A 121,896-nucleotide genomic window follows, 5' to 3' on the forward strand; every position below is an offset into this window, starting at 1 on the left:
AAAAATCAGTGGATAAAGTTTTTATTCAGCATAGCATTAGCACATGGCTCAAAACTCAGTGATTGGGGCCAGTGTTGTGGGGTAGCCAACTAATCCTTTGCCCACAGTGCTGGCATTCCATGTAAGTGACAGTTTGTGTCCCAGCTGCTCCTCTTTTGATCCAGCTTCCTGCTTGTGGCCTGGGAAAGCAGCAAAGAACAGCCTGAAGCTTTGGGCCCCTGCACCCACCTGGGAGACCCAGAAAAAAAAGCTCGTGATTCCCAGCTTCAGAACAATCCAGCTCTGGTTGGTTAGGAAGTGAACAGCAGATGAAAGATCTCTCTCTCTCTCTCTCTCTCTCTCTCTCTCTCTTTCTGTCTGTTACTCTACCTTTCAAGTAAAATAAATAAGTGTCTTTAAAAATATATACACCAGTGATTCAGTCCCTCAACTGAAAAAAAAATGTAGGGGATAAAAGAGGATATTCTGGGATGGAATTTATTTTAATGTTTGAAGGCCAATTTGTCTGAAGAAAGGGTCAGGGTGTAGTGTTTTGGTGCTCTGTACTGTGGGCTTTGAGCAAGAAGGATGGACCACAAGGATGAAAGCAGGACCAAAGGATTACTCCCAGCAGGCATATGAAGCAGACAAGCACTTCTGTGCCTAGAACCTCTTCCAGTAGATGGTGCCTGAAGACTGGGATGTGCTTTTCTGGGGAGGTCATCTTAGCAGAAATAGGCTCAGCCTGTCTTGTCCCTGCACTGCCAATGGGCCTTCACAGAGTTTTCTCTCCTTACAGAAAGACAGACTGTGTGTGGACAAGACCTCAGCCACAGTCACGTGCCACAAGGATGCCAAGATCCGCGTGCAGTCCCGGGACCGCTACTATAGCTCATCTTGGAGTGAATGGGCATCTGTGTCCTGCAGTTAGGTGAGCAGGGTGTCCTCAGGTGCAATACTTGGGGAGCATAGGGCCATAGTGGAGGTTTGAGGGAGGCTGTGCAGGAGAGGAAAGAGGGAGAAGGAGGAGGTGACTGGCATAGGGAACCCAGAGTTAGAAACCTACATTTGCTTGTTAATAGACATTTGTTTGATGTTTATGTTATGTTGGGCACTGCGCTGGGATAGGCACTATGGCAGCAAAGAAAGCAAGCATAGGTCCTGTTCTCCTAGAAAGAGAGTGCAAAGAAGGGAGTGGAAGTGGCTGGAATAAGAGCAAAGAGGACTTGCCAGCTTCCCAGTATTTACCCTGAGGACATTGGGAAGCCACTGAGTAATAATGCAACCAGATAATTCTTTTAAGAACTCTTAAGAGAGCCTCTGGTAAGCATGATAGCAGCCATATTCCAGGCTGCAGGAGAAAGAGCTGTGCCTTCCCTCATGGAATCCTAGTGAACATCTGCTACTGCATTTCTAATTCATATGTACTTTTGGTCTTCTTTTTCAGGTTCCCATGCCAAAGTCTTGGAGGAAAAGCAGAAAATATTAGGCTAAACTTTTTAAAAGACATGATAGAATAGACTAAAAGAAAGCTATTTTCCATTTACATTATTTTAAAAAAAAGCTTTAGGATCAGGATAAATTTGCTATCTTTTTATATCTAAATGCTAAATGCCTATTGAAACAATTATTCATAGATTTTCTAGCTTTTAAGTTGCCACTGACCTTAATGCTATTTAAATATTTAAATAATTTGTGTATTTATTAATTTATTAGTATATTTAAGGTATGTGTGCCAGGATGTTTTGAATGTTTCACAATCCCATGCTGATGGATCAGTCCCTATTTTGCAAAAAAGTGTGAATTTCAGTGTTATTTATACCAGTGACTTTTCAAGCACATTGGTTTTACGACATTCAGTAAGAACATGATGTTCTAAAGCCAGTGCCATCATAAATTTGTGATGGATGAGAACACAAGAGCTTTAAATGGAGACTGAAGAATCTGGTCTGCTGAAGGAATCCTGCAGAAGTTTATGGTAGTTCCTGTATCCATAAGGACATTCTTGCAGAGCTGTTGATAATGCCAACAATTCAGGGTCACCTGCACTTCCAACCAACTTTAGTCTTTGGATGCCTAACTTAGAGAAAAACTAAAAGGATGGTTGAAATTGCAATTCAGCATCGTCCATAGCAGTTCTTGCCTCACCTCTCTGCAAGGTGTAAGAGGGTGGCATTTTAAGTGCCCAGAAGATCAAAAGGGAAGACAAGTGAAGTGATGGCTAAGGACAGAAAATTGTCAAGATTGCAGGTAACTTCTTAACAACCCTGTGAAAAAACCAGATGGATGAAAATGATCTCGGCTCTCGTCCTTGTTAGCTAGAGTGATCCTCACAGCCAGCGTGACTAGTAAATATGGTTGCAAAAAGGTGCTACTTCTAAGTAACAAATGTTTCCTGGAAACTGATCATTTTTGTTTTCTGTGTATTTATTTATTTATTTATTTAGCTGGATTCCGAGACCAAACTAATAAAAAAATTTTTTTTTTTTTGCCACCAAAATTTGGCCTTGCTCAATTGATTCAGCTTTTTCACTTCTAAGACTACAAGGGATGCATTTTCCATCCAATGACTTAGGAATTGCCCCTGTTTCAGGTCTTTTTCATCTTCAGTTTCTCAAGGTAGCTCTTTTGCTTTGCCACTGCTTCCAAAGCCAGTGTCTTGCAAACTGACCAATGAGGTCTTTTTCTGATGGCACTGACTCTGCTCTTGTGAAGGGCTGGAAGCCCTCCCTTCTTCCACCTGTCCTGGAATCCACTCCATTGACTTCCCCAGCACGGTGCAATAAGACTCTAAGCCAGAAGAGCCATGGGTATCTTATCTGCTAGGTTCAACCACAGCATTTATTGAGGGTCTGCCATGTGTCTACACATATGCTAGTACTTATGGGAAGAGAGTTTCAATAAGCCTCATGTGACTTCCCCCAAAATAGTGCCTACTCCTAGCCCTGCCAGGAAGACAAAGACGAAAAGGCTCACTTCAATACCATGAAATCCTAGTGTATTTGCTCTATGGGGTAGCTCTGAGGTAAGAATGAGAAAAAATCCAGGTGACCTAGGAAAATCACCTAGGAAGACTCCAAAGAAGTGGGGCCAACATTAGGCACCCAGAATGGACAGTGTTGGCCCACATACCTTGTGTGTCTCCTATGGAAGAACACGTGGGTGGGATTAGAGAGAAAGGAGTCCAATTCAGTGCCATTCTAAAAGTCCAACTGTCTGCATTTGGGATTCCTTGGCAGGGCAACTGTAACAGATCCCAAAATTCAGTGTTCCCTGTCGACTTTACTCCTCTCTGCTCCTGGCCTGGGGGAGTGGTGGGAGGTTTCTGTTACCCAATTCCCAACCATGAGTTATAAGTGCAGCTTATAACTGGCAGCTTGTGATTAGTTAACAACTACTTGTCCTCCTACAGGATCTTTGATCTAGAGATGCCAAGCACTTAATGGGTATTTTAATGAATAATCATAATACCAAGAAAAACTTAGGCTTCCATAATGCAGAGACCTGAGGGTTTTTCCCAAAGCTGCTAGTCAGCCTGGGGCAGAGTTTTTACCATCTTCAAACTTCCTGGATAAAGCAGTAAGCAAGACCCACTCTTTGCATGGATTCTAATCTCCAAGGCACCAAACGCCTTGTACTGAACAGCAAAGGTCACTTCTTAAGGGCTAAATGAGATAGGCAGTTGAATGTGACTGGAGCAATGTAATCGGCAGCTTTTTCCATTGCCTGATTCTTTGACCCAGTGACTTAACCTCTTCAAGGCTCCATTCCTCAACCTCAAGATGGCATAAAAATAGTATCTTTTATGGGGACGGGGGTTGTGAAGATTGAATGAAGTAATACTCAGAGAGTGCTGGAGAGGCACAAGATGTAATGGCTTTCCCCACTCACGATAAGGGTCACCACTGACATCAATGCAAGAGAAAGGCCTAACACATTTGTTCAATCAATTGTGACATGGGAGACTTTACAAGTGAAGATTCAAAGACCCAGGGAAAGCTCTTTGTCTTTTTGCTGACGTTTCATTGCGCAAAAATGACTGCACAAAAAGGGTGTGATATAAGGTGATAGACCTCATTGGCCTCCCTCCTTCCATCCATCTGTTCAAATTATTCTTGATCTCTTTAAAGCAGTACTTCCTGCTACTGGCTGTGAACACCCCTCAGAAGGAATTTACTAGATTTTCTGCCCGTAACAGGGTTCTAGCTCCTAGCACCTGCCTTGAGGAGGGATTCTGCTTTCTGTGAGTAACTGGCAAGAGGAAGAAGGGTGAGAAAAAGGAAGGAGATGAGGGAGACCCTGGCATGGAGCTTGCTTCTGAGTCCTTCATATCTCCAGAAGCCCAAAGTCCTCAATGTGGCAAGGTGCCATAGTTTTTGGAGTGTCACTTACTGAGCACCAATGGTAGTTAGACAAGAGCCTGATCTCCACAAAGGTTTATTGTTGTCTTACTGTACTGCGAATTACCCGAAAGCAGCCCAGTGTTGGACCCTTTACTTTGTGCAGGTCTTGGGGTAGGGGGTAGGGGTGGGAAGTAGTGGTAGAGATGGAGGAATGGTTGTTAGCAAAACTGAATTGCATTGGGACTTAGGGGGGTCAGTACTCAGCTGATGAGGAAGAAAGAGGTGGCCCTGTTCTCTGAGATTTAAGTGACTTTTCAGTGCAGCTGCCCATTCTCATCAACTAAAAGTGCAAATTTGCTCCTATTTGGAGGATCTCAACATGGAATGAACCTGATCCCTGCCTTCACGGATTCTACAATCTGGTGAGAGGGGGATACTGTGTGGCTATATTGAAACCTAATGTGCCCAGGATGACAGTATATGCAACCATAATAATTTCTTTTACAAAGGTTTCTTGTCCCTGGGAGGAGCCCTTTTCCTTCTCAGCTTCCCTAGATGTAATACTTTGACATAAAACTACCAATTCCCCTTACCTATAAATCACACTTTAATCATCTCTATTTCGCTTCAGTACAGAACTTCTTCCAAGACCACATTTGCAAGTAAAATATATTTGGACAAGTTGTTCTCCAGAGGGTCGTATTATAGGCAGGAAATTAATTCCCTCTCTCAGGTTCATCAAATGCAGAAACTAAAATCAGCACTAGGGCTGCTGGTGAGGACACCAAGTGTACATGCCAGTAGCCCCTCTTCCGCGGACAGTGTATTCTGCAGGCAAATTCCTCCTTTCTTATGCTAGGGCCTGGATGCCACAGAGTGGGCCCTGCTGGTGGCACTCTAAACAGTTTTATAAGGTCTCCCCATTTGGCAAATGCCAGAGTATACTGGCTGTGGGCTCTGTAGCTGCTCCCATCTCCATTCAGACTGAGTACAAACCACCTTCCCCCTTCCCTTCTCCACTGCTCACCCGAAACCTTCTCTGAGGACCTGCAAAAGGAGCTAACCCTAATACGGGAATGCCAGAGAGTGGGACACAGCCATGAGGACCTGGAGAAACAGGACAGTCGGGCAGCTGCTCCTGGACAAACCACAGCATTCAGTAGCAATTCTGTGCCAAGTAAGAACAAGTTACCCTCCTGTAGGCAGACCCAGCCCTGTGCCAGGATCCATGGATTGGCGTATGGACAGCAGGTAAGACTGCAGCCTCCACTTGCTTCCATTCAACCAAGCACCATTATGCAAGAACATGACTCATCAACCATACACAGCAGCTCTGCTTATGATGAGAAAAGTATGTGAAGTAGGGATCATTTAAGCACATAATCATTAAGTATTTCCTGAACCAAGTATCATGTTAGGGCTGGGTATGGTGGGCAGGTTGACAGTACTCCAAGATCTTACAGTCCAGGTAGGGGGTGAAGCAACGAACAAATAAAAGTATTGTATGCTGTTTGCATAGATGAAAAAAAGGAGTTTGTAGAAGTATAAATTGGGATAAGTTTGGCTGCAAGTAACAGAAATACTACTAAAACTGACTAGGACAATGAGCAACAGTATGGATAAGAACACAAGAAGTTTGGAGGGAAGATATGGCAGGGTATGTTAATTCAACAATTCAATGATGTCATCAAGGACTTAGACTCATGTTAAATGTATTTGCTACCACCCTTCATGTTTTGATTGATACATGCCCCTCCAAACACTTCCTCATGTCATTATACGTGACGATTAGAAAGGCAGTTCTCCTCCAAAGGTAGTCTCAAGTAGGGAAAACTACCTTTTCTAGAGTCTCTGTCAGACACGCCCACATCCTAACATGAAGGAGGTCAGGAAAGCAAGAATCTGTCAAGGAAGACAGGCTCTGCCAGCAGCAAAGAAGCACACAAGTATGAAAGAGCTATTGGTGAAAAAACCAGCAGAGCTAGCTCATGACCACAAGGAGAAACATGAAACAGATTTGAAGGTGGGCACCTGTGGCGGGCCAAATAGTCATTCTCTGTAATGACCAAGCCCTCTGACTCTGAATGAGACTTAGGGGGCCCAGCATGATGGCCCAGTGGCTAAATCCTCACCTTGCTTGCAGCAGGATCCCATAAGAAGTGGTTCGTGTTCTCGCTGCTCCACTTTCTGTCCAGCTCCTTGCTTGTAGCCTGGGAAGACAGTAGAGGATGCTCCCAGTACTCACATGGGAGACCCTGAGGCGGCTCCTGGTCCTGACTTCAGATCAGCTCAGCTTTGGCTCTTGCAGCCACTTGGATAGTGAACCAGAGGACAGAAGATCTTGTCTCTGCTTTTCTCTGTAAATCTGCCCATCCAATAAAAATAAACATATCTTTTTAAAAAGAAAAACAAAGTGGCTTAGGGAAACAGTAAGATCACTCATGAGAACCTATGCCATCCTGAGTCCTTAAAAGTCCCTTAAAGATGTGCAGCAGAGGGGAGTCTCAGGTGTCTGAAATGTGAGAAGCTAGTGCTACCAGCTGGAATGGTAAAGGGGTCTGATGGTACCAAAGAAATAGACAACCTGAATGAGCTTACAAGCACATTCTTCTCCAGGACCTACAGGAAGGAATATAGCTTTGCCTTGTGAGACTGTAAGCAGAGAACACAGCCAAGCCCTCCTGCATCTCTCAGTTTCAGAACCAAGAGAATCCCCCCACCATGAGTATGGGTTGTAAACAGTCAATCATATGGTTAGTTGTCAGCAGCAGCAATAGGAGGTAGAACGGCCTTCCAGATGAGCACATAACCGTGCTCTCTCTTAGGGAGTCAAGAGAAAGACTTGGATGTGGTCTCAGCAAAAATAGATGTTGTCTCTTCTTAGGAATAGCTTAGAGATTTCTGACTAGATCATTTTGGTCATTGGCGTACCAGTCATTGGGAAAGGAGCAGATGTGAGCTGAGCAAGAGACAAACAGAAGGTACAAGGATTACAGATGTAGTTACGTGACACCCAATGGAGGTATCCTCTAAAATTTGGCTATGTGGATCTGGAGCCCAGGAGAGATATCTGGCTGCAAAAAGGAATCTGGTAATCACCAGCATATATAAGAAAATGACCCCTCCCCCAAAAAAAGAAAGAAATTGCCTTTCCTCACTCCAAGATTGATACTTAAATGGAGAGAGGTTAAGAAATGATACATACTGGCACAGTGGCCTAGGAGCTAAAGTCCTCACCTTGAACGTACAGGGATCCCACATAGGCGCTGGTTCTAATCCCGGCAGCTCCACTTCCCATCCAGCTCCTTATTTGTGGCCTGGGAAAGCAGTCAAGGACGGCCCAAAGCCTTGGGACCCTGCACCCGTGTGGGAGACCTGGAGGAAGTTCCTGGCTGCTGGCTTTGGATCGGTGCATCGGTGCAGCTCCAGCTGTTGCACTCACTTGGGGAGTGCATCATCGGATGGAAGATCTTTCTCTCTATCTCCTCCTCTCTATATATCTGAGTGTTACAATTCCAAACAAGCAGATGTTTGATTGTATCAGTTGGGTCTGGATGTGGGCTGCTATGGCCAATGGAGCATGAACCAGGGTATGAAGAGGGAAGAAGACACATACTGAGATGAGGTGTTTGAGAGCAGGCTATTGGGGGGGAGCATCTCTGTGTGAGTGGGTGAACCCAATTCATGTCCTAGTGACTTTGAACGAGATAAGATATAAGAAGCACTTTTTATGAAGTGGCAGCCCAGGTGGGTTCCTCTCAGAGAGGAATAATCCCATGTCTGTCCTGGCAGTTGATAGCAAACCTCATCTCCTATCAGCTTCATTCGACTTTTACTTACTGACTCCTCATCACACACTCCAGTCACACAGCTTACTCTCTGACAGCTTCCATTCTCAAGGACTAGTTCTTCTCTGTCCTTCTCTAGTTGAAGCTGACTTTGCCTACAAACCTCCAATACTAGCAAAAACACTTGATTTCTGTCTGTGACATCTCCCTTTTGTTCTTCTAAATGGCTAACAGGAAAATAATTCCTTGTAGTAATTACTCTTGCTCAAACTGCCCATTAATTTATCCGACTCCTCACACTCTCTCTTCCAGAGAAATGAACCCCAGCTGCTAGGGATGAGGGAGTGGGGGCAAAAACCAACTGCTCTAGCTGCTTCATGCTAAGAGACATGGTTAACGACATTAAAAAAAATAAAGAAAGAAAATAAAAAAAAAAAAAGAAAGAAAGAAAAAAGTTTATTTTGGGCCCGGCGGCATGGCCTAGTGGCTAAAGTCCTTGCCTTGAATGTGCCGGGATCCCATATGGGCACCAGTTCTAATCCCGGCAGGTCTGCTTCCCATCTAGCTCCCTGCTTGTAGCCTGAAAAAGCAGCTGAGGACGGCTCAGAGCTTTAGGGACCTTGCACCCGCGTGGGAGACCCGGAAGAGGTTCCGGGTTCCCGGCTTCGGATCGGCGCAGCACTGGCCGCTGTGCTCACTTGGGGAGTAAATCATCGGACTGAAGATCTTCCTTTCTGTCTCTCCTCCTCTCTGTATATCTGACTTTGTAATAAAAATAAATAAATAAATAATTTTTTAAAAAAGTTTATTTTATTGGAAAGGCAGATATACAGAGAGAAGAGGAGAGACAAAGGGAAAGATCTGTCTGCTGTTTCACTCCCCAAGTTGTTGCAAGGGCAGGACCCGAGTTGAACCGAAGCCAGGAACCAGGAGCTTCTTCCAGATCTCTCGAGGGTGCAGGGTTCCAAGGCTTTGGGCCATCTTCTACTACTTTCCCAAGGCACAAAGCAGGGAGCTGGATCGGAAGTGGAGCAGCCAGGACATGAACCATATGAACCAGTGCCCATATGGGTTCCCAGCGCATGTAAGACAAGGACTTTAACCACTAGGCTACTGTGCCAGGTCTGTGTAATGGCACTTATAGGAGCATCATGTTAGAGATTCCTGCTAGACGATAATTTTCTCAGGGTTTTCTAACGTACATCCTGAGGCTTGAAGGGTTTTTGTTGTTTTGTCCCAGGCAACACAAAGCACAGGTAATTACAACCTCTTTCTTTCAGGAGTTCCAGGAATCCAGCCAGAAGCCCCCAGGTCACAGACCCAGTTTTTCAGAACACGAGATTTCAAAAGAATTGTCAAAGGTTTAAACCTTTTGGTAAAAGTAAAAGTCAGACCTGAGGATTTTAACCAAAGCTATGGAAACTCAATAAATGTCACAGAAAACACAAAACTTTGAGATGCAAAAGCAGTTATGTAATTCAGTTACAAATGCATAGAATTAGCATATGATCTTCCCAACCCACGTGTTTCTTTCATTTCATCACAAACAATTCTCAGTGCCTCTAAATTGAGAGGAAAAGTATTTTAAAAGTATATGCCTCTATGAAACTCTATTGTAATAACATCAATTTTACAAATAGTAATAAGCCAAGTCACCCTAACGTAGTTTCGAATTTTGAAAATGTTTTTGAATCCAGATAGAAAATAGGTCAATGAATTTTACTTTACAAACTATAGTTTTTTTTAAAAAAAAAGCTAGCGAAATATGTTAACAGGACAGTATAAACAATGCTTCATTTAATATTTTTGAAAGTCATATTGTGGATGGCAACAAACTAAGGAAGTGTACCAAGATTTCACTGATGTTTACACATTTTGGGATAGTAGCAAACAACCAAAGTGCTTCATAGTTTTGATGAATAAAGAACTAAAAAGATTAGTGGACAGTTCCAGTGCCACAGTGTAGTAGGTAAAACTGTTGCCCGTGGCACCAGCATCCCGTATGGGCACCAGTTCAAGTCCCATGGCTCCACTTCTGATCCAGCTCCCTAACAATGGCCCGCGAAAGCAGCAGAGCTTGGTTCAAGTGCTTGGGTCCCTACACCCACGTGGGAGACCTGGCTCCCGGCTGCAGACCAATCAGCTCAGGACTTTTCCAGAGTGAGTCAGCAGTTGAAAGACCTGTCTCTCCCTCAGTTTGTAATTCTGCCTTTCAAAAAAAAAATCCTTAGAAGAAGAAGAAAAAAAAAAACAATGGGAGAAACTTTCACAGCAAACAACTTTATATAGAAAGAAACTTCTATGGACAAGAACGTGTGTCCTGCCACTCACCCCATCCCTTCTGGGATATCATCTTATCTTTTAAGTAGTTACTTCAATGTGATCACTCTTTTTCTTTTAGGTAGAGATTTTTTTTTCTTCAAGATTCCTGTTTCCTAGGGTTAGAAGGAAGGATGCATAACGAGAAGAGAAAGAAGCAGTATACCAGAAGAGGCCTTTGAGAGCTGGTAGTCAGACAAAGCCTTTTTCTCCATGAGAGTGGATCAACCCAATGCCTTTTCCTGGGGCTTTTCTTGAGAAAAGATACAGAGAAGTTCTTTAAAGCAGCAGCCCAGAGGAGTCCAATTAGAGAGAGAGGAACAACTCAACACCTGTCTTTTATTCCTTTGGGAATTTCCTATCTACTGCATTCGCCTGGGGACCCTCAGGAGGATCAGTGCACACACCGAGAGCAGGCAAGCAGGGTGTGCAGCCTGTGCTGCCTGGGGCGGTGGCTTTGCCAGCCACGGACCTGGTCAATGCTGTGTCACTCTTACAGCTTCTGTTCTCAAACCCTGCCACTGGTCTATGTCTGTCCTTCTCTGGTGGCTGATTTGTCTCCTTAATGACCTCTGGCTTCTGAACCTGCTGTTTTAAGTATCACAAACTGGATGTCTTACACAACAGATACTACACTTGATCTTAGCCAAAAGGCCGAGAAGCAGTGGCTTACACACTGAAGAATATTATGAAAATAGTGCATCCAGCTTTCCCTAATGTTAACATAATTACAGAATAATTATATAAACCAGATAATTAGCATGACAGAAAACTATTACCTAATTCACAGGTCTTGTTCTTTTCCCAGCTGTCTCACTAGTGTCCTCTCTATGGCCTAAGAGTCAATCCAGGATCCAAAATTACATTTGATCACTATTATTACCTCAAATATAAAGTAGTTCTTGGATACTTATTAATCATGTTTTGCCTTGACACCTTAAAGAATCAGTTATTTGGTAGAATGTCCTCAATTTGTGCTTCTCTGATGTTTCTCCATGATTAAATTCAAGATGTGCATTTTTGTCAAGAATCCTACATAGTAATTACACACCCTCCCCAGTAACAGAAGGGGCATGAAAGCAAGGTGTTTGGATATTGGTGAGGTGGCGGATGTGGTGGGAACCTAGGTGGTCCACTCTATAATTACTGTTTTGCCCTGTAGAATTCATATATTTTGTAGAGAAATGCTTTGAGATTATGTATTATGCATTAAAGAGGATATTAATCCTCTTTCTCATCACATATTTACCCACTAATTTGGTATTTATGCATGACACATATTTGCAACAATAATTTTGCCCACAGATGATTTTTGGTTTCCACCATTCTGTTTACAACTACCGGACTAAATTATACTTTAAAATAATTGATCTTGGGCCCGGCGCAGTGGCGCAAGTGGTTAAAGTCCTCGCCCTGCACACCCCGGGATCCCATATGGGCGCCGGTTCTATCCCGGCAGCCCCGCTTCCCTTCCAGCTCCCTGCCTGTGGCCTGGGAAAGCAGTCGAGGACGGCCCAAAGCTTTGGGACACTGCACCCGCATGGGAGACCCGGAAGAGGCTCCTGGCTTCGGATCGGCATAGCATCAGCCCGTTGCGCTCACTTGGGGAGTGAATCATTGGACGGAAGATCTTCCTCTCTGTCTCTCCTCTCTGTATATCCGCCTTTCCAATAAAAAAAAATAATAAAAAAATAAATCTTTTTAAAAAAATAATTGATCTTTATTCTCCATATAAAGTCTCTTTATTTTATATATTTATTTATCCTCTCTGAGGATCTTTGGTGTCTAATCTTGTGGTCTTCACATTTCTGAGTATGAAATTTCTATGCCTGCACAATAGAAACAAGAGGGAAAAAAAGCAACCCAGAAACAGAAACAAAACAAACTAAAAGTTCCTTTATTTTGCATTTAAACCTCATGATTTTTGTGCCCATGAATAGAAGCTTATAGCGATATGCATGCTAAATGCTGTGCAGGGTGAAGATGTAGCTTAAATTATTCAAGGGGAAGAAAAAAATTTTTAAATGAAAAAATTACTCAAGTGGACTGCTTTTACACAATTTGGATGCACCCATTTACACATAAAATTTAACGCTAATTAGATGCCATTACCATCTATTCATTAAAACAAATCCCAAAGCATTACAGAAACCCTTAGGTTTTTACTCTAAGCGGAAGACAGAACTCTCAATCTGTGTTTTATAAAATCACTTAACTTGCACTAATGGTGGGAATGCCTTGCTTCTTTTTTTCCTACTACTCTGTTCATTGTCTCTTCATCATTTAGGCAGTCATTCAAAGGCCATTTATTGAGAACCCATTTTGTGCAGCATTTTTACTGCTGGGGCCAACCAGTGAACAGAGCAAACCCAAATTCTACCCCCTCAAGTTTGCAGTTTTAAATGGCTATATACGCATGGCGGTCTTTTGCTAAGACCTAAGCTTTCAGTGATTTACAATGCACCTTTCTTTCCACTTCAATTTTTTAGCATAAAGTTTTGAAATTTTTTTTCCACCTGGAAGTGTACTCTATATATTAATGGATAAAGATAGACAGTAATACAAACACAAATACATATTAATGGATAGACAGAAATACAAACACAAACATAAACACAGATATGCATGTATCTGACAGTCTGACTCTTTTTCCAAAAGGCAGAGAATCTTCTATCTGCTGATTCACTCCTCAAATGCCCACAACAGCTAGGGCTGGGCCGGCTTGAAGCCGGGAGCCAGGAGCCTAATCCAGGTCTCCCAGATGGGTAGCAAGGACTCAGTTACTTGAGCCATCACTTGCTGTTTTCCGAGGAAGACAACAGGAAGCCCGAATCAGAAGCTGAACCAGGACATAACCCCAAGAGACTGTTACCGAATGTGGATATCCCAAACGGTGTCACACACTGCACCAAACATCAGTTCCTTCCTGGCTCCTTTGTTTTATTTACTTACTTCATTAATGTAATTGCTGATGGCTTTTTCAGGCTCACTCCATCCTCTTAGCCTTCAGCCCCTACTCCTACACCTGGGCAAGAGGCTGAGAGCATCTGAGTGTGTTCTCTTTTGGTGTACATACAAGCTAGGCTTTGGGTAGTTTAAAACACAGTACTATGTAACACTAATAGGTACACTGAGCACTTAAAATACGGTAAGTATGTGTGGTATATGTGGTAAAATGTGCTATATGTGTAAAATACATTCAGAGTTTCAAAGTATGAAAGTGCAAAATATTGGGCCCAGCATGATGGCCCATTCTAACAAACGGCAGGATCTCATATGGACAAAGGTTCATGTCCCAGCTGCTCCACTTCCCATCAAGCTCCCTGTTTGTGGCCTGAAAAAACAGTGGAGGATGGCCCAAAGCATTGGGAATCACCACCTGTGTGAGAGCTCTGGAAGAAGCTCCTGGTTCCTGGCTCCTGGCTGCAGATTGGCTCAGCTGTGGCCATTGTGGTCACTTGGGGAGTGAACTAGCGGATGGAAAATCTTTGTCTTTCCTCTGAGTAAATCTGCCTTTCCAACAAAAATAAATCTTTAAAAAGTGTAAAATATCCATTTAGAATTTTTAAAAAGCCTTATGGCACAGTGAGTAAAGATGCTGCTTCAGATACCAATATCCATTATGGGCATTGGTTATGTCCCAGCTCCTCACTTTCCCATCCAGCTCCCTATGAATAGTTTGGGAAAAGCAGCGAAAGATGGCTCAAGTGTTTTGGGTCTCTGCCATCCACATGGGAGACCTGGAAGAAGTTTCGGTTGCTGACTTCAGCCTGGCCCACTGCTAGCCTCTGTAGCCATCTGGGGAGTCAATTAAATGATGGAAGATCTGTCCTCTCTCTGTCGACAGCACTGTCATTCAAATGCACACAAAAACTTCAAAGCGTAGATTATATATCAAATAATATTTTGCACATATTTATTGTAAACATTTCCCTCTCCTACTTTAATCTTTTTTTTTTTAATGTTGGTGTAAGAAAATTTACTACCTGTAGCTTATATTTGTCTTTCGACTTCTAGTTTTACGGATTGGCACTAACATACACAAAAATATTGGCAATACTGGTTGTATCTTAGCTGTCTAAAACATTCCTTTGCTTGGCTTCTCTGCATTTTTCAAGCATGTATTTAAAAATATAAATGCCTTCCTTTGGGGCTGGTGTGGTGGTTCAACAGCCTAGTGCTCCACCTTTGAGCGCTGGAATTGCATGAAGGTGCCCGTTGGTGTCCTGTTTTATTTCTGATTCAGCTCCCTGCTTATGGCCTGGGAAAACAGTGGAGAGGGGCCAAAGTCTTTGGACCCCCTCATCCATGTGGGAAACGCAACGGCGGCTCCTGCTTCCTGGCTTCAGATCAGTTTAGCTTGGGCCATTGTGACTATTTGGGGAGTGAACCAGAGCATGGAAGCTCTTTCTGTCTTCCTTTTTCTTTGTAAATGTCTTTCCAATAAAAATTAATATAAATTTTTAAAAATTAATAAATGAAGGTCCTCCTTTAAGCTGCTGACAGTGAAGTGGGCATGCTAGGGGAGTGTTAGAGGAGGAGAGGGTGCCCTGCTCAAAAAGTTCAGAAAGCAAGAACATTTTCCAATCAGCCAGGATTTTAAAACTGTCATCTGCTTCCTACTAAACTTGGGCAGAGGCTGTCTTCTTACCTGGAGTCATTAAGCCACAAAATGCAACCTCACTCAGTAAATAAACTAAGGGGAAGCCCAATTTAGGAGAAGGCCTCTGTGGCAAACAGCTGAGTCTCAGTGGGTCACAGCAGGCGAACTTCTGCCAGTCACAAGCTAACAGATCAGGCCACATCCAAATAAGGCCAGGACTGAATTGTAACCAATGAAGTTCCTCCTGGGCTCCACTTCCATCCTCTGTAAATGCTGCCTGCTTATGTTGCAAAGCAGGGTTCTCTGAGATGGAGAGCTGCCTGATTGGTGAATCATTTTCTTTGCTCATTTAAACTTTGTTAAACTGAAGTTGTCTTTTATCATTCCACACTCACTTACTGGGGACAGACAACCTCTCTGTACGCTTTCGGAGGCAATCAGTTTGCTGATATCTTCAGTTTGCAAACACATAGATGTGCTTAAGTCTACAATCCCAGGCTTCTTGGACCTACTGTTTTGCTACCACAAGAAACTCAATGTCTAGCTGACTCCCACTTTTCCTGAATGTCACCACTGGAGTGCTCATTTGTGCTTGACATAATCCATGGTCTACTCTGTACAAGGTCTCTGTGTTACAGTGCTCGCCCACAAGCCAGGATCACCAAGCCCTGCTTTTGCAGGGTAATGCTTTGGAACAAACTGTACAGACCTAATCATGCAAAAATGTTATTGTATTGAAGAGGTCAGAATTTAGAACATGTTTGGCTGATCCAGCCACTGGGTTTTATTAGTCCTGACTTTGAGGAACGGAAAACAACTCTGTCTCTTGTATTTAGACAGTCAATTCTCTCTACTGGAAGAATGAATAGTTAAGAGGGGAAAGGGAAAACATCCAGTGGGTTTAACTAGTTATGGTTTAAAAGTGCAATTGTCCGACCACTCTCAGAAAACCTCACTGCCTGCTTTTGAATGCTTTCTACTATGCTTTTTCACTTTAGACAAATTTAAAGTTTAAATTTAGTAATTTAAATTTTGTAGTTTTGTACTGAGTAAAATACTGACTATTGAACTTTGACAGATAAGCACATATTGAAAGTCAATTTTGGGGTTTACACTTGACACATGATCTATAAAAGCAGGAAAGTTACCTAAAATACACAAACCCTATATTTTGGGTTGACTCTTCAAACTCTACCAACTGAAGCTATCATTAGCACTACAATTTGAACAACAAAGTATAGCAGCTATTAAACAGCTATAACGAGATATTTCTCTTGGTTTTTTAAGTGTAGCATTCAATGGCTTTTAGTATACTCAGAGTTGTATATGCAACACTGCAATCAATTTTAGAATATTTTCAATATCCTAGAAGGAAACCCAGCATCCTTTTAGTAAACCACCACCAATGGCACATTCCCTTCCTTCCAAAACAGATTGTCTACTTTCTGTCTCCGTTTCTTCTCCACATTTCACACATGCAATTATACACCATGTGGTCCTTTATAACTTCCTTGTCTTTGCATAATTTTTTAAAAGTTGATACATGTTGTGCCAAGTAGCAGAACATCCATTCTTTTCACTGCTGAACAACATTCAACTGCATTGCTGTTGCAGGCACCTGAGGAGTGATCTGGCACACTCCCCTTCTCTCTGCCTTTTAAATACATCTTTAAAAAAATGATGTGTGGCTCTCACGCACATTCTCTGCACTCCTCGGGGGGCCTGCACGTGTGGATGCTCTGTTATGTACTGAGAGAAGTGGAGAGAAGCACCAGACTGTAGCACTTCCTGTCACATGATTTGCTGCTCTTTGGCATCCGGGTAATCAGAAGACCATGCTCCCCTCCTGAGCTCTCAGGATTCTCTCAGAGTGTCAGTTTATGGAGACCACTCACAGCATCGAGCTATGCTTCTGTGCACCTATTATTCTCCTGCGAAATTATTTGTAAGCTACACAAATCAATTTACTATTACATTAAAAGTAGCACGCATTAAAGAAATGGACGAAAATCTCTCTCCTATATCATGGATATACAACTGCAGTGGTTTACTAAAGCACCCACTGCATTCACAAATCTTCTCTTTAAAATATTGTCTTATTACAAAATAGCTTCCTGCAAAGGTGAACTGAAGAATTACCAAGCAGGGATGCACAAAAGGAGAAATAGATATGTCATTATAATCATTTCAGTTAGAAGCATTTAAGCAGAAGCAAATGCTTACAATAATGGCATTAAACAAGCACCTCTCTTTTGGCTTGTTTATCTTCACATCTGCTAATTTAGAATGAATTTAAGTACAGAAACATGATGTTTGGGTCTGGTGTAATAGCCTAGTAGCTAAATCCTCACCTTGCATGTACAAGGATCCCATGTGGGGACCGATTCGCGTCCTGGCTGCTCCGCTCCCCATCCAGTCTCCGGTTTGTAGCCTGGGAAAGAAGGAGCTAGCCCAAAGCCTCAGGAGACCCAGAATCAGCAAATGGAACATCTTTTACTGTCTCTCCTTCTCTCTGTATATCTGCCTCTCCAAAAAATAATAATAAATCTTAAAAAAAAAAAAAAGAAACATGATGTCTAGGCTATCTGCGTCAGTGAACCTGTCTACCCATTCCTGCACATTTATGAGGATGCCTCAAAAAGTTAATGGATAATGGAATAAAACTTTACTTGGTATCAAAATATTTTAGATCCATGCACAGTTTTTTCACAGACCACATTTTCTTAATTAATAAAATTCATTTTCTTTTTTGATATTTGCACAGTTGAGAGGGATGCATGTGGAATACCAATTAGAGTTGGGAGGGTTGAAGAATGAGACAACTGCCTCCAATTTCCTTTTTTCTTCTGGTATCTGGGGAAAGTGGAGAGAGAAGAGGAGAGGACCGCTCCCAGCAACTCAACTGCATCAACATCCAGGGCTGGGGGAAGGCCACCCGATGTCACCCCAGGGTCCCCGATGTGGAGCATGTTCTGAGGATACTGCTTATGCGGTTTTGTTAGTTCTGAGATGCTGCTGATTTCATTCCTCCAAGGTTGAGAAAAATCTTTCCAAGGTCCACTGGCTGACATAGTCCTCCTTAGAGTCTCAATTCACCCAGATACTTTTCCGGGAGAGCTGTCCAATTTGTTCTGCCTTCTATGGTACTAGATGTCCTCTGCAGACCTTAGTGGACTGGCTGTCATGTCCCCCACGAGTATGCCGTCAGGGCATGCCATCCACTACAAAGCCCTCAGCAACCGTGGCTTTGGGTCACAAGCAGGGAGCTGGATAGGAAGAAGGGTTGCTGGGATTAGAACCGGTGCCCACATGGGATCCCAGTGCTTGCCAGGTGAGAATTTAGCCAATGAGCCATGGCGCTGTCCCCTGAAATGATTTTTTATAAAACAACTTAGATTTTAGAATTAGATGATGATAATGGTTGTACCACTTGGTATATATACTAAAAAGCACTGAATTGCACATTTGAAGCGGATGAATTTTTTTGGTGTCTTGAGAGGTTGTTAAGCTAATAATTTAAACTCTCCACTGGTTCTTCCCATTTCATTTCGAGTTCAGCAGACTGCTTAGTGTCATCTGCAGAAGGTATCTGCTGACCTGGCCAACCCCATGCCCCACATCACTGCTTACCTCCCACTGTTGCCCTGTCAATCTGCCCTGTCGGATCCTACCTTACAGATCTGCACTTGGCTCTTAGCTCCTTTCCATAACATTCTCAGTAACAGCTCTCACAGTCAGGATTCAGCTCAAATGCCATGCCATCTTCCTCCTTCATCCTGTGTGGTGGGAATCGGCATGCTACCACACCACCACCTCCCTTTCTCCAGCTCTCCCTCTCTTACTGCAATGCTGACTTTAAAATACATCTTAAAAAAAAAAAGAAGAAAAAGAAAAATCATCAAATAGCAATGATGTTTTTTGGTTTGTTTGCTTGTAATGTGTTTTTCTGGGAAAGATATAATAAGGCAAATTTTGCAGAATAAGCTAAAATACAATCAACACGTAATGGATGGGACTGGGCAAGGCTGAAGCCAGGAGCAGCCTACAGTAGCAGCTCGGTCTCACGTGGGAGTAGCAGTGATCTAAGTACCTGGATCATCTTCCATTGCTTTATCAGGTACATTATCAGGGAGCTGCATTAGAAGTGAAGCAACGGGGACTTAAACTAGTGCTCATATAAGTATGCTGGTTTCACAGATGATGGCTTAACTCACTGAGCCCCAACAATTCCCGGATACTTGCATGGAAAAGCCAGCAAGCCTTCAGCTGTGAAAAACTGTTTCCCAAAATAATAAAAATGCTAATGGATTGCACTTTGCAAGATGTATTGTAACACAGCAGAAGTTTTGATTCTATCTACTTTGTGGCTGGGGACAGGGGCTGGTAGCAGGGAAGGGATCTGGGATGGCTATGTGTTTTATTCAGATCATTACCACGTGACATTTGCAGATTTGAAGGCATCTAGATTCCTACAAAAAATGTTCTGAGCTATGAGAAGTGTTTCTTCACTCTTTTCCTGGATTATTTAGAACTCTTAGAAAACCAAGGTAACATTTGTAAAATACACACTCAAGGAAAGCTTTTTAGTACTATTTATTTGGTAACTATGGATTTTAAGAATGATACCACTCTAACAACAACAACAAAAAAAACAAAAAATTAAAAAAATTATAAAAAAAAGGAAAAAAAAAAAGAATGATACTGCTCAATAATAGTTACACACTCCAAACAGGGTAACATGTGACAAGTACCTTTGTTGCTTCATCAACTGGCACATGCAGGTAGAGGATTAACCAACTGCACCATCACGCCAACCTAAGCACCAATTCTTCTCTTGGCTGTTTTATTCCTGATCCAGCTCTCTGCTTACAGCCTAGGAAAGCAGCAGAGAACGGCCCAAGTGCTTGGGCCCCTGCACTATATGTGGGAAGCCTGGAAGGAGCTCCTAGTCCCCAGGTTCAGATCAGCTCAGCTCAGGCAACTGTGGCCATCCTGAATCACAGGATGGAAGATCTCTTCATCTCTCCTCTCTTTGTAAAAATTTGCCTGTCAAATAAAAATAAATAAATCTTGAAAAAAAATTCACATTCTATATGGGCCTTCACTGATATTAAGTAATTGATTCCTATCTCTAATTAGAAACAGGTTACCCATTTGTTCCAGAGAATAATGTATAAACTTTGAACAAGTCTTTGATAAATTTATAAACCAAACCTCCATGGACTTCTCACGTTTTAAATACTCGGTATACCCATAACAACCAAGATACCTCCCCCAAAGCAATTTCAAAATAAACAACTAAGCACTTAATCTTTAGAAATATCTCTCAAGCTGCTATTCTAGCTAATAAGATTATTTTTTGATGTATAAATACTTCACTGGAAACCATAACAACTTATCCCTTGAGACAAGAGCTCTGTTTATTACTTGGGATAAGAAAAAAAAATCCTGTTTATTAAATTTTATTACCATTCAGTGGTACTGTAAAAACCTAAGATATAAGAAATTTTTATACTTCTTTCCCAGTTCACATCCCTGAACAACTATGTTTCCCACTGCTCAAAAGACTATTTTACTTTCCATAACTGAAGAATACATTGTATACTATAACAATCTATTTACTCTTTGCCTACTGAGCAACTGATACAGGTGATATTAACTCAATTTCTGTAACAAGGACCAGCGTGGCTAGTAGATCTCAAACCATCCTTCAGTCAGATTTCAGGATCATCTGTACTTTTTAAACTAGAAAAACTCATAAACCTTATTAGTTACTAGCTTTTTAATATTTGGAGCACGATGAAAAAATTTAACAATAAAAAATAACTTGTGGCTTCAGTACAACACTCATCTGAACTAAACCTCTGTTCAATAAGCCACAAGCTGCAGAAGACAACCAGAAACTCTCTTATCTGTAACAGTAACACACACAGCACGTGAGATCTCAATAAACCAAGGAGAGCATGTTCTCTCAGTGTGGTTTAATTACACATGCTAAATAACAGACTGTGCTTTGGGCACCACCTAATGGTGAAAGATATTTTTAAAAATCCTACTTTGCTTCCTGAGGCTTGGTAATTCTTGTGTTTTAGCTTATACTGATTAATAAATTGTCTGTTTTTTCTTGACCAATGCTAATAATTTATTTTGGAGTGCTCAGCTTTCTCAAAAATAAGCCCTCTCTCTAGAGCCACTCCATGCCTCCTTTGGAAGAAGTTTTTACAGTAGGACATGGCCAGGTAGTCACAGCCCTCCTCAGGATGCTCACGTCCTGTACCAGACCTCCTGTATCTGAATCCAAATGTCGGGGTCTGAGTCACAGCTCTGCTCACAATTTCTGCTTCTTCATGATGTGCACCCTAGGAAGCAAAAGGTGATGACTCAAATAGTTGGGTCCCTGTCACTCACATGGGAGGACCTAGACGCAGTTCCCTGTTTCTGCCTTCAGCTCGGCTAAACTCAAGGCAAACTATTTTAGCCACTTCAATCGGTAGATGGGAGGTCTCTGCCTCTCTTTGGCTTTCAATAAATAAATAAATACATGTTTCTAATCTGCCATAAAATATACATTTCTGAAAATACAGCACCTTTCCACAATTAATTTTACACCTAATAAGCTGTTAAATCCAATTCTATATGCACTCAATATCATACACATTTAATGTTATTAAGGTCTTTGAATGAAAATATTTGTTTCACAATTCAACAGAGACAGAAAATCTTGGGTAATATAAAACAGAAAACCAAGGTTTTAAGAAAACATATTTATTATTTACACCACTGAAATAGTCCCCAAAGAACAATATACACCATGTTTATTTAAAAGGATCGACTCCTTTCAAATACAAGAACTGTATAAAGCCAATACTGTTAACACAAAACAGCGGTCACATTATATATGTGCAGCCTTAAGCATTGCAAATAATATATATCTTTAGTAATATGGCTAGATATTGTCACTGAAATAGTATTAACACTGAGACAAATATAACTGGAACAGATCAAATCTTTTTGTTCATGCTTTCTAGGGTTGAAGTAGTGATATAAAACGTATTGCCTTTAATTGCTTTTATGGCAATGGTTTTAGGCAGAAGTGCTTTGTACTTAGTTACCAAAGAGGCAATATATTCATGTGCCTTGGTTTTATTCTTCAGCCTTAGGTTTTCCACTTCTCATACCAGAACAGAGCTGTACCACACACTGATGCTTTCCAGTTTTACTTTAAGAACACAGACACATATACAGTGAGGCATCAGATTTTAGAGATGCAACTGCTGGATTACAGAACTTTGGTCTATGACAAAAGAATAAAAAATTCTTGGTTATTTTAAGCATAACAAACTACACTCTTTATCCAAAATCTCTTTTTGTTTTGGTTTTAAAAAGGAAAAAGCATTAGTTTCAAGATGGGTTTGGTGTTAAGAGTTAGACAATATTAAAATGACACAAAAATGCAAAACTGTTCCCAAAATCACCAAATGACCATCACTGATCATACATTTTTCTTCACTTTTCTTTATGGGGAATAAAAAAAGAGAGAGCAATCAGTGCTGGAGAAAATCTTTTTCAAGAATAAGGATATTCACATGGGGGAAAAGGCATTTTTTTTTTTTAGCATATTTCTATGATCTTCAAAAAATATAAAATTAAATTTACAAAAAAACTGGAAGACCATGTATAAGCAATCTGGTCTCTGCTTCAGTGCCCAGCACTATCATAATGATTTCTAGCAGAAAAGCAAAAAGTTTATGGATCTCAGGTATCTTCAATTACTGCCAGCATAACATCTAACTACTGTCCTTGCTTCTTTGAGAGATACCTGCAAGAAACAAAATAAAGATGTCAAAACTGTCTTTTGCTGAATTCATGACAATCTCTCTCCCCAAGAAGAGTTTATGGTTAATGACAAACTTTCTAAGATGAAGAGAAAGTTTTATTAATTGCTAACACCTGCTGACTATTTCTGTGTTGAGTGCTGTTCTAAGTATTATTCACTGAACCTTCACAACAGCTCTAAGGAGTCTGTCAGTGAGCACCCATATTTCATGGGCACAAAGAGGTTAAACAATTTCTCCAAATTCACACAGCTAGAAAGTGGCAGAGTTCAAGTTCAAAACAACACTTCAAAGAATAGTATCATTCACCACCACTCTACCTCTCTTCTAAATGTGAAAGTTGAAAAGATTTAACATTGTTATTTCTAAGTATGCTCAGACATAAATACATTACTCTAAATACAACTCAAGAGGCAAAGATCTCACTCTCCTGACATAAAGATTTTGGGCCAAAGATGACAAATGATTCTGATCAAGAGCATAAAACTGCAAAAGCTGTTGACTTACAAACTAAACTTCTTCATATTGTTTAAATAGGTTATCTACCACTAAATCAGAAGTTTTGATCTCTATTTCTCACATTTTTAAAGATACATTAAACTTGGCAGGACGGAGGTGTAGAAAGGGTTCTTAAGATCAGGAGACTCGGCTGAGTTATGATGGTGTGACTTGCTCACTTTGTGCAATGTGCTAAGCATTCATTATCACCATGACTCAGCAACACGTCATCTGCAATTTGAAGATGGGGATTTAAACAAATGCTGTTTTATCTTCCTAAAAAGATTAGGGTATCCATTAGTAAAACCTCTGTGTCAAACTGATCTAGAAGGTCCAAAGTGAAAACTGTAAAGCCCAAGTATTACACAAATAATTTGCTGTGTTAAAGATCCCACTTTTACCAAAAAACAAAAAAATTGTTTATGGTACATAATAATCCCTTCTGCTTTCTAGAAGTTTTCTTCTGTCTCAAAACACTGATGTTTATACATGATTTATATTTAAATTTGTGCAAACATCTATGGTTAGAAAAGACTGGAAGCCAATACACACACGGTACTTGTGTATAGTTATCTTCAGAAAGGAATAACCTAAGTATTTTTTCAGTGGGATAAAGTTACCTGTAATTCATAACACTATTCAAGAAATTTTTTCATGTATTTAATCTTGACATGTTGACAACAGTGATCCCATTCTCATGTGATTCACAAATGAACAGCCTACTTAAACCTGCAGGTAGTTTCACACACAGGCACACATCTCTGAAGTCCTCTTTACTACGAAGCATTACAGAGCTAACAACGTGCAGCCTATGAACCACTTACAGGCTATGACACTTTAAGGAGGCTCCTCACTATATTAGAAAATCTTTTCAGAGTTAGTCCAGGTTAAATAAAAACTGAGTTATATACTTACACCAGGGCACCCTCCCATTTTCATTTGCTAAGGCAAAAGAGAAAATGAAGAAGCATCAGCACTTACCTTTCCCAATATTTGTGATTCAGCTCCAGGAAGTCATCTAATTTTGCTATTTCCTTTAGGTACTGAGTTAATTTTAAAAGTTCTTTGTCTTTATCTCGATTTAGGTGTGCTTTCATAAAAGGCCTTATCTGTTCAAAAACAAACACAATTTCACACTGAGATAAGGAAAATTAATAAAAATCCATACCAATCTATAATAATACTATGATTAATGAGGCTAAAATATCACTAGGGGTATCAATACTAAAAATTATTTTTTATATTAGACTAAGTTTAATAAATAAAAACTCCTAACATTTATAGTACAAAATAAAAGCTTCTTCTATTCTCTTACCACCTCTTTAATTAGAACCCCAATATGGCTATGCAAATGTCTGTTTATACTGCAAATATTTCTTAGACATTCTGGCTGGTCTTAATTAATTTTATTCATGTTATTTCATTCACAAAAAGCTAATCCAAATACGAGCTATTTTTAACCACAAAGTGAGACAAACTGTAACACTAATGATTTTACCTTCAAATGAAACTTTCATGTAGCTGTCATTATATATTTGTATTTAAAAAGGTCTGGGGGCCAGCACTGTGGCACAGTATGCTAACCCAGAGCCTGCAGTGCTAGTATTTGCTATGGGCACTGGTCCAAGTCTCTGCTGATCCACCCCCTGCTAATGTGCCTAGGAGTGCAGCAGAGAATGACCCAGGTGCTTGGGCTCCTGCACTCATGCGGGAGACCTAGAGAAGCTCTTGGCTCCTGACTTCTGTGTGCCTCAGCTCTGGCCACGGCAGCCATTTGGGAAATGAACCAGCAGATGCAAGATTTCTCTTTTACTCTGCCTCTGTTGCTCCCTTTCTGTAACTCAATCTTTTATATAAGTGTTTTCTAAAAAGAATAACCATACTTTCCAAATTTTTAAGATTGATACATGGTGATAAAAAGCATTCATTTAGAAAGAATAACTTCAGGGACTGGTGTATAACAAGCTAGGTGGTGGTATAACAAGCTAAGCTTCCACCTGCAGCACTGGCATCCCATAAGGGTGTGAATTTGTGTATCAGCATCCCACTTCCAATCCAGCTCCCTGTTTACAGCCTGGGAAAGTGGCAAACAATGGCACCAGTCCCTGCGCCCCTGCCCCCATGTAGGTGACTGGAATTACCAGCTTGAAACAGAATATTCCAAATGTTCTACTCTCATGAGGCCAGCATGGTAGCAGACATCTCCACAACAGTGAGTGGGGCGTCAATGCGGCCTCTAAGGCAGCAGTGAGAGCTGTCATACTCTGCCTACGAGCCAGCACTTGTACTTAGGCAGCATCAGAGTGGGGGGAGGGCAAGAAGACACTGAAACGGACCGAGTGAACAGTGAACGCAGCATCAGAGGAAATGATATCACCATGCAGGGAAAGGAGTTCCTGCACAACACTGAACCCTGTGGTGATGTTAAAGTATTCCTTCACTCAACTCAAGAATGTAAACACAACATACTAGCTTTTTTAAAAAAAAGATTTATTTTTATTGGAAAGGCGGATATAGAGAGAGGGGGAGAGACAGAGAGAAAGATCTTCCTTTCACTGATTCACACCCCAAGGAGCCACAATAGCCAAAGCTGAACCAACCTGAAGCCAGGAGCCAGGAGCTCCTCCTGGTCTCCCACATAGGTGCAGGGTCGCAAGGCTTTGGGCCGTCCTCAACTGTTTACCCAGGCCACAGGCAGGGAGCTGGATGGGAAGCAGGGCCACCAGGAACAGAACCTGCGAGGACCTTAACCACTATGCTATGGCGCCAAGCACAACATACTAACTTTTAAGCTAATAATACACAATGTGCCAAAGTGCCAAGTTTAAACAGCAAGAAGGGGTTAAAACTGAGAGAAAATACAGGGTCAGTGGCTGATAAGATTTTCAACACAAATCCCTGCTAGGTTTTATTTTCTATCAGTTTTAAGTACTACTAAATGAAACTCGCCAGTCTTAAACACTACTAAACAAAACTCAATTGCTTTAAATAGGTATTTTTGTAAGTTAATAAACTAAGGGCAAAAAATCTTTTATTCACCTAACTGACTTCACTTGGTCCACCATAATCATTTCCTATAGCATTTTTTTCCAAAGTAATCTCTAGCAGGGAGGTCAACATATGATGATCATCTTATTGTCTCATAGCAAGCAAACAGTTTTAGGAATTTGAGATTCCCTAAATTAACTAAGTTCTCTTATATTATGATTTCATTGCATAGATAAAACATATAGTTTTTCTAACTACCAAGAACCTATATTGGCAATAAAGCTCCTAAGAAAGAAAATTTCTTCACTCCAGGATTTAAATATCAAATAAGATTCCATTCACATTAGTAAGGTAGCATACAGCTATCTCTTCCATGTTCATAATATGCCAACTCCTAAGCAAACAGAGAAACCAGAAATGTTTAAATCAGAAATTTCTCCTGCTATCTGAAATGTGTATCACCATCATATTTACACTAGGTTGCATGTGACTGCAGGCTCAGATCATCACTGACATTAACCTAATTACATATACAATCTTGGGCAAATCATGAACTTTCTCATTCGGTTCCTAACGGATTCAGCCAAGATGATTGCAGTCCCTTCTACCTCTAGAATTTTGAAATCCTAAAATCCACATTTGCTATATAAAAATTTTCAAAAACCTATAAATGAATTTTAGAAATGAAATTTACTGCAAACTCTTCAGCAAGCCAAAACATCAGAAATTCCAAGATTTAAACCCTCTTGAAATATTTGATTTCACTTTTGATGCTAGAAGTCAGTATACTGTAAAGTAAGCTCAAGCTTTAGAAATAATGAAAAATAAAATATCTGGATGACTTGGCTAACCAAGGATATTAATGCCAAACAAAAATTGTTCCATACGATTTTTTTCTAAATACTTAAAAACTTTTCTTGTCTGCAACCATAAGATTATAGGAAAGTCATGTGACATTTAAAAGATAATATACAAAAAATTGCTAGGCAATAGGAAATTGCCAGCTCCATTATAATCTATTGGGACCACTATTACAAACTGCTATTTTATTGGCAGGAATGTTGTTGCACAGCACATGATCACACTTCCAAAACCAGACAAAATGCAACAGTATTTAAAGTTCTATCACATAGCCAGAGCACAATGAACATACAGCAAGGACAATTCTGTCTTACCTTCAGTCCGTTCTGAGGGTTCATCAGAAAATTCCGTCCTATGTCATCAAACATAATGGTGTTTTTCTTGCTGTAAAACTCCGAAAATTTTCCCCATATAACACCAAGAGGCTTTACCTTAGAAAAAATTTTAAATATCACTCCAAATTCACCAGTAACTGAGAGCAGAGGCACAGCAATATGACCTGCAGAGCTATGCAAAAATGCTTTCCTTGTTACAATGATAGCTGGCTTGTAGGAGCTGTCAAATTTAACACTATTTTTTTCTTTTTCCCTTTTCAAACCCTTGTTTGAATAACAATATACTTATAAAACATGTTATACTTGTGGTGTTCAAAATTCGTAAAGGTCTATTTATATCTAAATGAACTAAATCCATTTAACTAGTAGATTCTGGATCATGGGAAGATTGTTTAATTTTAAAAGATTCTAAAGTAACTTAAAATTTCTCTCAAGCAGTCAAAAATAAAAAATAAAAAAATAAAACAAATCTTTAAAAAGTAGACACATTAGTGAGAAAAAAATGTACTTAGATCTTTTTAATTAATTTAAAATTTTATATAGAAAAGATTAGTTTTCTTCTTAATTCAGATATAGCTGCAATGTTTCTTTTTTCTTTTTCAAGATTTATTCATTTTGGGCCTGGCCAAATGACTCAATTAGCGAATCCTCCCCTTTCAAGCTCCCAGATCCCATACGGGCACTGGTTGATGTCCTGGCAGTTCCACTTCCCATCCAGCTCCTTGCTATGGCCTGAGAAAGCAGTGGAGGATGGCCCAAGTTCTTGAGACCCTGCACCCACACAGAAAACCCAGAGGAAGTTGCTGGCTCCTGCCTTCAGATAGGTTCAGCTCTGGCCGTTGTAGCCACTGAAGGAGTGAACCAGATAAATCAAAAAAAAAAAAAAAGAAGAAAAGGTTCATCTATTTTTTTTTTATTGGAAAGGCAAATTTACAGAGAGAAGACAAAGATTTTTGATGCACTGGTTCACTGTCCCTCCCCTCCTTTTCTTTTGTTTTAAAGATTTAATTGTTTTTACTTGCAATGCAGATTTAGTGAGAGAAGGAAAGACAGAGAGAATGATCTTCACTCTGCTTGTTCACTTCCCAAATAACCAATGTTCGGAGCTGATTCAAAGCTGGGAACTGGGGCCCGGCGCGGTGGCACAGTGGTTAAGGTCCTCACCTTGCACGCCCGGGATCCCAGATGGGCACCGGTTCTATCCCCGCAGCTCCCTGCCTGTGGCCCGGGAAAGCAGTCGAGGACAGCCCAAAGCTTTGGGACCCTGCACCCGCGTGGGAGACCCGGAAGAGGCTCCTGGCTTTGGATCGGCATAGCATCATAGCATCGGCCGTTGCGCTCACTTGGGGAGTGAATCATCGGGTGGAAGATCTTCCTCTCTGTCTCTCCTCTCTGTATATCCACCTTTCCAATAAAAAAAAATAATAAAAATAAATCTTTAAAAAAAAAAAGCTGGGAACTTAAGGAGCTTCTTCCTCGTCTCCCATGTGGTACAGAGCCATCCTCTGCTGCCAACAACCATAAGCAGGGAGCTAGATGGGAGGTGGAGCAACTGGGACATGAACCAGCATCCATATAGGATGCAGGGGCTAGCAGGCAGAGGATTAGCCTGTTGAGCTATCATGAAAGCACCAGGTACAACATTTCTAGGGCATTCAATTGCTTAACTTCAGAAATACCACATTTTGTAAATCATTGCTGTTATTTCTGAATTATAAAGATTTCAGAAGAATAATCCATACTTAGTTCTATCTATTTGTATTTACATAAAGTTTCAGTAAGACCTTACAAGAAATACCTGTTAGGAGGATGGCCAGAGGAGTCAGATGAGAAAACAATTTGGCAATACATACTCTTTTATGTTTGAGTTGTGTGAATGTTTGACACATTCAAAATTTTTTTTAGAGGAAACTATTTTTCATGGTGGATGAAATATCATTTGTAGTGCCATGAGCTATGACAGTAACAACTGCAAAGGCTAGCAATCAACATTTCTTGTCCTATAATTTAGTATCAGAAAAGAATTTTTCTATCTACTATAAACATTGTACTGGCATATTTCTAATTCTACTAAATTTTCTTCTTTTTTTTAATATTTATTTATTTTTATTACAAAGTGAGATATATAGATAGGAGGAGAGACAGAGAGGAAGATCTTCCATCCGATGATTCACTCCCCAAGTGAGCCGCAAAGGCCGGTGAACCAGGAACCTCTTCCCCCAGGTCTCCCACGCGGGTGCAGGGTCCCAAGGCTTTGGGCCGTCCTCGACTGCTTTTCTAGGCCACAAGCAGGGAGCTGGATGGGAAGTGGAGCAGCTGGAATTAGAAACGGCGCCCATATGGGATCCCGGGGCATTCAAGGCGAGAACTTTAGCCACTAGGCCACGCCACCGGGCCCTAATTCTACTAAATTTTCTTGAATTTTTTTTCACTTCTACTGTACTCCTGAACCACACCTCCTAAGTACAATTACACACTGATATGATGGATCCGATTTTTGAAGAATATGATTAGAGGAAAGTGTATATGACTCCAAGTCAGAAAGGCTACATTCTCGTAGAGGCCTAGCTTAGGAGTTATGCTCAGTTTTCTGTTCTCATCAACATGGACCACCCCATTCTCAAGTATCACAGCATACTGACAGGGAAATTAGAAAAGACAGAAAAACACAAAGGAAATTTTTAAATCATCTGTAACCTGGTCAGCACCAAGGATGAAAACTAGAAATTCTGATATATTTATCTCTGGGCTTTTTTTTTTTTTAAATAATAAACAGCAGCAACTTTACACAGTTTATAGATCTTTTAGTTAAGAAAATCCTGATCCAAATAATGGCTATAAACTTGTCTCTAATTGTTTGCAAATACTGCTCTCTAAAATACTTTTCTCTTTAATGTCAGGAACATTCTAAAATCTGTCCACTGTAACAAATAACTGCATTCTATCACGTGCATTAACAATTCATAAATCCAATTGACTATTACTAGATACTGAAGATTATTTTTACTCTTTTAAGTTTTCACTAGTACAAACACTGCTGTGCTTGACATTTCCCAAATACCTTTTTAACATTCAAACTTTTTGGGCCCAGCGACATGGCCTAGGCAGCTAAAGTCCTTGCTTTGAACACGCCGGGATCCCATATGGGCGCCGGTTCTAATCCCAGCTGCTTCACTTCCCATCCAGCTCCCTGCTTGTGGCCTGGGAAAGCAGTTTAGTGCGGCCCAAAGCCTTGGGACCCTGTATCCGTGTGGGAAACCTGGAGGAGGTTTCTGGTTCCTGGCTCCAGATCAGCACAGCACCAGCCGTTGCGCTCACTTGGGGAGTGAAGCATCGGACGGAAGATCTTCTCTGTCTCTCCTCTTGTCTGTATGTCTGACTTTCCAATAAAAATAAACAAATCTTTAAAAAAATTTTTTTTAACTTTTTAAACATATTACTTTACTTTACAGGTTAGCAGGTCTACTTTTCCACCCAAATGTATAGATGTAATATTGAACCAGTGTTTGTGTACATAAACCACTCTTCTGTGAATCTGATTATTTTAATACTATCTTTCCTTACCTTTCACTGTATTCTGAGTCCTCTCCCATTCCTACTGGATTGTGTGCTTTCAAAAGGCTTGAGCCGTAACTCTCCCACAAAATGTAAACTAGAACATGAATACATTTCTAAATAGAAAAACATTATTTCTTACATCTATTAATCCTCGCCTGGGAGTATGCACTGTTATCATAGCAGCACTGTCCAACATGAAGGTAATCTTATAATTTGCATTTGTGCTCACTCCTAGCTCCTATTAAAAAAAAAAAAAGAAAAAAATCAGGTTAAAATGTAATAAAGTTAAGTAGTCCAGGCATTCAATCTAGCATCAATTTCCCATAGTAGAAACTTTCTGTCCCAATGGCTGCCTTATCTTGCTAAAAAACAGTAAAACTTAGTTAAGCCAAAAAGTGGTAGTCACAGGAAAATAAACTCAAAGGAGATTACTTCCTAAGTCACCACTTTAGAATAGTAGCATCTCTTGAGTTACACAGGGAGTAAAAATGGGAGAAGACAGCATTATGGTAAAACAGGGAGAAATGGGAACAGAGCTTAGCTATTCTATTTTGCTGAAAGAAAAAAAGTAGGTACTCAGTACAATCTATCACTAAATAGTCTTTAGAAGCACTTCCACTCTACATTCTGACATTTTATTTCCCTATTGCCTTCCATTGTGAAATTTTGCATCAAAAATAAAGTTGCTTCAGTCCCACACCAAGGCAAATGTAATTTGAAAAGATTTTTAAATGACGTTTTCTGATACTTACTTTCATTTTAGCTTCAATCCACTTCATATTTGTTGCAGCTACAATATGAAGAACACCACAATACATATGGGAAAGTTTGAATTTCATTGTAAAAAATTTTTTTACAAAGACAAAGTTTAAATGTCTAACAACAGTGGCCTAACACAGTTATACTAATTTTCTTTAAAATATGAAAAGTGAAACTTCAAGACAATAAAATTTTTATCCGTGAACACAAATAAGTCAACACTCAAGAGAATTCTGAATCTAGCAAATGTTGGTTTTAAACTTCAAGATGGATATTTAGCACAGAAATTAAGGCACTGTTTAGGACACCAACATCCTGCATAGCGGTGCCAGAGTTTCAGTCCCAGTTCTATTTGGATTCTGGCTTCCTGTTACTTTGCATCTTGGAAGTCAGCAGGTGATTGTCCAAGTACTTAGGTCTCTGACCCCATGTATGAGATCTAGACTGAATTTGAGGCTCCTGGCTTTGACCTGATCTGGGACCAGCTGTTGCAGGCATTTGGGGAATAATTCAGCAGATGGAAGATCTTTCTGTGTCTGTTTCCATGTCTTTCAAATAAATAAAATCAAATGCATGGATATATCTGTAAACATATGTATGTTTGTATGTAAATATATGTATACGTTTACGTGTAAATATATATGTATGTGTGTATAATGCATGGATATATCTGTAAACATATGTATGTTTGTGTGTATATATATGTATGTGTATATATATGCATGTATACACACATACACACATATAATGTATTTTTTAAAAGTTCATACTAAAAAATTTACATAGGCTTACTGAAAATTTACATATTTCAAGCTCAGCAAATTCAAGCTCATGTAGTCTAACTACTCATAACAAATCTGAAACAGGTACGAAGTGCAAGGTGTTAAAAAACTGCTCAGTGTCAGATTTCAGCCATTTTGGGGGCCACGAAAGCTACAATTCTGTCCTCATTTTTATGTGCCTTTTCTTGTCACAAATTATTACATTACTTATGTATTCCCAAGCAAGTGTTTGAGAAAAATAACTCAATTATTTACAGTGTGCATGTACATTTGATAGACAAATGAGTTACTTGTAGAAATAAAAATCTTCAGCACACATCCATGAAAATAATCACTTCACCTGCCAAATTGTATATATTGCTATATCTATAATGAAAACAGTCCGAACATAGGAAAATACAGGTTTTTTTCTAATTCAGTACCTATTTTGTGTCTGTAATTCCCATACAAAATAGAAAAATATGTACAGCTAATAAAGTTTTGAATTACTATGCCATACATGATGCTAGTCACTAATATTTTTATTGTTAAAACAATGGCTGTAAAACAGATTGTTACCTTCTTTTGTCAGTTGAGTAAACTAAGATCAGATAACTTGCCTATTGTTAACATAGAACAGCAGCAGAAATAAAATTAATCTATTTAGTACCAAACTGACATGTCTGTTTAAGCATACTACCACAAAATATCCTAATTTATAAAAATAAACAACTTTAAGGGCTGGCACCACAGTGTAGTCAGCTAAGCCTTCTCCTGAGCCACCAGCACCCCATAGGGGGCCAGTTCGAGTGCCAGGTGCTCCACTCCACTCCAGCTCCCTGCTCTTGTGCTTGTGAGTATGGAGGATGATGGCCTGCATCCTTGACTTCCTACGCCCACATGGGAGACCAGGAAGCTTCTGGCTCCTGGCTTCAGCCCAGTCCAGCTCCATCACTGTGACTGCTTGGGATGTAGATCAGCAGACTGCCTCTCTCTTTCCTTCTCTGTGAATATGTCTTTCAAATAAAAATAAATCTTAAAAGGAAAAAAAAAAAACCTACTTTAAATATCTGCTTGTAAAAGTTGGTCTAATGTTTTCTTTATATTTATTTCGTTTACTTGAAACACAGACACAGAGAGAGATCTCCCATAAGCCAGTTCACTCTTCAAATGTTTCCAATGGTTAGGGCAGAGCCAGGAGCTAGGAACTCAATTTGGGTCTCCTACCTGGTTGACAGGGACCCAACCGTCTTCTGGAGTGCACAGCAGCAGCAGCAGCACAGTTAGGACTCCAGTGCAGATACTCTAGACATGATCCAGGGGATCTAAGTGCTGTAAAAACCACTAGCCAAATGCCCACTCCTTCTCTAAATTTCTAAACCTGTTTAATAACATTGAGAGGGCAAGTATTTTTTCTCGCAAATGGCTTAGGTCAGAGTTTCTGAACAAACACCTGGTTACCAGGAAGCTCATTTCCCCTATATTTTTAAATGAAAAACAAACAGAACCTATTTTGGTGATATTTTTTATCTTAATGGCTATATAGATCTATCATCACTGCACAATGGATATTTACAGTCATCAATAATTCTGTGGCTTCTCATCAAAGACTTTAGTTGATGGAATTTGGGATGGTTTACAATCAGGAAAATTCTCTGCTCAGACACTTCCAAGAAGCCACTCTGAATGTACATCTGCTCAGAGGTGGCTATAAATCATTGCACTGCTGCACTCTCCAAATCCTACCATTAAAAAAAAGGTAAATCACATTAAATAGTGCACTTGGTGATACAACAGATTTATCTGTTGGAGTCATCAGTATTTCTTTACAAATTTGTGTATTCTTGCAATATACCATAGAGCACAATTTGAGCAATAGTGTCTTAGTCTAGATACTAATTTTTCACATTACCTTTATTTCGGGAGGACTACATGACTGTAATCTTTAAAAAAATCATACCTTTCTCCAAGTGTTTTGAAACCACAAGAGGAAAGGAGAAAACACAATCTGAATCATAAAGGATCATATTGCAAGAATCAGGAAGAAGCAGCTCTAATCAAAATGGAGACCCTGGAGACAAAACTACTGTTCTTACTATGCTACCAGAACCTACTCTCGACAACACTTAACTCTCACAGTGTTATCTGCCAAAAATGTTATATTGTGATGCAAGAAAGTCATACATGCCCCATTTTAGAAATCTGCTGACAAAACGAAAACTGCTTCATCTGAAACAGTAAATTTGAAGTCACTGTTATAGAAGAGAATAATTTTAAGAAATCATCTTACTTCTATAGATACAAAAACACAAACAATAGCTTACACCAAATAACAATGTCATAATCCTCATATGCAGATGTGAGGAATTCATGAAGATATGGCCGCATTAATTCTACCCCAGTCTCAGCACAAGACCTATGGTCTAAAAGGAAATTGATCATAAATGATCATTAATTTATTATCATGGAGAACAGTTAATATCAATGAAATTATGAAATGCAACATATTATCATATGTTTATCATTCAATTGCAAACTGCTTCAGACCAAATTGTACCAGCTGATAGAAAGATACTTTTCAAAGCCTCCAATTTATTACCCTTGAAGTCTACTTGCAATCCAACTATTTTGCTTCAAAGTACAAAAATGACATTTCAGGCTTCACAGAATGAACTAAATTTCCTGTCTCTTACAGTCTCTGAAATTTAGAGACTGAGTTTGTTACCAATCATGTACATATCATATTTCACCACAATGACAGCATCTCTTAACAATTAAATTTTAAACTAAAGTATATTAAGACATAAACAAAAATTTTAATGTTAAAACGATTCTAACAGCAGTAAATTATTTCATGTCAATATTAGACACAAGAATTATTAAATTTATGAATTAACCCTATATAAACAGAAAGCAAAGAATAAAGTAACAAAATATTTTTTAAATACTTCTCATAAAAGTTAAACATTAACCAATAGGGAATAATTATGATGTGTTTGTGAGCTGGGCCACACACACACTTAATTTCTAACAAATAATTAATGACCAAAAAGATAACATTATTATAAGAGAAAGCAGACACAAACTATAGAAGACATATCTCAAAACATTAAATAGTGCTCATCTTTGGGTCCCAGAATTATAGGTAACTTCTTTTTTTCTGCTGTATGTCCTATAACAAATGATTCACTTTTGTACTACTAAGCGCTGCAAATACAATTTTAAAAGCTATTACATATAGAAAATGAAATGTATTATTATCTGACTTACCAAATAATGTATAATCAACATCTAGTACCAAAAGCTTTTTCCCTTCCCTAGGAGGATTCAAAATTTCCACTTTGTACTCTTTCACTCTGCGAGAAATTTTTAGCAAATTTTCTTCCCTAGCAAAAAACATAAAATCAGATGAAACATTCACTTTTCTCATGGACAATTAACCTCTTCTAAAGTGATACATACATACCTATTTTCCACTTCAACAACTTCATCTTCAATATCAAAATCATTGATAACATCATCATTGTCAGGAGGGGGACCCAAGACATCTTCCTGGAGCAAGATAGAAAAAAAGTTCTTGTTAAATCATACTTAGTTTTAACACAGAAAATACATGCATAACAAAAATTCAGTGAGGTACAATTTCAGTTCAAGTGTCTTGTAAGCACACACAGTTGGGAAAATTTCCACATTAACTCATTATACGTGACCCCATGGACAGATTTACCATGTTAAATTTAAGCACTTGAGTTACGACCACATTTAGAGCTAACTAAATACTAAAAGGCCACCAGTACTCATTTTTGGCTGAGTTAAAGCCACATTCACTGTCAAGCTTTTTCTTTTTCATTGACCACTAGACTGAAAATTTTACAAAAATTAGAACTATGATTCAACAGTGTAGTATAAATCATATTTTTAAAGGGACAAATGGTAACAAAAGTAAACATTTACCAAGCTCTCCTCACGAGTTCCCATCATCATGATTTTAGTATTTGGTTTCAGTTTGAGAGCTCCAAGCTTAACATCATTTTCTGCAGGTTTGCCTACAATACAAGCAAATGACTGTTTTCTCACTAACGTCCAGGTGCTGGTTTCACTATTCCATTATACAAACCCTAACAAACTGTTCAACACAGATGCCATAATTGTGGTTTCTCTTTTGTTGTGTTGTTTGTTTTTCCTGCTGATGAACTGGCAGTATCTATGACACTAAGAAATTGCAACTAATACATGGATTGTTTCCCCTCCTCCCATTCCTTCTTGGAATACTACCTTTATAAATAAAAAAATTCAGCTTATTTGCCTGTTTAAAATAAAAGGGGGAAAAAAAACACTCCAAGAAGCCTTGAGAATTGAATGCCCAACACTAAACTGAAGATTTACAGTTACTCAAAACTCACCCTTCAAAGACATAACAAATGCAAACGCCATAAAAGTCCCTTTTAAAATTTGGATATAAACACTGCTTATAATTTTTAAATATCACCTTTATTTTTGATACATTACAAGTTAACTTAGAGAGTGTACAAAACCCAATGAAAACACTGTGCTAAATGGTAAATAATGACAGTTTCAGAAAATAAATGACAGTTTCACCTTGGATTTCCATGGCAAAAGTTTACAACAAACACCCAGTGTCAAAGGAATCAAAAGTAATCCTAATAGTAAGAGTATTTTGAAGCAAACTTTAATACCCTGACTTTTACCATTAAAGCAATTTAAGGACTATCCCCACCAAAGAAATATCCAAAGGAAAAGGCAAGAAAACAACAAGAAACAGCAAATAGAAAATTCCTAAGTATCAACGCAAAAAATCTGAAGTAGTAAAAAAATTACCTTTAACTTTGAGTCCCAGCAACTTCTGGCGTTCTGGCAGCACCCCTGTCAAGGTCTTGAGAAACTGTTTGAGGTCCAGCACGGTATCGTCTTCTGAGAGTGTAGTCACTGAGTACTCCTGTCCACCCCATTTTACAATGATAGGTACAGCCATTCTTGAAGCATATGAGTAAGCAGTTTTCCTTCAGGGAAAATACCTAGGAAGAAAACTGAGCAAGTTAAAATAGACAATATAAAAGCCAAGCCTGTAACTTTGATGTTTTATAAGCATGTGCAATTTAAACCCTACTTTACATTTTTGTCCTTACAAGTTAAAAGTTGTCCACTCTCTCTGCTCTTGGCCTAGCATTATTGCTACTTCCTAATATTAGATCAGATTCTTCCTGTTATTCTGTTAGGAGCGATATTAAGTTACCTGTCCCACCTATTTTAATTGGTCAGATATATGCTAACAGCAAGATCCTTCATGACCAACCTTCCAATTCATTCAACATTTGAGAAATAGTATGGTACAGTTCTGGAGAGCCAGGCTACATAGGTTTAATCTCAGCTCTCCCACTCACAAGCTATTTGATCTTGGGAAGTTAGCCTGACTCATAGTGTCTAAGTTTCCTCATCTGCAAAACAGAGATGATACCACAACTTATTCTTTAGGGTTCTTTGGAGGATTAAATTACATAATGTTTTAAATGCTGGGTACTACATGACTTACGTAAGTATTGTAAAAACTGAAAACTTACTTTGTTCCAGGCACTATGCTAAACAATTAATAATCAGCCACTATTTAACACTTAATGAATTGGACAGTTTTTACATAGGCAATCTCACTTAACCTGATCAGCGTATTCCCTCTTTCACAATGAAGAAAACTGGAGTTCTGAAAAGCTGTGTCATCGACTCACGGACATAGGTCTCCTAAATCTCACTTCTTCTTCCCCGATACAACTCTCTAACTGGATCTACAAGAACCAGAACATCAAAAGATCAGCAAATACAGAGCCCCAAGCACAGACCTAAGACAGAAGGAGGACCCAGCTGTTGAATCTTCCCACAAGGCCTGCACCTTCCATTCGCTCCTTCACCCTCCAGCCAGGCGCAGAGGAACAGATTTGCTAATCTTAAAATATTAGTATTCCCACATACTTTCACTTCTTGGATCAAGCATTCAACTGCACTCTTTGTGCAACTGTCATAACCAACTGCAAGAGACAGCACAAATTCTGAGTTTCAGGTTTGCAAGATAATTTGGCAGCAAAGCATCTTCTAACACACTCACTGCTAGCAAAGAACAACAATAATATTTACTACCAAGAATGTATACAAATATAAACCCATGAGACACTCTTTCCTCACTCATGTTTCCAACCTGTTCTAAAGAATGCTTTACCAAAGCACAGTAATTTAGGACAAGGCATTTCATTTTGGGCAGAATGGGCACTAACAAATATTATGCTCTTCAATTAGAAAGTCAAATGGACTTTCAAGTCAAACTGAAAGAGAACTTGAAACAACACTTTTCTGTCAGAGGCGGAAATAAAAATGATCATTTATAAACTCTATGAAGGCAACCAACACAAATACAGTGTGTGCTGTGATGGGCAGAGTCAAGAGTCTGGAATTCAGGTGCTCTTGGTCACGCCCCATCTCAACTAGCGGTTTTCCCTGTATGGACCTCGGACCATTCAAAAGCACCACCTTTACTCAGTAACTCAGACACATCCTGAGCGATGCAGAGAAGACGCGTGCAACCTGTTTTAAACAAGCCCTACCCACCTTCTGCAGGGAGTGCTAGTCCCTGAGAGGCACTGCTCTAGGTTCCCCAAGTTCTCAACCAGCAGAATCTCTGTGCTTCACAAAGCATCACACAAAACTTACAAGGCACCTCTGCCAGAGTGGGAATCCAAGTTGGCAAACCTTACAAAAGATCAAGCATTTTAATAAAGCACACACAACACAAAGTTTTTAGAGACCTAAGTCCTTAGGACTGTTTAAAAGTTGCTGAAGCTAGTTTCATGGCCTCTGGAATTGGTGCAAGACCTTTTCTGTTGTCACATTTAAGCTTCTTTCTCATCCAGTCGTACTTGAATCATTTCACATGCCTTCAAGATTTTTAAACTGAAAGACAACTGGAGGAGGGGTGGCAAACAAACCCCCAAAAGCAAGCAGGAGAGAGCACTTTTAGGGCCAACCTGTTCCAGTTGGAGCTCTCTGGCCTAACACATACAGTGTTGACTTTACCTAGTCAACTCCTCTACTGTACTTCTGGTCCTCTGTCTTCCCAAGGACGCTGCGAATACTAACTGGACAGGGTCAGGATGTGCGGTAACACGTATGACAGCGCCCGGTCAGCTGAACGGGGGAACACAAATGGGGGGGGGGCGGTGACAGAACACCACGCTCAGCAACTGGGTTATCTCAACACTGAACTAACATTCCCGACTGCTATCCACCTTGGAAACCTGAGAAAGAAAAGTTAGAGACCACACAACCAAAGATAAGCAGCGGTGGAGGCGACAAAGTCGAGAGGCTGGGCTGGGGTGAACTTCCCAACGCCAAAAAAAAGCCGTGACGGTGAGGAACTGCCCTCTCTGGGGCCAGGACGGTCCGTGAGCCGAGATGACCGGATGGGGCAGCATCCCAGGACCGCCACGGACCCCCGAACCAAGAGGGTCACGGCAGACTCCAGGGAGAAACGGGCGAGGCTCGACGGGCGACGGGGATGACGACGCGGGACACCAGGGCCCGCGAAACAGGCCAGGAGGCCTGGGGTGAAGGCGGACCCCGCCATCCCCGGGCCGAGGCCAGAGAACAGGACATGCACGGCCTCCGACACGCCACCTGAAGCCGCCGTGCGGGCTCTGCCAAGGGAGAGCCAAGCCCGACCCTCCGCCATACGGTGTTGGCACCGGCGGCGCGTCTGGGTGGCCTGCAGCCCCTCACCTGCAGCGGAACCAGCGGCAGAAGACGCAGGGACCAGCCGCAGCGGAACAGAGCCAGCCGGAAGGAAAGGGCGGGACCGGAACCGGTGGAGGAACCGGAAGTGTGTGGTTGGAAACGGGAACGCGCCGGGGCCAGAAGTGCTGCTTGTTTCCCCATCGTGTCCCAGTCCCACGTAGCCGGTTGTAGGGTTTTCTACAAGACAACTAAGGAATCCAGGCCTTCCTGAGGGGAACCGTTCTGCCGACGCCCGGGATGCTTGGGGGTGGGCAACGTCCGTGCCGGGCCTGCGCATGCGCCCCCAGTGGGCTCTAGCGGAGTGACGTCTCCGGGGTTGTAGGGGCCGGGTGGGGAATGTGGTCCCGGCTCCTGAGGTACCGAGGTCTTCCTGGGCCCGACAGGAGGATTTGTTCCCAGGGGGCTCAAAGGGCGGCTGACAGGGGCTCGGGGGGTTGGAGTTTTTACCCAGTGCAGGGGGCGGCCGAGGAACGTGCGGAAACGACAAATGTGAGGGACTCAGGGTGTCCTGTCACCGCCCTCCCACACACCTCCTCCATCCCCACTCCGAGGAAGGCAAAGCCGAGGTCCACCGCTGACAAGGGAATTTCAGGCTTTCATTATTTGCTAAGAAGGGAGAGGGACCGATGTGTGCAGAGCCAGCGAAACACATTTTGAAAAGGCATGGAAATTCCGCATATAATAGTGGCTCTACTGTGCACCAGTGCCTGAATCTCGTCTGTCATTCCTCCTACTGGACAGCAATGAAAATGATTCACATTTCTCTCTTGGAAGCAAAGAGCCAAATCTGGTGGCTTGATAGCTCCTTCGTTAAAAGGCACATGCTATTTTACATTCTCCTTGCCTCCCTCGTGTAATTTATCACTGTATTAATAATTAATGAATATCTACTCATTTTAAAAAATTCAAAAGTCTTGTTTTTTTTAAAGGAACTCCCAAATTATAATAATTTAATTATTAGCAGTTAAGCCACACACAAAAAAGATAAGACTTCCAAGAATTCCAAATTGGAATAATAGAATTTTTTTTAATCCCCAGTCCAATCTATTCCTTCATGTGTTCACTTGCTAACCAGCTGCTTAGGCCACTTTGTTTTGCTTTTGTGATTAAAGTATTTGTTAGTCCCTGACAGCCAGTAAAACACTTTTTAAGCTTCACTAATTTTGCAATAACAGCATTATTCCTAGTCAGGTTTTGTGGTAGGATAACCATGTTGCAAGGAGTTTTAATAAGTTAGATATTACTGTAATGTAAATTTAATAATTGCCAAAATGTTAGGCAGTTCTGTTTCCCAGGGAATTTGCGTTAGCAGAGTAATGCAAGACAATTTCAAGTTAGCTTTTTGCCCAGATCTCAGTCCCTCTCAGTGCATTTCTACTTAAACACTCATAGTAAGATAATCCTCATCTGTGGTGCAGGCACCCCATACAGGCACGGCTCGAGTCCCAGCTAGCCAGTCCTATATCAGTCCGGCTTCCTGCTGATGGCCTGGGAAAACACACAAGGATGGGTCAAGTCCTTGGGCCCTGAAGAAGCTCCTGGCTCCCAGCTTCAGACTAGTCCACACCAAAGTAAATTGCAAGGTATCTGAATAACGTACTTCATTCTTGGTAACTAGTAATTAATTCAGATTGAACTTCAGATCTCACAGGAATTCACAGCTGCCAAGCTAAGTTAGGCGTCTGTGGCCTCCTGACGCCTCTCTTCGGACTATGGAGAGAATGACGAGGATACTCCCTAAAGTTGTTAGTAAACTGAATAAACAGATAACACACTGCAAAGCACATTTTAAATTCATGCACAGGTTTTTTTTAATAACATACATATTTTTTTAAATATTTATTTATTTATTGGAAAGTCAGATATACAGAGAGGAGGACAGACAGACAAGAAGATCTTCCGTCCGATGATTCACTCCCCAAGTGAGCGCAACAGCCAATGCTATGCCGGTCCGAAGCCAGGATCCAGGAACTTCTTCCGGGTCTCCCACAGGGGTGCAGGGTCTCAAAGCTTTGGGCTGTCCTCGACTGCTTTCCCAGGCCACAAGCAGGGAGCTGGATGGGAAGTGGAGCTGCCGGGTTTAGAACCTGCGCCCATATGGGATCCCGGCACATCCAAGGCGAGGACTTTGGCCACTGGGCCATGCCGCTGGGCCCTATTCTTGAACTTTTTTTTTTAAAGATTTATTTTTATTATTTTTTTTATTGGAAAGGCAGATATACAGAGAGGAGAGACAGAGAGGAAGATCTTCCGTCCAATGATTCACTCCCTAAGTGAGCGCAATTGCCGATGCTATGCCCATGCCGATCCGAAGCCAGGAGCCTCTTCCGGGTCTCCCACGCGGGTGCAGGGTCCCAACGCTTTGGGCCATCCTCGACTGCCTTCCCAGGCCACAGGCAGGGAGCTGGAAGGGAAGCGGGGCTGCTGGGATTAGAACCGGTGCCCATATGGGATCCCGGGCGTGCAAGGCGAGGACCTTAACCACTTGCGCCGGGCCCTATTCTTGAACTTTTTAAAGACCTTATACACTTGTCCTCCACTTACACAGCCATGCAACAGCCAAAATGCTTGGAATGCCTGAGACATGGGTAGGTTGTTAGGTCTCAGAAACACATAACCAAATTTCACAACCTCAGATGAGACACTGCTGCTCTCGAAAGGCCTGCTTTGTTTGTTAGACAAATCAGAAAAAAATTTCACTTGAGTCAAAAAGTCCCCCACTCTCCCGCTTTTCTTTGCATCTACTCCAGATCCATGTGTTTCCCTTTTCCTCTCAGGCCAGGCCTTCCCCACAGCAACGGCCTTCTCCCAGTTCACATCTCCTTCCTTCATCATGCATTCTCTCTTCTCCCAGTTAGAGCATGGTCTTTCTCTCTTTAAAAATTTAGCTCACTGCAGCACTTTTCTTCTAATACCTACTCCTTCACTTTTCCCTTGCCTGTAGTCAAGGAGCTAAAAATGGCTAGAATCTGCCCCAGAGGACAGATTCTACAGGCTCTTAACTCAGGCTGGCAAGTCACCACTCCTCCTCTGTTCAGCGAGCATTTCCGAAATAATTAGTTAAAACCCCCACTCTCTTCAACCCTCAGACCATCCAATACGGGACTCTGTTTGCTGATGACATTGTCTCGCATTGTGTCAATTCCTGTTCAGACATTGCTATCACTGTGTCATGTTGTGTCAATTCCTGTTCAGACCTCGCTATCACTGCCTCATATTGTGTCAGTTCCTGTTCAAACCTCGCAATCTACAAAGCGATGTGTATCAGCACACATCCTCACTTCTCTTGTTAATGCGTCAGCTAAGGCAGCTGCCCTCGACCAGAAGCCAGTGCTTACACATTTGCTTCGGCTTCTTCTTGGGAAACTTTCTCTTAAATGTATTGTTCCTTTCTTTTGCTCTTATATTTGAAGCTCTTTCTACTGCTTCATGCCTTTTGGTACTAAACATACCTTGCATGGTATCTAGCTAGCCAGCTCCACTCTTTCCTCTCGTGGATGGATTTTTTTTTTTTTTTTCAGCAGTAAGCATGCTGGTGAAGTTTAATGATGAAAATACACCTGGAAATCAGGCGGGCATCTCAGCAAAGAACCAAGCGCCCTTTCTGCATGCGGGTTGAGGTTGTTATGGACATGCTCCACTGTTTCTCTTCCCCCTCTCCACTTATGGGATTTTGTTGGGCAGAGGGCTTTTCTGGGCAAGGAACTGGTAAAATTCCTCTCTGGGCTTTATAGGCTAAGCTAGTAAACCAAATACCAGCTGCCAGCACTGGGCTGAGAAGATTCCCTTAGGAAGTCACTGGGGGAAGCTTGGGATTCCATTCAGCTACAGTGACTGGGCCTGCGCAGGGTCTTTGCTCTGTACATGCTAGGCTACTTTCAAAGGGGGTTCTTCTTCCCTCATTCAATGACACAAACTTCCCTTTTTTTTTTTGCCCCAATTGGCCCCTCGCACACACATTGGCTAATTTCTACACTACTCAAAAGAGGTAGTAACCCATAAATCTTACAGGAATAGCCTAAGTGAAGGTCTGTATCTTACAGCTTTTTTGAGCTAACATTTGAGTATGGGTATTTTCTTGCTGTTTGCTCTGTTGTGTTTGGAGGCATCCTGGAAAAAGATTGTCCTGCACAAACCAGAGGACTTGTCACCCCATCCAACAGAATATTTTGGAAGCCCTGCCCTGTGACCAAAATGGATGGGTATTCTTTTTTTTAAAAGATGTATTTATTTTTATTGAAAATTCAAATATACAGAGAGAAGGATAGACAGAGAGGAAGATCTTCTGTCCATTGATTCACTCCCCAAGCAGCTGCAACAGCTGGAGCTGCACCAATCCAAAACTAGGAGCCAGGAGCCTCTTCTGGATCTCCCACACAGGTGCAGGGTCCCAAGCCACAGCAGTGAGTTGTTGGGAAACGGGGCTGCCAGGATTAAAGCCAGCATCCATATGGGATCCTGGCACATGCAAGGCAAGGACTTTAGCTGCCAGGCTACTGTGCTGGGCCCACATTTTAAAGCATTTTTTACAGTTGTCTGAATTCAACACAATCTGTAATTGTATATGTTTAGAGATATTGTTAAGTAACAACCTCATCAATTATGTTCTAAGTTTTATGAAAAACAGAGTACATGTAATTGATTCACCATTATGTTTTCAGAGCCTAGCATGACGTTAGCTAAAATAGCATCTACCAGGCAGAATGAGTGAATAATGACTATTAAGTAATAACATATAATACATGCTATGCATGCAATAATATCTTTAAATGAACGATTACAATTTTTGTATGACTCTAGTCATACAGGAAAGCTCTGAAATGCACACAGGCAGAGGTCTAACCCACTATGCCACAGTGCTGGCCCCAAGTCCTTTTGTTTTCTATACTACACATCTGGGGAACTGTGTTAAGATACTGGATCATATTGAAATGGTCTCTTGCAGTAAGTCCTCTTTGATATTGAGCTAGCAATGAGAGGAGACTTGCCACCTCCAAACCACCTGGTTGAGGTGGAAATCTGTTCCCCAGCAAGACTCCTTTGACAGTTTATGTCTGGACCCAGAGGGTACCTCATTACTGTTGGCAGGGGTGGGGTTCTGGGTCCCCTCTGGGCCTCCACTAACATTATCTTGGCTGAGAGGGAGAGGGCTGCCTCGTAAGTGCTCCTCTGACACTTGGGTAGGACTGAGTCATGTCAAGCCTGCAAAGCTCAAAATCTAGGCTTCCTCGTCAGCTATTACCAAGCGGATGGAGAAGGACCACCAGTTATTATTTCTTCAAAAACAATATTTGGTTGGAGTATGGCAGTGTGCTAGGGGTCACCAAGACTACACAGGGTTATGGATTAACTAGGAGCACTCATAGTAGCACCAGTAACATTTATTGAAGGGAAAGGTTAAAGCAAAACACAGCAAAGGGAAAACCCCAGAGAGCGAAGTCCAGAAGAAACCAGGCACGTGATTTGAGTTCTGCCCCAAGGGAATCACACACAGTTTTTCCACTGTGGACTGTGACACCTGGTATGAGGTGTATGCAACAGGGAAGCGCACAAAGACACAACGCCCATGGCTATTTTTTGGAGAGGAGGTGGGGTTTGTCATGTAGGTATCCACTGCTTAATATAGCAAAACTCAAAACATCCAGAAGGAAGATCCATATGTGCCTCAAGCCACATGGTTTATAACCAGACTAAGCACAGTAAACCACTCTGATTATTCAAGTAACGTTTCCTATCTGTGTATGAATTGCAGAGAGCCCCCAAATGCCAGACAAGTGACAGCCCTCCAAGTAGGACTTTCTAAAAATAGTGGGCTCAGGCATCCTCTGTTAACTGTTCTTCACAGGTGGTTATTCATTCAGCATTTTCTGCCTTGCTGGGCTGTCCCTTTTCTGGTCTCTTGTCTGCACAGAACAGGCCTAAGGGGTAAGAGACTTGTTTAATTTGAACGCATACTGGCGTTTCCAGGTTATCTGTACCTCCAGCACCCAATCTGGACTATTTTATGAAGCAAACAGAAAGCCCAGGAAACTAGCTGCCCTATTTTTCAGGTAACTAGTCAGTGAGCCCCGTTTCTGCTTTTCCAAATGCCCTTCTTATTTGTTTTCCATGTAGTTTTTCAAAAAGGATTTGGAAGGGCTGGTAGTGTAGCACAGCAGGTGAAGCCACAGCTTGGGACATTCACATCTTTGGTTGAAGTTCTGGCTTGCGTGCTCTTGCTTCCCACCTGCCCCACCCAGCTTCCTACTAAGGCAGCAAATGATGGTTCAAGTACTGAGACCGTGTCACCCACCTAAGAGACCTAGATGAGGGTTGTGGATCTTGGCTTTGCCCTGACTCAGGGCATTTGGGGAGTGAACCAACAGACAACAACTTTCTCTCTCTGTCCCTCTCTCTATGTCCTGCCTTTCCAATAAATAAATAAATATATATATATATATATATTTTTTTTTCCTTAAAAGTTGGTGGTGGGCCTGGTGCAATAGCATAGAGGCTAGTCCTTGCCTTGAATGTACCGGATCCCATAGCGGCACTAGTTCTAATCCCAAAGACTCTGCTTCCCATCCAGCTCCTTGCTTGTGGCCTAGGAAAACAGTTGAGGACGGCCCAAAGCCTTGGGACCCTGCACCTGCTTGGGAGACTGAGAAGAGGCTCCAGATTCCTGGCTTTGGGTTGGCTCAGCTCCAGCCATTGTGGCTGCTTGGGGAGTGAATCATCAGATGGAAGATCTTCCTCTCTGTCTTTCCTTCTTTCTGTATATCTGCCTTTCCAATAAAAATTAATAATTTTTTTAAAAAGTCTGAGATGAAGTTGCAGACACGAGGTTCATTAAAAAAAAAAAGTTGGTGACAATGAAATTAAAACATGAGCTTATTTGGTATAAAAACATTGGGTTCTATGAATTTTCTTTTTCATAATATGTATTTTTTGTGAACTTTTTGAAGGTTCTATTTATACATTGTTCAGAGGTTTTAGTTATACAGGTGGAGGAAATGGGAAGAGGGTCAATTACTGCCCTTTGTCTCAGTACTACAAATCTGTATCACTTATTATTATTATCTCTTTTCCACAATACATTTTTGCATGTATATGGATTTATACATTCCTCCTCCCCTTCCTGTTTCCCCACTTCTACTCCTGTCATTTCTTCCTGTATTATTGCAATGGTATGGTCTCTTGAGTACAAGTTACAAGTTTAACTTTCCGGCATTTAAATGTATCAAGACATGATAAATACCAGAAAAGGTAGAAAACCTAGCGTCTCATCCTAAAGGTATATTTAAAAGTTTCACTGGGAGTCCAACTTTTACTTGGAAGTAGAGATGCATACTGCATAATACCTTTACTTCCAGGTATGCTAACCTCCCTTGCTGTACTACTTTTAAAAATAGGGGGGGAAAGGCATTTTAAATTTTATTTTGAAAACAAAATAGGATTTATTTGAATACACAATCCAAAACACCAATAGAAGACAAAAACACTATCAAGAACTAATTCTGCTTATTCTAAACTGCAATTTCCCAATTATAAAAATAATATGTACTACTGTAAAAAAATCGATTCTACTTTTCTTTGACTCAATTTAATATATTATTTTTCTTAACAGATGCAACAAAAATTTCAATGTTTATAAAAATCACAGGAGGACAAAAGATCTCTAACCATTTAATTCGCCATCATTTTACAGGGAAAAACAGCAAGAAGAGTAAACATTTTAGAAGTAGAATAGGCTCTCCCAACATGACCCTGTAAGCAGTTTCCCATACAATGTAATAGGAACAGTACAACTAGAGTTTCTTGTTCATATCCATAACCATGTGTGTAGGAGATAGACTCTTCTTATTTATGGAAGTAATAATTACAAAGGTCCCCACCTGCAAATCCTAGATTGTTGAAACTATTTCTGGGATGAACATTTTAGTAAAATTATTGCTGCCTAACCAATATTCAATTTGAAATCTTAACAAGGACATAAAATTGTTATTATAGTGTAACATTTCACATTATGAGGACAATTTCATTTATTTGTTTTTCATCTTCTCAGTGACTCATAACTGGATAATATCTCCCATGCTTCAAGAAATATTAATGAAATGTCTAGACACTTAAAACCTAAATATTTACAACATGACAAAGCAAGCTCTGATCGGCAATAAGCAATTGGTAATGAATAGGCTACTCTTGTTTCAAGTGTAATGCTTCCAGTTTTCAGGAGACATTCCTTTAGCCATGTGTTTATTTCCAATGAGCATTAGAGGGGGTTTGACAATCAGTACTGCCTAAAATTATTCTCCTGACCTAGAAGCACTCCTGACGCTTGACCTCAGTTCTTCTGTTCATAAAGATAAATTTACTGAATAATCAAAATATTAAAAAATCATATATTTGAATATTAATGGATTAGTAGTTTGTAAGCACAGTCCATAGGGACTCAGGTTAGATTTTAATTTAGTTTCCATCAATCTTCTACTTTCAGAGTGAGAAATATGAGACTCTTGAAGTACATCGATGATTTAACCAAATGGAAAAATCACTCTTCCTCTTGGTTGAGAGCTCTTGTTACTTCCCTGATGTGTAAACTCTCCTAAAATTTCCATAGCTGCATTATTTATGCTGAAGTAAATAGTATAGAAAATTTACACTTAGCATTTAAAATTTTATTAAGAATATCAACATGGTGAGTTTGTGTTGATATATTGGGAAAAAAAAAAAAACGATCTCAAATGGCCTGTCTTGAACCATCATTTCTGGTATTAAATAACACATTTTAAATAAGGCTAGCTTGAACACAAAAAGTGGGAGTGAGGACAGGGAGTGGTTTTGGAAGGACTCAGGTATTTGCTAAATGTTGTACCAGTTCGAGGTTCAAGTCCACAGACCACATCCCCAGAGTATTATCTTCACTATGACTCAGATTCTTAGTCTGTGCTGCTTAATTCCAGATCCACAAATTCCAAAAATCAAATCTCACTGGACATCTGTCACATATCTATCTCTGAACCAATCAGCTTTATCAACGGGATAAAGTTTTGACTGAGCTCGACCCTGTATACTGATCTGGGTTCTCCAGCTTGGAACCCAAATAACCACACTGTAGTGCTTTCTTCACTGACAGCTAACAGGGCAGATTCGTTTCCTGACAGGTCTACTAGCAATTTCCTTTCTTACTTTCTCTTTCTTTTTTTTTCTAAATATTTATTTATTTTTGGGGAGGAAGGCAGATTTACAGAGAGAAGGAGAGACAGAAAGACCCTCTGTCTGCTGGTTAACTCCCCCAACTAGCCTCAAAGGTCAGAGCTTAGCCAATCTGAAGCCAGGCCAGGAGCCTCCTCTGGGTCCCTGCACCCACATGGGAGACCCGGAAGAGCTCCTGGCTCCCCAAGTGACTGCAACAGCCGGTGCTGCGCTGATCCGAAGCCAGGAGCCAGGAACCTCCTCCAGATCTTCTACATGGGTGCAGGGTCCCAAGGCTTTGGGCCATCCTCGACTGCTTTCCCCGGCCACAAGCAGGGAGCTGGATGGGAAACAGAGCAGCTAGGACACACACTGGAGCCCATAAAGGAACAGTGCTTGCAGGGGGAGGATGAGCCAATTGAGCCATTGTGTTGAGCCCTATTAACAAATTTCTCTCAATATTCAGTATTCATTCACCCTTTGTACTCTTTAACAATTGTCACATTTTATCTGTAAGCCAATCATTTGATGTCTTCCTCTCCATCCCAATCTTAGCTCTTTGGATTTGCATTCATTTTAAATTCTACCATTATATATATTTTTTAAAAATTGTTTATTCTCATCTTATCTGAAAGACAGAACACGGAGAAACAGAGACAGTCAGGGTAACTTCCAACCACTGCTTTATTTCCTAGATGCCCACAACAGCCAGGGCTGGGAGCCTGGAACTCCATCCAGGTCTCCCCAGGAAAAGACAAGGTAAGGAAGTTAAATATATATTACTAAATGAAAGAGGGCAATCTGAAAAGGTTAAAGACTATATGACTCCAACGGTATGACATTTTGAAAAAGGCAAAAAAATATGGTTCAGTGGTTAGTGGGGAGAAGTGATGAATAGCAAGAGCAGAGGATTTTTGGGGTGCAGCAAAAGTATTCTGTAAGATGCTATAGTGGCAGAGATATGACAGTATTCATTTCATTTATTCAGGCCCCTTGACACCAAGGGTGAATTCTGCCATCTCTGTCATCAACTACTGGTTTTGCATGGTGATCACATGTTAGTGTTCCTCCACCAACCATAATAAACATACTACTCTGATAGGAGATGTTGGTAACAAGAATTAGTTATACATGTATTGGGGCAAGGAGGTGTGAGATAAATTTGTACCTACATTTCAGCTGTGCTGTGAACGCAAAAGTACTCTAGAGAAGCAGTCTATTAAAGGAAAAATTATGCTTGTTTTTATGTCTCCATGTGTTCATGTAAAATTTACAACTACATTTACTAAACAGCAACAACTGAAATTCTATCTTCTTATTGTCTAGGGATCAAAGAAAATAAGATCAGATCTTAAATTTATAAACACCACCTGAAAAATGTTAGTTCTGTTGAGCTTCCATTTGAACAAGTACATAATCATATAACTATTGTAGAGAAAACTGGAGATGAGTATTGGAAAACATTTTTGAAAGCAAAATGATCACGATTTTTCTGGATTGACAGAAGAGACTTGTTAAAAAGTAACATCAAAAATAATGTACTGGGTGTGGAAACTGACTCAAATGGAAGCAAATTACTATTAGGTTTCTCATTTATATAATGCATGTTTGTAAAACATTATCCTGAAAATAATAATTACAATTCTATCATGTCACATTTCTTTAAAAAAAAAGATTCTATGTATTTTTTATTGGAAAAGCAGATTTACAGAAAGAAGGAGAAACAAAGAGAAAGATCTTCTGTCCGCTGGTTCACTCCCTAAGTGGGTACACTGCCTGGAACTAAACTGATCCGAGGTCAGGAGCCAGGAGCTAGGAACCAGGAGCTTCTTAAAGGTCTCCCACTCAGGTGCAGGGTCCCAAGGCTTTGGGCCATTCTTGACTGCCTTTCCAGGCCACAAGCATGGAGCTGGGTGGGAAGTGGGACAGCTGGATATTAACCAGGCATCCATATGATATCCTGGCACATGCAAGATGAAGACTCTAGCCATTAGGCTACCATGCTTGCTACTGGTGTATGGATTTTATTATCACAATTTTTCTCAGCCAAAAGAGCCCTCAAATATCAGGAGTTTTTTTTTCCCTATGAATAATGATAGGATCCAATTGTTCTTCCCAATTTTTTTCTACAAGAATTTTGCATACAACAGACTATTATTCAGCTATAAAAAGAAATGAACTACTGCAATATAAACGAATCCTTGAAAACATTATGCTTCATTCTAAGAGAAGGTAGGCTCCTAGTAGGCCAAATAATAAATGAGCCCCTCACATAAAGTATCTGACTGACAAGTCCATGTTGAGAAAACATACAGATATGAGGAATGACAACTTAATGGATATGGAGTTTCTTTTTGGGATGATAAAAATTTTTTTAAAATCAGAGAAGTTATGGTTATACAACATTGTGAATATATTAAAAGCCAATGACTAGTACAATTCATAATCACAATCTTTCTAGATTTTTTTATGTTACATGAATATTACTTCAGTAAAAAGCTGCATTTTATCAGTCTCCACTACTACATTAATTGTATCCAATACCATACCCCCTTCATGTTCTGATAGTCAAGAACAGCAGCTCCATCTCTCAACTTCTGTGAATTTTTGTTTATTCAGTTTACTTATCCTATTTCAATAGCTCCTTGTGCAAGCAGATTTAGTTTCATTAAGATACAGTTTCAACCAAATTTAGCCACCCTGTTTTCTTAAGAGTGCACATGTTTTTAAATTCTTGTGTATTTCTTCGAGAGGGTGTGATAAAGAGGGAGTGAAGGAGAGAGGGAGGAAGAGAAAGAGAGACCATGTTCCTATTCATTGTTTTACTCCCCAAATGCTCACAATGGCTAGGACTAGGCTAAACCAAATCAAGGAGCTGGAAACTTAATCCTGGTCTCCCACATGGGTTGTACAACCCAAATGAACCATCAAGCTGTCTTATAGGGTCTTATAGGGTCTGTTTTGACAGGAACAGTCCAGGAGCTGGGTATCAGATACTCCAATGTGGGATGCATGTATATTGCAGGTTAAATGTCTACACCTTGTCTGCTGTTAAAACCACACCAACTAAATCATACCATATGAGACTTTTCTATGGCTTCTTTGCTTTCACTGTTTTGGATTTCAAACATTTATGTAGTATATAGTGTGTTAATTTTCACTGCTATATAAAATGCCATGATAAGATAGATAACAAATTTATAGTTCATTTGAATATCTATACTAAGTTTAATCATCACTGTTTTTTCCTATTAAAAATTATTACAGGCAATTGTGCAATGATTTTTAATGGGTATCTCTTGCTTCACATGTACAAATGCTTTCATACTCTAACCTAAGAAGTAAAAGGGCATGATCCGCATGAAAGGGAAATTTTTTTTAAAAGATTTATTTTTATTATTATTTTTTTTATTGGAAAGGCGGATATACAGAGAGGAGAGACAGAGAGGAAGATCTTCCGTCCGATGATTCACTCCCCAAGTGAGCGCAACGGCTGATGCTATGCCGATCCGAAGCCAGGAGACTCTTCCGGGTCTCCCACACGGGTACAGGGTCCCAAAGCTTTGGGCTGTCCTCGACTGCCTTCCCAGGCCACAGGCAGGGAGCTGGAAGGGAAGCGGGGCTGCTGGGATTAGAACCGGTGCCCATATGGGATCCCGGGTGTGCAAGGCGAGGACCTTAACCACTGCACCACCGCGCCGGGCCCAAAAGGGAAATTTTAATATAATTTGAAATGTAAATATATTTCAAGGATTTAGTTATTGGTTGATTTATTTAATATATTCCATTTCCTGATTCACTCCCCCAAAGGCCACAGCGGTCAGGGCTGGACCAGGCCAAAAGCAGGCGCTTCACTTAGGTCTCCCAGGCTGATGGCAGGGTCCCAAGCACTTGATCATCTTGTGGTGCTTTCCCAGATGTATCACTAGGTAGCTAGATCTGAAAATCGAGCATGAACCAGCATCTATGAAGAACAAAGGAATTACACACAGTGGCTAAACTTGCTATGCTACAATGCTGGTTCCTAGAAACATATATTCTTTCATATGAGTTTATTTTTCTCTTGCGTGAATTAAATCTATAGGTGGTAAACAGCATTCCTAGAAAGACACTCTTAGAGAGATGAACAAGGAAAAATATATGACCGAGTTCATAGGACTTATGTGTAACAGCAAAATACTTAGAATGACCCCAGGCCCTGGCGCCATAGCATAGTGGTTAAAGTCCTTGCATTGCATGTACCTGGATCCGATCCTATATGGACATCAGTTCTTATCCCAGCAGCTCCACTTCCCATCCAGCTCCCTGCTTGTGGCCTGGAAAAGCAGTCGAGGATGGCTCAAAGCCTTGGGACCCGGCACCCACGTGGGAGAACTGGAAGAAGTTCCTGGCTCCTGGCTTCAGATCGGAGCAGCTCCAGCCATTGTGGCCACTTGGGGAGTGAATCATCGGACAAAAGATCTTCCTCTCTGTCTCTCCTCCTCTCTGTATATCTGACTTTGCAATAAAAATTAAATAAATCTAAAAAATAAATAAAATAACATGTATTTGTGATTAAAATATAAAGAAAAGTCAGAGCATGGTGAGCAAGAAATTTACAGTTGTGATTACCATACGGAAGTAGAGAGGTATCGAGTGGTCCGCATGGACACACACCACACTGCGGCGCCACTGAGAAGTCATCTTTAGCTGGGAGATAGGACACATCTTCCCTTTCTTCTCAATTGCAACTCTCACAGTATCACTCCCAGTACTGTCCATCTGAAGCCCAAATCTAATTAGGTCACATCTGTGGGCTCCATCTCCCAGCATCCTGTAGCTTCTGGTGTTCCTACGATTCTGTGCTTGGCTCCCTTCATGTCTCATATTGCTGGGTGATCTTATCCATTCTCACAACTTTCTACTTCCACTTAAGTAATCATGAGTCACACACTCATCTTCCCTAAACAGCAGACCCACATATCTGACCATGATTGGCCTTTTCCACAATGCCTCAGAGTCAGCATGCCTGACAACTTAACTCATCACCTGTAAAATTCCTCCTCCCAGATGCTTCTTCTGTGTTCTTGTCAGTTGTCCATGGCCGGTATTTAGGAATCACATACTGCTCTTTCTTTCCCCTGATCCCTTTACTGGTTATAGTCAGTCATACCAGACCCTGTCAAACGCTACCTCACCTATACACTCTGGATGTTCAGCAACACATAGTAAAATTATTAAAGACGTGTGCTGTGACTTCTTTGTATTTCCTTAAAATTCACCCACAGAACTAGAAGCATCTAATGCCTCAGAATGGGATCTTGCTTCGAAATAAGCGTCACTGTCAATGTAATGACCCGGTGATAACAAAGTATGGAGAGCTCCTAATCTAGTGCGATTGGTGACTGTATAAAAAAGAGGAGATTTAGTCACAGACATGCATGCAGAAGGAATGCCATGTGAATATGAAGGAGAGCAAGATGATGCCATACAAACCAAGAAATACCCAGATTGCAAGCCAACCACCAGGACCTAGGGGAGAGACACGGAATAGAAATTTCCCACTGAAGCCCTCCAAGGAGTCAGCCCTGCAAACAACTTGATCCTGGACTTCTGGCCTCAAGACTTCTAGGATAATGAACTTAAGTTGTTTGTGCCACCCAGATTGTGGCATTTTATTTCAGCAGCCCCAGGACTTTGTAATATGCTTATTCCTTGGTCCAAACTTGCACACTTAGTAATAATTTCTATGAAAACAACTGCACAAGTAAACAAAGACATTCACCCAGGATGCTACACAGTGGGGACAATAGCTAAATGACTTGAGCTAGGAGAAAAAGTTGGTAAGCTCTGTTACATACAGACAGATATTCACAACACAGTTAAGTTGCTTAAAGGCAACTGTAAAACTGTACAAATTATACCATTTTTTTTGCAACTCACATTTTATACATATTATAAAGGCATAAGAAAAAGTCTAAAAGTGTATGAATATATTTACACTGGGAGAATTTTTTGGGTAGTTCACATTTTCTCCTTATGACTTACCCACATTTTTTAAAGTGTGGTTAAGCAATAAGCCTGCAATGTTCCTTGTTTTTTCTCTCCTACACGGCATCCAAAAGGCATCACTGATTAGACTTATAACCCCTCTCCACTTACAAAAAGAGGAAGACAGAAGAGGAGGAGAAGTGAAAGGCGAGACAGTAATGAAAATTAAACTGATCTTTTAATGAAGCAGAATAAAAATATGAGGGGATTTAGAGAGCAAATGGTCAGTGTGAACTGTGGGAACAAAAGACAGGCCAGTGTTGTGGTGTGTAAAGTCACTGCCTGTAATGCTGACAGCCTTTAGGGGTTGCTTTGAGTCCTGGCTGCTCCACTTCCAATCCAGTCCCCTGCTAATGGCCTGGGAAAGCAGGAAAGGATGGCCCAAGTGCTGGGCCCCTGTCATCCACCTGGGAGATCAAAATTAAGCTCTTAGCTCTTGCTTTTGGCCTAGCTCAGTACTATTCATTGCAGCCATGAGGGGAGTGAATCAGTGGATGGAACATTTCTGTCTCATCTCCCTCTCTATAAAAATAGCTCCATCTTTCTAATAAGTAAAATAAATCTTTTAAAAAAGAAAAAGTATTGTAAGTCAAAAAATATGCTAACACACATAACCAACCAGACATCCTAACCTAGCTGATAACATGTTCCAGTCCTTGGGTCCCAGCACTCATATAGGAGACTTGGATGCTTCCTGACTATTGGCTTCAACCTGGCTTGGCAACACAGTTCACTATGGAGTTATCAGTTGGGTGCCCTCATGATTTCATAGCCAATCAGGAGCTGTGTTTACTTCCATTATCTAGCACTGTAAGAATATTGGACTATCTATTACTGGGCCAAAGAACAACAACATTTAAAACTATAAGAACAGTTTCTATTGAATGGGTATGGTTCTCACACCATCATCAAATTCTAAGTCAGACTCTTGTCAGTCTGGGGACATCTGTTCTTGTCACAATACCATGGTCTACTACTGGGTGAGATTTTTCGTTATATTTGGACATAGCCTTTAAATTCTACAGAATATTGCTTTAGTGGGAAAACCTCCCACTTCCTTTCCAGGGGAAACCCAGGGGAACTTTCCAAAGATCTACTTCAGGTCCCGGTGAGTCACCAAGTCATGCTGCTTTGATTCAGCCCCATTCAACGTGAAATACACTCCTGAGTTCAAGAATGTCCTTCAGTAGATCTCTGCAGAGTTTCTGTTGTACCATGATGGTGACTAATAGTGTAGGTTTGAATGATTCTTCCATTTATTTTAACTCCTCCAATAAACAGTGAGATAGAACTCCGAAACCCGAACTAACACAATATGGAATTTTAAAGAGGCACCTGAAATACTTGACAGCTGAAATTGGATCATTTAAAACACACATGACAGCCAGCTAAATTGTGAACTGTTTCCTCTGTAATCATCAAATTATAATTTGCTCCTCTATTCCAATCATGGCTATTAACAAGAGTCCTGGGCTGGCATTGTGGCATAGCAGGTGGAGCTGCAATCTGTGACATCAGCATCCCATATGGCAGCCAGTTCTTGTCCCAGCTCCTCCACTTGCAATCCAGCTCCCTCCTAATGGCCTAGGAAAGGCAGCAGAGGATGGCTCTGGTATTGGGGCTGCTCCCACCTGCACTGAAGAGCTGGAAAAAGGTCCTGGATCCTGGCTTGAGCCTGGCCAAGGGTGGGCTGTTACAGCCATCTGGGAATGAACCAGAAGATGGAGGGGCTCTTTCTCCGCCTGTCCCTCTCTCTGTAGCTCTTTTAAACAAACAAACAAACAAACAAACAAATAAATAAATAAATAAATAAATTTTAAGAATAAAAAAGAACATCTTTTAAAAACGATTTTTTTTATTTAGGTGATTTTTACAGTTAATTAGGGTGATAAGGGTCAAGAGCTACAGAAGATGTGTGAGACCATTATTTCCACTTTCTCCTTTTTTCCTTCCTATATCTGGGGGAAGAGGGCAGACAAGGGGAGAAGCCATGCCCAGCCTCGTAAACGCCTCTGTTCTCTGGCATGGAGGACAGTCACCCCACACCATCCCAGGGTCCCCAATATGGAGCATTCTCCAAGGACACTGCTCAGAAAGTTTTGATAGTTCAACAGTTCTGAATTACTGCTTATCTTGTCACTTCAAGCACGATGAAATCTCTCCAAAATCTACTGGTTGACATAGTCCACCTTAGAGTCTCTGTTTGCCCAGTTATTCACTTCCAACATTTGGTTAGGGTAGTTGGTCAATTTGTTCTGTCCTCTATCCTCTGTTGTGGTACCAGGTGTCCTCTGCAGGCTCCAGTGTACTGCCAATATCCTCCATGCGCACCTGGATATGCTGTTTACTGCTCTGTCTCAGCCACTGAAGAGGACCAGCTCTTAACACAAGTGCTCCACGGTCAGACCATGGAACCTGCAATTCTCTCCATGGTTGGGGTTCTGAGTCCAGCAGTTCAGTTGGGGGGATCCCAGACCTGATTCTTGTGTGTGCTTGCTAGTAACAGATTCCGGTACAGTCCATCACCCTAATCGGCTTATGCATATGCCGGTGGTTGCAATTGCTGGGTCAGTTCTGTCTCCAGCTCTATCTTCTACGCAAATCAATGGGTGTTGCAGTCCAGCCCGATCCTGCCCATCACACATTCGGCCCCCATGCAAACCAATGGGAACTGTAGCCTAGTTGGAACGACCTGCAATAACCCTCATCAGCCCCACTCCTGCCCTAGTTCCGGTGCTTGTCAATAGCAGACTGGTCCAGTCTGTCTCACTTCCCATTGAGCTATTGTATATGTCAATGGGCATTGAAGCCTAGTTCAACCCAACCAGCTTCATTATCCAGCCTACACACCTGCCGGCAGGTGCCACTCTCTGTCTAGCCATGCCTGTCCCAGTCCTGGTTCTCATGCTCATCAGAGTTGACAATCCAAGAGGGAGGTGCCCACTATTTCCCTAATGGGCTCATTCTCACTACTAAATCTTGCACTCTCCATGTGGTTCTGTAGTTTAACCTAACATAATTTGAGCCATCATCTGCTGCTTTCCCAGGTCATAGGCAGGGAGCTGAATTGTGAAGTGAAGCACCTGGAATTCAAACTGGCATCCATGTAGCATGCTGGTGCTTGCAGGCAGATTAGCCTGCCATGCCACCACACTGCTCCTAACATGAAGTTCTCTTAAAAGTTCCAATTACATACTTAAATTTAGTAGAATTTTTTTTACATTTGGCAGAAATTCAGAATTTATTACACTTATAGCATGAATAGGAATTATAAAGCAGTTATAGTTGATTTGTTTGATATAGCAAATTCTCCCAAATATTACAAGTATTCTAAGCAGCAAGTATATCCCTATCATTTCTTGAATACCACAAATACATGAATATATAGTAGGTTTGAATTAATTCATTTCTCCATTTAAGACTTCTTCCATTCTCAATTCTACATTTTCCTGGATTAACGTGGGCAGATGAAGCAGCAATCAATCATACCACACAAGTACTCTGGGGTCATCTTTAGGGAGGGGAATCACTGAAGATGCAAAGGGACCTTGTCTGGGACAGAGTTTTGTGTTCCCCAATGTACTGAAGCGTGTTTATTACAGATCTTTCTTTCTCCTCCTCTATTACCCTTCTCCCAAGCTGTTTAACCTTGTGATTACATTCATTTACTTTAATACATTTGCTCTATGCTCCAGATTATCTTCTAATTCTTCCTAGAAGGTTAACTCAGCTATTACTGACATCTAAATGAATTTAGTTGTATTCTACATGCAAAACATGCTAATCCTCTGCTTGTGGCACTGCATCCCATATGGGCTGGTTCATGTCATGGCTGCTCCATTTCCAATCCAGCTCCCTGGTTATGGCCTGTTAAAATGGTGAAGGAAGGCCCAAGTCCTTTGGCTTCTGCACCCACGTGGAAGGTCCAGAAGACGCTCCAGGATCTTGGCTTCAGATCATCTCAGTTCTGGATGTTGCTGCTGTTTAGAGAGTAACCCAGCAAATGGAAGGCCTCTCTGCCACTCTATTCTCTCTCTGTAAGATCTGCCTTTCAAATAAAAACAGTCTTTTCCATAATTCACCTGAATTTATAGTTTGAATTCCCAACCTATCCAGGAATTAAAAACAAGTATTATGCTAGGTGCCTGGATGTGATTTTGCTCTTTGCACCAATACAAACCATGGTGAATCTGGGAAGATTTCAAAGGACAAGTACAGAGACTTCCATTACACTATTTCTGATCTGATGTTTGTCAACCAGCTGGAGTGTCCCTGAGAAGGCAAGTCTTTCTCTTCTGCTTTTCTGCTGCCAAAAATCATCTTACATTTCTGTCAATGTCTGGAGCATGACCTTGGCAATGAAGAGGGCTGGGGTTGCCTTTTCTGACACCCAACAGCATCCAAGTTCTGATTACTTTGCTTTGGACTCTCTGCTTCCCTCCAATCAGAGGAAATACTGCTTGAATCTGGACCATAACAGCCTTGCTTTACTCAGTGAATAGTTTTATACCAGAAGGTGTATTCTGTGGTTCCTGCAAACTGGAATTTCGAAGCTCACAAGCTAAGACAAGATTCCTGTGAGCTATACCTTGGATTCTGCTGATTCATCTGTTTTCTGAGTCATGACATGCAGAAGTCTGAGCTGACCTAGTAGATAATGGCCAAAGAGGAACAGGAAATTCCAGAGGAAAACCTATACTGAATAATGCTTCCAAAACACTAACCTGATGCGCATTTTGACATTTTGTATTAATGTTTGTGGAATATTATTATTTGATGGAGTCTTTCATTAGATTAAAACACTACAAGGATAGGAATTGCCTCTCTTGTCCCATGTTGTAGAAAAAGTACTTACGATATCCAGTAGAAACTCAAGAAATATCTGTTGAAGGCAAAAAAATAAATAAATAAATAAAAATCCCTAATCCTGACATTCAATATTTAACCTAATAAGTTAATTTTATTTCTATATTGACGAGTTTTCCCTGTCACTTAAATAGTTATCAGCACCCATGAGGGCTTTTGAAAAAGTTAATGAAAAGTATATTATTTAAAAAAAAACTGTATAGGTTTCCAAAATTTTTGCAACAAAATCATATTTTAATTTTTCTTCATGCATTTCAAAGTGACTTCTGATTTGCCACTTGTTCAAGACAAGATTACTGGGGTAGGAATTATGGCACAATGGGTTAAGCTGCTACCTGCAATGTGCCATTGTTAGTTCAAACCCGGCTCCTGCTGACATGCCTCGGAGAGCAGCAGGAGATGGCCAAGTCCCTGGGTCCCTATACCTATATGGTGTTCAGGATCCATAGCCCGGTCATCATGTTCTGCAGTATTATCTCCATGAGGATGGAGAGTACATATATACACTCAAGAAGTTTGACCCTCTGGGATAGCAGACCTGCTCACTTCTCCCCTGTCGACAAGCACTTGTGCCACCGCATCACCATCAAGAGCGCTTCAAGGTGCTCATGACCCAGCAGCTGTGTCCTGTGCTCTGAGGGGCTCCCTAAGGCCATGTGCCCACTTCCTCCCACTGTTCCACCCAGGAAAATAAGTCAAAATAAATCAAATAAAACAAACAAAAAAGGACTGGCATTTAAAATATTTAAATATTTTGTTTTATTTGCCAAGAAAGACTTTCTCCTCTATGAAAGTTATTCTACTTCTTCTCTTTTAAACTATGTCTCATAACTGCCAAATAACCTCCCATGATCATCAGCATTTTCTTATTACTTAATTTCATACATCAGTTCATCCATCCACTAAAAAATATGTAAGTATATTAGCAGTTGCCATGTATTGGATACTATTTCAGGTACCAGAGAGTAAAAAAACCAAACCAAAACAAACAAACAAAAAAACCCCACAAATAGCCATGGTCCCTATCCAAATAAAAAAAAAAAACACAAAGTTGAGTATTTTGAAATAATAGTCTTACCCACTTTCCTACAGCCCTTGAACCCTTTTACTCTAACTATGTAAAGATTATAAAAAATGTAATAAAAAAATAAAAAATAAAATAGTGGTAAAGAATTTATTTATTCAAAAGGCAGAGTTAGACGGGGAGGGTAAAGATAAGAGATTTTCCATTTGTTAGTTCACTCCCTAAAATGGCTGCAATGGCCAGAATAGGGATGCTCTAAAGCTCGGACCAGGAGCTTCTCTGTATCTCCATGTGAGTTCAGGATTCCAGCCATTTGGGCCATTCCCCACTGCTTGCCTGGACATGTCAGCAGGGTACTGGATTGGAAGTACAACACCCAGGATTCAAACAAGTGCTCAAGTAGGATTTTGGCATTGTAGGAGGTGGCTTTTTCTGCTATACCACAAAGCCAGAATTTAAATTCCTCATTTAATTGAGGAGATTAAAGCAGGAGAGCAAGCCACAGTGGCTTCAGGGGTACAGGGTTTCCTTTTGGACATAATGGAAATGTTTGGGAACACAGAATTGCCCAAATATTGAACACATTCAGTTGTTCACTTCATTTGTACAAATTTCACCAAAAAATTTAAAGAGGAAAAAAAAGTTATATCTTGTCTAAACGGCCATTGAAGACACCAAGAATGGGGCACCAGCAAGGAAAGAGGAGAGGTGACTCGTGCACCTGGTTTAAGGTCACCAGTGAATGAGCAAAAGTGACCACCATAATATGATGTGAGTTTATAATAATAATAATGTGAGTTTATTAGGAACTAGGTTGACTTTGGCTTAGTTTTTGAGGCTCACAGTTCAAAAAATGGGTGGCCCTATGTTTCAGGAATCTGGTAAGGGCTGGAAGGTGCTAGAGATGATTACATGCCAAGCAAGGAAACCGGGACTAGCAAGTATTCTGACCCTTTCTTCCTTTCTCTTTCCTTCCTTCTTTTTTTCCTTCCTTCCTTCCCTTTTTACTTTCTTTCTTTGTTTAGATATTTATTTCTTTTAACACGAAGGCAGATTCATAGAGAGAAGGAGAGACAGAAATTTTCCATCGGCTGGTTCACTCCCCAAATGACTGCTATGGCTGAAGCTGAGCTCATCTGAAGCTGGGAAGCCAGGAAGCCAGGAGCTTCCTTCAGGTCTCTGACTCTGGCTCAGAGTTCTAAGACTTTGGGCCATTCCTCTTTGCCTTCTCAGGCTACAAACAGGGAACTGGATGGGGGGTGGAGCAACTGGGACACAAACCAGTACCCATATGGGATCCTGGCACTTGCAAGGGAAGGATTAGGCAATTGAACCATTGCGCCTGGCCTGAGTATTTTTCTTTAAATAACCACAAAGATGGATCATAGGCACTTCACCCTTACAAAGCTGATCTATTACTGTCCAAGGACCTAGTCTAAATTTTATCTGGGGGCCCAACATGGTAGCCTAATGGATAAAGTCCTCACCTTGCATGTACCCTTGCATGCAGGATCCCATATGCCATGGTTTCTACTCCCGGCATCCCTGCTTTCCATCCAGCTCCCTGCTTGTGGCCTGGGAAAGCAGTCAAGGATGGCCCAAAGCCTTGGGACCCTGTACCCACGTGGGAGACCTGGAAGAAGCTTCTGATTCCTGGTTTCAGATTGGCTCAGCACCAGCTGTTGTGGCCACTTGGAGAATGAGTCAGTGGACAAAGATCTTCCTCTCTGTCTCTTCTCTCTGTATATCTGACTTCCCAATAAAAATAAATAAACCTTAAAAAATTTCTCCTGAATTCACCAAGAATTTTAGGAATCAAAACTTGAACACATGGACCAAACTATTTTCCAAATCAAATGAAACAAAATTGGAAAAACCAAGCTTCAAAACCAGTTACGCACTCCAGACTCTAGTCCGAGCCATCACCTCTGTTCCCTAGTTAGGAAAAGTCAACTTGACTCTGAAATCTATGACCCAATCCAAAGTTTCTTGGTTTGTGACCTTATGTAGAGACCCCAAAGATTCCTTAAGTGTTAAAGCCCTTTCTGTCGATAAAACTACTTGGGGGTAAAGACCTAACAATTTGCTTATTAAAGAAGACAGACCCGTGGGAATGAGGTTTTGAGTTTTACTCAGAGATGTGGTCTGTGAGGAAGAAACTCCTCACCCCTCTGTCATGTGACAGAAAGCAGGTACAGTATGAGTCAGACCGGTCTGAGTAGATCCTGACGAGCTGTGTGACTCCAGGCTAGTGACTTGGTTCAGGACAGATAAACAATCTGTTTCACGGATTTTCTGTGAGAATTAAACATAAACCAATGTAAACCACCTAGTGCAGGACTTGGAACACAGTGATGCTCAAATACGCTACTCTGCTGTAAAGAGTCCTCTGCCTATTTCCAATTCTTGTCAAAATACAAACTCCTTAGCGTGGCATGAAAAGTTTTTCTCAGCTCCTGAACAGACTGAAGCTTGCCTCTTCTTTCCCTATCCTTTTCCTGAGTACCTGAAATTCAATCAAAATGCTATTGCCTACAGTTTCTTGCATGTACTTGACTCTGGAGCAGCCAGTATGATTTGTGATGTAATCGAAATGTAACCTGATTTTTGCACCCACTATCTCTTAACATTTTGCTCAGAAATTATAATTTTTCTCCTGAGTTCCACTAGAAACTTGGACAGATACCAAGAACTCTTAGTTAATGGGCAGTCCTACTCATTTTAAGTCAGAAATAACAGACTAGCTGAGATTTTAATTCAGTGCTTCCATCTTCATTCATTCAAAAAAGAGAGTTCTCTCCATCTGTGGATAAAGCCCTGTGGCTGATTTCTGTTCTGTCTTCCTACTCAGTCCTCCTTATGAACCCATAGCTACATCATACTCCATCTGGGTGGAAACCACCCAAGGCAGCCCAGGTTGCTCATGGCCTTCAAGTTCTCTGGATCTGGAAGCTAGCCAAACTTTCCTGTCTCCTAAGGCATACTCTTGTATGAGAAATAGCAGTTGTTTGAGGAGATACACAGTAGAAAGTGCCAGAATTTTTGAAAGGGTCCCTAGCATTGCTTATTATTATTTTTTTTTTTATTGCTCCATGAAGCTCCTCTACGCAGCGACTATGAAGTGGTCCTAACAGGCAGAGTACATGGGTGGCTTCCCCACTGTAGAACAAACAGGACCCAGCACAATGGTTCAGTGGCCAAATCCTCACCTTATGTAAGTGCTGGAACCCCATATAGTTGCCAGTTTGTGTTTCGGCTTCTTCACTTCCCAACCAGCTGCCTGCTTGTTGCCTGGGAAAGCAGTGGAAGATGGAACAAAGCCTTGGACCCCTGCATCTGCATGGGAGACTCCTGGCTCCCGGCTTCGGATTGACTCAGCTCCAGCCAGGACAGCCATTTGGGGAGTGAACTTGTGGAAGCAAAATCTGTCTTTTCTTCTCTCTGCAAATCAGATCTGCCTTTCTAATAAAAAATAAATCTTTTTTAAAATTGCTAAAAAAAAGAACATACAACATACATATATTATTTATACAACATCTAAACAACTGGCACTGTGCCACTACTGATGTGTCAACTGGAAGAAGCTGGCAGGATTTTCACAACTCACCAGTGGTGTCAAGAAGCTAACAGTCTTCCGTAACTTTCTTGAATACCATTAGTTCTAATAACTAGAATCTTTGTGAATTCATCTGTGTTCTTGGTGATCATATGTGACCATATGTCTCTCTGCCCTTCTGCTTAGTCCTATTGCATTAGACTTTAACCAACAGTGGCAGTCCTCTTTCTGTGTGCCACATCTGCAGGCTCCTCTTCCTCCGACAGAGTCTATTGGTCTTCATCAAGGCCAAGGTAACCTTTCTCTTCAGACACAGGCTTTTGCTTTCACTAAGCTGGACATCATGCACTAGCCCTGAACAGAGAATACAGCTTAACCACTGTGAATGGTCCCAAGGGCTGGAGAAGAGGGAAGTAGCATGATTTCATGTTGGGCCAGCAGCAAGTTTCCTGTAAAGATATTTCTTTCCACATCCTCATCTGGTTAAAGCACTCTAAGAGTCTGGAACCAGTTTGCTTACATTCCTCATTCTCTTTGTAATTTTTTTCTATCGGGAAATCATCAGGCTTCATCACAGCTCTTGGCTGTGATGGCACCCTAACCCTGCCTTGGCTTCACCCTATGCTCTCTTATCTCACTCCTCTGTACTATTTTTATACCAGCAAGGCCTCTCCCTTCTCACCACCCTATGGCCCCATACAGTTGGCTCATCCTCACCCCACATGTGTGTTTTCATGGCAACCTTTGCTCACTTCTTTCACAGCCAACTCCCATTACTGTTTTTTTTTTTTTAAGATTTATTTATTTTTATTGGAAGGGCAGATTAGCAGAGAGAAAGAGATACAGAGAGAAAGATCTTCCATCTGCTGGTTCACTCCTCAGACAGGTGTAACAGCCAGAGCTGAGCCCATCTGAAGCCAGGAGCCAAGAGCCAAGAGCTTCTTTTGGGTGTTCCACAAGGGTGCAAAGCCCCCACTGCTTTCCCAGGCCATAAAACAGGGAGCTGGATGAGAAGTAGAGCAGCTAGGACACGAATCGTTGCTCACGTGGGATCCTGGCACTTGCAAGGTGAGGATTAAGCTACTGAGTCATCACACCAGGCCTTTCACATTACTTCTATGGCCAACTCATACGATTGTTGTCTGTCTCATGCTCCAGGAGATAAGAAATACTCAGGATCAAGAACTCCTAAGAATTAATCAAAATCTAACATAAGGGCCCGGCAGCGTGGCCTAGTGGCTAAAGTCCTCACCTTGAACGCACAGGGATCCCATATGGGCGCTGGTTCTAATCCCAGCTGCTCCACTTCCCGTCCAGTTTCCTGCTTGTGGCCTGGGAAAGCAGTCGAGGATGGCCCAAAGCTTTGGGACCCTGCATCCTGTGGGAGACCTGGGAGGAGGTTCCTGGCTCCTGGCTTCGGATCGGCATAGCATCGGCCATTGCGCTCACTTGGGGAGTGAATCATCGGACAGAAGATCTTCCTCTCTATCTCTCCTCCTCTCTGTGTATCTGACTTTGTAATAAAAAAATAAATCTTAAATCTTAAAAAAAAAAAAGAAAGAAAGAAAGCAGAAAGAAAAAGACCACCAGCCCAAGAGAAAATTGGGTAAGAGATTTGAGAAGTTTACAAAAGAGGAAATTTAAAAGACTAATAAACGTATACAAAAGTAGTCAATCTCACTAGCAATTTGAGAAATACAAGGTAAAAATTAAGAGGATTTACAATGCTAGAATTGAGAACACCAGAAACTCACAAAGATAGCTACTGAAGGTATATACTGTTAATGGACACTATGGAAAACAGTTTGGAGTAATCCAAGTTGAAGAGATGCACCCCTTATGGGTTAACAATTCTCTTCAAGAGTAATTTACCAATAAGCACCAAACTGTGGATAGCATCATGATTCCTAACAATTCCAAACGGGACTTTAGTGTTCATAAAATTAATGTTCATAAAGATCAGAATGACTATAGAAAGGTTGTATTCATATACAGCAACAAAAATGAACAAATTTTAGCTTCACACAAGAACACAACTGAATTATAACATTAAGTGGAAAAATCTATTCAAAATAAATATTTGACATTGGATTTGATTTATATTACATTCAAGAACAGGCAAAGCCAAACTGAAGTGTATAGAGATTAATACCTAGATGGTTAAACAAAGAAGGAAGAGACAACATGTAAGTAAGGAAACATTTGCCTTTGGGGTTCACGAAACAGCTGCAATTAAAAATGGCATTCTAGAGACTTCTGGAGTGTTGACAAGGTTCTATTTACAGATATTTACTAAGGAGCTGTGTATTGCAACAGGATGTTAAGTTGTACAATTGTGTTTTTATGTACATAACATCATTTTTCTGTTTTCATTACTTACTCCTTATTTCCATTGCATTACGTGACTCCTGGGAATGAGTGGCGAGCAATCTGAAAAGACTGAATGCCTTGTGTTTCTTCAGGCTGTATTAACACAAAGACAACTCACCAGAATAAGTCATAAAGGTAATTATTCAGCCGGTACACTTAAGAATATGAAAGTGGGCAGGCTGGTTTTAGGTGAGGCTTACATCAGGATTCATATACAGTAACTAGGTCACAGGTTCATTCTTGTATTTTCTTCTTTCTTTTCCTATTTTCTTTCTTTCCTTTACTCAAATACAAGTTTTCATGTTTATGAACAAACTCAAATATATTTAACTTTTTTGCTAACAAAAGAAAAAAAATCAAGATGCCAAAGTATATTTATGTTTACTAATTAATATTTTAGGGCCTGGCATGATGGTTCAAAGGCCAATCCTTACCTTGCAAGCACTTGGACCCCTTACGGGTGCCAGTTTACATCCTAGTTGTTCCACTTCCCATCCAACTCCCTGCTTGTGGCCTGGAAGAGCAGAAGAGGACAGCCCAAAAGTCCAAAGCCTTGGATGATGCTCCTGGCTTCACGTCGGCTCCACTACGGCCCTTGCAGCCACTTGGGGAGTGAACCAGTAGATAAGAGATGTTCTTCTCTGTCTCTTTCTCTCCATAAATCTGATCTGCCTTTCCAGTTAAAAAAAAGAACTAAAAAAACCCAATATTTTAGTATTTTAATATTTCCAAATGGCTCAAATAGTTGATAGGTGTTAATTAACATGCCCCAGGATTTCAAGTTACTGAAAAAAATTTTGAAACAATAAAAGCTCATTTATAAACATGTATGTTATTTATATTTTCCTAATTATTACTTAGCCAGTAATGTTTGTATTGCTTTTTTAAAACAACACTGCCATCATAAGCTATTTTTTTGCTTTCTTAAGATTCGGAACCAAGCTCTCCTCTTGTCACCAAGTAGGCCTGGGTCCTCAGCATCGGTGAGGTCTCAGGATGTTTAAGAAGAGCAAGACTTGGGCCCGGCGCGGTGGCGCAAGTGGTTAAGTCCTCGCCTTGCACACCCGGGATCCCATATGGGCGCTGGTTCTAATCCCGGCAGCCCCGCTTCCCTTCCAGCTCCCTGCCTGTGGCCTGGGAAAGCAGTCGAGGACGGCCCAAAGCTTTGGGACACTGCACCCGCGTGGGAGACCCGGAAGAGTCTCCTGGCTTCGGATCGGCATAGTATTGGCTGTTGCGGCTCACTTGGGGAGTGAATCATCGGACAGAAGATCTTCCTCTCTGTCTCTCCTCTCTGTATATCCGCCTTTCCAATAAAAAATAATAAAAATGAATCTTTAAAAAAAAAAAAAGAAGAGCAAGACTAACCTCGGTTAAGATACTACCTGGAAGACTTGGCCCTTCTCGGCACAGCCTGGAGGCAAAGACGGCCACAGAAGATAGATTGGGTCACACAGGGCTTCACTCTGCCCAGCAGCTGGGAGCCTATGTGCCTCAGAAAGCACATGTGTTCTTAGGCCTCACCATGGCCACCTGCTCAGACATCCAGGATGAAACAGCAAACACAAACCCATAGCAAGAGGTGTGCAAGGCCTTAGTGAGCCCAGCAGTGCACCTCCACAATCTCAGGTCATTAACAAATCAAGCAAGCACCAAAAATATCACAGAGGCAAAGAGATTCAAAGGCAAAAGGTCAAACACATTTCACTTTTCCCTTTTTTCTCTCGACTTTCAGGGCTGATATGCATCAGAAGATTCACTTTTTATTCTGTAATTCTGCTCCTAGCTAGACCCACAGTTCTAGAGCTTTATTCATATAAAAGAAAACAAGCTTGTTTAACCAGTAAATACAGGTTGTACTGTGACTTATTTAAGTATTTATATTTCATTTACTTAATTTTTTTAAAGTCAATTAGGGCTGTTTTTATATTTTGGGAGAAATATACATATATAACACACAAAAAGGGATAATAAGCTCACAGAAAGAAAGAAACAGATCTTCTAACCTTCATTTTTTTCATGTTGTCTTTTATTTAAAAAGTCAATTAGAATTTTTGAAATCTTTCAGGAAACTTTTGTACATCAATTAAAATTTTTTTAAAAAAAATTTTATTTGAAAAGTAGGAAAAAAAGACATAATTTCCCTTTTGTTTTACTTCCCAAATCCTGAGGGCTAGTGATTTCAGTCTGAGTTTCCACATAGGTGGCAGGGGTTGGAGTACTTAAGCCATCACCTGCTGCCTCTTGGGGAGCACATTAGCAACAAGCTGCAATGAGAAGCAGAGCATAGTAGCTGAGTTTGAGACCTGGCTCAGCTTCTCACACAATAAAAGAATGAATTCTCTGGTGCATCTCAGCCCTGAAAGTCAAGTGAGAGAAGGAAAAAGTGAATGTGTTGTGGCCTCTTGGGGAGCGAATCAGCAGATGGATCTTTCTGTCTCTCTTCCTGTCTGTATATCTGACTTTCCAATAAAAATAAATACATAGATAAAGAATAGTAATGGAGAGGCAACTAACAAATGTCTGTGACTACCAATATCCGCTCTACTTAGCTGTGTATCATCATGCACGAAAAGCAAAACACAATTTTAAACTACTCTCTACATGACGCTAAATTGGAACAAAAACAAAGCAGGTAGGTTCAAATCTACAAGTGGAGCTTAAATCTGACACAAAACAAAACAAACCAAAAAAATGGGGGAAAAAAGTATTTTTCTGCTGATGTTAAGAGACTGAAAACAGTCCCAAGTACTCAGATTGATTAAAAGTGACACTGGCTTGTCAGACATCTCAACCAAGACAATGAGTGAAACTTGACATGATCTTCATTGGGTATAAATATCTCTCAGCAAAAGATACTTTTATAATAGGAGAAAATCTGAGTACTGAATGGGTGAAAGGAAACTTAGGAAATTACACTTCATCTATTCAGGTGTGAGCATATTATTCAATCAGAGAAAGTTTTTATGCTTAGAAGAGGAAGGCTAGAGTATTTAGAGATTCAATTTATTGATGTCCTGTATACACTCAGATTAGTAAAAGACATGCATACACAGATATGGTATATATTAAAATATTAACAATTATTGGATCTAGATGGTGTGTGTATCAGTATTAGTTACAATATCATCATTTTCTATACATCCAAAATTCTTCTAAACAATATTTAGGGAAATAAAAAATGCATTCAGGAAAATCTGAAAAATCCCCCCTCCCCACCAAAACTTATTGTCTTTCTATTCTTCCAACTCCTGTTGTCGTGGGTAATTTTTATAAAGTAAAAATAGATAAATTCATTTTGGTATTAAAACTATGTAACTTTCGCTTCAGTTACCTATGAAACATATGTTTACCACCAGCTATGTACATGCAATTAAACAGAAGTGCTTTCCATCTGCTGGTTCATTCCTCCTCAAATGCTTGCAAAAGTCAGGGCTGGATTAGACTGAAACAGGAGCCAGGTACTCCACCTGGCAGGGACCCAAGCACTTCAGATATCATTTGCTGCCTGCCAGGGCACTCTTGCGTAAGTTCATTTATGTATTTTTTGGTAACACTTATGAATGGGAAGTTATAATTTCTTCTCTATTTGACTTTGTAACACAATAAAAGTTGCCAACCTAACAACTAAGCTAAGATGGCAACAAATAATATTTATCCAAGACTTACTGTGTATGCTAATATTACTATGTAGCATTTCACTCATTTTTCATTAAAACCCTATAGAGGGCCCAGCACAGTGGCCTAGCAGCTAAAGTCCTCGCCTTGCACGTGTTGGGATCCTATATAGGTGCCGGTTCTAATTCCAGCGGCCCTGTTTCCTGTTTGTGGCCTGGGAAAGCAGTGGAGGATGGCCCAAAGCCTTGGGACCCTGCACCTGTATGGGAGGCCTGAAGAATCTCCTGGCTTCAGATCTGCTCAGTTCTGGCCACTGTGGCAGCTTGGGGACAAACAAAAAGAAATGAACAAGTGAAAAAGACAAAAATACATACCTATGTTGTCAGACCTCCCTGGTCTTCTCCCAAATGCCCACGGACTTTGAACAAACACCCTAACCTTTAGATTCTTGAGTGATTTGCCATTCCATATTCAGAAACTACTTTTCTACTTCTTTGCTTTCAGCACCCTAAACTGAGTTCCTTTTATGACTAAGCAACTGCATCTGTGCCTTCAGTTTATTCCCAGTTGTTACAACACATCAGCTCCTGGCTCTTCCTGATTTGGGTGGGCTTGGGTGTCTCTAGAAAGGAATTTGTTCCTCTAAGTTGTGATGGTTCTCATTCAATATGGAACTTGAAAAAGTCTGTGAAAAATAGAATTAAAAGATTTTTTTTACTTTCATGTAACACTTTTTAAACTTAGTAACCTTTTTCAGAACATATATTTCCCATTGAAATAAACATATCTTTTACATGTTTCATGAACTTTTAAACAAAAGATTTAATTATTTGTCAGGCAAGCTGATGAAGAAGGGCAGAAAGAAGAGAAAAGAAGGAAAGAAAAATATGGAGATCTTGCATTCCACCTGCTGGTTCAGTTCACTCCACAAACTTTTTCAAGTACCTGAGTGTTGAGTTGCCTGCTCTCCCATCCCATTTGGCTTCTTTGTTTCTTCGGTTTTCTTTCAGTTTGATTTGGGTCCCTGGCCTCTGGCAAGGTGGAGCTTTCCCAGAACTAGATTAACCACACTATAACAACAGTAACCCTTTCATTACCAGAGCAATTTACTTGTTTGGAACCTCAGCATTTACAGGCAGCTGCTATAAATTCAGAGCTTAAAAGACATGTGACTTTTTTTTTTCCTGCTTTTACAAGTCCAGAGTACTTAACAATGAGAATCGTATTTCTGGCATTGAAGCCATTTTTCACTCCTCTCAAGAAGGAAAGATGATACAAGATGTAGGTAGGCCCTTATGCCATTCAAATAAAACACATCCAGCAATAATAGCTTAAGCACTGCTTTCAAGATATTTGACTATTTTGTAATTGCTTGGTCTTATTTCTCTTGACCAGATCAGTAATAAAACAGTTAAAGCAGGGAGGGAACAAGGGACAGGGCCTTTGCTATCTTGGACAGCTTCCTACTGCAGTCATTATTCTTACAACCTCTGTAATTTTTTACTTAACAGGCTATATAAGGAGAGTCCTCCTGAGAGGTGACAGGCTTAATGATTATCCTAAAGCAATCTGATACACCGGAGTGAAGGGACCATATGCAGAGCTACAACCACAATCCCTTGAAATTTTTAAAAACTTGTCTCCTATAGAGCTATCAAGCCAGCAGAAACAAGCTACGTTACACATAGCTGAATGATGCCTGCAGGGATTGCATGTTTACAAAGAGCTTGCTTTCTACACCTTTAGCATGATAAGGAGCTCAGAATTGAGAGGTAAGCCACTTAAAGTGCACAGGCAAGGGAGTGGGCACTTGGAACTGGGTTTGAGTCCTGCTTCAGATTTAGATTCCAATTTCTTATTTTTTTAAAATTTCTTTCTTTCTTTCTTTCTTTCTTTCTTTCTTTCTTTCTTTCTTTCTTTCTTTCTTTCTTTCTTTCTTTCTTTCTTTCTTTCTTTCCTTCTTTCCTTCTTTCCTTCTTTCCTTCTTTCATTCCAATTTCCTAAAGATCACCCTGGCAAGCAGTAGGTGAGAGCTCATACACGGGTCTGCCACACAGTGGGAAACCTGGATAGAGTTTCAGGCCCCTGGCTATGGCCTAACTCAAGCCCGGTGGGCCTTTTGTGAGTGAAGGAGAGGATGGAAAACCAATCTCTCTCTCTTTCTGCCTTTCAAACAAAATAACCAAAAACAAAACCATGGAGGCCAGAGACTGGACCCTCTGAGGAGGGCTCTCCACACAGATACCAAGCTCACAATGTTGATTTCACTCGTACTCGCAGAAGCTGAGGCTTCCCCTTCTCAGAATGAGGCAGTCAGCCCCATTGCAATATCTCACCCAGGACTGGACATGCGTCTTCAGTGTGCAGAGGCACGCAGGACATCCAAGGGCAGTTTCTAATAGCAACCAAGTCGCTCAACAGCTAACCAAACCGGTAACCAGGAACGAGGTAGGGGCTTAGATAGTTGGGATGCCCTGAGATGCAGGGCAGCAGGGACCTGGGAAAAAGTCCCTGGAAGGCCTGGAAGGCCAAGGCTCAGCCCCAGTGACACGGTTGGACCGTTCTGTCCACACACATGCTTCAAGCTATGCATTGTAGGAGATAGCTCTGGCCCCAAAAGGTGTTGACATCTGTCCAAGTTAAAGTCAGAACAGCAACTTCAGCACCAGAGACTGCACACAGCAAACGGGAGGTGACTGCGTCCAGTAACCTTTTAACCTCAGTGTGTGTGTGTGTGTGTGTGTGTGTGTGTGTGTGTAAGAACCAACCAGCCATCCGGGGTCTATTTTCTACCACATTAAAATCAATGAACTAAATACAGAGAATAAAAAATAACATAAAGACACGCAGTGAGCATTCAGCTAAGGCCTTGCTTGGTCCACTCACTCCTTCCACAGAGGTTGCAGCCCACTCGGAGACGGCACTGTAGTCCAGCCGGTGAGGGAGCTGACAAAATTCTCTCATCCCTGCTACTGCCTCTCCTCGTCTCCCACGTGCTCCCGGCAGGTGAAGTGTGGGTGTGAGCGCGTGCGGCTCGGGGTGCTCAGAGGTGCGAGGGCGCGCGTGTGTCAGAATGGCGAGTGTCACAGTGCGCGGGGCAGCTGTCGCCTCGGCACGCCTCTCCACGGCCGCCCGAGAGGCTGTGCCACCCACCCGTCCCTCAAGCTTGCGTCTCCCGCCCACGCAGCGCGGGCGGCGCGGGAAGCACCAGCGGGCGCGATTGTGAGTGAGCGCGGGCGCGCGCGCCGGGCGGAGGCGGGGCGCGCCGCGCTGGCGGGGCCGCGCGCAGGCGCAGAGCGCGGGAGCCGGGCCCGGCCGCCGCCGCAGAGCGCCGGGGGCGGGAGGAAAGAGAGCCTGAGAAGCCATGGCTGTCGCCGCCGCCGCCGCCGCCGCCGCTGCTGCCGGCTGCTGAGGGGCTCGGCCGGCGAGCGCCTGCCTCCGCGGACGATGGTGACCGCACGCACCGGGCCGCTGCCGCCGCCGCTGCCTCCGCCTCTCAAGACGCAACAACCAAGGCCCGGCGCGGAGGAGCCGCCACTGTGAGCCGCGCCGTCCGGGACCCCGCCGCCGCCGCCGCCGCCAGAGGAGAACGGGAGGCGGGCGAGAGAGCCGGGGAGTTGCGGAGCTCGTCCGCCCGCAGAGCCGCGCCGCACCGCAGGGAGGGAGGCCGCAGCCTCAGGTGATCACGCCGCCCGGCCACCCAGCCCCTCTCCATCCTCGCGCTCCTCATCATCCTCTTCCCACATCCTCGCTCCCCTCCCCCATCACTCCTCTCCTCCTCGCCCCTTCCTCCCTCCCTCCCTCTTTTCTCACCAGGCTGGGCGGAATCCACATCCCCTCTCCATCGGCTCCAGTTCCTCCCTCCACCCCGCCAACCCCAGTGGGCGCCCCCCTCCCCACACACACCCTCGAGCTCGCTCTGTGCGCCCTCCTCCCGAGGCCCCATGCAGAACCCCCTTCTCCAGCTCCCGGGCCTGTGGGCCGCCGCCTCCTCCCCGCCCTCCATCCCTCTCTCCCTCCCTCCTGGGCCTGGGGATGCCCCGCGCATTCCTGAGATGCCCGTACTTGCGGCTCTCCCCACACCGCCCAGTTTCTAGGCTCCTTCCAAGCCCCCCTCCAGAGCTAACCCCCTACCCAGTTGCTTTTCTCCAGTTTCCCTATCCAACTTTGCCTCCAATGCGTCTTTGTCCACTTGGCTTCCCAGCTTTCCTCCCTGTCTGGCCTCTCCTCCGCTTGTTTGATCTGTGCAGCCCCAGCCTCTCTGCTTTCTCACGGCGTGCGGCTGTTTGGGAGTACAGAGGGGCCTACTTAAACCCTTTTCTGAACGGGGACCCGTCCCTCTGCATCCCATCTGTCAGTCTCCCTTGACAGCACGAAGGCTCAAAGCTCATCCCTTTTTGTCCTCGTGGGTTCCTCTCCCACGTGCCGTTTCTCTGCCCTCCCCTTCTAGTTTTGCTCTCCTCACCGAAAGACCCCCATCCCGAAACCCCTTCGGGCCCCCTTCTGTTTGAGAACGATCAACTTCACCCACATCTTTCTTTGCCAGCTTTTTGGTGCGTGGCGCAGCAAAACTAGCACCATCAGAGAGGCGGGAGGGGAGGGGAGCTCCCGGGCCCCTCTCCTGGCTGAGTTTGCTGAGCTTAATCCCCTAGCCCCTGGGCGGCTGCTGCTGCTGCCGCCTCTGCCACTGCGCTGCCTGCTGGCTGCAAGCGGGTTGGGTTGGGGTTACTAGAGTTCAAACGCATCTGAGATCAGCAGGCGTGGGGGAGGAGGTGCGGGGAGAGAGGAAGGGGCCTTTGCAGTGAGCTGGTATCAAAGATTAATGGATGGCTTTGCATCGCTGTGTGCGGTAAACAGGAAACTAGTCGGAAAGGAAAGGAGAGGACTCTGTGTCTTTTCATTTTTTAAAGCACGGAGTGTGCAGTTCTGAGTCTTGAATCCTGCCCAAAAGATGAGCTGTCGGTGCTGCAGTCGTGACCCAGGCTGAGCGCCCCATGGCAGAGGTAGCATTGCTTTTATTTCCTCTCTCTGTTCCTGGAGTTGAAACACAGCTCTTGTATTCAGAGTGGACTCTGTCTTGGCTGTGTTGGAGCTGATGAGTTCCCAATAGTTTATGTGGAGGTGAGGTACATAAAAAGTTAGCGTGCGTGGTGTGGGAGTGGGGAGGACCAGCTGTATTTAAAACGTGCCAGTGCTTATGTAACAAGTGCGTTTTTGGTCCTGGTGTCTCAATTCTGAGTTGACTTGGGATGTTAGCCATAGCTTTACTCTCTTCCACTTCACCAGAGTTTACCATCCCACCAGATGGGCAGTCTGAAAATCTGTCTTAAGATAAGCCTCATTTGATGGTCCAATTTGTTTGGAAAAACCAAACAACGGATTTCTACAGAGATAGGAGAGTAATGCTGATTTATTTTGGTTGTTGTTGTGGGGGCAAAGATACAGAAACTTCCAACTGTAGCTTACTGTTTAAACATTGTTGCAGATAGCTTTTAAGCTGAATTATATGTCATTCTTATTTGTGCTTTCCCTTTTTAAAAAGTTTAGGAGATGTGTTTTAGTTTTGGTAATATCAGATTCCCCCCCCGCCCCCATTTTTGGAAAAACGCAGTTATCCAACGGAGACCTACTATGTATTTTTAAATCTATGCTGTTCTTACTCTTTAGGATAATTGTTTTTGTATTCCCACAATTACGAATGGTACACTGTGCAACATTGTATCTGTACACTCTTTGTAAGTACCCATTGCCTGGGAAAGTCATATATTGAAATCCTTGAGGTCTTGCTTTTGTTTAGTATTTGTTGAACTTTTCCTGTGGCTTTTAGAAAGAAATGTCTTTTTCAAAAAAAAAAAAAAAGATTTTCCTCTGAGAAGCATCTTTGAGTCACATTTAGTTCACATTATTGGGAGAGACCTCACTTGGGGGTTTTACTTTCCCAGTTGTTTTTGTAGTTCAAGAAAGGAATTTTAAGATGTTGCATGGAAAGTAAAATAGTGCAAGTTTATATATTTGGTTTTCAATGTGTCACACCTTTAAATTTTTCCTGCAGTCAGCTCTCCTGTTTTTTCCTATGATAATTTTGTATTGTTTGGGTTTCAAGAGAATTTTGAATGCCCTGTGGCTTGAGAATGTGCTCAATTACATGTCTAGCAATGTCTTGGATGAATTAGGTCCAAGCCGAACATTATAGAGGTATAATCTCTTTAGGAAAGAAGCTTCTTTTTTTCCCTCTAGTTAGTATATAACATGGGGATTTGATGTGTTTGAATGATATCAGGGGTCTGCAAATAAGATGGATATTTCAGAATTTTTAAGATGGCAGTTTGGTGTGGAGTTGATTCTACCCCACAGTAGAGTACAGAATTTATTTGTAATGGTCTCCACCTGTCTTATATACTTTGGAAAGATTCGCTATTACAAAGTTTTGAAAAATGTGTTATTTTTTTTCCTTGACTTGCCTCTTAAGTTTGTTCCCTTCATTCCTTTAACCTTGGCTAGCTTACTAATGACTTGTCAAAATATCACTCATGCGCAGAATAAGGGAAGCATTGGGCAAGCAGTAGTTTCATCAGGCTTTATTCTGTCCAAGGTTCTTCCTAAAAACATTTTAGCCTTGAGTTGACCATGCTGTTTAGTTTCGAAGTCCATTTTTTTTGGCTATTCTGTCTTTACAGCTTTGGGGTCTAAGATTTCCTGTTAAATTTGATTATATTTCATATAGGAGTTGGGAGCAGAAATTAAGGGAGAACAGGTGTTATTCTGATGACCTTTTGTAATAGAGGTGATCTTTAGTAAGGATTAGGGAGATTTTTTTTTCCTCTTAATTTCTAATGCAGGTGTATTTGTAAAATGTTTTTCTTTATCCCTCTAAGAGCCGTAGTAAATGATGAAAATGGACACATTTAAAAGTAAGGAAACATCAAAACCAGAGTAAGCTTCCAAGTCAGATGAAATAAGCATAGATCACAAATACTAACTTTTGTTACTTAAAAATAGAAGTGTAGTGATTTATTTTGGATTCTAGAATTTGGAAAAATAATGACTTTTTCTTCATAGTACAAAGTCTGTTGTGATCCTGTCTTCTCAGTGTCTGCTAGCTTTCAGATGTGGCTGTGGGTTTGTTGAGAAGATTATATTGTTCATGCATTCTGAAATAAATTCTCACGAGAGCGTTGACTTACCTGTTTGACCACCACACTAACTAGTTATTTCCTGAAGTAAACTAGATGTCTTAGGTGCTATACTTTTTACCATCATGATAAAATAATGCACAAAGGCACTAGAAACTTGGCAGAATATTGATAAGATGTTGATATATTTCAGTGTATTCCTTCTCAATATTATATACATTTTTTTCCTTTTCTTTTGAATGCAGCCACCCTCAGTGTCCTCAGGGAATTGGTTTCATGATACCTCACCCCCATCATCACCACCACTATCACTGTCAACCATCACCACAGCTCTGTGGAAGTTCAGATCCCTAATCAAATGGTGTAGTAATTGGGTATACCCTACTGCATTCTTTATATTGCTTCTGAATTACTTAAACTACCAACAGAATGTAATACTGTAGAAATAGTTGTTAACACATTTTTGTTAGTGAATAGTTAGAAGAATCTGTACATGATCAGTGCAGAGTTTTTTTCCTAATATTTTCAGGCTAAGGTTGGTTGAATCTGAGGATGTGGGACACAGGAGTTCTATAATATCAAAAGCTTTGAGAAATTTAGTTGAGCTTTATGAATTGTTTTTTAGCACTTTCTTGCTTCAAGACTCAACTGTTTGGTTTTGGTTTTTACAATTTTTTTCTTTTGTAGGAAAATTATTTAAATAATCTTGTTCATTTGAAATAATCCAAAGTACAGTATTTATAAAAATGTTAATTCTGGGGCCTAGCACCATGGCCTAGCAGCTAAAGTCCTTGCCTTGAATGTGCCAGGATCCTATATGGGCACCAATTCTAATCCTGGCAGCTCCTCTTCCCATCCAGCTCCCTGCTTGTAGCCTAGGAAGGCAGTTGAGATGGCCCAATGCCTTGAGACCCTGCACCCGCGTGGGAGACCTGGAGGAAGTTCCTGGCTGCTGGCTTCGTATTGGCACAGTACCAGCCACTGCAGTCACTTAGGAAGTGAATTATCGGACGGAAGATCTTCCTCTCTGTCTCTCCTCCTCTCTGTATATCTGACTTTGCAATAAAAATAAATATTTAAAAAATGCTAATTTGGGGGCCCAGGGTGATGGCTGATCCTCCCCCGCAAGGATTGGTATCCCAAATGGGTGCTAATTCAAGATCCGGCTGCTCCGCTTCCTATCCAGCTCCTTGTTTGTAGGCTGGGAAAGCAATGGAGGATGGCCCAAAGCCTTGGGACTCTTCACCCACATGGGAGACCCAGAGGAGGCTCCTGACCCCGACTTTGGATTGGCTCACCCTGGCCATTGCAGCCATTTGGGAAATAAACAACATGGAAGGCCTTTCTCTCTGTTTCTCTTTCTTTGTGTAAATCTGCCTTTCCAATAAAAATTAAATCTTAAAAAATGGTGATTCTACATTACTATTAGATGTCAACCTGTGGTTCATGGTGATGAGGGATAAAAGATCACTGGAACACTTGAGTTACTACACACCTGAGCGGCCTTTGGTTATTCTTTTTTTAAAAGATTTGTTTGAAAGGCAAAGACATAGAGTGAAAGGGAGAGACAGATCTTCCATCCACTAGTTCACTCCCCAAATGGACACAAGAACCAGGACTTGTCGGGCAAAGCAGGAGTGCGGAGCTGCTTCTTGGTCTCCCATGTGAGTACCAAGGCCCCCACACTCTGCCATCTTGTGCTGGTTTCCCTGGCATATCAGCAAGGAGCCTCGGTCAGGAGTAGGACAGCTGGGTCTTGAGCTGGCACCCACATGGCATGCCAGCCTCTTTCTTTGACTTTTAACTCTTTCATCTAAGTTATGCACATTGGGGGGTAAAATGGAAATATGAATTTCTATCCATAGCATAGCAGTTCTTTCACTATAATTTTCTTTAGAAATAAATGTTTTCATTTGTCCCATAAGGTTTGAAATTACTGCCAAAGCTAGAAATGAGTTTAGCTTTCTCAGCAAAATTCTCAAAAGGAAATTGTCAGAGTCAACAGTCCAGAATGATCTTTACTCTTTAAATTGTCCTTTCCTACTTCTGTTTGCTCTGTTCTCATGATTCCTCGGATTAGTTTGCAGCTCCTCCATATAACGCAATATTGCACTGAATTGTCCTCTTAAGGAGTGGATTATTCAGGATATCCTGATAAATGCCTTTTATTTCCTTCCTTTTTCTCTCTTTTTCCTCTTTGTCGTACGCATCAATGTCTAAGCAGAGATCTTACAGACTCAGTGTCTGGCTTCCTGCATGTCTGTATGTGTTTGTGTATCAGCAGGAGAATTGGATGAACATTATTTTTCTACTTTGAAGGAAATTTATGAGACTTAAACTAAGTTCAATAATTTAATGTAACACCATTGCAAGTAATATTACCATATGATAGTTGGGTTCTCTGAATTGTAAATTTAGTACTTTAGTTTTGTTGTAAAGAGAAAGAATAGACTAAGATGCTGAAGTTTGCAAATTTTTACTGAATAGCTTGTTTTCAGTATAATAAGTACTCAAAATATCCCTTCTTTTTCAAGCGTCACATATATCTCAAGTAGTTTTATAGGAATGAACTTTTCAAATTAATTGGGTATGAGTACAGTATTATTATTTTGTTAATTTTAATTTCTGATGATGATTACATGGTTGACCAGGGTGGGAAGGATTGAGGGATAGGGAAAGCTGGGTGAAATCATTGTTTCCAAATTCTCTATTTCTCATGTTCTGAGGGTTCTGACCAAGTGGCTTGGATAGTTCTGAAATGTGGTTGATTTTGCTGATCCACCAGTGAGGCAACCGTCCCGATGTCTATTGACTGACGTAGTCCACCTCAAGTTTCCATTCATCCAGATTTTTGCTGTCTTTGTATGCTGGGGTAGTTATCCAATTTGCTCTGTTCTCCTTCCTCTGCTACAGTACCAAATGAGCTGTCAAATTCTTCATGTGCTTCAGGGTCTGTGTCCACTGCTCTGCCTTTTTTGCTCACAGGCAGATCCAAGGACCAGGGCCAGGTGACCCAAGTCCTGCCAGATCCCTCTCCCCCAGGGCTCACAAACCTGGTACCCACCTCGCACGTAGGCCTCCAGTTCCGGGCCATGCTGGATCCCTGCCTCAGGGCTCACAAACCCAGTACCCACCTCATAGGTGGGCCACAGGACCAGGCCAGGAGACCTGAACCCCACCAGATCGCCTGTCCCCAGGGTTCACAAATTTGACACCCACTGAGCTGGCAGGTCCTAAGACCCAGGCCTGGTGACCCGAGCCCTGCCAGACCCCCTGCCCGTTGTGGTTCACAAACCTGGCTCCCAAGACCCCAGGCTGGCATGGCTCTCTGCACCTCGATATCCCCAATGTGAGCTGGCTGGCATTATGACCTGACCTGACCTATCCTACACCCTGTCCAGATTTCCAGACCTGCCAGTGGATGTTGTGAACTAGCCAGCCTGGTCTGTCCCCAGACCTGACCCACATGTGTGCCAGTGGGTACTATAACCTGGCATGGTCTGCGCTGCTCCTTAACTTGGTTTTTGCATTCACCTGCATGGACTGCATCCCTACAGAGGAGATTACCAGGTTCCTCTGTTGGGTCTCCTCCAAGTGGCAGATCTCGTGCACACCAGTGGACCCTTTGCCCAGGTTGGTTTTGTCCAACCTGACTGGAGGCCCACATGCCCTGGCAGGAACGGTGGCCTTGCTCAACTGGCCCACACCCATTCTGGTTCTTACTGTTGGGTATTGCAGCCTAGGCACCCCTGGTCTGTGCCCAGACACAGCTTTCACATGGTTCAGCAGGAGTCAAGACCCAGCCCAGCCCGTTCTTCACCCACTCTGGCACTCATGGGTACCAGTGGGTGCTGGAGTATAGTGCAGCCTGCTGTTTTCCAGTTCCAGTCCATACTCGCACCAAGGGAGGCTGTAGCTGTGGCCAGCCCAGCGTACTGCACTCAATCCGGCTCTCATGTTCACCAGTGGGATTCCCAACCCAGCTGGTGTGCCCCCTTAGTCTCCTAGCCAGGCCTGTTCCCATCCACAGTTACTGGGCGTGCCAGCGAAGATTGTCGTTCCGCAGGGGTGAGCCCACTTATCCCCCACAGATTCTGCCACAAGACCTGATTCTCTCACATGTTAGTTATTATCTTGACCTATCCTAACTTCACCCTTCCCCTGATCAAACTCTCACAGGTGGTTACCGTGATCTTGCCCTGTCTGGTAGGCCCTGGCCTTGGCTTTAGAGTGTTCCAGAGAATGGTGCTAGGTGATGGTTGACGCTAACTACCACAGCTCAGGTCTCCCGTGTGTGCTGGTGCTTTAGGCTGACCTTTAAAGGCTTCCCATTTCCCCTCCAAATTGCTTAGACTCAGCACTCTCACTTACCTAAAAGTACAGTGGCCTTGTCAATTGATGTCCCACAGTAGTCATTTCTCTTATGGACATGAACCCTGAGGTCCCCCGCTCAGCCTCACTTGTGCCATAACCCATACCCCATGTAACCTACATGCCTAAGTCCCTAGAATGTGATGCTACCTGGCAGTCCAAGGGCTTCATACAGTGCCTTTGGCAAATGGGCTGTCTAGTCTGGAGCCACCTCTGCTGCCACCAGCTGGCGGGGGGGGGGGGGGGACAGAAGGACCCCCAGCAGGCCCCTGAAGCTGCCTGCTGCTCCTGAGGAGCACGTGGAATCAAGGTGACTCCAAAGCACAGTATTCTTACTGGATATTTGTTGTTGTTGTTGTCTTAAATATTTGGTTTTACTGGAAAGTCAGATGAACAGAGAGGAAGAAAGACAAAGAGAAGGATCTTCCACCCTCTGGTTCACTCCCCAAGTGACTACAACAGCCAGAGCTGGGCCAATCCAAAGAGCCAGTTTCTTCTGGGTCTCCCACATGGGTGCAGGGTCCCAAGGCTTTGGGCCATCCTCGACTGCTTTCCCAGGCCACAAGCAGGGAGCTGGTTGGAAAGTGGAGCAATTGGGATATGAACCAACTGGATCCAGGCAGATGGATGCAAGGCAAGGACTTTAGCCGCTAGGCTACTATGCCAGGCCCTTACTGGGTGTTGTGTTGCTAATTGTCTGTATTTGGAGTTAGGATTTTTTTTGTTTTGTTTTGTTTTAATAAATTTTGAGAATTGCATAATTAATAAGGATTATAGAGTTGGGCAGTCTTCAAAGTAACATTGTGAAAACAATGCAAGACTGATGTTATAAACCCCTAAAAATAATAGATATGGCTAAGGAGTTTTATGTGTTTGAATGGTTATTGCGTAGTGTATGACCTAACAGGTACATTTATGAGGTGATATCTAAAAACCGTTTCTATTGACTTATTTTTACATGCTGTGTCTTCTGAATTTTAGGTCTGCTCCAAGAAAACAAAAAATAGACAAACAAAGACAAAACATGGCTGCAAAGGAGAAACTGGAGGCAGTGTTAAATGTTGCCCTGCGGGTACCCAGCATCATGCTGTTGGATGTCCTGTACCGATGGGATGTCAGCTCCTTTTTCCAGCAGATCCAAAGAAGTAGCCTCAACAACAACCCCCTTTTCCAGTATAAGTATTTGGCTCTTAATATGCATTATGTAGGTAAGTGGCTCCATCACATTTTCTGGCCTTATGGTGAGCATTCTGATTTATGTCTTTGTATATTTTTGAATTGTGCAAAAGTGAGGTTTAGTTAGAACTCCTAAGGAAATATTGATAAGTATTTATTAGTCTTAATTCTTGTTCTATGTGTCTTACTGTGGCATGAAATTATTAGAATAAGAGCATGGCAGGTGGTCTTGAGATTTATTTTATTATGTAAAAGTGGAAGACAAGAAGACATTTTTGGGTTTCAGTATGATAAAATGTAAGTTATGAAAAATTATTCTCCAGACATTTGACTTTCATTTATTCTTGTTTTAGAGTGTGATAGTAATTCAAATATTTGTTGTTGTCTTTGAAAGGCTGAAAGAGAGAGCGCCTGCTCCCATTCACTTGATTCTCTCTTCAGATCCCCACCACCCCTGAACCTGAGCCGGACTTAACTCCAGATCTCCCATGTGGGTGGCAAGCCCCACAGCCTGCTAGGGTGCATTAGCAAATAAGTACGATTGGGAGTGGCATCAAGACTTGAATACAGGCATTCTGAGATAGGAGATGGGCATCCTAAATGACAGTTTAAGCACAGTGCCGCATGCCTGCCACAGAAGATAAGGTCTTCAAAATGCAATATTTATTGTTTCCTGAGAGAAACTAAAATGTTAATATCTGTTGAAGCTAAAAATGTTCATTTCAATTAAATGAAATGTGGTAAATGAAACAAAATATTTTCTTTCTTAAAAAATACTCCTAGAATAATAATTGTTAGTAGTAAAAATAATGATGAAAGAATAGGGAAATACAGACATGAGAAAAATAAAATCCCTCCTGAATAAAAGTCATGATCCTAAGTTTTAGGTTCCTAAGTTTTAGGTTAGTTTTTAGTTTGTATTTAGTGAGTTTCACAATATATTTTTTATCATTGCTGTTGTGATCTGAAGGGTATTTTATCATGGGTATTAATAATATTTTTATTAGAATTTCCCGTCACAAAGCACACCATTCATAAAACTGTGAAGGCTTTTGTGTCTGTGGAATGCATTTTAATCTATGGTGGGACTTTCTGGGCTCCACAGTTTAGCTGCTAAAAGCACCAGGAAAGCCACCGTGAGAATAGTGCTGTGGCTGAAAAAGCTCTGCACAAGTGACAAAATGGGCTCACTAAGCTCATCTCCTGTAGCTGGCACCACCTTGGGAACGTCTGTGTAATGAGAAGGTTCCTTTATGTTGCAAAACACTATAATTCTCAGCCCTTTATTAAAGGCTTTGTGTGTTAGTTTATGGAAAGTAATACTAGTCAGTTGTGGAACACTTGGGCACTTGGCAAAGATTTTTACCTTAATCAGCAAAATAATTCACCCTGTGATTTTAAAAAATGTGCTAATCATATATTACTTCTGAATAAATTGAAATACTTCTGAGAACAGCTCCAGATTAGGGATGGCGAGGGTTCTGGTCCGGTTGAGTTCTTCTTGGGCCTGTCATGCTGGGAAGTCAGCTGAGCTGAGCTTTCTTAAACACTCAGTCCACGCCTAGGAGAGGAACCTCGGTGATTAACACGAGTGGATATTTTCAGCTTGAACAGTTTGCAGTGGGAGTAATCTCTGTCAAAAAATTATGTAGTAGCTATGCAGTGAGGCATTTTGCAGAATTTTACACTTAGATTCATTTAAAAAAAAAGCTGTATTTTTAATTTTATGAAGAAGTATAGTGAGAAGTATCTTCTGTGTTCCACATAGACCAGGTTCTCAGAGTTAGTCCCAATCAGGAGCTATTATTTTTGTCTTAGAATTCTAGAGATGTTTTATGTCTACATAAGCAAATATATATGTATTTTCCCTTTTCTGCTCAGATGCTTGCAAAATGTACACAGTTCTGAATCCTGATTGTGCTTGCTTATGTGCCGTGGAGCCGTCACTACTAGTGAAGTTTTGTGCTCTGCTTTATGTTGATGCTTTGCATTCTGTCAAATCGTAATACTCTGGTTAGAGATTAAGGCTCATTTCTCCCTGTCCCCAGTTCTGTTTTCCAGTGGTGTAGCAGTATCCTCTTAAGGACATTTCTGTAATTGATGTAGCAAATCGACTTGTGAACATTATAGATGCCATCTGTCCTGCTCGCACAGTGATGTACTGACTGCGTAGACATAATTTCAGCAGGTGCAGATACAGCCTGAAGCTAAATTATTAGAAATGAAATTGAAAGGCTTGAGAGAATATACATTTGTGATGTTGATACGTATCATTCTTTGTAGGGTTTCAGCATTTTGTATCTCTACAGTGTTTGAGTGTTATAGAAATCCTACATTTTTTCACAATAGTTCATGATCAAACTTGTATTTCTAGTAAATAAAACATTGATTTTTAAATTGGTGTAGTTTTGGTTTGGTTCCTCTTTTATGAGCAAGAGTTAACTTACTATCTTTTTTTTTTTTTTTTAATTTTATGGTACAATTCTATAGGGTCTGGAATACAACCCTCCCTCCCCAATTCCCATACCCAGCTGATTTACCCATGTTATTACAATAGTATAGTCCTTCATAAGGAGTCATAATTCCATCAGTTTCTTATTTAAGTGTGCACCGACATTGATGGTACAGTATCAGTCCAGCATCCCATTGTCTAGGTATGTCCAACAGTTTGAGAGTCCATCTTTGATTTGGAAGTAGGGATGCATATTGCATTGTATCTTCACATCTGGATGATAGTAGTCTGTTATGCCATCACTATACAAGATTTAACTTATTTGTGTGTTAAGAAAAATTGTATTTCTTGGGAGAATTCTCACCCCACATCTCACTCAGCTTTCTATGGTATATGCTTTTTTTTTTTTTTAATAATTTGCAGGAATTTGGGATACGTTAGGGAAATTAACCCTTTGTTAAGGATTGAAAATATTTTTCCTAGTTTCAGTTCTCTGATTCACCTTGAGATTTTGACATGCAAACATCTTTTTTTTTTTTAATGTGGTTGAATTTATCTAAATTTACCTAAACAAGTATCTAAATGGAGAATCATTAGTCCATTCTACATTGTTTTTATCTTTTCTGTTAGCACTCAATTCTAGTCTGGCCTACAGAATTTACCATCCACAAAGAGCATCCTTTGTGAATATGTGGTTTTGGTTTCTGCTGTTCACTTTGCCTAGTGTAGGAATGCCTTGTAAGAAATTGCTCATCCTTTGAGGGCCAAGTTAAACTTAAGCAGCCATTCATCTACAGTTTACAGGACCTTTGGAAACCCCTTTCAGCCTTCCACTCAGAAGATACCTGGAAGTCAGCAGTCACTCCCTTTTATCCCTTTGAGTTTCCTGTGTTTGCTTAGGAAGGTGCATAGCTAGTAGAGGCTGGGGGAAGTTAGGGTAAGAGGAAATCCATGTCACAAGCTGAAGAGTAAACATTGTTCTGAGGGTGGTTACGTCATGGGGGACCACGGAGACCCAAGTGTTCTGGATTTGACAAGTGTGCAATTGCTGACTTCAGGTTTTTTTAGCGTAGGAGAGTGTAGGAGGCTTATAAAGGTTTTGTAGACTGTAGAGAATAAAGGAGGAAATAGAGTCATGAGGCCAGATAGAATAAACAAAGCAGGTGGTAAGAAAAAGGAAAATCAGTATAAAAGATTTTTTTTTAATTGAAGAGCTCTATGCATCCTTTGCAACAAAGGTACCCTTGTCAAGGGAATGATTGACAATATAGAAAATAGAGTGTTTTCAGGAGTTGGAGAAATAAGATCTTTAAAAAAAACATTATTTGAGAGACAGTTAGAGATAGATCTTCCATCTATCTGTTGGTTCACTTCTCAAGTGGCTCCAGTGGTTGGGGCTGGCTCAGGCTGGGTCAGGCTGGGTCAGGAGCTTCATTTGGGTCTGGGTTTCCCATGTGGGTGGCAGGGGCCCAAGTAGTTGGACCTTCTCTTGCTGCTTCCCTAGGCACATTAGCAGGGAGCTGGATTAGAAGTGGGTCAACCAGAACTTGTACCAGTTCCCTGTACCAGTGCCCATGTGCAATGCCAGCCTTCCAGGTAGCTACTTAACTGGCTACACCACACACCAACTCTGGAAATAGGATCTTTAATTAAGTGAATGGGACACCCGTAGAAATTGACATTAATACACTCAGTTCTTCCACTGCTTTATATATTCAATAGAAATCCTAGAGTGATAGGCTGAATTTACTATTGCACTGTAACAGACAACCTCAGAACTTGTTGAAAACTAGTTGGAAAATAATTTATTCCAAGCTGTTTCTATTAGTGTGATTAATTGGGATTCTAAGGAAGACTCGTGTTTGATTTCTCTCTCAATGTCTGTGCCAGGTTATATCTTTTTTTTTTTTTTTAAACAGGTTATATCTTAAGTGTTGTGCTGCTCACGTTGCCCAGGCAGCACCTGGTTCAGCTTTATCTCTATTTTTTGACTGCCCTGCTCCTCTATGCTGGTCATCAAATCTCCAGGTAAGAATGTGACCCTATTTTACATGAACGTAGGTCATTTCCTTTTCTGTGAGTACCATTAAGATGCTGAGGCACTGGTATGTGTTCAAAATGAGTTTTCTCAATGGACATTATCATTCAGAATCAGTGTCTGGGGTGATGCTCAGTTTTCACTCAGGTATGTTCCTATGCTTAGACTTGGTGGTGAAAACAAGGTAAGCTCTCTTAGTGTTTTTCCGCTAAGCTCGACTGGAAGTCCAACAGCCTGTGCTGCAGCAGACATCATGATGTCTGTCTCATTGTGAAGCCCCAAGCCTTTCACAGCCTGTTCCTATGTGTTTATGCTTTGTTGTTGAGAGAGGTCTCTCATTTGAGTGACAGAAAACAAAGAAGGTCTCTGTTTTCGGTGTTGAGTAGAACACAGCTTCACTTGACAACAGTGAAGATGACAGGAAGTGCAGCACTACCCTCACAGATCCAGATGTTACAGCTTTGACATCATGCTTGGCATGAGCAGTAGCAGAAGTTGAAAGAATTAAAGTGACATCCCAAACTGATTTACTCCCCAAATGCCTGCAAAGGGTGGGACAGGGCCAACCCAAAGCCAGGAGCTAGGAACTTGAATCCAGGTCGGCCACATAGATGGTAGGGAATTAATTGCTTAAGATGTTACTGCTACTTGCTAGGGTCTGCAGTAGCTGGAACCAGAAATTAGAGCTGGGAATTGAACCTAGACACTTTTTTAAAAAAAAAAAAGTTTCATTTTTATTGCAGAGTCAGATATAGAGAAGAGAAGAGATAGAGAAAGATCTTCCATCTTCTGGTTCACTCCCCAAATGGATGCAGTGGCCGGAGCTGAGCCGATTTGAATGCAAGAGCAGGAGCTTCCTATAGGTCTCCCACACAGGTGCAGGATCCCAAGGCTTTGGACCATCCTCCACTGCTCTCTTAGGCCATAAGTAGAGAGCTGGGTAGGAAGCCGGGCTGCCGGGATTAGAACCAGCACTCATATGGGATCCTAGCACAATCAAGGCGAGGACTTTAGCCACTAGGCTACCATACCAGGCCCAAACCTAGACACTTTGATATGGGTTGTGGGATTATACATCACTAGGGCAGATGCCTGCCCCTATTTGTTCATTTTAAAAACAAAAATCCTGTCTGCAGAACATAAACAGTAATTGGTTTCTGGGCTCTGGAGTCAGCATTACGGTGTGTGTCAGCACTTTAACACCTAAGAACCACACAGATATTTCTTGGAGAGATGAATGGGTGCTTGGTTCCTTATTTGCTGCCACATCAACTTGAGTTGACACCATCATTTCGTCACCTGTAGGAGTTGCTTGTTGTAAAATCCAACCTGATGAGTTGATTTCTGATACAAAGTAAATGCTCAGTGAATTTTAACACTTAACATCTTGGGTTAAGAAAACAGCAATATTTGTGACCATTTTCTTGTGTATTATTATTTGGAAAACAGTTTTTTTAATGTTAGTATTCTATGGTGTATATGTGTAATAAATAACTTTTTATAGGTGACATGGTTTTGAAAAACAATCAGGAAAATCTCGATGTTAAAAGCAAATAGGGCCTGGTGCAGTGGCCTAGTGGCTAAAGTCCTTGCCTTGAATGTGCCAGGATCCCATATGGGTCCGGTTCTAATGCCAGCAGCTCTGCTTCCCATCCAGCTCCCTGCCTGTAGCCTGGGAAAGCAGTCGAGGATGGCCCAAAGCCTTGGGTCCCTGCACCCACGTAGGAGACCTGGATGAGTTCCTGGCTGCTGGCTTTCAGATCAGTGCACCTCCAGCCGTTGTCGTCACTTGGGGAGTGAATCATCGGACGGAAGATCTTCCTCTGTCTTTCCTCCTCTCTCTATATATCTGACTGCAATAAAAATCTTAAAAAAAAAAAAGGCAAATAGAACTATTACAGTCCTAGTTTTCTTGAAGTTAGAAGTTTGGTTTCCATTCGGTTTAAAACCGTGTAGCTCTGTGTTTATCTACAATGCTAATGTGCAGACATTTCCAAAGGTGAAAGTTCCATTATGTAAGGGGAAAGGGTGCCCAAACTCTGTAAGATGCCTTCTGACATTTGTTCCTGTAATTTCAGGTTTTTTCCCCTAGTGTTTAAAGTTTGCTTTTATTACCAGGAAATTTAAGCTTATTTTATAAACAAAAAACTTTTTAAATAAAACTGTTATAATGAGCAAGATGCTTTCTAGCTCTGTTTTTCATTTTGATCCTTATTACAATTCTTTGAGGTTTACAAATGAAAAAAATAGAAGTGCACCAACAGGAATAGAAAAATCTCAGACTTTTACCTAAATCCAGGTTTTTTCATTCCTAGTATAGTCCTCTGAAAAAGATAGCAAACGTAATGGAAAGAAAACTTTCTATTTATGTTATTTATTTTTAAAATGAATATCTTTATAAAATATCCTAATAAACATTTGTTTAATTATTTGGAAGACAAAGACACGAGGGAGAAAGACTCCTGAATCTGCTTGTTTCTCCAGAAGCCTGCAGTAGCCCGGGCTGGGTTGGGCTGCAGCAAGGAGCCAGGAACTCTGTCTGGGTATTGCACGGGAGCAGCAGGAACCTGTTGCTGCCCAGGGCGTGAATGGTATGAAGCAAGGAATTAGAATTGGAGCCAGGACTCAGACCCAGGTACTCTAGTGGGGGGGTGTGGTATTTCAAGCAGCATTTTAACCACTTAGCCAAGCACTTGCCCTGAAAAAATGTTTAGTATCAAATTGAGTACGAAACTGTTCCTGTCACATCCTTGCCAATACTTACGAATGTCTTTTTCAGTAGATTTTTTTTTTTAGTGAGTATTTTGATTTTCAGTTTTATTTCCCTGTTGACTAGTGATATTGAACATCTTTTCATGGGTCACTAGCCGTTTGTTCACCTTTGGGTATTTTGCTGATCATTTCTTAGGATGACGTGTCTTTTGTCTTTCTATTTTTGAATTACAGTGAATGTAGTATGTAACAGTTGAAAAGAATTTTTTTTCGACAAACTTGATCTATTTTATCATCAGAAACAACTGCTAAATACCTAAGAATCCAGAAACAAAGTGGAGAGAGAGGCAGAATCAGAGAGTGTAAGACTACTGTAGATGGAGGCTTTTCCTCATATGGTGAAGTTGTAAGCTCACAGAGGTTTTCTTTTTTATTTATTTCCTTGGTTCCTTGGTTTATTTTCTTTGACTTCTCTCTTTCTCTGTTGACTAAGAATTTTTTAATTCTGCAATTTGTCTTTGAGGCCCTTTTCGTTTATCTTCTGTGTTCATTATGCCTTCAAACAATTTCCATTGAAAGAGAAGGGAAATGGGTTTGAGGGGTGTTTGATGTACTGTGATCAGGGTTGTTATTCTACAGATTGCACAATTGAAATGAGTTAAGGGAAAGGTATAGTTTATTTCATAGAATAGCAGGAATTCTTGCTTATGACTTAATAAATGTATTTTACTATTTTTAGTCCTCTAAATTGAAATGTTGTAATGTCTCTTGAATAGCTTATTGGAATAAAATATTAAAATGTGCAACTTTGTGACTTTCTCCAATTATTGATCTAGGAACTAATTATTGATCTAAAATGAGAGGTAGTATATCCTGTTTGGCTCCTTCCTGTTTAGGCTAACTGTCTTGTATTTATCTTGTGAGTGAGTCCCTAGGGGGATTGAGTAACCAAGAGTTCTCATTGCCAGCAAGAGATGCCCCGGAGTTGTACATAAGTTAGAGATACAAATATTGCTTCACACTGGTACTTACTTCAGTTCTTTGCCGTAGGGGCTGCATAGTTGTGCTAGTTCCCTCTGGTTCTGGCAAGCTAAACCCAGTTGGCCCAGTGGGAGAGTCTGCAGGCGGCTTCTTCTGGTGCCTGGCCACCTTCACTGAAGTGGATCTTAACGAGAAGTCAGCCAGAACTGTCTGGAGAGAGAAGGGAATTGAGCAATGACGAAAGGGACAGAGGGGAAATACTAATTTTCTAGAGTAAAATAACTGATACGGAGACTTCAGTTGGACCGGAAAGGGACACGTTGGTGAGAGCTCCTCCTGAGATCCCAATAGAGGACAAAATAGGAGAAGCAGAGGGAGGTGCTGCTTAACCTCAAAGTGTCTGTGGGCAAAAGCTGGTGATTTCTTTTTCTGAGATGCAGACCTCCGTTAGTGTCCTATTCTATTAAATAACTAACTAAATAAATAAATCTATTTAAACATCACAGAGAATACTTTTTTCCTAACAAGTTTTGTATGTGGAGTTATAATTTAAGGTATACCCTTAGAGAAAGACAAACTTTATAAATGAGGAGTAACTGAAATAGGCGTGAAGTATGGCAGAATGACTAATAAATGTCTCAGCAGGAAGAAGTTTTAGAAGAACGCTGAGTTTTCTGAGTTGTATTACAGAACATCACCAATGTAATACCAGGAGTAATCAGGGCAAAGCACCCCTAGTTTATAAAAGCCACGTAACATAAAATCGACTGTTTTTAAGTGACTGATTCAGTGGCATTTAGTACATCCGGTGTGTGTATCACCATCAACTTTATCACTCTATTTCAAAATTCCCACTGCCTCAGAATAAAGTGCAGTGCCTATTAAGCACTTCCTTGCATTTCCTCCAGTCCCTGACAGCCAGCTGTTTTCTGTCCCTGGGTTTTCCCTGGTTTCTGCTGGAAGTGTCCCTGTTGGAGAGGGATGTACTGTAGCCCAGGGAAATCACTGGACTTTCAAGGCCTAAGTATGAGTTGGTCTCAGGATTGTATCTCTTTTTAACTGTTAAGTTTATTTCTGTAATAACATTTCAAGGACTTTGTAAATAGTAGTGGCATTTATATTTTTGGATTGTTTAAAATTAAAAAATTTTAGCTTTCTATCCTAAAATTATAAAAGGACAATTACATTGATGGCTACAGCTATTAATGGGCCGTTTGTACGTGTAACATTTGTGTCTCTGTACCTTGAAGTATGGTTACCTGCATGCCGCAGGCTTGACACTTGGGCCTGGTAGTGCTCCCTGCTGGGGCTGTCCTGTCACTGGCTTTTGTTTAGCAGTGTTGTTCTTTCCCAGCCAGGTGCCACTAACACCTTCACCTTCCTAATTATTAACAACCAGGAATGTTCCCAGGATTAAAATGGCCTTAGGTTAACAGTCATGACATTGAAATTGTTCTTCTGGAGAATGTGACTTTTTCTTTGAGCAGAAGATTAGTGTGGGTGAACAGTAGTCATCCGGTGACCAAGGAGCGTTGAGCTTAGCTGCTTGTGATTTAGTCATTGATCTTTTAATCATCTCCAAAACTGTTCCCAATCTTAAGAAATTGTTTTATTTATACATTTTTATTTGGCAGGGGGAGGGCTGTACTCCCCAGGCTAATTATGTAAAGCTCTTTCCTTTTTGGCTATGCTATGCCGAAGGAATTCAGCTTGGTTGCCTAACAGGAAGTAATTTCATGGAAAAAGTAAATACATATGTATGAGTTTATTCAGAAATACTTGAAATATTTTAACTGTTTAAAAGTACAGTGAATGTAGTATGTAACAGTTGAAAAGAATTTTTTTTCGACAAACTTGCCTTTGATGCCAAAAAATTTAACAGCTATCTTTTAGCATTGCCAGTTAACTTAAATTATTATTGTGCTTCCTGCCTGTGTATCCTTAGAGTATAAAATGAATTTTGCTTATTGCTTATAGCCCATTGTTTCTTAGTAGTCGCATGCTAAATGAATTAACTTTTGAAAGGAATATTTTGTTTGACCCAACGTCTATTACAAAATAGGTATGTAGCCCACTTAAATATTCTCATTACAGACTCCCTATAATGTTGAAATGGTAGTTTTTAACTATTGACCTGAGCCAATTTTTTTTAATGGCGTTTGATTTTATTTTTAACAACATGTAATTGGGGACCAATTTTGGTGGGATGTGAGACGGGAGAGTATAAGCAGGGGGGAAAAAAAAAGAGGAGATAGTTTAATGTATTATCATTAGCTGTTATCAATTAACCAGTAAGGTTGAGAGATGATGTCTCTACTGACTTCTGCTGGGCATAAAATAATTTGATGAGGCCATGAGAAGCAAGAAAAATTCACCAAGTATAGCTTTCACGGCCTTTTGTGCATAGTAAAATTCATTTGCAGTAGTGTCTGTTTCTAGTGCGTGAGAGTTGGAATTGGAGTCCCTTTCTGTATAATTCATTATAGCTAGTTTTCCCTTCCATATGAAAAGCGACATTATTAATATAGTGCACTTTGATAAGAATATTGTGACTTGTCTGTTTCTGTTTTCCATTTGTGCTTTGAATGTATCTAATCTCTTACATCTTTTCTTTATCCAGGGACTATGTTAGGAGTGAACTGGAGTCTGCCTATGAAGGACCAATGTACTTAGAACCTCTCTCCATGAATCGGTTTACCACAGCCTTGATAGGTGAGTATTGGAGAATAATTTAATAGTACAGATGGGTGCCAACCAACCCTGCCCCTGTTTTATCGAATTGATGTATACTTGCTTAAAACCTATTTGTTGGATTCTTTCCAAATATAGACGTTGCTTAATGTGACTGTTTTTTTCCCACACACATAGGTGTATCTCGGTTTATGTATTTATAGTCATGTTGTGCAGAACCCATACTTGCTTGTGCATTTGTGTGTAAGAGTATTCTAAGTATCCAAGAATATTTTTAGGCAGAGAAAACTGTTACTTTGAAAGATTAAAACGAATTACATAATAGCTTAAATTTACTTATTGAAAGATATCAGCTACTGCCAGGTAACAGAATGTTAAAAATACAAATGTTGGTCAAGATCTAAAAATAATGCAGATGATGTTCAAAGTGAGATGCTGAGACCCTGCAATGCCAAAAAGACAGAAAAGGAAGTGAGAGAAAACCCGTTTGTGACTGTTGAACTCACTCACGTAGGACATGAAGAAGTTGACTCTTGGGACTGACCTGGTGGTGCAGCTATGAAAGCTGCCACCTGCCATGCCAGCATCTCCTATGCTGCACTTCCAATCTGGCTCTCTGCTCACACACCTAGGAAAGCAGCTAAAGACTGCCCAAGTGCCTGGGCCTCTGGCACCCACCAGGGAGAGTCAAACGAAGCCCCTGACTTCCATCTGACCCAGCCCTGGCTGCTCTGGCCACTGGGGGTCGTGAACCATAAATGGAAGTTTTTTAAATATAAGATTTTTAAAAGATTGAGTATTGGAGATTGAAGGAGAATCTTATTAGAGTGACCTATTTTCTCCTGAAAAATCTCCACAGACATTTACATCTGGAGGATTCAGTGTTTGGAGAGGCCCATCTTTTGTGGGATAGGCAGGTATCCTGTCGTGTCTGGTGGTAGGCCCTAAGCAAGCCGTGAATGGCTATTGAGCACTTGAGCTGTGCTGTTCAGACATAGTCTAAAATGTCCTGTTCATTTTTATAGAGACTGAGTATCCAACTGGTAATCTTTGTCATTTTTAAAGTTATCTATAATACTTTGTTACTTTCTCCTATTTTAACTTCTTAAAATGAGTCTACTTAGAACACTTAAAATGATTTATTATATATTACAGGTCTGGTGTGATATAGCTAGCTGGTTTTTCAGTGTTTTGAAGGTGAAGTAAATACGTTGTTGTGGCCTGAGTGTGAGCGAGTCTGCAGGAAGGAGGTGAGGGCCTTCGAGGCTTGTGGGATTTTCTCAGATCTTGTTCAAGAGGTCCTTTAGAGGAATGAAAAGATCCCAAAAGGAATTGAGCTTCCAGATTCCCAGAAACTGAGAAAATAATCCCAAAAAGTCAGAGGTGGCTGCGCACCAAGGACCAGGGGTGCTGCAGTGATAGGAGCAGTTCCAGAAGAATCCATCAGAAGTGCTGGGGACAGAACAGCTGACGTCCAGGGGAGACCAAGACCACGCGTTCTCAGCATCCAGTTTCCCGCTCCTCTCCCTGCTCGCTTCAGCCCTGGTGAGCCTGCGCGCAGAGATGTGCTGCGTCGAGGACGAACTCGAGGCAGGTTTTTGGCTAGTCCCCTGGGAGGCTTGAGCTAGAGTTCAGGAATCCCAAATTTAAGTCAATTCTAAAGTTTGGTTATTAAATCAAGACTGTAATGTGAGCTGGACTAAAAGATATGAGACTCACCGGTAGAATAGCTAGATTTAAGTCAGTGGGAGACAGAAATACATGTTGCTTTAGGACCATATCCCATGAAGTGGTGTATCTAGCAGTAGTAATATTCAATTATGAAAGTATTTGCTGCGTATTAGAAATATTTGGAATACTTTGCTAGAAAGCTTATAAAGCTTTCTTTTGTGATATATATTTGCACAAATTTAAATTATTTAAATTTTTTTGTAAGGCTTATTTATTTATTTATTTTGAAAGTCAGATAAATACAGAGAGGAGGAGAGACAGAGAGGAGGATCTTCCATCTGATGATTCACTCCCCAAGTGGCCACAGTGGCCAGAGCTGAGCCATTCTGAAGCCAGGAGCCTGGAGCCTATTCCAAGTCTCCCACGCGAGTGCAGGGTCCCAAGACTTTGGGCCATTCTCACAACTGCTTTTCCAGGCCACAGGCAGGAGCTGCATGGGGAGCAGGGCCGCTGGGATTAGAAGCGGCACACATATGGGATCCCGGCACATTCAAGGTGAGGACTTTTAGCCACTAGGCTACTGCACTGGGCCCTTTATTTTGTTTTTAAAGATTTATTTACTTTTTTTTTTTTTTTTGGAAAGTCAGGTTTACAGAGAGTTAGATCTTTGATCCACTGATTCATCCCCAAGTGGCTGCAACAGCCACAACTGAGCAAATCTGAAGGCAGGAGCCAGGAGCTCTTCAGGTCTCCCAAGAAGATAGAGGGTCCCAAGGCTCTGGGCTATCCTCGACTGCTTTCCCAGGCCATAAGCAGAGAGCTGGATGAGAAGTAGAACAGCGGGGATACAAACTGGCACCCATATGGGATCATAGCATTACAGGGTGAGGACTTTAGCCACTAGGCTACCACGCTGGGCCCTGTTTCTTTAAATTCTTAACAGTGGCCATGGAATCTATTTACTTAACTAAAATTCAGTTAAGTGGGAATTAAATAAATTCTTAACTGTTAAATAGCATGTTTTTATTCCAGTTTTCTCTTTTCTATAACTTCCTACTCCTTTCCATTTAAATAATAAGTATCACTTAAAAAATAAAACAGGCAATTTGAGTATGCCATGATTTCTTAGGGTGTTACAAACTCAGATATTTGTAATGATGGAATCCTGAAATCCAGAGAATAAACTGATTTTGATCTGGTTGTAATTACCAGTTGGAATAGATATATCAATACGAGGCAGCGTGTTTCAGAGCTCCCGCGGGTATTCCACCAGCAGCGTGAGTCCTTTCCTCCGCTTCCAGCGTGACAGGCTGAGAGGTTTTCTCTCGGGGAGAATGTGTCCACGTGTCTTATGAGTCACAATCAGCTGTGAAGGAGGAGGAATGAAGCCCATGACCCGGAGCTGAGCACAGCATGTGCTGGCACAGAGTTAGGGGAATTTTCAGGCTAGAGGAAGTTCACATCACACGACACCAGGAAATGTAAGCCTCGGCTCTGGGCGGCGTGAAAGTGAGAGGAGCCAGGACAACAGGTCTTTCTTCATTGTTCCTGGTTTTTCCTCCAAGTATTTCAGAGTTTTTATGTTTCAGATTAAATTTTTTTTTTTTTACTTGAAGTAATGCACTTCTAGAAATTGAAAAAAGTCCCCCAGTTTTGGGAAAAAAAATCTTTTTCCTGCATCACTCCTCTCTTCTGTCAGGTGTCAGTTCTTTGAGGACTTTCTTTTCAGCTCATGATAATTTCTTCCTTGTTTTGTATTTTGTTCCTTCTAGAGATCCTGTTACTGGATATGGATTTCCTGCATGGGCTCATCTCCTAAATTTTTCTGGAATTTCCCAAGTGTATTCTACCTCTGTTGCATTTTTATTGACACCATAGTTGTCATATTCATGAGCTTGCTTTTATTGACTATTTCTGTTAGATTTATCTTTTTAAAGTATTAATAGCCTTTACTTTAAAATGCAGAAATAAGAAGGGAGATAAAGACAGAGATGGTTCTTCAGCTGGTTTTGAGGCAACTGGCCAAATATTTGGAAAACCAAACTTAGATATTTATTTTCTGTCATATTCAAAAGTAAAAATAAAAAATGTATACAAAATACTTACAAAAAACATATGAAAAACAGTGGATTTTAAAACTTTGGTTTTTTGGGGGGGGGATACCAAAATAAACTATTTTTTTATTCTTCTGAACTTTTTTTTTAAGATTTATTAATTTTTATTGAAAAGACAGATTTACAGAGAGAAAGAGAGAAAGTCTTTCATCCACTAAGGGCCACAAAAGCCAGAGCTGTGCCAATCTGAAGTAAAGAGCCAGGAGCTCTTCCAGGTCTCACGTGGGTGCAGGGTCCCAAGGCTTAGGGCCGTCTTTGACTGCTTTCCCAGGGCACAAGAAGGGAGCCGGATGGGAAGTGGAGCTGCTGGGATTAGAACCGGAGCCCATATGGGATCCTGAGGTGTTCAAGGCAAGGACTTTAGCTGCTAGGCTACCGCACTGCTCCCCTCCCCCTGAAGTTTCAAAAAACCTCTCAGAGGTGGATCTTGTAATGTCTTGAATAGGGAAGCTATGTAGCAAGTTATAGCACCAAAGATGGAAAACATTAACTGTATTGATTATTTTCAGTAGAAACTTACAGAAGAGAATAAACAGAAAAGTCACTAAAGATACTAACATGAGTGACACCATGGTCAACTGATGGCTGAAGATTAATGTCTGTGTCAAACAGTTGGATGTAAGCGCCAGTAGGGAAATGGGCAGAGAAATGTAAAGAAACAGTTCACTGATAATTTTATATACTCAATCAGTTCCATTGGCAACTAATTAAATGCAACTCTTTTTTTTAAGATTTATTTATTTTTTTATTACAAAGATATACAGAGAGGAGAGACAGAGAGGAAGATCTTCTGTCCAATGATTCATTCCCCAAGTGAGCGCAACGGGCCGATACTATGCCGATCCGAAGCCAGGAGCCTCTTCCGGGTCTCCCACGCGGCTGCAGGGTCCCAAAGCTTTGGGCCGTCCTCGACTGCTTTCCCAGGCCACAAGCAGGGAGCTTGTTGGGAAGCGGGGCTGCCGGGATTAGAACCGGTGCCCACATGGGATCCTGGCGCGTTCAAGGCAAGGACTTTAGCTGCTAGGCCACGCGGCCGGGCCCTAAATGCAACATTTTAAAGAACTTAGGAAGTGTTTCTGTTCTTCCCTATCAAAATTGTACTTGGTATTGACATCAGTAAGCAGATGGTAAAAATACAAGGTAAGTTGTTTCTGGAGGACTTACTGATAGTACTTGTGTTAAACCCTTGCCAGTCATTTCTTCTGATTTACTAATTCTTCTTTTTAGGAGTTTAGTCTAAGAAAATTGTAGGAAGTGTGTACCATACAATGAAGTATGTGCCAAATAGTTTATTCAAGGATGTCATGTCTAAAGTTATACATACAAAAAGTATTTTATAGTTATGGAATATTTTGAAAAGGCCGGGTGCTAATATGAAGGTGTTCATGGAAACTGTGTATCATGATAAGAAACTGCACTGATTGCAAAAGAAAATTTTTACACTGAAATTCTTAAGTTCCGTTTATCCATGAACTTTTCAAAGTATCCTTCTAATGTTTTACTTTAAATTCAGTGTATTATATCACACAACTATTTAAAAACCTGTGAATAATAGCCATATTTTAGTATTGAGAGATAAATGGAATGGATTGAGAAAAGCTTGTAAGATAGTATATACAGTGTTTACATGAAATGTAGCTGTGACAGATGTAACTAAAAGTTGATTTAAAAGGTTATCAGTGATTGGCAGCAGGTATGCTGCTTGAAATCTCGCCTCCTGTGTTAGAAGGCCCGATTTGAGTCCCCCTGCTCTGCTGCTGGTCCAGCTTCCCGCTGGGGCGCCCTGGGGGCAGCCAGCGTGGCTCTAGTGAGGCCCAGTTTGAGTTCTGGACTCCTGGCCAGGCTGATACAAGCAATGTGGGGAGGACCCAAGGGTGGCGAATATCCGTGTTGCTTTCTCTGTTGTTCTCTGCCTTTTGAATAAAATGCAAAATAATTAAAAATTTAGCATTAAATATTATCCCAGATAATGTAGACTTCTTCAAAGACTGTGCAGTTATCCTTATAACAGTGTTGTTGGTTTGTTTTTATTTTGTGGATGCCAGGTACTTAAAATTATGCATTCTATCCCGTGTTTTAGGTCAGTTGGTGGTGTGTACTTTATGCTCCTGTGTCATGAAAACGAAGCAGATTTGGCTCTTTTCAGCTCATATGCTTCCTCTGCTAGCACGACTCTGCCTTGTTCCTCTGGAGACCATTGTTATCATCAACAAATTTGCTATGATTTTTACTGGATTGGAAGTTCTCTATTTTCTTGGATCTAATCTTTTAGTACCTTATAATCTTGCTAAGTCTGCATACAGAGAATTGGTTCAGGTAAGCCACCACAGGTACATAAAATTCTGTGACAGTCTACTTCATGTTTTTTTATGGTCGTAGTTATGTTGACTTTCTTTCCTACAGTTTAAACCAGCCACTGTTTTCAGTTCTGTTATGTGTCAGCAAAATGAAATGTCTGTGGAAACACGATGTCTGGGTCTCTCCATCCTAAGACTACCTACCAGCTCTCAGCTCTGTAACTTCAGACCAGATCCCAGCTTCATTTCCTGTAAAATGGAGCTAATAGGATACTTTTCTAGGGTTGCTGTGAGATTTAAGCAGTAAGTTCGGTTCTAGGCAGATGATGTTCAGTATTTAAGAGCTCTTAGGAAGGACAAACATAGTAAGCCCAAAGAGGCCAAATCTTGAGTTTTCTCCTGATTATAGTCCACACTTTCTTCCTTTTGTTTGCCTGTCATATTTAAACTGAACAGTTAGATAGTTCTGGGTTATGATACGGATGTTGTTTAGGTATAGGGATTGAAGCAATAGAACATGCTTCCTGGAATATGATCCCTCCTTTACTTTTTCAGCCTTCGCACTGGGACAAATTGTCCTGAGACAAGCAATAGAGATTTGGGAGATGAATGTTTCTGTTGAACTTGTTGAGCTTCAACGTACAAAACAGATCTCTTGCATCTCATCACTGTGTACATACCTGGAAAAGCACAGTGTAAGGTTCAGAGACCAAACTGAAACTACCAGGAAAGATGTTGCCTTGTGGCACTAGGAAGGGAGAAAAAAATTCTTAAGCGCTTAATCATAGCCTGTTTTCTTTCTGCATACACAACTGTTAACTTGGGTGCCTTTCCCAGAAGTGGATCTTCCAAAGAAAAGGAGGTTATTTCCACACTGTCAGTGAAGACCCAGTCACTTCACAAGGACAGGGTGGAGTTGTATTTCACAGAAAGAAATGAAGATTCAAGTTCTGTGTTCTTTTCTTTGATTTTGGTCTTGTGTAGCTGAGCTATCCTTGTTTGTAATAAACAGTAGATATTCAATAAATATTTATTAACTACTAAACATTTAATAGCATGAAAGCAAAAGTTTCTACTTTCTAAATGTTTATTCTCATGTTTGGGAAAAAATTAATGTTGTTGGAAATAAATTATAGGTTCTGAAATGCATGACTTGCAAAAATTTGGATGAGCTAGAAATGGAAACAGGGTTTTTTTTTTTAACTTTTTTCTTTGACTGAAGGGAAAGAAAATTCTGTCTCACCAGCCATGATCAGTTTGCCTCTAGTAGTAATGTTACAGTCCACTGAGCAGTTTCCTTTTCGTGAATCTTTTCTAGGTGGAGAAAATAAAAGTTAATTGTGACTCTGTTGTAGAAATTGTATTTGCTGGACAGATGAAGATGTTTTAAGTGTAGAGTAACTTGCACATCATTGCATTCTGACTTAATATTTGATCTTTATGGCTAGTGGAAACATTGTGGTATCACATCGGGAGAGGTTCCGCCAGGACCGGTGGCTGTTGGCTGCCTGGCAGAACCCTGCTGTTACCCGGATCTTTTCCATGCTTAGTAACTCTGGAAGCTTCTGTGCTCTCAGTGAATCAGATTCTAGCAATTGATTCTTACTAAGGATTTGTTTTATAACATAGAAAACTGGTTTATTGGGTGAGAACACACTGCAAGCGTATACCTCTTTCCTGATGTTGATGTACTTGGCAAACCAGATGAGCTGAGACACGTGACTTTGTAAATACACGGTAAAAGTAAGGGAGGTTGATTCGTCTGGGGGAAAAATGCTATCTTTGCTCTGTAACAGAGCAAACTTCTCTAACAGTTAAAGATTCTTTTTTCTTGGAACTGCTTTTTCAGCTCTGACAATGAAGAATAAACCCTGAGAAAGCATAATTCTACCACTCACGCTAGTACTGAATCTTCTGAGTACTGAATACTGAGTACTGAATCTTCTAAGAGTATTAAGCAAATCTTCCCAACCTACTGATGTAGTGTGGTTCTGAATACGACCTTATTTTGATTTTAATCCTAAACGGTCAGGGCAACTTACCATTGCCATTATTTGAGAGTGCATGTTAGTTTTTAATACTATAAAGCACATTTTTGAGCTTTACAAACATATTATTATGTATAAAACGGAAGTATTTAGCTGGAATGATCCTGCAAGAAAAGAAAACCTGCTTACATTTTCACTTTCTGTATTTCAGCTTTCAGGTGCTGAGAGATGTTTGTGTGTTCTGTTTTTACTCAGGTGGTGGAGGTCTATGGCCTTCTCGCACTGGGAATGTCCCTGTGGAATCAACTGGTCGTCCCAGTCCTTTTTATGGTTTTCTGGCTCGTCTTATTTGCGCTTCAGATCTACTCCTATTTCAGTACCCGCGACCAGCCTGCGTCACGGGAGCGGCTTCTCTTCCTTTTTCTGACTAGGTAATGAAGAGCCTGTGGTACTGTATGTAAATCTTTGGAAACTTTGCTCTAGTGATAGTCAGGTTTGCAGATTGCATTCATCAGTCGTATTATACAGCTTCGTAATTAATGAGGACAGGATTTTCCTTTGGTGGCTCCCTCTTGTTGCGGTGTGAGAGTGGGAAAGTGCTGATAAGCAAGGGTGCTTCTCTCTCTGGCAGCATTGAGAGCCGGAATGCACCAGGTCACCTACAGAAAGGCACACAGTAGGTTGTTAAACCTTCTGCTGGGTTTTTTTTTTCCAGTTTCAAGTTAAATATTTGGGTTTTTAAGAGAAAAGTGTTACAAAATGACTATCATGTATTATGTGATGAATGTTCACATTGCTATTAAACACTGTCCCTCGCATTTGATCTCTGTAGCAACCCTGGGAGACAGGTGCTTGTCTTGTTATTACCGCTTTATAGTTAAGGAAACTATGCTAGGAGTTAACCCACCTCGGTGACATTGCTGCAAAAAGTAGAGTTGGCCACTTACCTAAATGTTTATACTGTATAATTCATGAAGTCAAACTTTACTGCCTTAATTTGAAATAATGGAAGACTTCCTTGACTTTTAAGATTTCATTGTTCAGTTTTCAGAGTTGGATCCCTTTTCCCCTTTAGTGTCTTTATTAATAAGGTTTTGACAGGTTAAAGTCCTCGCCTTGAATGTGCTGGGATCCCATATGGGTGCCAGTTCTAATCCCAATAGCCCCACTTCCTATCCAGCTCCCTGCCTGTGGCCTGGGATGGCAGTTGAGGATAGCCCAAAACCTTGGGACCCTGCACCTGCGTGGGAGAACTGGAAGAAGCTCCTGGCTCCTGGCTTCAGATTGGCTTAGCCCTAGCCATTGTGGCCACTTGGGGAGTGAATCATCGGACGGAAGATCTTCCTCTCTTCTCTGCTCATCTCTGTATATCTACCTTTCCAATAAAGATAAATAAATCTTGAAAAAAAGATCATCTCACTAAAATGGAAAACAGAAATCTAAGTATCAATAAAAATATAATGAAACAGTACCTATTTTAAGCAAGAAATAGAATGAGTACTGAACCAGATTTTGTTCTTTCTGAATATAAGCAAGTAGCGTCTATGAAAAATAGAAAAGTCAAAAGATTTTAATGACCAATTCAGTAGTAAATATCTTTGTTATTGCTGTTACAGAAACATTATGGATTATTTGTGCAGGATTTTTGAGTGATCTAAAAATTAGCCATGTAAAGAAAAAGAAACAATTTATTACTAGGGAAATATCCGCAGTGTGCAACTAGAATCAGTTGTTAGCCATTAGAAAGCATGATCAGAGTAGGTGTAGCATAGGATCATAGGCTTAACAAGCAACCTGGCTGTGAATTAATTTGAATGTCAGTTTACAAAGAGAAAAATAATACAGAATACGGCCCAGCATCGTGGGGTGGAGATGTAAGGCCGTAAGTGCCAACATCCCATAGGAATTCAAGCCACAGCTGTTCCAGCTGCTGCACTCCTGATCCACCTTGCTGCTCACGGCTTGGGCAAAGCACCTGAGATGGATCAAGTGTTTGAACCCCTGCCATCTATGCAGAAGAGGGGAGGAAGCTCCTGGCTCCTGGCTTTGACCTGGCCTGCCCCTGATCATCGTGTCCCGTTATAAAGTAGTCGTGGCCATCTGCAGACGGAAGATCTCTCTGTCTGTAACTCTGCCTTTCAGAGAAATGAATAAATTCTTTTCTGTTTAGAAAAAAAATACTTGTTTTTTTAAAAATGATACTGGGGCTGTAGATGCTATGTCAAGGTAATTTTTCTTTCTATTTCTCTACAAGGCTAAGATAGATTGCCCTTTCTCATGATAAAGAGTGTTTCCATTTGGCTGTTGAGAAATTCTCACGCTGACTCCTTTGTTGATATATATATCTCTGTAAAAGTTTCTCACTGTCCTTGAGGATACTTTCATATGCCAGGTTATATTTATGTTTCCTTGCGAAAAAGCAGTTTACTTATAGAAAGGGGATGGGTATTTACCACCATGCTCTGACAAAACAAACAGACCCACAAAAAGCTCATGCAAACAAGCTGAACAACAGAAGGTTTTTTATTGCAGCCAGAAAACAGAATCTGAAATCAGATTTTTTTTTGAGAGAGAGAGAGAGGAAGAAAATTTCTGTAAATTTCCCAAGCTCTTTCACTTCCCCACAGTTAGGTTGAAACCGCTTGAACTCTTCAGTGTGAACTCTTGGGCAAAAATCTTTCTATAAAGAGAAAGAGAACGTGTTCCTTATTAGTACTAAATCGTACTATTTGGATATAAATTTGTCTAAATGCAGAGATGAGAATAAACAATTTGAGATTTCACCTACAGTTTTTAGATTTTTTTCAGTGAGAACTGAAGTAAAATTTTGGTATTTCAGCCATAATTACCATTTTTAAATTGTAGACATTTTGTTTAAACATTGAATTGTGATTTCTGTTAGAAAAATGTCAGACACTTAGGAAATTGGGTTCGCACGGCTACCATAAAAAGCCTTACCAACTTTCTCAGCAGTCAGCCATTATGATGGTGGATACCCTGGCTCCACGCAGAAAGCCAGGCCTGTTTTTCTCTGGATAGTTTAGTTTGATCCATGTAACAACCAACTTAGAAATAATTGTATGGGAAAAATGACTGTATGGAAACATGGATCTGTATACTGAATTAATTTCTTCATCTACACAAATGAAATTCTTTTTGCAGTACTAAACCTCAAGATGATGCATGCAGCATAAATGCTAAAGTCTGATCATGAATATACAATAGTGCATTTATTTATACAGTATATCTACATTAATATTTATTGTTTTACAGAAGTATTTCTGAGTTCTAATATGAGATCTTGTAGCTATCCTTGTAGTTCATATCACAGGAAACTTATGTTAAAATTTGATATTAAAATTTTTTTCAAATGGCCTTGACATTAATAATATAATTGTCTTACTATTCAAGCGTACATGTTTTAGTTCCTTGAGCAAATAATCACACCATATTTGCAGCTAGGTCTTTGTTTTTCTTCTTTTTAATCTCCTTCAAATGTACTGTAATTTGAAGACTTTGTTTTGTTCAAATGCTAACAAATATATAATGAGCACACTGTCACGTATTCAAAAGAAACGTACACAGTTGGCCACTTTGCAAAAGGTTGGATGTTCACATTGTTTATACTTTATGGCTCTGCTTCTTGCAGCTCCTTATTTAACCAAACTTCTAGCCAGTGGGGGGCATGTTGACATTTCAGCCCTGAATGGTGTTTTAATGTTAATTTAATTCAGATTTTAAAACATTTTTGTAGGATTATTTCAAAAATTTGTCAGTTAAATGATTACTGGAATGACTAGATTATTCCATCTCAAATTCAGTTAGGAATGTTTTGGATTAAGCTAGGTTATTATTTAAAGTAGAAGAGTGATTTTATTCCAGGTGGAGTCATTCCCCCCGCCCCTCTGTTTTCCAGCATTGCTGAATGCTGCAGCACTCCTTACTCCCTGCTGGGTTTGGTCTTCACCGTTTCTTTCGTTGCCTTGGGAGTTCTGACACTCTGCAAGTTTTACTTGCAAGGTTACCGCGCTTTCATGAATGATCCTGCCATGAACCGGTAAGTTCTTTATTGGAACTTAGAATTTCTAGACGTTTTTGAATTTGGAATTTCTTAGATTTTTTATTATCAATAAAATCTTTTTTTGCTTGGAATATTTTAGGGGAAAAAGAAATTCTGAGGGATGGTTGCAAAATTAGGGCTAAAATACTCTGCTGTATCTGTGTACAGAACAGACTTTTAAAAAATGTTTTAATCAAAAAAAGAAAGTTCCAGTTGTGAGAGTAGTACAGTGGCCCTCATGTACTGCTCCGTTGGTCCCCAACAACACAGCCGGCCACGGCTACATGCCCCTCGCCACTCCTCCACCTTGCCCACCTCATCATCCTCAGGCTGCAGCTGTAGGGGGATAAACGCACACATACAGGTTAATATCCTTTTGCCCAGAAATCCTTCATTCCATCTGTAAGTCTTTTGGGGGTAGGCGTGGGGGAACTGACTATGCCAATTGATCGTTCTTGATAATAAAAATCAAAGGAAGTAAAAAGATAACATTTCTGTTAGCAGAACTCCAGATCCAAAGCAGGTTCATCACGTTGAAGTCCCTTTCCGTTTCTTTTGGGGAAGGCACCCGGAGTTTGGGTTCTGCTGACCATCTCCCTGCTTGTGGTGTCATATAACATGTTCTGCTGTTCACTCTGCTATTACTGGGAGGATTACTGACTTGAAGGATGTAATTATGTTAAATTAGCTTAGCAAATTTTTCCCCAGAGAAGTTTTAACTTTGTATATCTCAGCACTGTGGTGCTCATTTTTTCTGACATTCTTTGTATTTCATACGATCAAACCTCAAAATATCTTCTTACCTCTTGTTTATGAAACTGTGCCAGTCCTTTGCTCATTTATAAGTTCTTTATTAAAACAAGCAATTGGTATTAAACATTTTAGGACTTTGTGTTATTTTATTTTCATGTGGACACTAAATTTCAAAAATAATACAAATTAACTTTTTTATGTATGTGTGCTGTTTGTTATAGTCCTAAGCCTTTAGACTCTTGTCTCTTTGAATGAAGTGAAATTTTATTTGGATTTAATTTTTTGTGAAATGTCCGCTTTGTAGGGGCATGACAGAAGGGGTGACGCTGTTGATCCTGGCAGTGCAGACCGGGCTGATAGAACTCCAGGTCGTCCACCGGGCCTTCCTGCTCAGCATCATCCTCTTCATCGTTGTAGCTTCAATCCTGCAATCCATGTTAGAGATTGCAGATCCCATTGTTTTGGCGCTGGGAGCATCCAGAGACAAGTAAGGAAACTTCTTTCTTTAATAAGGTCCTTAAATGAATTTCTAAAGATTTGGGGAATGTTTAGAGATGGGAAATGGTGAGTAATTGGTACTTACTTAGGTGAATTAAGCAAGCTTACATTTTTACTTTTCCGTATGAGACATTTGACTTGTGTTTCTTTGCTTTTTCCTCTTACAATTTTTTATGATTAGAAGTTACATCAAAGGCCATGTAATCATAAGCCAACCCTTCCTACAGAGAAATCTAACGCTTTTTATATTTGTCCCATTTTTAAATGAAGAACACAGAGCAGGAAATTTAGGCTGTTAAATATGGCAAATAATATATAATTTTATTCCGTGTAGTGCTTGCTTGTAGTTAAAGGAGAGAAGATATGAAGAGAAAAGATGAATGGAGGAGGAAACAATAAAGGCAGTCAGGCAGTCAAAAGGAAAGGCATCTGGAACAGCAGCCGCATTGGATAGGCTTGTGGACAAGATCGTAGTGGGAGTTTTCCAAGTGAAATTAATTGCTGGATTCATGTATGTCTTACATTATAGAAATTTCCCTGTCTGTAGCCCTGGCTTTGAAATAAATAAAGCTTTAAAAAACCCAAGTCGTTAGTTAGTTTTTTGGCTTATTGCAGTTTACATATGGAAATTCTATTTTTTAAAAAGCTTAAAATTTAGTGTCACTATTTTTCCTGCATGTGACTTTTTTTGTTTGAATTGTCAACTTTGTGTTTTTATTCAAAAGGCAAAGAGGCGGAGAGAATGTCTTTCATCCACTGGTTTTCTCCCCATTTTCCACAGCAGCCAGAGCTGGGCCAACCCCAGACCCAGAACCTGGAGCTCCATTCAGCTGCATCTCCCATGTGACTGGAAGGAGCCCAAGTAATTGAACCATCACATACTACTTTCCAGGGAGCACATTAATAGGAAGCTGAAGCTAGAATCATGGAATTCCCTGCACCCCAGGGAGTATCCCAGCTGCTGCACCAAACACTTATCCCTGATTATTGATTAAGAAGTATATCTGGATTTATCAGTTGGAGTAAGCAGTCTCTTAGGTAAATTGTGACAAAGATCTCTGAAACATTCCAGGATTAGCATTTTAATTATGGTTCATCAGATTTGTCTTTGTGTTCCTGTAAACCACATTGCCAAACACTTTACTGATGGCTCAAAGAGCTTGTTTAAATAAGCCCTTGGCTGTGTTTCAGACCATCTTAATCATGATGGTTAATTATAGTTATTTGAGATTTGTTTTTGAGGCTTATGTTTTTTTGACAGTCATTTAAAATGCTGAATTCACAGCCCCACTCAACTGAATGGCCATGTCTTAGATCTGAAGAGTAGGTTGCTTTTTCTTAAGTAAGATATTTTGTCATCTCTGACAATATCCTTTATTGTTAATTGTATTAATTAATGTGGTGCACTGTTACTAAGATTAATATAACCTTATAGACAGTTTGGAAATGAGAAAGGAACTAGAATCTATAATGCCACTATCAACAGAGCCTACAGATCCAGTGCCAAGTCTTTCCAGGATGCTGAGCTAGCCTCACTTTCGGCTTCCTCCTCCAGAACCCGGTGCAGAGGAGATCTGGAGGCGAAGGGGCAACTGCAAAGCCTTGTCCAGGGGTCTTGGGAGTTACTTTGAGTTGGTGTCTCTGTCATTACACGGAATCAGTGAAATGAAGAGCCGCTAAGCCAGCCTGTATGCGCGTGTGAGAGTGGCTGAAAAGACCTGTCAGGAACAGTGCAGAGGGGACAGGGCTAAAATGAAGCTTTAGAAAAGTGCTCTCTGTTTAGAAGCATGTGAAAATGGAGCTCTGTTTCTAGCTACAAATGCAAGAATCAACTCCAGAACTGTAGGAGCTTTGATATCAGGAACAAAAAGTTAAAAGTCTACTTAGATTAGGACATTTGGGACCTCTGAGTAGGAAAATGTTTTTAAACTGACATAGTCAATTACTCAAGACTGAGGCTGCTTGTGAAAGAAGATGAATGCATTGAATTTAGATTTGTAATAGCAGTATTTAACCTAGAGGAACATTTGTATGATCATCATAGACTGGGAGAAGCGTTTCCTAGTGTGCCCTCCTGAGAGTTAGTATCAGGAACACATAGCAGCCGCATAAGCAGCGAGAGGGTGAGTGTGTGAGGAGACACCCTGCGTCCATAGTCATCAGGTGAGTGTAAACCAAGACTCAGTGACAGACTACCTTAGAGCTGTGAACAGATAAAAGAAGGAGGCAGGGTTGTCTGAACGCAAGGACGGGTCTGCGGGGTCTCCTGGCGAGTGTACAGTCTTGTAGTCACTGAGGGAAGTTTGCTGTTGTCTTCCCACGGATGTGTCTCTGCTCGAGAGGCACTTTGCACTTGCACAGCAGGAGACAAGTAGAAGAATGTTCTAGCAGAAATCCCAGCAGTAAAACCCTAGGTGCAACCCAGATGCCAGTCAAACAGGAAAGGGGATGAATAAAAATGTGATAATTGTACATGCCATGTTAAAAACAGTCATGCTTGCAGGGATGGTATTATGGCACAACAGGTAAAGCCGCCTCATGTAATGCTGGCGTTCTGTAGTGGAGTGCCCATTGGGTCCCAGCTGCTCTGTTTCTAGTCCAGCTCCCTGCTGATGCCCCTTGGAAGGTAGCAGAAGATCTAGCTCCCTGTCAATGTGCCTGTGAAAACAGGGGAATTTGGTTCAAGTATTTGGAACCCTGCCATCCACCAGGATATTGGATGGAAGTCTGAGCCCATGGCTCCCCCATAGCCTGGTCCTGGCTGTTTTGGCCATTTGGGGAGTGAACCAGCTGATGAAAGTTCTTTCTGTCTCTCTTCTCTTGTGTCTCTGTCATTCTGTCTTTTAAGTAAATATTTTGTTTAATAATACTTGCATGATTCATAACATAATAAAAGAAAATTAAGTATGACAATATAGGTTGTTTTTATTTTGAAAACAAAATCCTAAAATGTACTGCTTAGGAATACTTACTGAGACAAAACTATTACAAAGTGAAGCAAGCCGTGAAAACCAAGCACACAGATTCAGGGTAGTGGTTTTGTGGGACGCCCTCAGGGAGGGTCACGGCGTAGACAGGCTGGCTACTGTGGTCAGATGTGGACTCCTTTCCAGTAGGATATATGGGAACTGTGCTTTGTTGAGAGGACAGTTAACCACCTGGCTTGAGGGACAAATCTGGATAAGTTTGGAGTGAAGATTGTGAGTGGGGGAACCTCAAAGCCAGTCTGAAATAAGGAGATAAAAATCAATAGAGCTTTAGAAAGAGTCATCCTGTGGGTGATGAGCAGGCTAGATCAGGAGCTAGAGGAGGGAGGCAGGGCCGCCGCTGGAGCCTTCCCTGTCAGGCTCTGCACGCACTGTGGCAGAATGGAGCAGGTGGCCAAGAGAGGAATGCTCAATAATTTGAGAAAAGTGCCAAGTAATCTCCACAAATGATTCAAACACCCTCTGCCTTTCCTAACAGAGAAGATTGCTGTGGAAAGGTTAGGGTTTAAGAGTAAAAGTCAAGACTGGAAGTGAAATTGGAAACAAACTATGGAAGAAAAAAATTGATGGATGCTGCTTAACAATTGACTGAATGCAGTGTGTTGGAAATGCTAAGCCTGTGTGACTGGCATGGAGAAAACAGTGTAGATGCCATGCACTGGCTGCAGCAGACCTGTTTGCTGCCAGCCTAGGTGGTGTGATACGGCAGCAAACACTTCATAATTTCATCTTTTTTCAGGAGTTTATGGAAGCACTTCCGTGCTGTAAGCCTCTGTTTGTTTTTACTGGTTTTCCCTGCTTACATGGCATATATGATTTGCCAGTTTTTCCACATGGATTTTTGGCTTCTTATCATTATCTCCAGCAGCATTCTCACCTCTCTTCAGGTAAGCCCAAGATTAACGACGTTTATGTAACAATTTACTTCATTTTTCCTCCCAGAAAAAGGAATTAAGCTTCTATAAGGTTAATGGTGATAAGTAGCCTATTTGGAGATAATGTCCCATCTCTTTTTGTTGTTGTTGTTCATTGTTCCCTGTAAAAGGAAAAGCTATTTGTGAGTTAAGGAATAAGAATGGCCATAGCATGAAGAGAGTAAAGAGACTCAGATGGACCTCCCTCTCAGCTATATAAACAATGTTAAAAAGAAGAGTAAAAATTTTTTAAAATGGCAGAGATTTGTCGTTTCTTAAAAATCTGTTAAATATAACTTCTTAATAGGCAAATTTAATCTCAGTGTGTATATGCTTACGTATGAGTGTATGAAAAATGTCTTGTTTTTCAGGTCTTGGGAACACTTTTCATTTATGTCTTATTTATGGTTGAGGAGTTCAGAAAAGAGCCCGTGGAGAACATGGATGACGTCATCTACTACGTTAACGGCACGTACCGGCTGCTGGAGTTCCTGGTGGCCCTGTGTGTTGTAGCCTATGGCGTCTCCGAGACGGTCTTTGGAGAGTGGACCGTCATGGGCTCGATGATCATCTTCATTCATTCCTACTATAATGTGTGGCTTCGGGCCCAGCTAGGGTGGAAGAGCTTCCTCCTCCGCAGGGATGCTGTGAACAAGATTAAATCCTTGCCCATCGCTACGAAAGAGCAGCTGGAGAAGCACAATGACATCTGTGCCATCTGCTATCAGGTAACTGGCTTGGTGAGATATCAGGGTGGGTTGGTCACACAGGTGCCCCTGGGGGTTGCAGCACGTTAGACAAATCCAGCTGGAATGTCCCAGCAGAGTTACCTGCTGTAAGTTAGAAGTAAAAATTGGGCCTCAGAAATATATTAAAATCCTGATGGAATATTTCCATTTTGTTTTCAAACTAAGCTTTCAGTTTCATCCCTCAAGTTCTAACTTATTGTTGTTTTCAACATTATTGCTTACCCACAAATAAAGGAAAAACAGGTCAGGTGCATTTTATATTTACCCCTGAACACACACACACACACACACACACACACTTTTACATATATATATGGTCAATCGGGAGTCAGCTACTTCTGAAAAGTGCTGTGCCAAGAGCCTGATTATTTTCCTCTGAGCATTTCTGGGATGGGGAAGAAGTGGTCATGTGATGAGCCCAGGTGCCCACCTGAGTTGGGCAGGCTGCTGAGACATGGTAGCTGGCAGCATGGGCTTATGGTCAAAGCTCTCATTGGTAAATGTGGAAGTGGCCTGCTGTTGCCTTTGGCATAGATATCAAAAAAGGGGTAATAATCGCCTTTTGTACAAAGTAAAGGTAGTTGTTAAATTGCCTTGGAAGTAAAACGGTAGTGAATAGGTGTGGGTTGTAGTCACTAGTCGCCTGTGCAAAAAGGGGGCTTGACAAGGGGGCTCGACTCCAGAACTGCGCTGATGCTACTACGGACAGAATGATGGGATTAGCCGCAGCCAATTTCCATGTAAAATCTGTCTTACCTCCGTTAGACACAGGTTAAGCACGGGCCAGTGAGAATGCAGGGAATGTACTTTCTCCAGGGCTACTTCTACGGTTTCGGCAGAGAGTGTATATATCTGTATGTACTTAAAACTATCTAGAATTCTCAGTGTTAGGAAAAGGCAACCACTGCATTTTAATTGTAATTAAAACAGACTTTTGGACGATAGCAAAAGTGATTTTCCGGGTTATTTTGCATCTGGAGGGACTGGGGAGTAGTAGAATGCTCCTTCCCCCAGTCGGGTGGTCATTCTGTTAGTTTTATTCTTCATGTTAAAGTACCCTCTAGCTCTTTCGCACCAGGTAGCCTCGTTGCACTCTGGACAAAGCACGTCAGGTCTTGAATTCTGCATGTCTGGGATGCGAGTGTCGTCTTTTTCTGTACTTGTATTGTCACATCACTTTTCAAGGTGCTGCTGTCACATGGTTAGCCTCGCAGCTGGCTGCTCTTTGGATGGCTTCCTGCTTACACATTGACTCCTGTCCTGAGTGGTTACCAGCTTTTGGCAAGGAATTCCTGGGATAAGCCATGTCTCTGTGTTAGGGGAGTTGAAACACAATTCATGGTTGATTCATGAAATGTGTGTACTTAGCAAAATAGTAGGTCCTTAGGCTTCTCTACCCAAATATATTTTGTGCAAGAAACATTAATGCCAAATACACAGCTCCTTATTCTGGTGATTATCCAAAATAACTTTAAAGAGCCTTCACGTCATGAGGGTAGCTTGTTACAACTGTAGATCTGGGAACCTTAAGGCATCCTAGTTCAGAAGTGGAGAGGCCCATAGGATTTGTGTTGTTCATCGGTTCGGATGCAACGTGACAGGCACTGGCTTGTGCTGGCTTTTGGAGACCATGTCTTGACAACTGAGTGTGCACATTGGTCCTATTGAACTGCCACTTCCTTGCCAATACCCTGGTGTTACGTGGTTAATTTCACTTTGTCTCTTTGTAAATAATCTCACCATGAAATACTCTGTTCAGTTGTGTTGAAGCATGACTGTGAAAGACCCAGTCCTCCTCAGATTTGCTGAGGTTTTAAATTGTACTCGCATCGTAACCAGGGGAGACCCCGTGATAAGGGTGCTGAAGTTGTGTGATCTTTGTTAATCATTCTAGGGCAGAAGCAGACAAAAGCACTTTTGCTGGCAGTTTGTTGTTCATTGTCTTTTTGTTTTGTTTTACTTTTTATTTTTAAGCTTTTAGTGGGTCTATGGTGCTAAGGTAACAGGATCATTACTGAAATATGAAATAAATTTTATTGTGAGAATTGTGTCAGATTTTCTGTATGGTGGGAGAAAAATAACTGAAGAGAATAATCTCAGAAACTGAGCTAATAGACCTTCATGAGGTGTTTCCTTTTTTTCTCCTAGGACATGAAGTCAGCTGTGATCACGCCTTGCAGTCATTTCTTCCATGCAGGCTGTCTGAAGAAGTGGCTGTACGTCCAGGAGACCTGCCCCCTGTGCCACTGCCACCTCAAAAACTCCTCCCAGCCCCCGGGGTTAGGAACCGAGCCTGTCCCACAGCCTCACCCTGGAGGGGAGCAGAATGCCGGGCTCCCTGGAGGCTCTGCACCCGCAGACCAAGAGCACCTTGCAGGAACTCCAGCTCAGGAAGGCTCCGGGGGCAGTAATGAATGCATTGCTGGAAAAGCACACAGCCAGGAAGGGGCTGTGGACCCCAGAGAAGCTCCTGGAAGTGCCAAAGAAGCAGCACCTGCGGCAGAGTCCACCTAGAGGCCCATGCAGGGACAGCACGTTGCTGCCGAGCAGGAGTGAATGCAAGACGGAGTTCACGCTCCGAGTTGAGGAATGAATGTGTGAAGTGATTGGGCAGGAAACTGACATTCCAGGCATCTAATCCAGGAAATACTCTCAATGGAGACCACCTGCTTTCATCCCTTGACAGTTGTGGGAGGAATTTTGCAGTGTCTGCTAATGAAAATGTATTTATATATCCTATGCTGATGTTTTGTAGAGGTTTGCCAAGAAAATCCAACTCATCAACTTTAAAAACTTTGCCCCTAGTCTCTGAGGGATAAATAAACCAGCTGTTTGTGTGTGTGTGTGTGTGTGTATCCGAAAGGGGCAAAGGAAGCGAGGCTAAAGAACATAAGGACGGCAAAGGAAGTAGCAGGCAGAAGTGGAGCCGACTCTCCCTTGGTGTGGGGCGGGAGCTCTTGTTACGGAGGATGAGGAGCGGACTCCCCAGGCGCCCCCTGTCAGGTCCTTGGGACTCAGACAGGTGATGACTGAGTTTTGTAGAGTCCTGAGATGAGATCCAAGCTGTAGGAGTGTTGATTGTGCTCAGATGGAAGCCGGCTCAGCCTCGGCCCCGGGCTTCTGGGGATGGGCGAGCGTGCAAGGGGGCCCCACAGGTGCATTCTTGGCATCTGAGACTCTGGAACTTTATGATGGAGTCTCCCGTATTTTGATGTATATGAAATTTTTGTTAATACACGGTATACTTTGTTGGCTGTGTGACGTAAACTAAAACTCTGGTGAACACTTTGGATTCCGCTTTAGAAAAGGAGCCCAAAGTGGGAGGGGCTTTAGGGCACCGACAAAGGCCCTGGGTGTACTTTTCAATCCTTGCAACTGAATCAAAACAGTGTTACATTACGGCAACATTTGCACTTTGGGAATGAGTACTTAACTGTATGATCACACTCTGCAAATGCCACTTTTAAAGCTGTTAATAGATTGCTGCACCTTTTCTTTGACAAGGATGTGTCATATTTAAATTTTTACATTCATCATGGCTACAGGTAGAACTGGGGGCGGGGGGAATGTAATTTTTTATGGGAATTTTGATATGAAAAGAAACTAGTCATTTATTTATACAATAGGCTTGGCTCATAAAGTGTTTTTTCAGACTCGGTATTCCTAATGTGGAATGTGACTTTATTTTATTTTTAGTAGCAAATTTGGATGTATACTGACAGACATAGCTGAATGTCTTAATAAATTTACATTTGACGATAATCGCACCCTGTGCCTGTTGACTCACTGTTGCTGTACAGGGTTTTGTTGAGATTCTGTTCATAGGTGGAGGTCCTGCTTTTGTCTGACGGGACCCAAGTCTGTATTGATCCCAGCCAATGCCACGAAGGTGACAAAACCCTTTTGTTGGAAGGGCTGCTTCTTGGGAATCATCTCCAAGGGTGTAGCAAGCCTGTGTCAGAAGCAAATTGACCCCCCACTTTTTAAAAAATTGTTTTTATTCTTGATGGTTTTACATAGTTGATTAGGGCCAAGGGCCGCAGGAATGTGGGTGAGATCACCATTTCCTCATTCTCTTTTATTTCCTTCCTGTATCTGGGGAAGGAGATGAGACAAGAAGAGAAGCCAAACCCAACCTCCCAAATGCCGCTGCACCCTGGCTGGGATGGAGGACAGACACCCAGTACCACCCCAGGGCTCCTGATGTGGGGCATTCTCTGAGGGTCCTGCTCAAGAGGTTTTGATAGTTCAACAGTTCTGAATTACTTCCGATCTGGCTACTCCAAGCACAGTGAAATCTCTCCAGAATCCACTGGCCAACATAGTCCACCTTAGAGTCTCTGCCGTTACTTCCATCACTGGACTGGGGTAGGTAGGTAGTCAATTTGCTCTTTCTGTGCCATGGTACGAGGTGTCCTCTGAGGCTCCAGTGTACTGCCATATCCTCCATGCGCACCTGGATGTGCTGTCCACTGCTCCATCTGAGCCACTGAGGAGGCTCAGCTCTGACACATCCATTCCCATAGTCAGCCCATGGAATCTGCAATTCTCTCCATGGCTGGGGTTCTGAGTCCAATAGTTGAGTTGGAGGATTCCCAAAGAAAATTCATCTGAGGTGATCCCAGACCTGATTCTTGTGTGTGCATACCAGTACAGGGTCTGGCACAGTCCATCGCCCCAATCAGCTTATGCTGATTATTATGCTTGTCATTGCAATTGCTGGGTCAGTTCTATCTCCAGCCCTGTCTTCTATATAAATTAGTGGGTGTTGCAGTCCAGCCTGATCCTGCCCACCACACATTCGACCTCCACGCGAACCAGTGGGAGTTGCAGCCTAGTCTGAGCGACCCACAATAACTCCCACCAGGCCCACCCCTTGCCCTAGTTCCTGTGCTTGCCAGTATGTACAGCAGACTGGTCCAGTCTGTCCCACATCCCACTCAGCTCTCATACGTGTCAGTGGACATTGATGCCTAGTTCAACCCAACCTACCTTGACTATCCAGCCCACACACGTGCGAGCAGGTGCCACTCTCTGTCTAGCCATGCCTGTCCCAGACATGGTTCTCATGCTCACCAGTGGGAGTGGCAACCCGAGGGAGGTGCTGACCCTCCTTGATTTGGAGGTAAGGTTAAAAGGGTGACTGTGCATTTCACAGCTTTCTAGACTCTCTCTGACAAGTCTGGCACCTATGCAGTATTGCATTTAGAAAAGTGTCCAGACTATAGTTAATTTCATCTCGTGTAGCTGAAAAAAAGTTTCTCTGAGTTTGCTTGGTTAAACAGAAAACAAAGCTAATGGCTCCCTCAAGTGGTAAAAGGCGAGATTTATACGATTTGAAGAGAAACCGGAGTATGGCTCCCTCTAGTGGTACTAAACCTACTAGCCAGAGACCTCTCACACTGCCAAAATACTGTTTATCACTTTAAAACCGTTGATTCTAGATTGCTATCTAAACTTTCCTGTTACTATGTTTCCAATTTGTGCTGCCACTCACTTTACAAAACTATTTTGCAAAATTGTGTCTTTAACATGTCTCATGTTTACTTTCTGTCCATCTAAAATCATTTATTATATACAAAATTGAGGACAAGTAAAAATGGATGAAAAGCCTGTTAGCAAGAGCCAGTCCATAGTATATGTTGATCAGTGAACAACTGTACCAACTTTTACTAAGGTGTTATTAATTTTGAAAGGGGTTTTTAAAGCTAACTTCACTAACATTTATTTAAAATGTTCCTTTTCTATTTAGCAGGTAACAAGTAGGTGAGTAACGGCTATCGACACTGCGGCGAGGAACTGTATGCCTGATTCCTTCTCCTCTGGCAAACCGACCTCAGTCACCTTAGAAGATGGTTGTACCCCGAGTGCTAGCTCAGAGAGCTTCTTATCAAGGTGCACCGAGCAGAAGAACGGCCATTCTGGTATGGTTTATAATCGGCCAAGGAGATCAGATGTAAATAAATTCAGGACCAAGTCAAATAAGCATATCCAGTGCTCACTGGTCACATGCTGGGTTTTAGAAGACCAGGGGCTGTTTCCAAGGCACCCACTGGGGAGCCTCCTACCTGGGGGTTAGGGATGTGGTCAGGGTTCCAGAATTCCATGCCCACAGACGCCGGGAGCTCCCGGAGCCTTGCTCAGGGGGACAGCCTGGCGGACAAGCGGCCAAGGTTACAGGACACTGCCAACACCTCCTGGACCCCTGCGTGCGGAGAGCGGCCGAGCGAGACCCCACCTCACCCCGGGGGTATGTGCCTCCAGAGCCCCACACAGCCCGGACCCCGGTGCAATGCAGGGGTTACCCCAGCTCCCCTTGAGCTCCCGGCCACGGCGAACACCCCACCCTCCTGGGCCGGCGTTCTAAGGATCCAACCATGCCGCACACAGCCGCCGGTCTAATTCTTGTTTAAAAGATTTATTTTTACTGAAAAGGTAGATCTACAGAGAAAAGGAGAGACAGAGAAAATCCTCTGAACACTGGCCCATTCCCCAAGTGACCGGAGCTGACCTGATCTGAAGCCAAGAGCCAGGAGCCTCCTCCAGGCCCCCTACATGGGTGCAGGGTCCCAAGGCTTTGGGCCGTCCTCAGCTGCTTTCCCAGGCCCCAAGCATGGAGCTGGATGGGAAGTGGAGCAGCTGGGACATAAACTGATGCCCATTTGGACACCAGTGCATGCAACCTAAGGATTTAGCTACTGAGCCATCACACTGGGCCCTAATTCTAATTCTCAAACATTGTATGGGACACTCTGGAGTCTCACCATTTGGATGTTTCTTCTTAGGAATACACTTAGGGAGGCCTGCGCTGTGAAGCCACTGCCTGCAGTGCCAGTGTTCCAAATGGGTGCCAGGCAAAGCCTTAGCTGCTGTGCTTCTGATCCAGCTCCCTGCTGATGTGCCTGGGAAAACAATAGAAAACGACCCAGGACTCACATGGTAAACTCAGAAGAAGCTCCTGGCTCTTGCCTCGGTATCGGCTCAAGCTCAGGACATTGCAGCCATTTGGGGAGTGAACCAGCAGATGGAAAATCTTTCTCTTTCTCACTTTCTCTCTGTAAACATACTTTTCAAATAAAAATAAATCTTAAAGATAAATCAATAAAATTTTACCCTGGAGATTATTCTGCAAGTTATTTTACTTAGCATTTCTTAATGTTTTATCTTTAAAGATTTATTTTTTATTTGAAAGGCAGGTTTTACAGAGAGAGAAGGATATGCAGAAATCTTCCATGCATTGATTCACTCCCCAAGTGTCTGCAACAGCCAGAGCTGCGCCAATCCAAAGCCAGGAACCAGGAGCTTCTTCCGGGTCTTCCACATGGTTGCAGAGGCCCAAGGACTTGAGCCAGCCTCCACTGTTTTTCCAGGCCACAAACAGGGAACTGGATGTGGAACCAGTGACTGTATGGGATGCCGGTCCTGCAAGCAGAGGTCTAGGCTACTATGCCACAGCTCCCACACCTGCTCCTTTTCTGATCCACCCCCATGCTGTGTCCTAGGAAAGCAGTGGAGGATGGCCCAAAGCCTTGGGACCCTGCACCCCATGGGAAACCCAGAGAAAGCTCTTGGCTTCGGATTGGTTTAGCACCAGCTGATGCAGGCACTTGGGGAGTGAACCATGGGGCGCAAGATCTTTGTCTCTCCTCCCTGCAAATATAATCTGCCTTTCTAATAAAAAAAAAATAGTAAAACTCTAAAAAGTACAGAAGTGCATGACAATTAGAAAATTACCATTTTTAGCTATTATATGAATAATTGATTCAGGCAAGAATAATCAAAGGAGACTAAATCTAGAGGATAAAATTTACAAAGGAAAAAGGTACTTATGCAAATAGTTTTCCACAAACTACCTATTAATTAGAGAAGAGCTGTGGTTTCTTTTTAAATAGGAGATAAAATGGGTACCTAGAACAAAGAATAACAGTTAACAGCACGAATAAGACAAGCTTTCTTCCTGTGCCTCTTGGTAGGAAACACGGAGGAGAATGCCATTTAATTTACCGACTGTTCCTGTTGAATTGCTAGGGAACAGGTGGAACTCAAACTGGGGGGTTTTCTATAAAACTGTGTTGTCCTTTTCAGTGACATCAGGAGTTGCATTACCGAAGAGTACCACTAGATGGCACTGCTGCTCCGTAAATTGAGCAAATTTTACACGAAGCAGAAGAATGCACATCTCTGTGCCGCTTGCCTCCTAGCTGGATACATTTAGCCAGTTCTGACACAAATGGCCTTTGTGAATCAAATAACGGTAGCAGCATTGGAGGGGGTGGTGGTGGGCTTAGATCAGGCTGTGGGAGCCCAGCCCTGCCCAGTTTCTCGACCTCAGTGTCCTGTGCTGGAGCACCAACTTCTGTGTCTCCCAGACATATGAGACTTCAAGCTGATGTTTGCTTCACTAACATTATTTCAGTGCCCCTTCCAAAAGTTTGGCTCAACCACATTAGACCCACTACGGCTTTCTCTGTTTTCTCACCCAGGGACTCCTATTTATCTAGTGTTTATCTCTCAGCCGACTGTTTAAAATGTAAACAAAGGGGGACATTTTATTTTTATAGGCTGAGCCCAAATGGGAATCAGTTTGTTCGCCATAAATACAACTAGCCACAGAAAATATATGCAATAAAAACAACGTAACTCATCTGCAACTAGAATGCATTGTCCGCCCGAGGAACTCAGCCTGCCGCCTCCTCTGATCAACACCACTTCCATCCCCCATGTCAGAGGGAGGTTTAGAAGCCGAGAACAAACTCTGACACTTTTTTTTTTTAATGTCAGCAAAAGAACTGGGACCAAGACCTTTGTGCAGTTCAGTACCATCTAATTTTATATGTGGGAAATCAAACACATCCTGCACATACCACTTAAATCCAGTCCCATGCGTTCGTCAACTTCTGTTACAGAAGTCTGTCTCCTCCTTTCTTTCCTCCTTCCTCCATTGCTTCGTTCCTTCTCTTAATTCTTCGTCACTATTTCTAAGAGACTAGAAGGGGTCTTATTAGAATGCATGCATTATGAATGGTTTTCTTTTTCTATATTGACACTTTCAATTTATTTCAATATCCACTTGAATTTTAGGTTGGTTTAATGCCCTTCTAACATTTATTTAAATTTGTTTTTATATTGCCTTGTTCCGCACAATGTGCTCACTCCCTTTTTTAACGTGAGGAGACAATATATTTGACAGCTCTGCTGTCAATATCCGAGCAATTATGTGCCACCAAATGGCTTGCGATTTGGCATCTCCTC

At 41.5% G+C, this 121,896-nt stretch overlaps 3 protein-coding genes and 2 pseudogenes across 6 annotated transcripts in view; 3 read left to right on the plus strand and 2 right to left on the minus strand.

Moving 5' to 3' along the window:
- Positions 1-910, plus strand: part of IL12B (interleukin 12B) — a 6,824-nt gene extending 5,914 nt beyond the window's left edge. Inside the window, exon 6 of the mRNA XM_040975775.1 lies at positions 779-910. Coding sequence (XP_040831709.1) covers positions 779-910 — 132 coding nt within the window. The remainder of the gene's footprint in view (positions 1-778) is intronic.
- Positions 911-11,021: 10,111 nt separating this feature from the next.
- LOC121154430 lies at positions 11,022-11,095 on the minus strand (annotated as a pseudogene).
- Positions 11,096-21,781: 10,686 nt separating this feature from the next.
- UBLCP1 (ubiquitin like domain containing CTD phosphatase 1) lies at positions 21,782-40,470 on the minus strand. Of its 2 annotated transcripts, none has more exons than XM_040986830.1 (11): positions 40,407-40,470; positions 37,467-37,663; positions 36,582-36,673; positions 36,094-36,179; positions 35,898-36,013; positions 34,952-35,050; positions 31,860-31,897; positions 31,247-31,345; positions 27,529-27,645; positions 24,347-24,474; positions 21,782-22,851 (listed from the first exon to the last, which is right to left on the minus strand). In XM_040986830.1, exons 2-11 carry the CDS (start codon positions 37,618-37,620, stop codon positions 22,824-22,826), a joined length of 957 nt encoding a protein of 318 aa, XP_040842764.1. In that variant the 5' UTR covers positions 37,621-37,663; positions 40,407-40,470; the 3' UTR covers positions 21,782-22,823. The 2 variants fall into 2 exon arrangements, with proteins under 2 accessions (XP_040842764.1, XP_040842841.1); XM_040986907.1 differs by having other exon boundaries at positions 37,467-37,648; positions 40,407-40,455.
- Positions 40,471-40,757: 287 nt separating this feature from the next.
- On the plus strand, positions 40,758-61,129 carry LOC121152299 (annotated as a pseudogene).
- A 13,290-nt stretch (positions 61,130-74,419) lies between these two features.
- On the plus strand, positions 74,420-116,409 carry RNF145 (ring finger protein 145). 3 transcript variants are annotated; one of them, XM_040987209.1, is made up of 11 exons: positions 74,420-74,738; positions 83,545-83,771; positions 88,111-88,219; positions 94,543-94,634; positions 100,479-100,714; positions 102,939-103,114; positions 106,600-106,740; positions 107,801-107,983; positions 111,721-111,868; positions 112,267-112,623; positions 114,793-116,409. In XM_040987209.1, the coding sequence occupies exons 2-11, from the start codon at positions 83,588-83,590 to the stop codon at positions 115,156-115,158; spliced, it is 1,992 nt and encodes a 663-aa protein (XP_040843143.1). In that variant the 5' UTR covers positions 74,420-74,738; positions 83,545-83,587; the 3' UTR covers positions 115,159-116,409. The 3 variants fall into 3 exon arrangements, with proteins under 3 accessions (XP_040843143.1, XP_040843064.1, XP_040842974.1); XM_040987130.1 differs by lacking the exon at positions 74,420-74,738 and adding an exon at positions 76,442-76,919 and having other exon boundaries at positions 83,573-83,771; XM_040987040.1 differs by lacking the exon at positions 74,420-74,738 and having other exon boundaries at positions 83,218-83,771.
- The last annotated feature ends 5,487 nt before the right edge of the window (positions 116,410-121,896 follow it).

The sequence above is a fragment of the Ochotona curzoniae genome, unplaced genomic scaffold (genome assembly GCF_017591425.1).
Source record: "Ochotona curzoniae isolate NIBS_2020 unplaced genomic scaffold, NIBS_Ocur_1.0 contig_1, whole genome shotgun sequence".
Classification (NCBI taxonomy): Eukaryota; Metazoa; Chordata; class Mammalia; order Lagomorpha; family Ochotonidae; genus Ochotona; species Ochotona curzoniae.

What these genes read in the sequence shown, in the direction of transcription:
- UBLCP1 (XM_040986830.1), bottom strand. Translation starts at nt 37,620, where the DNA reads ATGGCTGTACCTATCATTGTAAAATGGGGTGGACAGGAGTACTCAGTG. An exon ending in GCTGGGACTCAAAGTTAAAG is followed by an intron (nt 36,674 to 37,466) that starts GTAATTTTTTTA and finishes CTTGTATTGTAG; the next exon opens with GCAAACCTGCAGAAAATGAT. An exon ending in TTATGACATTGTTATTTGGT is followed by an intron (nt 31,898 to 34,951) that starts GTAAGCTATTGT and finishes TTCATATTGTAG; the next exon opens with CTGCAACAAATATGAAGTGG.
- RNF145 (XM_040987040.1), top strand. Translation starts at nt 83,522, where the DNA reads ATGCTGTGTCTTCTGAATTTTAGGTCTGCTCCAAGAAAACAAAAAATA. An exon ending in GTTTACCACAGCCTTGATAG is followed by an intron (nt 94,635 to 100,478) that starts GTGAGTATTGGA and finishes CCCGTGTTTTAG; the next exon opens with GTCAGTTGGTGGTGTGTACT. An exon ending in TCTGTGCCATCTGCTATCAG is followed by an intron (nt 112,624 to 114,792) that starts GTAACTGGCTTG and finishes TTTTTCTCCTAG; the next exon opens with GACATGAAGTCAGCTGTGAT.